We start from the raw sequence: 125634 nt of genomic DNA on the forward strand, positions 1-125634 counted from the left end.
GAGGATGCATTAAAGTTGAAAGTGTTAGTCATTTATCTGCTCTGTTTTAAAAAAAAAAAATACTTGTTAATATCTACTTTTTCATAAATAACTACATAAACATAATTATAAGTCATCTCAACAAAATAACAACCCTAACTTCAATGAGTAATATTTGAATTAAGATTCTTTAAAATTAGATTAACATCGTAGGTGAAGTTAGTAAGATTTTAACCTTTCGATAAAAATTAAAGAACAAAATTCAAATTTAATATTTGAATTTTAACCATTGATTTTAATCCAAAAGTTGAGAATTGTGTAACTCCATCTATGAAGTTATCTCAACTTTAGAAAATCTTAATCCGTAGCATTTAAAAAGATGTTCGCACGATGTAATGATGTTGGTGATAATGGCAATAGCGGTGGTGGCAATGTGGTGGTGACGCCGACGACAACGAGTAATAGCATTGTAAGTTGTTGAATAAAATTGGATAGTATGGATTTTCAAAGTTATGGATATTGTAAATTAAATTCGATTCAACTCTTTAATATTATTTTTTTAATTTTATATTCATTCAATGTTGCAAACTATTTTTTTTTTTTTTGAACATTATGTTGCAAACTATTAGATGTGATTGTGATATTGATTAAAAAACAAAATGTATGTAGGATTCAATGTTTTGGTTTAGCCTTTGAATTTAGTGGTTTTGGGTTTAGCCCCAATATTGCCTCTTGTATGAGTTGTTTTGCTCTATATTTTTTATAAAATGATTTTTGTTAAACTTTTAAGTAAAAATACTTAGAATATTATGATTGTGGTATTTATTCACAAAAGAATGGATACCCTTTGAAATTTACCTTTCAAAAAAATACGTATGAAACAACGCACCCCCCGTTGGATAACGCAAACCCTGTAGTTATTACTCTATGAAGTATAAGGTTTAATCTCTAACATAGATACTTTCGAATTATATTTGATTTGATCATTTGAATGTTTTAAAGCGAAATAGATTTAAATCATTACTCGTAGTTAATTAAAAAGAAAAAGGAAAAAAGACAAAAAGAGAAAGAAAAAGAAAGAGAGAAAACGCGTTTATGGTGATAGCAAAGTCAAAGATGCCTTCTTGTGTATTGGACTATTGGCCTCCATTTTTTATTTTATCTTTTTCCACTTTCATACCCACCTTCCCACTTCATGAATCCAGCTGGCTTTCTACTGTATTTCATCCCTGCAGCCATTGCAATGGCAATATGTCCGAACATATAAGTCGTTGAACCAATATATACTACTTTACTAACAAGTAACAAGTACCTACACAATACGGCGACGATGGTGGACAACGATTGTTTGGTGATTGCCAGACTTGTTGGATTCAAGAAAAACGTACTGATGATACAGTATTTAGCTAGATTAAGCATATAAATGCAACTTCATTGACTTGTGCTAGTAATAAAGATAATAAATAAAATGTTTCCCAGGTAACACGTGCATATTGTTGGCAAGATTAAGCAAAAGTTGCAACTTTAGCTTCAACTGCTAGTAAAGTACCAACAAAACAGGACTTGAGAAATCACACACCCATTGACAAATGACAATATTCTTAGTAATTACCAACAATATACAAGTGTTCGATTCTAAATCATGATCTAATGGTTATTTTAAACAGATATCAGTTACTTTGAGATAAGACGATTATGGTATTTACAACATGAACGCCGATTTCAGTGTCAAGGAAATAGGAAGACCTGCAACTAACATTCAGAGTAACATGGGTATCTAAAATGTCACTCCGCTGATTCTCAAATAACCGTTGATGACGATAAAAAAGAAGCTAAAAAACAGCAAGGCGGAGAGCATCCTATGCTTGATCATTACTCATTAGGTTATTAAGCACACTAGAAGATGGTTCTTTCGTAATTGGAGGTTGAGAAGGGAGACACAAAGCCCCCATAATAATATTTGAAGTCCACATTTCATTTGTTACATTGAAATTGGTTTCAGTATGCCCGAATCACATATATGATATGTGGTATATCACCTCATTGTGTGAGATCTAAATTTAAGGAACCATACTCCTTTGAAGATATATTTTACCCACAGCTACTCTGAGTCTCTGATACACCTGCGTCAATGGGAGTTGCTAAAATTTGGGACTTCTTTGGGCAAAGAGATTGTTAGTGAACAGAAACAAAGTTAATTTCTCCTTTGCTGCTTGCTGAAATACGATTTTCAAGCAAAACCTTTCCGAAAATCAAACAATAAGAATGTGATTGACTAATGGCACAACAAAACCACTCCTATTACCAATATTCTGCTCATCATAAACTTTCTTGAATTTAACCACGAGAGACATCTGTGTTATCAATGACATTTGAAAGTCCACATAAAAAATCCATAGTTCTTACAAATAAATACATACGAGTAATAAATAGCACTCTGCATTCTGGTTCAAGGCAATCCTTACACAAAATCTACATAGCCATAGAGGATTTTAGTCAGTTATAAATTACGGAGTATTATCATTCAAATACTTCAATCACATTTGTCAATAAATTCCATTCCAAGAACGCCTTTCTTTAATTCAACGCTTGTCAGAACAAATTACTAGCACAGAAACAAGAACAGCCAAGGCTCACTTAAAACTTAAATCTACTAAGAGCCGAAATTGGCCAAAACAATGGATTTGATTAAAACATTAGTCTTAATATCCTGCCAACATGATCAAAAAGAAGACTTTGCATTACAACAGTCAACAGTTTGACTGCAAAAAACAACCACAATCTAATAATGCTAGAGATGGGACTTGTTTGTGCGAACTGCATGAGAGAAGAAACTATTGGCATATAGATTCTGCAGAAACAAGCCATTTCTAAGCTTGAATTACTTCCTGGTTCGACAATTATTCTAATTTCAGCCAGTTAGGCAGTTACATGATGTTATCCTATAACTTCAAAAGTTTTTCATTTAATTTAAACACATTCAGCTGGAATAGATGTAAACTAGGTGTCGGCCAGAACTCCTCCGGGCATTTTTCTTGGTTACATAATATATTTGCACAAAGAAGTATACTCATGCAAAAGAAAAGATTCACTGGACGCATGACTTTGGTGTATGAATATCATCCAAATGAGGGTAAACACTGTTGTTACTGGGACTCTGAAAAGGCATGCCACTACTCTCTAAATGTTGCTCCTCCGGTTTGTGCTAATACTAATCGGAGAAAAGTGGCTTGTGAAGTCTTTGATTATGTCATAGATCTATTGCAAGGTTTGGCCAAAGACATGCTCTACAACAAGCTTTATCATCAGTTCAGCATTGATGGGTCTACATACTTATGATTTATGTTTTTCACAAGTGTTTACGTTGTTGAAGTTGATGTTGAAGCGTCTACAAACTTCAACATCATAACTGGTTCGCCACTACCTCAGTTCATAAAGAAAAACTTATCCTAAGTGGTCATGGATACAGAACGAGGAGTAATTGGCACACTCAAAGATCAGTAACTTGACAAACAGATTTCACTCAAGTAGACAACAAAATTTAGACCAAAAAAAAAATATTGAACATTAAGTTGGTATTCTGTTACAAAACAATCCATCAAAAACAACAGGCAAAACAACCTAAATAATACATAGAAGCAGAAAACAGCATCACTCTATGATATTTGGACCCCTGGCATACTCACATGCCTAAACCAAATAAAATCCCATCGTTATGAGTCATAATAAATACGGATTAGCAGTTTTCCATGCATTCTGGACCAAACCAAACCTTACATACTGATAACCAAGACAAATCTACATAGCCATTAGATGATTCTCAGTCAATTATAGATAATTCAAATCCTTGACTCATTTGTCAAAAAATTCCATTCCAAGAACGTCTTTGAGTTCAACGTTTGTCAGAACAGATCACTAGCATAAAAACAAGAACAGCCAAGGCTCACTTGAAACTTTAGTCTACTAATAACCAAAATTGGGCAAAAAAAAAATAGATTTTATTAAAACATTAGTCTTTCATATCTTGCCAACATGATCAAAAACAAGACTTTGCATTACACTACAACAGTCAATAGTTTGACCACAAAACAACCACAAACTAACAATACTAGAAATCGGACTTGTTTATGAAAATTGTATGAGAAGGGAAACTAATGGCATATAGTTTCTACAAAAACTAAACTGACTAAATCACATTAGACACGCTACTTTAACCTTAATGGTGTCTCGGCCAAGATAAAGCTTGAAAAGTCATCATAGTCCATGTTCATATAGGACATTCTTGGGGAATTTGGGCTACCAAAGTTTGGGGAACTTAGCCCACCACGAGGTCGATATTCTGTTATCGGCTCAGTTATCTCCTCAATCTCAAAGAGGTCGTAGAGATTTTCATCCTGCATATAATTCAGAAAGAAAATCATTTTAAATAGATCCAAACTAAAGAAACACAGGAACTTATATATCATCATATCATCAAAGCATACCTTTGGATTGTATGTCAATGGAGGCTGAACACAAGTATCTGTGATATAACAATTGAGATGGGTGAGTTATTGCCAAATAAAACAGAAAAACATATAACGGAATAAAGCCATAAAACTGAATGATAAATGAGATACCTCTACTATCTAGCCCAACAGCTTTCAAGAACTCATCCAAGTCCAGAGCTTTATTCCGTGACTTGATACATTCATCATGATTGTGCAAAAAGCCTTCTTCTGCAATGGAGAAGGAGAAGTCCTCATCTTCAGCAACAGTTATCAACTGCTTTCCTTGAATCTTCTTCTTAACACTCTTCTGCTGCTGCTGCTGCTGAGCAAATGGTTTCACCCCGTTTGTAAGATCACCAAGCGCTTTTCTTCCACTAACTTTGCCTTTTCCCCCAACAGAAGCCTGAGCCTTCTTCGCTACACCAAAATCTTCCCCAATCGGAATCACATTATTGACATTGTGTTTTCTTGACGCCTGCAGTGCAGATGGCTTCCCTGAGTTTGATATATCGTTAAGCACTTTCCTTGTTCCAAAACCTCCTTTCTTCTTATGAACAGTAGACCCAATGGTCTTCATTCCTGAACAAAGAAAACAATACTTAACTCCAACCACAAATAATACAAACATGGTGATAAAATTTTACCCCTTTCGCTAAATTAATATATATCTAAGGAAAGATGCAATACACTAAAAAACGGTAATAAGATCGTAAATCTTTCAATAAAAAGGTAGTGACATACCACCATCAAATTGAATACTAAAGTTCTGGTCTTGAGTCATACGGCTAGAGTGCAACGCCATTTATTGAAATCGATAAAATCCTCTGGAGTCTGTACATAGAGCAAGAAACAAAATTTAAACATTGAATTTTAGAAAAAATATTTAAAAAAACAAAAAAACAAAAGGGGTCCTAAATTAACGACAAAATTAACGAAAATTGCTACGAAAGAAAATAATATCGACAGGAGATGACCAACAGATTTTTCAAGAAACAAGTAAAAATAAACTATACATATGATTATAAAATAATAACATATCACATATGATTGAACAAATAAATTAGGGTTACAGTAAATAAGAAGAATACTTACAAAAAATTGTATTAACAACAAAAGTAACGAAATTTGGTAAACGTAACAAACTAATATCGACACGAGATGACCAGCAGATTTTTCAAGAAACCGGTAAATATAAACTATACATATAATTGAACAAATAAATTAGGGTTACACTAAATAAGACGAATACTTACAAAGAATTGTATCGATCTATCAGAATACTTGAGAGCAGTGCAATCGGATTGATTAATTTCCTGTACAATGAAAGGAGAATGAGAATAAAAACTTATGATGATTGGATAAATTAGGGGGAAGAAGAAGAATACTTACAAACAAATGTATGTATGCTGATTGAATTGTGTTTAATTTCTGATTGTACAATTTTATTTTTCTTAAACTGATTTTGATTTGAAACCCTAGAATTATCAGAGTGTTTTAGTCTTTAAAAGGGGGGAAGAAAACTATTTGCAACGGTCATATTAGTTTGTGCTGTTTTACATTTTTGCCCTTGTATTTGTAGTTATAATTTCTTTTCGTAAACGTTTTTCATCTCAAGTTCTCTTGTCATTTAAAACATGGGGTCTAAAATAAATAATTTTTCTTTGATGAATTACAAGCGATACATTTTAACCGTAATAATTGAAGAGATAATTTCATATATACCCTCATTAAAATACATAAATATCACATATGCACAAATCAGATTTAATATATCACATATCCCCACTTTAATATCAAAATATCATATCTCCCCAAATCTCCATTTTAATCAAAATTAAATCCCAAATTTCATTAACTATTTAGATAATGACCACAATACCCTTTAAACTAAAAAACCATAACTATATTTCTTTCATTGATTCTGCACGGAATGTAAATAACAAGACCAAATGTTACCTGCAAGTTGCCAAAAGTTCCACCATTGACACATATTCATGCTTTTTAGTGATTGCAATTGCTTCATTAATGTCCCTCCAAGAAACTATCACTTTTAATATCAATATGCATTATTCTAGACATGTGTATAGAATACATATACTATTCACCTTGTATTATTCAATACACATACATGAGATGATCAGCCCATGTAACCAAAAAGAAAACATAAACAGAGATTGGTGAGAACCTATATCCAAACCAGCTAGTATGCTAAAAAACAACTATAAGAGAAACTATTGAAAACCACTTCTTTCTTTATCAGGAACTTTTGATGTGAATTCTTGGCTAACCGAAAGAATCCTTCGTAATTCAACTTGAACTTGTACTTGGATGATATTTGCCTAAATTTATAATCAAGCAGACAAATATATTTACAAATCGCTGCTTGGGGAAGTTAATGCAACTTTAGTAGCCTTAACTCCTAAGATTACTACCCCTAATAAGGTGTCAGATTTTAGACCTATAGCTTGTTGCAATGTTATCTACAAATGCATAAGTAAGATTCTAACTAAAAGAATTCAGAATGTGCTTGGAAAGATTGTTCATATTAATCAAAGTGCATTTGTGCTTGGAAGACACATTCAAGATAACATTTTGATTGCACAAGAATTGTTGAGGGGGTATAACAGGAAGTATAGACCAAGGAGATGTGTTATGCAAATTGATATACAAAAAGCATATGACACTGTAAGTTGGAGTTTTTTAAGGGATATTTTAGAGAAGTTTGGGTTCCACAAGAGGATGGTGCATTGGATTATGACTTGTGTCACTTCTACAAAATTCTCTGTTTGTATTAATGGGGAAATTCATGGATATTTTAAAGGAGGAAGAGGATTAAGGCAGGGAGACCCAATTTCCCCTTATTTGTTTACACTAGTGATGGAAGTCTTAAATCTTATCATGTGTAAAAATATTGGAGATTCTAAGGAATTCAAGTATCATTTTGGGTGTAAGGAGTTGCAGCTTACTCATATGTGCTTTGCTGATGATTTGTTAGTTTTGTGTAAAGGGGATGTTGCTTCTGTTAAGGTAGTTAAGCAAAGTCTGGATGATTTCTCCAAGGTTTCTGGTTTAATTCCTAACTTGGGTAAAAGTGTTATATTTTTTGGAAGCATGGCTGAAAAGGATAAAGCTGAGATTTTACAAATTATGCCTTTTAAATGTGGGAAACTTCCTGTTAGATATTTGGGGGTGCCATTACTTGCTAAGAAATTGAGTGTTGCAGACTGTAGAATTCTCATTGATAGAATTAAGAGTAGAATTGATTGCTGGAGGAATAAAACTTTATCCTATGCTGGTAGAATTCAATTGATATCTTCAGTTTTAGCCTCAATGCAAGTTTATTGGGCTTCAGTGTACATGATACCTAATACTGTGATCAAAGAAATTGAGAAAGTTTTCAAGAGTTTTCTATGGAATTCTGGGGAATCTGCTAAAGGTAAAGCTAGAGTGGCTTGGAAAAATGTGTGTAAACATAAAGATCAAGGTGGTTTGGGTTTAAAGGATATGCATCTGTGGAATGAAATTTTATTGCTGAAACAGTTTTAGAAAATAGTGGAGAATAAAGACTCACTTTGGGCTAAATGGGTTAATGTGGTAAAATTAAAAAATTCTAATGTTTGGGTTGTTTCAGTTGATAAACAGGATAGTTGGGGATGGAAAGTAATGATGGATTTAAGAGATAAAATTAGAGGTTTTGTTAGATATGAAGTTGGAAATGGTAGGAGAATTTCTTTGTGGTATGATAGGTGGTGTACAGTTGGTCCTTTGTGTGATCAAATTACAAGAAGAACTATTTTTGAAGGTAAATTTAGAGATAATATGACAGTTGCAGATATGATTATTGATGGTAAATGGAGGTGGCCAGAGGATTGGTTAAATAAATATGAGTTCTTGAGAGATATTGAGGTTCCAAATTTGCAGGAAAGCAGGGAAGATAGGGTAAAATGGCTCACTAAACAGAATTCTTTGGTGCAGTTCAGTACAAATCAAGTTTGGAAAGATTTGAGACCTGATTGGGAAAAGGTAGTTTGGAAGAATGTTGTTTGGTTTAGTCATATGGTGCCAAGACATGCATTTATCTTGTGGTTGGCAGTTCAGAGAAAGTTGATTACTCAAGATAGAATAATGAAATGGCAGACTAATGGGGATTTTACATGTCCTCTGTGTCAAAGAGGAGTTGATAGTCATGAACACTTGTTCTTCCAATGTGAGTATGCAATGAAGGTGTGGAAGAATATTACAGATAACTCTCCTATATTAAGTGGCAGTATAGGGATGTTTGATGTAATTGAGAAAATTGCAGCAATGAAAACCCAGAATAATCTTGCAGTTGTTGTTAGTAAATTGGTCCTAGCTGCATCTGTCTATTTTGTGTGGCAGGAAAGGAATTTGAGAAACTTTAAGAAGGAAGAGAGAAGTGTAGAAACTTTGTGCAGAATAATAAAGGATAATGTAAGGCATAAAATGATGTCAATTAGTGTTAAAAACACTATGAAGGTGAGTAGTATTGCTGAAAGATGGAACTTGAGATGGAGTAATAACTCTCTGGTTGCTATTGAAGATTAAAGGTTTGTTTGTTAGCTTTATGCAGAGGTTCTACATTAATGTATGTGAATGAGAATAGAGAGCGGTGAAAGATGACGCTTCTTGGTCTCATTCTAGTAATAACTTTTGGTTTTGATATTGTTTAGATGAATTCATGTTTTTTTATTTGTACAGTTGTAATTGTAATATTTGTGTATATTAATGAGAAATTCACCTTTAAAGTTATTTACAAATCACTCAAAGATAAAAGACAACTTTTAGGGGTCTAAAAATCAATTAAGTTTCCTTTACTTGTAAATTTTTTTATTTTATTACTGATTTTTAATTCAAGCTGATAATGGTTAATCTTGTGGGTTTAGTTGTGGATTCTTACAATTACTATTAAATAGGATTTGATTTATCTCTCTATCTTTAAGTCATTATATATAATAACTACAATTAAAAATGATGACATAAGACTAGGTGAAATTAACCATTACTTGGCATTATTGGAAAAAATTTTAATGTCATTTTATTAATATTCCAGGAAGATGGTTCGGACGAAGGGTGTACATATCACCATGTCAGAATCTTGTATGTCAAAATTTGACATGATGGTAGCCAATAATTTTACATTACATTTGTTGAAAGCAAATCGAAATCAATTTCAAGCCGAGTCAAGTTAATAAATGGATAGGGCCTCATGACTTCAATTAATTTCTTTTTATTATAAACAATGAGTTTCATTCTGAATTTGAATGATTATCTGATCAAATTAGAAATTAAAAAAAAAAAGATTAGCATTCGATTCGGAATCCTATGGAAAAAATATTCTTGATTGAGTTAGGATAGGATCATAAGAGTAAATTAGTTTTTCATTAAAAGAAAAAATGTCGCTCATGGAAAGAAGGGATAGAAAGTGATCTTTTTATTATCTTTTTATCTTGTTATTTTCATTTTTAATTTTTTAATTATTATATTTTTTTTAATAAAAAAACCCCAATAAACCTAAAGGTGATGCCTCTATCAATCTTTTTTTATCGTCATCTCCAATCATCAACATCACCATCTCCATTCACCACCACCAATTTTTAGGACGTAGCCGTACGGCTAAGTCCGGGGTCCGTACATTGCATTGTTTTGTTAACATATGTTATTAATGACAGTGATTTTGATATATACAGTTGCATTGTTTTTTAGTATTACAATTGTAAAAAGAGATTTTATATATAGTCTATACAATTGTAATTGTAAATATTGCCGTATAACATAACCGCCTTAAATGTCATGTACCAATGGGAATTTTGTGCTGATGATGACGATGCCGTTTTAATCAGATCCAAACAATGTAAAACCTTCGGAAAAAATCAGCATATGGTGATATGAATAATGAACACACAAGTGCATAATATCTCATTTAAATAAAGCCCCGCCAGTAGATGAGGAAAAAAAACATAAAAGATATACTAGTAGTACAAGGTAAAGATCTAGAAGAGATCCTATCAAACCCGGCATAAATTCATAGGAGATATGAGACTCTCTTTGTATATGATGCCCCTTAACAAACGGGAGGATCTCTTTAACAGTTTATAGGACTGTTTTGATGTATCAAAAATCACTTGTCCTGCACGATCCTTCTTCACCAGATGCATTATAACTTTTCCATCCTCGGTAATTTCAATGTCTTTGGAAAAAGACCACTCAGGTTCCAAAGCTAATGTGTATGAATATGTTTTCGACCATAAGTTATCAACACCTTGTTCATTCTTTACCCACATGTCAAACTTAAGAGCGTCGACAGTGTTCGTGATCATCCATAGGCATCCATGACACGTACCCAGATGATTACGTTGATTGATAGCCGAATCGGGTAGATGCATCTCTGAAAATTCCATCTTGTCGACATTAAGTGCCATGATCTTCAAAGGACCCATCCAATACAAATATCCTTTAAGAAAAGTGCCTACAAATGCATCAATCTGAGCACCTTGAATGAGTTCTTGCTGGCTCCATGAACGTGTTTTCAGATTGAATACATCACAAGTATGGTAACTTCTCTTAGAATCGTTGTAGTTTCTAAACCTAATAAATTTCAGCTCATCTGGGGTGGCACCATAACCAAATCCGTATGCATGGCTTCCAGCAGGTAAAGGGGCATATGGATCCAGAAATATCTCATATACACGGGTAAAAGGATTGTAAAGGATCATACGCTCATCCACAAAGCCCATCCCTTCCGAATCCCACGTATAATCCTCAACCGTCAACAGGATAACTCCATTGAATGTGCCGACAATTAATTGTTACAAATCTATCGCCCCAGTTTTCCATAGGGGGAATATTGTTGAACATGGAAAAATCTGAACTTGTAACTGATCCATTACTTTTGACGAATATATGAATATGAGAATCTGACCTGATACGGCGTAGAAAGAACCTTGATGATGATCTTGACATCATAAAAGAAGGAGCTGAAATCAGACGATTCCAATGTGTAGATACACATCTAGACTGCCCCATTGGCTTGGCAGGTAGTCGGGAAAAGATATTGCAAAGAATTTCATCAGGTATATGATCAAAGCCAGCCATCTTATGTTGATGTCGACTTCTCCCAACAACAAATCTGCTTCGGATTTCTTGTCGTCAAGTTACTTATCTATCCTTTTAACCTGACAAATATAGTTGATAATAGATTACTAACTAATTTCACATTAAGTATTTGGAAATAAGTTTGATAATATAAATGGATGTTGGTGACTATTAACACATAAGTTGATGTATCTATACATAAAAATGAAGAAAAATAGTCAAATAGACGGTTTCAAGTGAGTCGACATAGCTGCTACTAGTATATATGCACATAATATATGTGATAAATCCCTCCCATGCTTGAACAGGCTATTATCATATTTTTATCTTCTAAATCTGTAACAATTTGATGCATTCTTAAAACGGGGAATTTTGACTTTCATAGTAGTAAATATGAAAAAAACTCACATTAATCAAATACAAAATCATGATTAAACATTAAATTGTGGAATATTTATAAAATTATCAAGTGCATATAATTTACTGATCACTGGCCACTTGTTATTTGGTATTCTACTTCAATTATTGGTTTATCTCACCCAGTAAAAAAAACATTGGGAAGTTCAAAATTTACCAGCTTGAATTCTACTGTTACGGTTCAATTTAGTATTTTTCATGTATGTTTTGTTTTATTAAAGTAGAATTCAATTATACATGTATATATATTATGCGCACATATATTCAAAACCAGAGGGAAAGAACAAAAAAGGATCACACCGCGTGGAAAAGAGGGACTGAAAAAGAAGATACAGGTCTTCAGATCAATTTGGTACATTTTTCAATCAGGAACAGAGAAATTACGGTTGCCGGAGTGCGATGTGAATCCGGGAAAGGGAACAGAAAGAGGGATTAGGTCGAGGAAGTTTGGGCCTTCAAATTAGGTCAGTTTGGGCTTTTCAGATTTCTAAAATTTCATATAAATTTTTTTTTTAATATAAATTTTTTTTAAGGTGAATTCCGATTGAAACTTCGTGTCGCGATACGATAATAAAATGTTTAGCATACGTTGTCTTAACTGGGCCCGTGTTAGAAGGCTCTCTCTCGAAGAATTATCTATTTTAAATACCCGATGGGAAAAAAATCCTCTACTAATCCGTCCGAAGACACGACGATTAATTGGGTAAACCTTGCCCCTCACACTTGAACCTGAGTATACTCAAGTCAAGACCTCATAAAGAGACTTCCTTTATCATCCCTAAAACTTGAACACAAGACCTTATGAATGAGGGTGACCTTTCAACCACTGAGCTAATGGCCAAATTTGATACATATTAAAAAACGAGATATGTAGCCGAATGTTGCTCCGGAAGACATTAGGTTTGTTAATTATTTAAAAAAAGTATATATTATTTAACGGTTAGACTCGAAAACCTATGAATCTGATTTATCAAAACTGAAAAGCATGAAAAATTGTATTGGCCGTCAAAATATGGTGACCCGCTGTAAATTTACGGTGTGGGCTGTAAACTTTGGCCGTAATTGCTACTGAAAAACTTTTTTCTCTTGTTTTAAAATGCAAGAAAATAAAATGGGCCGTAAATTTACGGCTAGGGTCGTAAATTTACGGTCCCATCATCAAATTTCATTTTTATACATTTTAACTCGTAGCACTTTATTTGGACCAAAATTCGACTTTAATCAACCAAATTTTGCTAATTAACATAACATACTATTGTTGGAACCACGTTAGTGTGACCGTCACTGATCATGTGTCATTCCTGATATGATAATTGACGATAATGAAATCCCTATGTCTAAGTAAATATTCGATGGACGTATTTACTCTTAAAGACATATTATAGGGTTTCCCATTAGGTAATTGGACTTGAGAGGACTAATGAGGCACGAATTAAACACCAGAGGGACTTAATATGAAAAATACTCTCCTTATATATATAGAGAGTAATTAACCTTAATTTAAGGTTAATCACAAAAAAAATTCACAGCCTCCAAAAAATCATAAAATTCGTCCATCTTCTCTGTTGAATTCATTAGAACCGAATTCATCACTCCATCCTAAATCAATCATCTTATTTGGGAACCCGAAATCAATGGCAAATATGTTTAATGCCTTTACAGGTTCCTCTGGATCTCACGGTACGTGTATATTACGAATTGAATCATGTTATATTACAACATGTGGTATCAGAGCGGGTTGCGAAGCTATCCCATGATTTGATTCGTTTTCGTACCCTAATTCGCGAACTGAAGAAAGCAGAAGCTTAAATTCGTATGCTTCTTACGAACTCTAAGTTCGTAAACAAAATCACTAAGTTCGTAAGAACACTCTAAGTTTGTAAGGCTTATATGTGTACAGAACAGAACTTCTGCTCATCTTCGCACTTACTTCCTCACGAACTTACCTTATGTTCGTAAGCTATCTTCGTTGCTTATGTTCGTAAGCTATCTTCGTTGCTTATGTTCGTAAGCTATCTTCGTTTGTTATTTACGAAGATAGTTAACTACTTACGAAGTTAATCACTATTTACGAAGATAGTTAACAACTTACGAAGATAGTCAACTACTTACGAATTTAATCACTATTTACGAAGATAGTTAACAACTTACGAAGATAGTCAACTACTTACGAATTTAATCACTACTTACGAAGTTAATCCTTACTACGAACTTAGCTATCTTCGTACTGTGCTTATTTTCATGGATTACTGATTAACTTAGTTGATTATCATGTTCGTGCTTACTGGTTTTACCTTATAATTTCGATGGCTAAATTTGTCTCTTATTTTCGAAAATAATTTTTTCTGAGGCATTTTTACCATAGCAGCACGGCCCCAGCCAGGGGCTCTGCCCCTTGGACCCCGCCAGGGGCTGCCGCCCCTTGGACCCCGCTCCCAGGGGCGCTGCCCCCGGACCCCCGTAGTGTGTGGGGGCTTCACACAAATGTACATGGTTTCATCATCTGTGCCCAAAGGTCAGATGTGATTCTCATGGTGTGTTCTTTTCCTTTTAGATAATGAACACTAAGTATATTGATTCTGCCCAAAGGTGATTAAATATACTCTGTGTGCTGAAAGGAACATTTTTCATAAATAAGATACACGATTCTTAATTTTGTGCCCAAAGGTCAAAAGATAAGCGTTGTGACGCATGAACCTAATGCTCATGTGTACTTAGATATTAGTTACTTTTGCCCAAAGGTGATGTAAATCTAAGTAGAGCCTTATGTTAACTTATTGTTTTGGTGTTTACAATAGGTTACCTATCACTAGCTTCATTAGTATAATGGTCTTAGTCTCATTACTTCAGGAACATTACTTTAGCCTCTTACGTAAGGAACATTATTGTTAGCTCTTAGTTAAGTTTAGGCATTACTTTAGTTCCATTAGTTTTATAGATATTACTTAGTCTGCCTTAGATAGCTAATTATGTCACTATAATCTCATTGCCCTTAGTTTTAGGCATTACGTTATTAATCTTCTATTACTTCTATCCTAAATCTGTATCCTCCTTATTTCCACTGTAGTACCTCCCATTGGCATTCAGCCACTTACCGGTGAAAACTATGCTTCATGGAAAGATCAGTTAGATCTTACTCTGGGGTACTATGACCTGGACTACGCCATTCGTCATGATGAACCCGCTGCCATTACTGCAACCTCTACTGCAGAGCAGATAGCGGCATTTGAGAAGTGGGACAAGGTGAATTGCTTGTCACTTATGACGGTCAAGAGCTCTATTCCTCTTGGTCTCCGAGGAGCTATTCCCGAGTCTGATAAAGTGAAAGATTACCTCAAATCTGTTGAGGATTACTTCAAGGGATCGTCTAAAGCGCATGCAAGCAGCTTAATGCTAAAGATGCTTACTCTGAAATACGATGGAAAAAGCAGTGTCCGTGAACACATAATGAAAATGAGCGACATGGCGAACAAGCTTAAGACTCTCGAAATGGAAGTCTGTGACAATTTTCTTGTGCATTTCATAATGACATCATTGCCTGCTCAATTTGATGCCTTCAAGATTAACTATAATGCTCAGAAGGACAAATGGAAGATGAGTGAACTGATTGCAATGTGTCAACAAGAAGAAGATCGCCTTAAGCTCGAGCAACCTGAAGCTGTTCACCTTACTACCACTGCTAATTCCAAGAAGAGGAAGGGTAATAACAGTAATAAGAATGGAAAGAAAGCTTCAAAGATGAGTCATGGTGCAGTTGCCTCTAGCTCTAATGCCTTGAACATCAAGTGTAAGTTCTGTCGTACTCAAGGGCACATTCAGAAAGAGTATCCTAAGTTCAAGGAATGGCTAGCTAAGAAAGGTAACGTACTTTATGTAATATTTGATTCTTTTACTACTGATGTTCCTGTTAATACATGGTGGGGTGACTCTGGTTCTATGGTCCATGTGACTAACTCAATGCAGGGATTCCATACAATCCAGAAGCTACGAAAGGGCCAAAGAAAACTTAGAGTTGGAAGCGGTGATCTTTTAGATGTCGAAGCCATGGGAACTTATATTTTACATATGAGTACTGGAAAATGTATTAGACTATTAGATACCTTATATGTACCGAGAATTACTCGGAACCTCGTATCTATTTCTAAACTAGACATTGAAGGTTTTGTAATAATTCATGGTTTCGGCAAGATTACTACTACTCTTAATAATGAATTGCTTGGTCGTGGTTTCTTGGATGGAATGCTGTATAAATTAGAACTAGATCATAATTTCTCACAATCTTTATTGTCTTTTAATGTTGATGATATAGCTAAGACAAAGACAAAACCACTTAAGCAACAAGAGAATTCCTCCATGTTGTGGCATAAACGTCTTGGCCACATCTCACGAGATCGCATGACACGACTCGTAAAGGATGGAATCTTACCATCTCTTGACTTTAGTGATTTTGAAACATGTATTCAATGTCTCAAAGGCAAAATGACTAAAGGGAATAAGAAAGGAGCCACAAGAAGTTCCAACTTGTTGGAAATAATTCATACTGATATTAGTGGCCCCTATCCCGCTTCCATTACAGGACATACTTCATTTATTACATTTATTGATGATTATTCACGTTATATGCACCTTTATTTGATTAAGGAAAAGTCTGAATCCTTACAAACTTTTACTGATTTTAAAACTTTGGTTGAAAACCAACTTGAACGAAAAATAAAAGTTGTAAGATTAGATAGAGGAGGTGAGTATTATGGTAGACATACTGATGTTGGTTAAGCCGCTGGTCTTTTCCATGACTTTTGTAAGGAACATGACATAATTAACCAATACACCATGCCTGGTTCTTCTCAACAAAATGGTGTTGCTAAAAGGAGAAATAGAACCCTAATGGACATGGTGAGAAGTATGCTTGCCAACACTAACTTACCTACTTTCCTTTGGACTGAGGCCTTAAAAACAGCCGTTCATATACTCAATAGAGTTCCTTCTAAATCTGTCCCTAAAACTCCTCATGAGATCTGGACAGGGAAGAAACCGAGTCTTAGATATATGAAAGTATGGGGCTGTCCTGCCGAAGCTAAATTCTATAACCCTAACTTAAAGAAACTTGATCCTAAGACTGTTACATGTTTCTTTGTCGGTTATCCGGATAACTCAAAAGGTTATCGGTTTTACTGTCCTTCCCACACTACTCGCATCAGTGATACACAGCATGCCACTTTCCTAGAGAACTCAGAGATCAGTGGGAGCACGACAAATCATAACTTCGATTTGCAAGAAGTACAAGAAGCGGGGGGAAACGATTCGTCGGTTAGTATTATTCCTCCGATAATTCCTCTTGTACAGAACGCTGCTCCGAATGTCACTGATCCAACTCCTCCTAATGTTAATCATGAGACCACTAATGCTGAAGGATCTTCCGAAAATCCCGAAAATCAACTCAGGAGATCATCGAGGTCACGTAGGGCCACCAATTTTGATGACTTCATTACTTATCTTACTGAAGTTGAAGATGTTGGAAAGCTTATTGATCCTACCTCCTATAAAGAAGCCATTAATAGTGATCAGGCCACTCAGTGGAATGAAGCCATGATTGAAGAGCTTAATTCCATGCAACATAATGACGTTTGGGAATTGGTTGAACTTCCTGAAGGATCCAAAACTGTTGGTTGCAAATGGGTCTTCAAAACCAAATTAGACCCGAAAGGAAACGTCGAACGATATAAGGCCAGATTGGTTGCGAAGGGCTATACTCAGAAGGCTGGAGTCGATTATCAAGAGACCTTTTCTCCCGTGTCTCGTAAAGACTCTTTAAGGATCGTTATGGCACTAGTAGCTCACTTTGATCTCGAGTTACATCAGATGGATGTCAAAACAGCTTTCTTAAATGGAGACTTGGAAGAAGACGTATACATGTGGCAACCTGAAGGATTCATTCCAAAAGGTAAAGAGCACATGGTCTGCAAGTTAAAGAAATCCATATATGGGTTGAAGCAAGCATCAAGACAATGGTACCTTAAGTTTGATGAAGTCATTAAAGAACAAGACTTCATAAAGAATCAAGTGGATCAATGCACCTATCTCAAGTTCAGTGGGAGTAATTTTATAATCCTTGTTTTGTATGTAGATGATATTCTACTAGCAAGTAATAACTTGGATATGTTGCATGAGTCGAAGCGGATGCTTTCGCAGAAATTCGACATGAAAGATCTCGGTGATGCCTCTTATGTTATAGGTATCGAAATACATCGGGATAGGCATAATGGTATTTTAGGTCTTTCTCAAAGGGCCTATATTGAGCAGGTTTTAGAACGATATAGCATGCAACATTGCGCACCCACTGTAGCTCCAGTAGTTAAAGGAGATGTATTCGGCACTTTCCAAAGTCCGAACACTGAGATTGAAAAGGAGCAAATGAGGGTGATACCTTACTCATCAGTAGTTGGGAGCATTATGTACGCTCAGGTCTATACTCGTCCAGATATCGCTTATATCGCCGGTATGCTAGGACGTTACTTATCTAATCCTGGATTAGCACACTGGAAAGCGGCTAAGAAAGTTCTACGATATCTGCAAGGGACCAAAGACTACAAACTAACGTATAGAAGAAGTGACAATCTAGAAGTAGTAGGCTATTCCGATTCTGATTTTGCCAAAAGCAAGGAAGATAAGAAATCTACTTCTGAGTATATTTTCATGTTAGCTGGCGGACCTATCTCTTGGCGGATTCATAAGCAGAAACTGACTGCAACATCCACCATGATGGCTGAATACATTGCCGTTTATAATGCTACTTTCCATGGGATGTTAATTAGGAATCTGGTCAGTGGACTCAAAGTCGTCAACTCCATTTCTAGACCATTGAAGCTTTACTGTGATAACTCAGCTACCGTAACTTTCTCGAACAGTAACAGTTCAACTGGCGCTGGACTGTATCTCGATACAAAGTATCTGTTTGTACGCGAACGGGTTGAGGAAAATGTTCTTTGTATTGAGTACATAAGTACAAATGACATGCTAGCGGATCCGATGACCAAAGGTCTTCCTCCTAATGTCTTCGTAGGACACGTGTCGAAGATGGGGCTTACTAAAGACTTAGTTTAATTTAATAGCATATTGTGCTTATTTGGTCATTAGTATTACTGTTTAAAATTTTTTCCTCCTTATTCAGATTTTGTTTGTCTATTAATCGCACTTTGAGTACTCGTATTAGTGTGTTGACATTATTGTGACAAAATTTGTCTTAGTCAATTGATCATTGCTTATTAGTTTTAAATTTGAGTCATAGTTTGACTAGTGGGGGTCTTGAGTTGATGTTCTTCTCTACGACTGTACTTATTGGCTATGATTTCGGTTTAAAACAAAATGAGTATTATTCCGGAACTTATTTGAATACTCATAGATAAATGATCGCTCGGTCAAGTGGGAGAATGTTGGAACCACGTTAGTGTGACCGTCACTGATCATGTGTCATTCCTGATATGATAATTGACGATAATGAAATCCCTATGTCTAAGTAAATATTCGATGGATGTATTTACTCTTAAAGACATATTATAGGGTTTCCCATTAGGTGATTGGACTTGAGAGGACTAATGAGGCACGAATTAAACACCAGAGGGACTTAATATGAAAAATACTCTCCTTATATATATAGAGAGTAATTAACCCTAATTTAAGGTTAATCACAAAAAAAATTCACAGCCTCCAAAAAATTATAAAATTCGTCCATCTTCTCTGTTGAATTCATTAGAACCGAATTCATCACTCCATCATAAATCAATCATCTTATTTTGGGAACCCGAAATCAATGGCAAATATGTTTAATGCCTTTACAGGTTCCTCTGGATCTCACGATACGTGTATATTACGAATTGAATCATGTTATATTACAACAACTATAAAGAATGTAAGAAACTTGTTTGACTCGTAAATCTCCGTAGTTTATTCAAACGGGCCAACGACCCCTTTTTGACACCATTACACATGTTTATTACTACAAGACCATAACTTAATAGTTAAAACACATGTTCAATCGTAAGATAAATATTGGATGGGAAGAGTAGTTTTTAAATTCTCTTCTTGTGATGTAATCTTTTAGGCTAACTTATCTTGAGTTTTGTCTTTTGTATATATATTTATATTTCTGCTATTTAAAAAAGAAAAAACACATGTTCAATCGCTCATAAAGAGCAGACACTATTTATGAATATTAAAGAACAAAATGATCATGAAAAACTTTTCACTTAAGCCATTCATACGACTAAAAGACACATGACCCGTTTGTTTGTCTACTATCCTTAATGACCCATTCATGTTTCAAAATAAGATGACATAATTCCAACATATATTATTATTTTACCACAAACACGTCTAACGACAAAGGACATATTTAATGATAAATTTGGGCACTTGGGAGCTCATGATCGTCGGGTCTTTTAACCATCAAAAACAAATACATATTGACATATTTTATCCAAAAGCTATGTACTATATCCAACTTCTACTTGGCCGCTATCTTTCCTCGAGAACTAACTTCATCTATGTAAAAGTTAAACACTAAAACAGCATAGTGAATGTATATGCATATATTCATACACAAGTTGTCATCAACATTTTGGATAGGTATGATGTGTATTACATGTTATCTCTTGCATACAAATCACGACACATTCACAATTTATATGGATCCATATAAAGAATGTTAGTAGGACTTTACCTACCTAATAATCTTTAATTAAATATTGCTAGTAGGACTTTATCTACTTAAGTTACTAGCCTAGATGAAACCAGTCTTAATGAGCACGACTAGGCATTATTAGTTTATTACTATGCTTTTTTGATGAGGGCACGAGGCCTATAAAGCAAGATTGGGTCTAGGGGTGATCATGGGCTCAGTCTGGCCCGATCCAACCTCAACCCGACCCGGCCCGTGACTCGAAAAATACAAAATATGTGGACTGAGGACCGGCCCATGTTTCATTGGGTCGATCCGGTCTGGGTTAACATGTGGGCTCGAGTTTTTTACGGGCCAACCTGTAACCTGGAGAACAACAATATATTTCATGGTTTTTAAGTGTTCTTATGGTTTTCTTAAGAATGGTTTAACTACAATACAATATCTCATTATGGTTCTCGTTTTGGTTGTGCTTTAACTATCAACAATAACATTAAGAAATTATGTGAGAATTCCTAATTACATTATTAACATGATTTTGTCATAAAAAAAGTGTGTTGGATGGAATTCAAAACCAAATCAAATACTGAAATACATATATAAATATATAAAAATACTAGTAAAAATATTATTGTAATATATAATATATATTTTTGTGAGTTTACATGAGTCATATAACAATGTAATGTCAATGTTGGTCGGGTTGACGGGTTCTTGGGTTTTTTCCTGGGTTAGCCCAGCCCGACCCGCAACCCGAGATTTCATAAAATATAGGTCTGCGGACCTGACCATATACTTAACAGGTTGGATCGGGCTCGGTTTTTTTCGAGCCGATTAAACGGGTTTAACGGGTTGGCCTGTATTTTGATCACCCCTAATTGGGTCCAGTCCACATATATTAGGCCCAAATGCTTTTAAAAGAAAGTATGCAATCTTATTGTATCTTAATATATATATCTATATTAAAAAAGTAACTAACCTAATATCAATTGACCAATCATAACTCTTAATTTCTTAAATTTAATTAAATCAAAACATGTCTAAATGAATTTACACTTTTTAGTTTTCTATCACCAACTTATACTTTTAAACTTTTTTCTTAAAATAATAATTTTATTAAAACAAAATAGATAAAATACAAAACTCATGTTTATCCCAAATATCCAACTAATTGAATAATAATAAAAAAAAATTACTTATATATATAAAAAAAATAAAAAATAAATAACCCAACCACTTTTACAATTAGTCTTCATCAAGCTATAACCAATACTTATTAAATTATCAATGGTTATATTATCAAATTACCAATTTTGTTTACAATTAGTCTTCATCCAGCTATAACCGTAACTTTTCAAATTATCAATGATTATAATATAAAGTAAATTATATATTTAACAAACAATATTAAAAAATAAAAAAGGTCAATCGACAGGAACTCCTTAGTCCCGTGTACCAGATTTGGTACTTACACTACCACCCTCCAAGGCTATATGTATCGGGTTATTTCTGCTAGGTGGCGAATAAATTCACCATATGGGATCGATTTTTTGAAGCAAGGCGGTTTTTTTTTGAACATTCAGTCGGTATGCGACGTTAGGAAAATCTCACTGTATAATGGTGAAGCTAGCCTTGCATGTACCCTAAACAACGAGATGTTGACCATAGGCCGTTACAAGTATTCAGAGGAAAAAACTCCAAAACTTGTCATTCCTATGTTGACCATAGGCCGTTAGTTTTAATTTCCATATATAAAAGTAGATTGAAGAGTGACTCCTCGCACATTAGTGACATTACAACATTTAACGCTACAAATCATGCCTGATTGCCTGTGTACTATTAATGTTTTCTATTTCAGCTAGCATCCGGAATAAATCTTGTCTTTGAGACCTACAACCTTGTGAACACTACAAATTTAGTGAAGCCGGGTTAGGTTGATTCCACATATTTGATTTTGACCAATACTTTTACGATAGATGTTTCTTACTATTACCATTAGAGACGTAATGCATATACATGCGCATGTGATTGAAAATGTTTGAATTATGATTTCTTTACACAAAAAGTCAATTGTACTATATATAATCAATCAGTACATGATATGAGTATTAAGATTAATATTTTATAAAGTAGTCTAGACACTAGATTATATCGATCGTTTCTCACAAAAGAGATCAAACCACAACTTTGATAATTATACAGAATAAAATCAAAAAAGCAAATTAAATAAAAAAAAAAATTTTGTATGGCAGATATAATATTCAAATTAAGGAGACCAATTGGAAAATTTGTGAGTCTTCTCTATAAGGACAAGAGATCAACCGCGTTTACCAAGTCTTTCTCCGAAAGGTTCCATGTCGGACTCAAAGTTATTGAACCGTAAGATATAAGTTATAAAACTCGATCCCTAGCCTGTTAACGTATAGAGGTGGCATCAAAGGATTTTTTATAGAAAAAGTAGACGAAAAAAAATCATTATAGATAAAAATAAAGGTTTGAAAGTAGTTAATCATCTCACTAAGTTAGCTTTATTAAATAATAGAGTTAATTGCAAGATTGGTCCCTGTGGTTTGTACAATTTAGCAAGGAGGGTCCTTTTTCGAGAATCGTTGCAATGGGGGTCCTTATTTTGAGAATTTTTTGCAAAATTGGTCCCTTTTTGACGGATCCGTTAAAGGTGGTCGTCAAGTGTGCACGTGTGCCGCACGTGTGGGGGTATTTACGTACTTTCTACCCCACAGGGACCCCCATTGCTAAAATGAAAAAACCACAGGGACCAATCTTGCAACTTTTTTAAAAATCCATCACTAAATAATACCTTTTAACTTTTCCAAAAAAAATAATAATTTTATTAAATTATTAACTTAAATATAATTTTTAACACTTTTTATCTTTTCATGATTATTTGTTGTTAAAGAACTAAAAACATATAACCACTAAAAATTAAAAGGTATCATTTAGTGATGGATTTTTAAAAATTGTAAATTTAATAAAACTTTTTAAAAAGTTAAAAGATATTAGTTAGTGATGAATTTTTAAAATTTGTAAGTTTATAAAACTTTTTAAAAATTAAAAGGTATTTATTTAGTGATGGATTTTTAAAAATTGTACGTTTATAAAACTTTTTAAAAAGTTAAAAGGTATTAGTTAGTGATGAATTTTTAAAAACTCTAAGTTTATAAAACTTACTTTTTAAACTTATAATTTTAAAAACGCACCACTAAATATTTAAAAATTTGTATAAACTTACAATTTTTAAAAATCCATCACTAAAATAATAACTTTTAGCCAATGATGATTAGTCCAACTGGTCAGAGGCATCCCAGATTTTACTCAAGGTCTTGAGTTCGATCCCTAGGGATGTCAAATCTTGGGGTTTTTTCCTTTGAATACTTGTAACGGCTCATGGTCAACATCTCGTTATCTAGGATACGTGCAAGGCTTCACCATTATACGGTGAGGTTTCCGTGATGTTGCATACCGACTGAATGTTCGAAAAAAAAAAAAAACTTTTAACTTTAAAAAGTCTTATAAACTTATAATTTTTAAAAATTCATCACTAACTAATACCTTTTTAAAAAGTTTTATAAACTTACAATTTTTAAAAATTTATCACTAAGTAATACCTTTTAACTTTTTAAAAAGTTTTATAAACTTACAATTTTTAAAAATCCATCACTAAATACGAGATATTGACCATGGGCCGTGATGTCGCATACCAACTGAATGTTCGAAAAAAAAATAATAACTTTTAACTTTTAAAAAAGTCTTATAAACTTACAATTTTTAAAAATCCATCACTAACTAATACCTTTTACCTTTTTAAAAAGTTTTATAAACTTATAATTTTTAAAAATCCATCACTAAATAATACCTTTTAATTTTTAGTGGTTATATGTTTTTAGTTTTTTAACAACAAATAATCATGAAAAGTTAAAAAGTGTTATAAATTATATTTAACTTAATAACTTAATAAAAAAAAAAAATTTGGGAAAGTTAAAAGGTAGTATTATTTAGTGATGGATTTTTAAAAAAGTTGCAAGATTGGTCCCTGTGGTTTTTCCATTTTAGCAATGGGGGTCCCTGTGGGTAGAAAGTACGTAAATACCCCCACACGTGCGGCACACGTGCACACTTAATGGCCACCTTTAACGGATCCGTCAAAAAGGGACCAATTTTGCAAAAAATTCTCAAAATAGGGACCCCCATTGCAACGATTCTCGAAAAGAGACCCTCCTTGCTAAATTGTACAAACCACAGGGACCAATCTTGCAATTAACTCTAAATAATATAACGAAAAAAAACGTACACCACCACTCGATCGATCTCAACAAGTAGAGCTATATAATGAGATGACTATGTAATGGTTTGAAAACAGTCACGTGGATATCCAGTCTAAGAGTGTTTGTAATTAATGGTTCAATGTGGATCTATCCACGTACCTTGAATCTTCCACACCAAAAAGACTTTAAGCTTATAATGGTCCTACATGATGTGGTTGAAGTCTTATCATCAACGGCGTCCATATGTCATTCCATTACAATTGCTCTATGTTGTAGACATATTTTTTTAAAAAAACTTTTGATGTGACCTGATTAGGAAAAAAAAAGGGATAAGTACCCAGAAATGCAGTCAATTAATGTTCAAAAGTTATTGTGTGCACGAACTTTATGTCAGCTTTATTGTATTCAGGAAACTTGTTCAATAGTCCTATAGCATGCAAAAGTGACCGGGCACTTTCACGTTGACTGCTTACGTGACATGCACACAATAACTTTTTGGGATTAGTTTATGCACACAATAACTTTTTGAGATTAGTTTATGCACACAATTAAAAAAAGCAGATAATTTTTTTTCAAACTCGCCGGAAACTGCAAATACTCGCCGGAAAACTTAAAAATCCGATTAAACCTTCGTTTCTTCGAATTAGACCACGAAATTGGCACTAAAATACTCAAAAATCAGCCGTGAACAAACCCTCGGCAAAAGTTAAACCAATTGACACTCGCCGGATAATTCATCAACTCGCCGGAAAATTTAAAATCACCATAACTTTGTTTTTTCTTCGAGTTTCGGACAACAACTTTGAGCAGTTTGGTGTTGGTTTCAAGTCGAAACTCGAATAAACAACAAAGTGATGGTGATTTTAATTTTTCCGGCGAGTTTGTGAATTTTCCAGCGAGTCTCAATCGGTTTAACTTTTGTTGAGGGTTTATTCACGGTTGATTTTTGAGTATTTTGGTGCGAATTTCGTGGTCTAATTCAAAGAAACGAAGGTTTAATCGGATTTTTAAGTTTTTCAGCGAGTATTTGCAGTTTCTGACGAATTTGAAAAAAAATAATTTGTTTTTTTTAATTGTATGCATAAACTAATCTCAAAAAGTTATTGTGTGCATGTCACGTGTAACATCCCAAACTTTTTATTTAACGGTTGACTTGAGTCGTTAAGTCAACGTAACGTGTCCGTTACGTCCATGTTAAATTTAAAGCTTATATGTAGTTAATGTGTTATGCGTGTGAGACTTGAATGTCTTATTGATTGACGTAGTAATGTGTTTAAGATGTAGTTATATGCCTTTAGAGGTGTTCAAAGTGTTTATTGAGTTGTATATAGTTCATATAGGTGTTTAGGGCTAATAATGTGACGTTTGGAAGCTTAGGGACGAGTTTTGACATAGGGTGAAAGTCAAAAACGGGATTAGGGTCAAAGAGCAGGTCTTTAGCTTCTAATCATTCATAATATCCTTTTCTCTTTGAGCCCTAACCATTCCCCATTGCCATAATCAATTCCTTGTTCGATTTCATCTTCGTTTGGTTGATTCGAGAGTGTTTTGATCAAGTTTTTGAATTCTCTTTGTAATCTTCAGGTATCCCATGTATAATAACATTGATTTTATGTTATTTCAATCATATAATCAGATCCATAACTGATTCAGGTCATTAGATGATCAATTGATGTCTTAAACGTTGATTCGTTGACCTAAAACGTTTAATTATGTGATGCAAATCAAGTAAGGATTAATCAATGATTTCATTGCATCATTATGGTCTTAAAATGGTGAATTTTGAGGCACAAAAGTCGTTCATAAGGTTATGGGTCGTTTGGGGTGTGTTTGGTTAAGTTTTGGAGGTTAAACAATAAGGTTTGTGCAGATTCGGGGCTAGCTGCGCCGCAGCTACTAAGCTGCTGCGCAACTAGAAAACAGTGACCTTTAGTTGCGACGCAACAGCGGCAGAATTTTCAAATGGCCATAACTTTTGAACCGTAACTCCGTTTTTAACAAATAAGCTATCTACAGAATCGTGAGAGAGTCTACTTTCTAATGGTAATACTTATAAAATATGATGATGATGTCAAGTTTCCAAAAAGGTTAATTTAGTAAGTGAATGTCGAGTTCCGTCGAGTTATGTAAACCCTTATGTATTAAACGAATGTCCAATGCATCAAGCATTGTCATGAGTCATGTTTATAGGTATTTAGACTTGAGTAATGACCATAAGTAAGTGGGTACTTGTTAGCTCATTATGTTGTCTAATGATTATAGGTAGTTGGGAATACTTGCAAAGCTCGGTAACTTACGTTATCTTTTTGTGCTCTTCTACGAGGTAAGATACACTACTTTGACACGCTGAGGGTTCAACAAAAACATAGTTTTCATATAATAACTTCCCCAAATGGTATCTTGTTTGCTTATGGGTATTCGGGATTATATGGGAGGTGATATGGGCTATGCTATGTAGATGTATATTGAAGCCTGAAATGCTGCCCCAATGATATGTATTGATATGAGATGCTATGTATGTTTGATAGATTATATGATATGAAATGATAGATGATATGAAATGATAAATATATATATATATATACATATATATTATGATACGAAAGATTTTATGAAATGATGTACGATATGAGATGATAAATGATATGCAATGTTGTAAAGATATACAATATGGAATGATATATGATGATGCACGTGATGTAACAATGTATGCGATGTAATGATATGCTATGAAATGTTATGTAATGTCTTGAGATGAATAGAAATGTGTTATATGTTGATGATATGTATAATGTGCATGACTACATGGCTTGTTCATCTAGTTCACTAGACTCTTTAAGTTGCCATGTCACGTACACATTTAAGGGCCCAAACGTAAAGATGTATATATGTGATGATTGTTTAGGTTGTGTAAACACCTAAAGTATATGTGATGTGAAATCGAGCTCGTAAATTTAACGTGGAAGTGTTAAGCTTAACCCATACTTGCCCTAGCCCGGTTAAGTGCGTTGATGTGGTTGCTCGGGTGGCTCCTTGCAACGAGGTATAATGTGAAGAGTAATACGGGAGGTCTTACCAGCCCCATTGTCATTGAACATACGGATTACTCCTGGATTGGCTTCCCATTCTTTAACGACACTGATGGACCGCTGAAAAGCTTATCCATCCACTCGGGTGTGAGGTTCCCTGTTAGGTCTTATGATCGCCTACACACAAACTTACACCTTATATGTGATGAGTGACCTATGCCACACCTAATGTAAGTGACTTATGTCACACTATACGATGATGCTTATATGATATATATGAAGTAAAAGATGACTAGGCACATCTAGGGTGATTCAACCAATTATGATGATGTTTGATGCGATGATATGTTATGGATGATGTGATGCATTGATGTGATATGTGCCTTAACGATTTAATATGACTTTTATATAATGTTTAAATGGACAAATGTTTTATTAATGAGGTGTTATCTTACTTAGCTAATTCGTTAGCTAACACTTGCTCTTTTAAAATGTGTTGTTCCCTCAGGTCCAACATTAGTGAGCAGGTAGATGTGAGAAGACGTGAAACATGGGTAGATGATCTTGAAGCTGGCTATAGTTTACCCATAGTGGCTGCTCACTTTATACATTTGCTTTATGTTTAGATAATAATGACTTGTCTTGATTATGTAGTCGGCTGTTTAATGTTGGGCAACCGATGGGTTTCCATTTGAACTTATTTTGATGATATGGCTAATAACACTATTTAATGAATAAACCAAATAGATTATGTTGGTTTGGACTTTTAAAGTTTACTTCCGCTTTCTTTTGACGCCGTTAGGCGAAAGTTTTTGGAAATCCATATTTTTAAACGACGGGTGTTACATCACGTAAGCAGTCAACGGGTCAATGTGAAGGTAACTGGTCCCACATAGCCATAATCCCGTTTTCAATTAGTGGCCGGTAAATGATAAAATGGATCAATCCATGGAAATTTCGTGGTGGAAAAGTCTTAATTGTGGAGTGTGTTGGTATACTAGTCATCTTTAATTAAACGTGATTAACACTTTACTTGCAGCCCCTCTATAAATTGTTCTGATAACTGTTACGAACGAAACAGTACACACGCTCAAATACACAAAAGCTGTATTATATATAGCTAGCTAGAAATTTAATTAGGGGGGAAAATGCTTCTTCATATAATGAAGATCATGTGTCTAGAGTTTACAACAATAATAATATTATCATTGGTAATAAGTACTCTTGAAGCTGGTTCCAACTCATCATCGAGTAGTAGTAGTAGTAGTATGATGAGCAATAACATAATAGCAAAGCCCGGATGTCCAACCAAGTGCGGGCAAGTAACGGTTCCATACCCTTTCGGTATAGGCCAGGACACGGGTTGTTCCCTAGACAACGCCACATTCTACGTTACTTGTAACACTTCCTATAATCCCCCCAGGTTGTTCCTCACTAATAGCAGCATCCAAATATACAACATTTCAGATTCAGAGTTGCGTATATACACTGGAGTTAGCTATAGATGCTACTATCCTAATGGAACTGAGGATAGTTATGATTATATTTGGTCGACTAACTTAAACACATTCACTTTCTCTGAGAAGAATATGTTCACGGTCATCGGGTGTGATGATTATGCGTTGATCACAGGGGAAGAAGGTGACAACTATTCCAGTGGTTGTATTGGACTATGCAGCGGACCAGTAGATACATTGCCGGATGGGCGTTGCTTAGGGGAAGGCTGTTGTCAGACCTCTATAAGAAAAGGTCTCCAATATTATAATATTACACTCAGATCGTTTAAGAACCACGTGGATCTTTGGTCCATCAATGACTGTGGCTATGCGTTCCTTGGTGAGGTTGGCACTTTTAAGTTTCTCGGTGCCAGTGATCTAGCTTATTCTTCAGGCTTAGAGAAGAGGGTCGAGGCGACTGTTCAAGTTGTAGTCGATTGGGTTATTGGACGTGACCAAACTTGCACCAATGCTACAGAATGCAAAGAGAATAGCCATTGTTATGACGTAGAAGGTGGTGGGTATCGATGTAAATGCGACAAAGGTTATGAGGGTAACCCATATCTTGATCAAGGCTGCCAAGGTAATTAGTTTCCCGTATCCCCTTAGCAGAAGAGGCGTAGCTAGCCCACAAGAACATTTATAATAATTATAAATAATGTTGGGGGCTGAACGTACGGGTTGGAAAAGCTATTCATTATAACATAGTATATAATTAACTGTCACTAGTTTGAGACCCACAATTTCTATATATACTCCGTTATAAAATAAACTGAATCCCCCTTTCTTTAATTTTAGAACTTGATATATCTAGTTTACCCTCCGTCTTAATACATCTTTATTTTCATTTTATATACTGTGACTAAAATGCCATCACAAAAAAATTCAGCCTCCATCTCTGTCTCGCACAGAAACACAAAGCAATAAACCTAACTCACAATTCGTCCGCTCCTCCTCCTTTCACATCTCACCGCAAAAATTCATCACATCTCCGGCCATAATGAAATTATTTTTACCTTAAAAATCACACCGCCGCCGCCGTATTGCGCAAATACCAGTCTAGTTTATTTAAAACATACTCAACAAAAACAATCATTAACTAAGAAGAATCAAAATTGATTATATGCAAATCCATAGAGGTTACACTTATTGGGCTGGGACTTCTTCTTCAAAACGCAATCTAAATGTAAACCCATCACACAGATACCATCTACGCACTACCTATCAAGAAGTTTGATATTCTTGTTGTAATTATATATGCCTTTGGATCCAATTTAGAAATGCAATTCCAAACAACCCTAAAAGAAGTCTGTAACTCTAAATTTGTTTATAATATAAAAAGTTAGGAGTATATTTTAAATGTTGAGTAATTAATATTAAATTTTTCTACATATAATTAATAACTTACCAAATAATTAGTTCTTAATATTAAAGTTAGACAACTAAAATGTAGATTATAATAATGTTTTTTTATAGATATAGATAATTTCATGACAATTCTCTGACTTGAATATTTTCTTACTGGTTGACTTGTAGACATCGATGAGTGCGAGCATCTACAAATCTACCCTTGCTATGGTCAATGCATTAATACTCCAGGGAGTTACAATTGTACTACTTGTCCGCTAGGATATGTATCATTTGCTTGCCCAGGACAATCAGTTATTGTCCATTCAAAAAAAATCCCAATCATATTCATTTTATTAGGTAATTCTTTCATATAAACACATTTTCTGGTCACTATTTCTCTTAATGATCAATCTTTAAACCTGGTCTCTAATATCATCCTTCAAATGAAATTAAGATATACATTTACCTTAAACTCTGATAACAAATTTTGATGTACACGACAACATATATTTTCTTTAAAATAATAATAACAAATTATTTTAAATCGGTAATATATTTTGATAAAATACAAACTTGTTGATAAATAATAAGTATAAATTACCACGGATGACACCTATGGTTTTTTTTTACATGTTGCATACCTCATGTGCAAGACACATGTGACTAATTAACGATGCAACTAAGAATCGTCTGTTTTACGTATGGTTCGAGTGCAAAATTATAAGCAACGTGTATCATTTGCGTAATTTCGATCTTGCAGGTATGAAACCTATAAATTTGACCAAACCACTGGTATCATTTCAGTAACTTACTCTTATATTAGTTTTGAAAAGCTAAATTTAAAACATATTCTATGAAAAATTAGTTAATACAGTTTTATCTAAAGTTGTAATTTTATTCTTCATAATTTTTTTGATTAATGTGTTTTTAAAATTTAATTTAACATATTTTTAAATATTAATATAAATAATGAAGTGTCACTAATAAACTGAGATTTCAGCTGAAGACTAATGATACAAGTAGTTAAATGTGGTAAGTTAGTGTATTGCTGACGTGACACCAATAAACTAAGTTTGAGTATGGTGGGTTAGAAATAATCTAATATGATGTTAAGTTCACTCTTTTTTAATTTTTGTTGAGTTTTACACAAGTATGACATTAATCACTATATTAATAGTAATTATATATATATATATATATATCAAACCTATTATGGTCCAGTTTAAAATGAGATTGCATTTGTTCAGGAGTTGTATTGGGCATTTGGATACTAGTTCTAGCATTTTGGATGAGCAAAGTAGTCCGAAAGAGGAAAGATAAGAAGCGTAGAGAGAAGTTCTTTAAAAGAAACGGTGGATTGTTGTTGCAACAACAAACGTCAAACGGTGAAGATGCAATTGAGAGAACTAGAATTTTCAGAGCAAGAGAGTTAGAAAAGGCCACCGATCAATACAACAACAACAGAATAGTTGGACGAGGAGGGCAAGGAACAGTATACAAAGGCATGTTACCAAATGGAAAAATAGTAGCAGTAAAGAGGTCTGTATTGGTGGATGAAACTCAAGTTGAGTCATTTATCAATGAGGTATTTTTACTTTCCCAAATTAGCCACAGAAATGTGGTAAAGCTATTGGGATGTTGTTTAGAAACCGAAGTCCCAGTTCTGGTCTACGAATTTATCCCAAATGGTGATCTCTTCCAGTTCATACACGATGAGAGTTACGAGTTTCCTACTTTGTGGAGCATCAGGATAACAATTGCTACCGAGGTTGCTGGAGCTCTTGCCTATATGCATTCGGCAACTTCCATTCCTATATATCATCGAGACATTAAATCTTCCAACATACTTTTGGATGAAAAATTTAGAGCAAAACTATCAGATTTTGGAATTTCAAAGTCTGTCATGGGTGATCAAACTCATTTGAGTACCTTAGTCAAAGGGACCTATGGGTACTTAGATCCTGAGTACTTTCAATCAAATCAATTTACGGAAAAAAGTGACGTTTACAGCTTTGGGATTGTTCTGGTTGAGCTTTTGACTGGAAAGAAGCCTATATATTCGATAGGCCCGGGGGAATCGAGAAGCTTGGCAACATTCATTTTGTCAATGGATGAAGGGCTTATACTGGAAAACATTGATCATCGAGTGTCAGATGGTCCAAAAGAGCACCTCATAGCAGTTGCGAAACTTGCAAAAAGATGCTTGAATTTGAATGGTAAACTACGGCCAACTATGAAAGAAGTTGCTACAGAGTTGGAGGGAATAAGATCATCGAGTCATTAATTAAATCATATCGAATCAGCTATGCAACGGTGTGTTGTTATATTTTATATTTTATATTAATAATATTCTGTTGAATGTATATGTTGGATTAAAACATATTTGTGTATTGCCAACTATATTAAATCCTTCTGATAAACAGTTTGATAAAAATTGGAGATGATATCTTTATAATGCTAAATCTATATTTTTATAAAGAAATGATTTTCATAAGATACCGTACGTAGTAAATAACACTAACCACATATTTTAGCATAGAATTTGTTCAAAATAGCTAGCAACAAAAAAAAACATAAGAAAATATATTTTAGGCATTATGGAAATCTAAAAAACCAAATCTATCTATATAATTATTAAAACAGTAGGAATCCGAACGATTCTAGGACCTCTAAAAATTCAAAGCTATTTTATAAAATTGCCACATAGGATTCTAATCTATGTCTCAACTCTATATTCTTTTTCAATATACAAACCAAATAAATAAAAATAAAATTACTCCTATGTACATGACAAAAAGTTAATGAAATTAATCTTTTCCTTTGATTTTTTCCTAAAATGAGACATTATTTTTGACAAAGATATTGTTTATTTTTATTTTATATATTCTTTTTAATCCAAATCAAATTCCAACGACAAATGTTTATATGCAACTTGATAAATAAAAAAAAATTCTTAAATAGGTTTTCATCTATTTTAGTAATTTTCTTGCTCTTCACATTCAATATGAAAGGTATATGGTTTACTTTGTTACTTTTCTTGTCTTTTAAAATATGTTGTTATTTTTATCTTTCTTAATTGATTAGGACATCAGTATTATTTGTTATTTTGTTCGGGAGCAGATTTTAGGTTTTGGAACGGTCATTCCAGATTAGACTGGGTTTAAGTTTCATCTCACAAAAGATTTAAATTACAACGAATGGTCTTCTTATAAATTGAGATTTTTTGCTAGGTGACGTGTATATCAACAACCTTATTTTTCATATCCTTCCACATGGGTATATGACATTAAGCCATTCTTTATTTTATCTTATGATTTGTAAAAGGCTTACAATATAGTATTTTATAAGATTAATAACTTACAAATTCATATTGATGCATGGTGGTGTTCTTAAGGTTGTTGTGTCATGTGGTGGTTGTTCTATGAAAGTGGACGAGTCTTTATAGATTGGAAGCTTTGTTGATCATCCTTTCTTCTAATAACATGTTTACCAAAGTTTTTCATGAAAATTTGATACATGACCACCAAAGAAAGATGGTTCACTATTTCAATTTTATATGGAATTAGTTTGGAGGTTTTTATGGGGAAGGTTGATAAGTTGTAAGATGAGTAGATGACCCCTCACATCATAGTTAACTTCAAAGATCATAGGTACATACTCTCTTTTTTTTTCATTACAAATATTAAAGAACGTAAATGATGTTATATATTAATTGGTGTGAATAGGTTTTTCGTTGATATCTAAATGTGTTTTTGTTATAAAAATGTTTGTGGATATTTCTATTTTTGAAGAAAGTTCTTTAAAATATATGTAGCTTTACTTATTTGTTTTTATTATTAGCTTATGTATATTTTAGAGCGTCTTATTATTTTTTCCCGTTTTTATACAAATATTCTTAAATGAATTCATGTGTATACATTATTTCTTTCCTGCATATATATTCTTAAAAGCATTTTGATAATGATATATGTTTGAGCATTAAAATGAGGAGCTCAATCACGAATGGATTTAACCACGAAAATCATCAAGATCTTCTACGAAGTAGTACAAACCTAATAAATTCTTGACGAATCTAAGGTGTAAGATGATTTTCCCATAGAGATTTATTGATCTATGGAGGATATGGGTGTAAAATGAATTTGATATAATGATTGATTGATAATGAATATTGATAAATATGAATGTATTGCTGCTGCTGTATATTCTCTGCTGTTGCAGAGAATGTTATAAACGTGTGTGTGAAAGAGAATGTGTATGGAATGAATTGACAACCTATGATAAGGAGTATTTATAGGCCTCCAATTAGGGTATATTTGAGTACTGGGCCCTGTCAGATATGGGCCCTGGCCCAAATCCCAAGGTACAAGGTAGTCAACATTTGGAATCATGATGTGACGATTCATAAATTGTCCTTACCAATATTCATAAATATGAATATATAATGATAACTTTCGGATTGATGTAAGTAGAGGGTGTGAGAAGAAAGTCTTGGTCCATTGTCGTGAAGCTTGGGCACCAGCCTAGGAACTTAGCCTTTTCACTGTAAGTTGTGTGGGCTCTCAAGCCTTTATATAAATTAAGCTACTTCCATAGTTGGGTCAAGGTCTAATTTCCTAACCTTGACTTAGCCTATCCTTTCTTTCCAAGCCTCTTCCTTTTTCTCTCCTAAATCTCCCCTCTCTCTTTCTTGGATTCTAACTAGGAGCCATGGATGGGGCCCACATCCTTGCCCTCCAGCCTCGTCTCCCTTCTCCTTTTGCCTCTCTCTCTCTTCCTCTTTCCTTGGCCGATTCCCTATATATAGGAATATTATTGTTATTTCTTATCCTCCTTAGGATTAGCCTCTCTCTTTCTTCCTCCTCTCTCTCTCTTCGATCTCCTCTCTCTCTTTTTTTCTTTCCTTGTTTCATTAGATGCAGGCCCCATTGGAGGCTTGGACTCTCCTTTCCTTTAAAGCTAGATCCTTCCTTCTTTTTTATTTATTAGAGATCGATTTACATATACATAGATTAATTAAGCAAAACTCTCCTTCTCCAAGCTTCTTTCTTTTCTTCAGTCGATATATACATATAAAATAGGGCTTGTTTTGGTGAGATCTTCACCATACTCATCAAGTCCCCCAAGTTTGAGGGTAAGATTTCTTTCAATTGCTATTATCATATTTTTATCTTCTAAATATGTAACAATTTGATAGCATTCTGATTTTTATTTTCATAGTAGTAAATATGAAAAAAAGCTCACATTAATCAAAGAAAAAAATTATAATATAAGGGTGTGTTATTTTGAGTACAAGGGGGAAAAAAGTACAACCTTCTTCCTTCTTCTCCGGCCACCTCCTTCTCCGGCAACCAACACACCTCCTCCTTCTTCCTTCTTCTCCGGCCAACAACCACTGCCACCACTTCCGGCGACATCTCCTGTGACTTTCTGACGAGAATCAGGTTCGTTTTCGGGTGTATACGGTACGGGCCAGTGGCCCTTATCTTCTAAGCTAACCGTCAAGGGACGCATATGGGAATCGTATGGATTTGATGGGCGGCGATCCAAAAGTTGGTGACGGTTTGCTACGGTACGGGCGAAACCCTTGTTGCCGGCGCCATGGTTGGGATGGTCGGAGATGATGGTGGTGGCGGTGGTTAACTCGCCGGAGAAGAAGAAGGTGGTGGCTGAGGGGACCGCCGGAGAAGAAGCAAGCTGCTAGCCGGAGAAGGAAAAGGAGGAAGTTCTGAGCCGTCCAAAGCTTTGATCCAACGGCTGGAGATTGTACTTTTGTACTTTTTGTTTACCCTTGTACTCAAATTAACTTTCCGTTATAACTTACACTTGTTATTTGGTATTTTACTGCATTTATTGGTTCACCTCACCCAGTAAAGAAAGAAGCAATTGATAAAAAAAAAAACTACGAAGGTTGGAAAGTTAAAATTTACCCAACTTGATACTAGTATTGTCATGAATGTATGTTTTTTTAACAATTAGAATTCAACTATAACACATGTATATATGCATATATATCATAATCAAAACAATAAGTAAAGAACAAAAAAGGATCATACCGTGAGGGGAAAAGGAACTGTAAAAGAAGATGCAGGTCGTCGGATCAATTTGGGATATCACGGAACAGGGAGGGGATTAGGTCTATAGTACGCTTTTAACTTGTGGTAAGTTTGGGCTTTTTGGAGACAAATTCTAAAATGTTAGAACCAAACCAAGTTAGTATTTTATTTTAATATTTATTTATTTATATTTATAGAAATAAACATTATGTTGTAGAACTTTTTATATGACAAAGTTACCAGTTTAGTCATTAGAAGCTATAGCTATAATTAAATGTGTAATGAAGGGGCAAAAGTTGTGAGAAATGTTTGGAAGGAAGGATACAAGAGACTATGGGAATGAAGTTAATTGGGTAACTATGGTGTGGTTAGCCATGAGAGGCAGATTAAGTATCCAGTCCCTTGAAGAAGTATGAATGTGTGTTTTCTAACAGTCAACTTGATTTATTTATTTTTTATTTATTTTTAGAACAGCAAGGGCCGGATCACGGATATCCGGACTGGATTCTGATTGTGAATTTCCAAGATGGTTTTGGCAGGAAGTTACGGATAAAGCCAAGGGATATGGTGTAATTGATAAATGGGAAAATAATGTCAGTTGGTTTATAGATACAAAATGCCCAAAAAAGGTATGGAATGTTGTCCAAAGATTATCTTTTGCAGCCTGTGTATATTGGATTTGGAAGGAGCGGAATTGTAGGATGTTTAGACATGAGAGTACGCCAAAGGAAAAGATTAAAGGTCTGGTGTTAGTGTATAATGCTAAGGCTGTTAAGTTTAAAATTTAGAAAATGTCATGCTTATGAGGAAATGATCAATATATGGGTTATGAAGAATATGGACGGAGTTTAGAGGTGAGTTTTTGTTGTTTGCAGGTGTGGCAGAGTCACATTGGTATAATGGGTAGAGGTATTAAGCAAGAAGGTCATATGACAAGGGCAGGTACCAATGTACCATAAATACTGTAGTATGGAGAAGATATGAAGGTGAAGCTTGTAATGTTTTATGGTACAGGATAAATATGTCGACTGAGTTTGTACATGATGCGGTTTGTCCATCATTGTTGTTCACTTGTTCTTTGAATGATGTAAAGTATTTGTGATTAACAAAAAAAAAGTGGTACAAAATTGTATATTAACCTGGGCGCATGACTTTGGAGTATGAATATCCTAACGAGGTAAACGCCAACTCTGAACAGGCATGCCACTAATCTCTACCTCCTGCTTACTAATCGGAGCAAAGTGGTTTGTAAAATCTGTGTCATGGATTTATTTCAAGGTTTGGGCAAAGACATGCTCTACAACAAGCTGCCTATCTTACCTGCAATTCAGCATTGAACGGTCTACTTACTTCAACATCATAACTGTATAGCCAATACCTCAATTCCTAATGATAAAACTTATGCTAAGTGGTGACTGGCACACTAAATAGAAAAACAGATGTAATTTAAGCAAACAAGTTGCCAACCTGATTTCACTTCAGTAGCCAACAACTTTTAGACCAAGATAGAAACTACTAAACATTAAGTTGGTATTCAGTTACAAAACAATCCATCAAAAACAACAGGCAAAACAACCTAAGTGATACATAGAAGCAGAAAACAGCAACTGTCTATGATGCAGGTTTTTGCTTCTTTGGTGCACGATAGGCTCCAACAACACAGGCATGGTCTCGCTCAAAGGGCTCAAGGGTCACCTGCTCCATGGGTTTGAACTGATCTGCTTGAAGCTTTTTCACTTCAGAAGCAAATACATGTTCAGCAGCAACAGTTGAGTCAATGCAGTTTGCCTGCACATAATACACAAGGTTATTATTAAGAAAACTTGATAAATGTAGAGCAGAAAATCCCATTGACAAAATCTCCTACACAAAAATACAGACCTTGATGGATATAACAAAATGTCCTCCAGTTTTCAGGAAATGGGATGCATTGAGTGCTAAAATTCTTGCCTGCATATAGCGACGAAGACAATAAATAATGATAGGTGGATAAAGCCATTACAAACTATAATGGATACTCAGATCCAATAAATACATTACCAAAATTCAAAACAATAAACTGAAGATATGCAAAGTGAAACAGCAGATACCAACTAATAATTTCTCATAGAAGCATCAGAAACTCGATTTTGCATCACTTGTGACGTCTTGAAGGGGAATCCGAGTTAATTCATCATGTACTAGAAGTGATATTCACACTCAACTTATTTTAAAACGTAAAATTATAAATAAAAAATTTTATAATAATAAAACTACCAACAATGGGAAGATAAAAGTTTTGAAAATGAACTTTCAGAAGAAAAGTTTAAAAAACATTTTAAAAAAAACTAGAATTACGATGCATCAGAAACTCGATTTCGCATCATCCAAAGATGTCCTGAAGGGGAATCCGAGTAAACTCATCATATGCGACATTGTAGAATCAAAACCATAGTAAAACAGCTGAAATTTTTAAAAGAATACTAGCAATATAATGTCAAAAACACAAAAAAATTCAAGTAAGACAATCTTTTGTAGGTTAAAAATAAAAATGGAAAAACTTAGTTTTTGTAAAAGAAACAAACATTAGCATTTGAAATGCCATACCAGAGAGCATAAAAGCAATATAATGTCAAAAACAAAAAACTCAAGTAAGACAATAATTTGTAAGCTAATAAATAATAATGGAAAAACTTAGTTTTTGTAAAAGGAACAAGCTATGAAATGTTATACTAGAGAGACAGCATAAGAGCAAACCAACAATTCAAGTTCAGCTAGCACAAAACACACAATAAGTGCAAATCAAACCTGGTCAGGTTGAGCAACATCGGAAAATATAACATCAACCATGCCAACAAGCATCCTGTACTTTGCTGGATGTCTAGCATCCTCAATAATCGGAATAATATTGGTCCGCTTTTTAGCCATGTTGACCAAATCTCTCCCACTTCTGTGAGAAAACTCAACAGCATACACAACTCCAGTCTAACAAAAGATACAATATATACATTAAACAACTTAATAAAACTAACATGACAAGCATAACGTATAAAACTTTGAAAACCAGTTACCGGTCCAACAAGATCAGACACGTGAGAGACAGTGGTGCCAGATGCAGCGCCCAAATAGAGCACCTTTGAGCCGGGTTTCATCCAGATATTGTCAACTCCACCAAGAACAGCAGCAGCCAACTTTGACCTAAATGGATTCCATACTCTGTACTCAACCTTTGTCCCATCTTCATTCTGTTCACAAAACATATTCAATAAATATACAACATACTGATGCATATACTGATATACTGTACAATATAAACTGCATATATACAAAATTTATGTGTATACATACATAGATATGGATACCTGAACAAAGATTCTTTTTTGATAAGCAAAACTTATTTCTATACATGATTTACTAGTATATATAGAACATATACAATATATATACAAAATACACATGCATATACTAATATACAATTTAAACTGCATATATATAACATTTATGTGTTTACATATATACAGATATATATATATATATATGTACACCTGAACAAAGATTCTTTTTTCATAACAAGCAACAAACATTTCTATATAGGATTTACTAGTATATATACAATATATATACAACATCCACACCCATATACTGATATACAATGTAAACTGCATATATAGCATTTATGTGTATACATAAAGTCATAAATATATATATATATATATGTACACCTGAACAAAGATTCTTTTTTCATAACAAGCAACACTTATTTCTATATATGATTTACTAGTATATATACAATAAAAAAAAACTGCACATATATATACCTGAACAGAGATTCTTTTTTCGTTGTAAACAGCTTCACCAGGAACAAGATTTTTCGTACAAAGAGCATCTTCTTTTCCTTTAGCAATAAACACACCTTCATGTCTATGTGGCTCAACAATCACCTTATTCCCACCTTTCATCCCACCACCTCTTCCACCACGTCCTCCTCTTCCGCCACGTCCTCCTCTTCCACCACGTCCTCCTCCACGAGTCATCTCTCCACCTCTTCCGCCGCTCCTGCCGCCGCTGAATCCTCCCCTTCCTCCTCTTCCTCCCCTATCGCTACGGCCGCCGCTGAATCCGCCGCCGCCACGTCCTGTAAGGTACAGTTAAAATAATTATATGTATGTATAGGTTAGTGAGAAAAATGAAGAAAATGAAATGAATTGAGTGAATAAATGATAGTACCTCCACCGCCTCTCATTGGAGCTCTCATGATTGTAAGTTTTTTTTTTTGTTGTTGATAGGATGAGAGAAAAATTAGGGTTTATTGAGGGGGAGTGTGGAATACTGAGCGGCGAAAAGAGGTGTTTTTATAAGCTTAATTAGGGTTTTAGGGTTTTATTATTTGGGGATATTTATGAATCTATGAATATTTTTTTATGTTTGGTTATTGGGCTGAGTATGGAAGTTGCTTGGTGTGCAAAAGTATATTGGGTTTAAGCCCAATTTAATGGACTAGTTCTTTCTTACAACCTATTTTTGTTTCTTTTAAATTATATTTAAAGAGATAAAACAATTTTATTTTAACTGCTGAAAATAATAACAAAAAAATAATATAATACTTGATAATATCACTTTGGATAACAAAGAATATAATCTAAACTAGTGTCAATTTTCTACTCAAAAGGGTACATACCGTACATTCTAGCTTTCTACTAAATTTTAAATCTGTGTCTAATACTGGATGCGAGACTTACAACATTAATAATATTATTAGTAATATTAGATGCTTTAATTATTACAATTGTGAACAATATTATTACACAAATTAAGACATAAAAGTGATAAAAGCATACTTTTTGATTGAAATATAGCATGAATCTTATAGAGTTTGTATTGGTTTAGATTTAGGATTCAATGAAATTAAAGATGTATATTTTGAAATTTACCGACTTTCATGTGTGTCTTAATTTGTTTAAAGTTTAAACAATATGTTATTAAATTAGTTATTTAACTTAAAAAATTTATCTATAAAAATAAATCTCTTTTTGGTAACTTCAACATAATGTTTAAACATGCAGATAATGTTAGAGTAAATTTTTTTAAAGATAATTATTAGATAAAACAAAAGAAAAATGAAAAAGTTATCCCTTATATGAACCTATAGGTGTCTAGTATATTTGCATGTACAAAACATATTATCTTTACATATTGTTGTGTTTCGTATCAGATTATTAGCATGTTGTTGTATTTATTTGTTTTCTTAATAAGTTAATAATTATCTTTGGGTATAGATTTAGCCTTGTAAATATATTAATTATATAATAAAAGTTAAGAAAAGTCAAAATTGAAATTTGAGTAAATCAAGAGTTGTGATTGGTATTAGAGCAACTGTGTTTTAATATAATAAAAGATTTAGACACTATATCAATCAATGTGTTGTTATAAGGATGTTAGCATATGATTATCCCGGTCTTACCTCTCTCTAATCTCTAAACTATCATACCAATGACTTCTTGACCATCTTGCTTCGTAATTATATTATGTTATTGTATTTACCACCTGCTTTTGTACACAATTTGGGTCCTGAAAATGATCAAATGTAGATACTGTGATATATACTCTACAAATCAAGACACAAATTGAGTAATTACAGAAGTGGAAATACAACTTACATATATACTTATATGACATGAACTATAAGATTCAGGTAAATGTACAACATTGTGCTGGTTTACACCAAACAAATCTTACACAGGTTTTTACCTAACTTCCTACCTTGTTTCTTTAGACAGCGGATAAGCTAAAACCCACACATCTAAAGACGCTCGAACTCACAACCTAAGAATTGCAGAGCTCAGTTGATGCTACAAGGTCAAGTACCTCATTGAAATCTTCCGATCAAAACTGGTCTTTCCTTCCAAATTTCAAATGTCACTATTGGGTTTCTCGGAAGTTGTAGGAGATGAGGACTGCTCTTCTTGCTGTTGTGAAGCAAGTGCTTTCAGCTGCTCTTCTGTGATCTTCAAGAGGTCTTCGCTCGTATAAAACTTGGTGTCAGGAGACCCATTTGCTGACGGAGTAATAAGCAATCACATTAGAACGGGAAATCAAACATAATATATTACATAATATTTTTGTCACTTGTTATATTGTAATAGATGGCTACCAGAGGTAGTGTATCATGGCAGTCAATTTATTGAGTACAGAAAACATTGTTAGCATATATGAAATCCTAAACAAAGTTAGATAAATGTCTTGGGATGACATTGACTCATATTAAAATGCACGGGCAGTAAAAATTGATTCCTACCGTCCCATATGATTCTACTAGATGGTCAAAAATAATAAAACAAGGAAACCTTCAGAAATGTGACATTAGTTTCTTCACTTCTTGCAATGGTGACTGGGTCTAAGTGGAAGATGCAACATCAACAATTTATAGAATCTTGTAAGTCATTAAGGCAATTTTCTGTAAATTGGGGGTTTTGAGCATGTAGATTTTTGGCACTCTTATTTCTCCTCCTTCGAGAACCAGTGGTGTGTCTAATCTTCCTCCCCTCTTAGTTGGGTTGGAATTTAATAATAAGCCGTATCTCCAGATCAAGCACACATATGCTTCAACCTTATTGGCAACACTCTACATATAAGCATACTAAATTGGGATTTTCTGTAGAGGAAGTGATATGCAAAAATGGGACAGGCCATCCCATAATCACTTTTTTTTTTTTTTAATCTATTCTCTTCTCTATATTGCATAAGTCGTGAACAAGCCATCCCATAATCACTTTCTTTTTTATCTATTCTCTTCTCTATATTGCATAATTTGTGAACAAGCCATCCCATAATCACTTTTTTTTTTATCTATTCTCTTCTCTATATTGCATAATTTGTGAACAATTAATGTTCTATATTTCCACGATACCAATCTAAATTTTGACATAAATAACGATTAGAGGGTCTTATGCGTTGTGAGTATACTTTGGGTGACTATTGACACGTTCAACTCGTTTTCATATCATTTCCATCTGACCCAACCACTTTATCCATAAGTGAGTCTATAATTGTTGCCTCTAGTTTTTCGTATCATAAGCATTTGAAAAATTGAAGTTACATAAGAGGACTCACAAGTGTCAACTGTAGTCTGAGAATCCTCTACGGTAACAGCTGATGTTGCTGTAGTTTCCTGAGTATCCTCTGAGGTGACAGCAGAAGTCGTTGCTATTTCCTGATTATCCTCTGGGGTGACAGCAGAACTTGTTGCTGTTTCCTGAGGGTCCTCTGGGCTACCAGTAGGCGTCGTTGAAGTGACTTGAGAGTCTTCTGTGGTGGCAGCAGGCGGGATTACTGTTAACTGGGAATTCTGTTGGGTATCAGGAGGAACCTGGGTTGAGGACGGTCTAACAGTGTTGGAAGTGTAATTCCCTTGAACTGGATTATTTAGCTCATCGAGACCAATCTCTTTTTCAAGGGTGCTCTTGAATTCCCTTGAAACTTCCTATTGTGAAGTAAAATGTAGAGTTTGCATTATCAAATTACATTTTTCAGTAGCAGCATAAAGCAATCTTGACCATCATCGGCACCATTACAATAATTTGAAGGGTGTTTAGCAAAATCCAGTTTTTTTATAACTCTTTAGGATCAAAATAATCAAATTTTTAGAATTAAGAAGTGGTTGTGAGAAAACTGATTACTGAAATAAATATAAAGTTACTTGACCCCATCTGACCTTAATCAGCTGACTATCTCATGCTGATTCATAAAGTCATACTAGTTTTTAAAAAAACACACATTCAAAGAAGATATGACAAATAAATAGCTTTAAATTGATAGAAGTGAAGTGGAACGAGTGTCGGTTATGTTTGTTTACCTGAAGTTCTCTGATTGTTGGCTGAAATTCACGCAAAGTTTTTCCCAAATTCTTGGCAACCTGCATTTTATGTATTAATCATCGGCACAAAAACTATCATGGATATGAAATAGACAAAGAAAAAAAATCCAAATTCTGTGACACAAATGCAAGCACACAGTCCAAGTCCATTATCAAAATTAGAGACGGGTCGTCTTGTTCATATCTAAAATACTTCTTGTGAAAGAAGTTCGCCGATAAGAAAGGGTTGGATTCATATTAATAAACAATATAAAAGAATGGAAAATAGCATAAAGTTCCTGCAATTCGAGAAACAAAGATCTCCCAAAAGTATAAAAACTTGATTTAATCTATTCCTCATCTAAGAATTAAAGCACTATAATAACTTACCCGATTAATAAAGTTAAATAAGAATAAACTATAGGTTTGAATTCTTCAACACTATAACTTTTAAGTTTTAAGTAATGGTCAGAGTATAATTGTTTGTGCAAATTTACATAATTGCAGGAGGTTTAACAAAATTTTGACTTCTTTATGTATGTACAAAGATAGAATTACATTACCACTCACAAAATGCTCGATGTTTCTTCCGAATTACAATTAGCAAATACTCTTCTTATCCATCATAAGTCATAACTGCAATATTTGACTATTAACCTAACTACTTATTATTTCCAATAAGAGTGACAAATTTGGAAACCTTTCCTAATTGACTTATTAGTGATTCCAGCTTGAAAACTTTAAAATAATGGAATGTTGTAAACTTGAAACTAATAGTGGCGCAATTTCATATTTCCACCTACCCTAAAACACCTGGTCGACCTAAATAATTTATTTCCTCGACCGTGCTTTAATAACATTCACATAGTGCAAAGAATTGTGTTTTGGCACATATGAATATATGATATTCAGTGAGTTTAGGAAGGAGAACTATAATATTATGTCAAACTTAAATACGAGACAGAAGATCATATTGTTCTTAGAGGCCCATATGGTGTTCGGCATGCCAATATTTGTTTTGCGATATTTGGTAACCTGATTCTACTTATGCATTAGCACCAAAAAACTAAACTTTGAATACTCTGATTTTCCGGGTACCCCTTACTAACTTTGTTACAAGTATTTTCCAACTACGACTTTTGTTTCTCAAAATAATCAGTTAATCAACTAGAGAATGCATACCTAAACACGCAATTACCAGTAATGCAAAGAGATATCAAAGCATATACTCACCTCTGCAAGACCTTTAGGCCCGAAAACCAACAAGGCCACCACTCCGATAACTAAAGCTTCTGGAGCCCCAACTCCAAATAAAGATGCAAAAACACCATTCTTCCCTTTACATTTCTTTCTCTTTTCTGCAACCACAAAATCAACTCAATCATTTGGTCCGCAAACCAGGTTGAAATTCAACTTGAAAATTGATGCCAAATATACAAAAAGTAAATAAATTCAAACGAAACTGACTATATATTCCATTAGCAATACAAGTCTTGCATATAACACAATGTTGATACTGAATTAGAAACGACACCTATCACCATCTTGACTTTATATGAGCTGGGGTTGACTTAAAATCAAAGTCAAACATGTTAATATTTCAAACTTCGAAAATGATGCCAATGTTCAAGCTTTTTTATGAAACTGACTTATACATGCTCATTAGCATAAGTCCTACATATAACACAATGTTGATGTAGTTGTTAAGAAAGTGTTCGTGATTGCGTTTTGGAAAAACGATTATCTGCGTTTTTCTATCGAGAAAACACAACTTCGAAAAGGCAGGTTAAAGACATGCTTTTCCAAAAATCAATTTGAAAATTCAAAATTTGTTTCTGACTCCAGCATTTGTGCCTTAACAATACACTAGGTTTGACTCCGAAAGTCAACTAGCTCGAACTTTAACTTCAATATATATACAAAGATTCCAGCTTTCATATTTTACTAGTTAAGCTCATTATAACAATAAAATTAGTACTTACATATAACATGAATTTCACATTGAATTGGATACAAAGCTAAGTTAAGGAAACATAAATAATGGCTACTTTTACATTTTCATAACAAATCAAAGATTATACCTAGTTTCAAAGATTGTAGTGAAATTGAAAACCCATGTTTCTTGAGACCACTCCAATGAGAAAATGGAGATAAACCCAGATGAATAGATGGGTTTTTAAGGCATGAAATATGTGAAATTGATGAGGAAGCAAAAATTTGGGATTTTTTAAGATTTTTAGGTGAAGGGGGGTTAGATATATATGGAGGATTGAAGATAGCTGAAGCCATATGGTTTGGTGTAGTAGTGATTTTTTATGATTAAAGATGGTCAATTTGAGGTTTTAACTTTTAGAGGAAAATTATTTCAATCAAGAAATGTTTTGAAAGAAAGGCTATTGGAGTTTGGTTCTTATGTTGGGCCCAACATGATCCTTGTTTTTTGGAACAGTTTTGGCATATATTAGTATGGAAAATTTTTAACATGGGCTAAAGATTAAGAAAAATAAAAAATGTGTAATCAATATGTCAAACAAATATATGATTAGGCATACTTTTACTTTTAAGTCTATCAAACATTACTTTGCATCTATTTACTGATTTACGGTTCTACTTTTGTGACATCTTTGTGACGGTCTATGGAACAATTTTGAACTCAATTTTGAAAAATAATTGAGTTTAATGCAAGGATAGTCTATGTGGTTTTTTAATTTTTTAAATTGTGTATCGAGTAGGAGACTTGTCCACAACACTATTGCTATGTTCTCTAATTAAAAGAAAAGAAAAGAAGTGATGAGATAAGATTAGAAGATACTGAATCCTTTCAAATCATCCCAAAAGTGGGAGAAAGATTTAGGAAACAAAATCAACTAGATTATCACTCCATTTCTTATCCTTTCATTTCTCTTCCATTCTTAAAAAACTTAAGAACACAAATTGTTTTAAGATCATTTGGATTCCTTTCTTTTCATCTCTTAAAAAACTCAAAAATATAGCATATATATGAACATGAGGTTAACTTGTGATGAGTAGAAACTCTAATACTCTATGCAGTATCTTCTTAGACATTATATTAGGAGTAGGATTTTTAGGCATATATTGAAAACGTTGATTTTAATTTCCACATCAGTGATGATCACAAATAACAAGTTAACAACTACAACATTTCAAAAAAAAAAAAAACAGCTACGACACTTCAAGGCAGTTATGAAAGACATATAATTATTGAAATAATGACAGTCTAACAATTTGCTTCATTAACAATTTGCTTCATAGACAATTCGAGGCGTTTGGTAAAATTTAACAAAACTATTATGACACATATGACAGTAGGATTGGCCATATATAAGAGTTGCTAGAATTTGGATTATTGAACCATCGATCAATTTGATAAAGATCTTGAAAAATATGAATGCAATGAATTGATTGAAGAATTTGACCTCTTGACCATGCTGGTACGGATCAGATCCATGAAATTATGAAAGATAACCAAACAAATAAAGCAGCTGCGAATAAAAAGTGACTTAAAAGGCTCATTGCCACATTCGATTTATAATTAGCAACCAGAGTTCAAGACCCAAAATACGTACTATTTTCTTCTCACTATAAGTGTTATTTTTACATTTTTCAAAGTCTTTTCAACTTTGATCATAAATATATATTTTTTAAATATAATATTTTATGAAAATTATATCAATAAAAAAAATCTAAAACTCAATCGATTTATATAAACTAGATTAATACCCGGTCGGTGACCAAGTTACCAAATAATTTATATAGTACGACATCATATACGTGTTATAATATATATCAAAATGAAAGTTTTTATAAAATCGGGCACAGTGTTAAGATAACGAATCTTGTACGTCTTTTCGTATAACATATATAAAATCAATTTGATATATATATGGTTTTCAATACTCGAACTGACACGAAATTTAACAACTGACAGGAAAAACTGGGCTAGGGTTATGAAATTTCGACCCGGTAACCCGCTAATTTGATTTTTTTTTTGGCGCCTCGGGTGACCTCTTAGGTTAATAGTTCAACCCGCCAACCCAAAATTATTTTAAATTACATTAAAAAAAAACTTAATCAAGTCGGCCTATCCGACAACCCACAACCCATTTTACTTAAAATCAATCCGCCAACCACCAACCCCAACACCTGAAATCAACCCACCAAACCATTTAACCCACTAGCATACTTGATTTTCTTTTGGTTGGTGGTTGGACTTGAGTTGACGGGTTCACATGTTTTGGTTGAGATTTTTCAAGTTGATTTAAATATTAGGCCAGGCTCGAGTTAAGTATTGTTTTCAACCGACTAATCCAAACCTGACCCGGTATAAAAATATTATAACTGTATTTATATTTATGTTAATTACTCCACTATAGTTATTTACTCTTACATAATAAATTTTAAATTATATAATAATTTATTATAAAGTTTTGAAATATATATATATATATATATAGGTGCCTAAAACATCATAAAACATCATGTTAATTATTGTATATCTCAAAGCATTATATATTATATATATATATATATATATATATTTTATCCTATAATACATGGAACTCCTAAGATGTATAGTAAAATATATTGGACTCTACTCTCCCTAATAACACATATACATGAACATCTTGGTTTTCAAAGGTAATTTTATATTACTTAACAATTTAGTACATGTATAATTTATTAATTAGTATATGTTTATTAAAGATACTTTGGTCAAACTGTTTACAAACACTTCGTAGTTTTTCTAAATAAGTATTAAATTAAAATTAATATATTTTTAAAATCATTGATAAAATAAATAAAATAATGATACATTGAACAACACTATTGCCCTTTCACCTCAAACTACCTCAGTCTTTTTTTTTTAATTTTTTAATTGTATTGCTATAAATAAACCATGTCATGTATAAAACAACCATTTTTATAGTAATTATATAGTAACCTTGAATTTCAATGTCTACGATTATACCTTGTATTTATTTGAATAGCCAAGATTAAACTAAAGATTATTTTTTCTCTATGTTCTACCAACAATATATATAGGTTATCAAGTATTATACAAATAAACAAAAATACTTGATGTTAACTTTTAATAAAAAAGACTCATCTATACTCCTTTACTAGATTTAGATCCCGCGTAAAACGCGGGCCTGTTGAATTAATCTGTTTTAAGTTTCTTCGATAAATAGAATAGAACGTTTTTCTTTGTTGTATTTTTGAGAAGGTTAGATAATAGAAAAGGAGAATTTTTATGACATAATTGCCTACAACAGTTTTTTTTAAACATAATTGTATTTCCTGCACAAAAGGTCATTAACTATATTATGGATACAAAATACACACATAAATGTTATCTTTACATCATGTCATCTACGAACAATCAGAATCCTATTCTCAGTATAGACACATCATTCTCGTTTGTAATCAAACAAAGATAAATGCTCTAATACCCGGTAAATGATAGATGTATGCACATGTACTTAATTCTATTAATGCTTTTACATTCACTCTAACCATAAATTTTACCATCCTTATCCAAGCCTAGCCCACATTTTTTCTTTAAAGTTCTCTCCATAATTTAAACTCACCATTTCACCTAACTTGAATTACATAAAAGAGTAGCTTTCGCACTTTCGACTTTATTACAAGTGGCATCCTGGTTAAAAAGACCAAGTCTATAATACTTTATTTTGGGATCTAAGAAGGAAAAGATGAAATGCGAGATATAAGCACAAGATATCAAATAAGTATACTTCAACTAATAATCATAAGATTATTAGAGATCATATACAACCCAAATAACTATAAAAATTAGAATCACACAAACTCAAGTAGTGATTTAAGTTTATACAAATTATTTAAACCAAACAACCATAGGAGTAACCCAAGGCCTGCAACCAATAACAAATTATTATTTTTACACGTATATATGTCTAGGCTAAGGAAGTAATAGAAGCACTCAAATATACAAGGCACCGCCACTCGGCCACCCCTTTTTAACCTGGTCGTATACAAATTAAAGCCACCCTCTCTTTCTTCCTTATGTATGCAAGGTTCTTTTTTAATGTAATGAATGAATGTTCAAATTTGCTCTCTGGTTGTTTGATACCTACTTGTTTGTCTCGTGACCTTCGCCCTTCTATATGCTCAATATCATGTCTCCTTTTGGTTTGGCTCCTAACGCTGGGTATCCTTCTCCTATCAAGCTCATTTGTACATTATAAAATTTCCCCTCTACTAACTTCTAACAAAATCTCTTACCTTTCTTTGTATAGCAGTTTGCTTGCTGTTTGCACAGCTTGAGGGGTCGTCAAGGTTTATCGCTCCACATTTTTTCAATTTTCTGCAGAATGGGTACCAGTATGCACTCACATAGCTATTTATTCTGGATCATTTTTAGAAAGGAGTGTGCTTACATGTATATGTATATATATATATATATATATGCATTTATATTCCCTGATTTTAATTTTCATATATATAAAGGAGGAACAAAAATGACAACCTTTATCTACCGATACCAGTCTCCCTTTGGGAGAGATTAACTATTTCGAGTTTCTATAACCCTGGACTGGGCCTCATGAATTACTCTGCAAAGGCCAGACACGATGACTACTATATATTGTATAATGTAGTTCTAATGCATTTACCTTTTGATACCTTGGCGCATGAGGAGAGTGCTTCTATTACTTCCCGAGTCTAGACATGCTTGCGAGTCAAAAAATGTCTCCTCCTTACTTCCTGCAATCATTAAACAGATATACAATAAGATTCCAAATGCAACAACCTCAAAGGTATCTAATCTAATTTAATCTAATGTGATGATTTTCTTACTATTGTTTTTTCATATTATTTCCATCATAGGGCCATTGTTTTTATGCTTATAAATAGTGCTGCCACCGATTTTAACTGTTATTTACGTATTATAATGTTTGTAAATCTAAATTACTTTGCTTACTTATGGGCTATCAAGCTATGACGAACTTTATGCCCTAACCCGTTCTATGTTTAATGTCTGTGTTGTTGTAACTCGACCGACCCAAACCTGGTGGAGTTGTTTTTATAAAATGAAGCATTTTAACTCCACCCCGTCACTTGCCCCATCCATTATGTCAGATCTTATGAATGTTGGCAGTCTATAGAATATAGTAATGTAACGGATGATTTATGCGCAGTGACTCGGATATAAATCTTTTTAATAGCCCAGCCCATTTAGACTCATTACCCAACCCACCCATTTTGCCACATCTCTAGATACACAATGCATCAAAGCTTAATAAACAGGGGCATTAATCTAAAAATATTTTTTCTAAAGTAGTGTTTCTGTCATAAACAAAACGGTGAAGTAAGCATATGCATTTGAAAACAGGTATCAGGATAGACTAAAATGGACATACTAACTCCTTTTGGGCTTTTGGCTGTCCTCCAACTTGTTTGAGCCTCCCATTTTGCCACCTCTAACATCCACCTTATCTCAGCATGCTCATTGACATGCTTCTTTAGGCACAGCCGTACAGGATTGCTTCATCAATAATATCGGTTGTCGCTGCACAAACCTAAAAATCATATTATGGTAACACTATGTATCAAACATATTATCGTAACCATTCAAAAATCGTATTACAGTAACCTTTCAAAAAATATGTGACAAGTGCTAGCCCTTGAAGCTTTCAAACTTAAGTGCCACCTCTGAAACTTATCACTAACACCTTTGAAGCTTCTAAAAATACTTTTAATCACTCAACCTTAATCGTCAACTATTTATAACTGAAAAATAAATCCTACCAAAGACATAAGTAATCATCATCATCTCGTACTGTGACTTGCAAAAGACCTTGATATTAGCATATTTCTCCTATTAGGAACAAAGTGAGAACAATTGAAGTCAATTTAGAAAAATAACTGGATGATAACTATAATCATGTTAGTAGAATTATGGCCAGCAATAAAATTGTTAATCTGGACAGCATAGTCATCCCACATAATGCATTTGAGAACAATATACTTACCTTCAAGAACGAAAATACTGGAGGAGCAAGAGGGAAGAAGGGGGAAGAGGGAAAAGGGGGGGGGGGGTAATTATTTGGTTGGTTTACCATAAAATGCATGGGGGGGGGGGGGGGGCTTTTTAGGTAGTGGGTGCATAAATATGAAGGTTACCTTCTCACTGGCCATTCAAACACAACTTCATCCTTATATTGTTTCTGCAATGATAATGTCATAAAGATATATGTTGTTAGTTTATATCCCATCGTTGACTATGCAATAGCTATAGCCTATAAGTTGCGAAAGTGTGCAAGAACAAATTAGCTTCTGTAACTATTCTTTGCACCTGTTTCTTTTCCGCTATAACTCTTTAAATGACGAGTTTTGTACCAATATTTTTCATCTTGATAACTATATCGATTAGTGACAACAAAAAGAAGCAACACGAAATACAAGTTCTTTTGGATATTTTATCAACCGAAACATATAATCAAACCGTTTATGTACATTAATATATAACCAAACAATTTAAAGAATTTAACTTAAAACAAAACTTACCATATAATCAATGCTTTCATAGCTTTCAACTATGTGTCCTTCGCTTTCCACATTCTGTCGTCAATACGTGTCAACCCCTTGTAATTCTTTGACCAGTTACCTTTTCAATCAGACACTTCTAGTTGACCCATTTAACCTATTTGACATGAAACAAAATCCAAATTTAGCAAAATTAGTTCACAACCAACTTACTTCTTCATGATACAAAATTATACAGTATCTATACACATACATATAGTGAATAGATTAAACAAATGACAGAACTTTCAAGGATTATGCAAAACAAAGCAAGGCTGATCTACTTTAGCAACTCATCTACTTTAGATCCTAACTTCATACAAGACATATTTACTACTCAAAACCTAAAGCTCAAATCAGGTTTATGTATTATTCAATTTCCCTTCAAAACAGTTAATCACTTGCAGAACAATAAATTATGAAAGATCAAATTCAAACAAAAACACATGTACATGGATTCAAAAAGAGAATATTACTAAAGACATAATGCAATTATGTTTATCTGACCTTGTAAATAAAAATTAATTTTAGAATCGACCAACATGCCCGTCTTGTCACCTAGTTTTGACCTTTCCCTGAAGATCAAATGGTGTGTCATCAAACGTTAGATTGCACCAAAGCTCAAGCCATGATTACAGCTAAGAATTCTGCAAAGACATAATTTATTGAATAACTATACTCCAAAGCCCAAGCCATGATCAAACGTTAGATCACACGTTTCTCATCTCAATGTTAATAAAAATTGTCAAACAAATTCAGTTGCCTCATTTTAGATTTTGGCTATTTCATCAAACATATTAACTTTAAAAAGTATAAACTCAATCATCGGTTCAAAAACAAATATAATGCAATTCACGGTATCAATATCATCAATTTTTAAGCATGATGATTTCATTGATTAAACAAATATAATCAATAATGTACCTCGTGGAATGCGTACATGGGCTACTGATCACACGAATTCATGAAAATCTATTCAGCTTCAATTGCTTTGTTCCTTTAACAGTTTTTAACCCGATAATAACATGACTTATAGCCTTCGCGTATCCACCAGTCATGCTTGCAGTTTCTCTGCAGATAACCAAGTCACCTATAACCACAACATAGACGTTATTTCATAATGAAGAGATATACATATCAAAAAATGCTCCAGACAGTATATCCATACTACATTATTCTACAATCACGACCCGACAATATAACTATACCATATATCAGTACATATATCAAATATATGTAATGATTTAAAAAAACACTATTAAGATTGGGAACTTATATAAAAAAGATGATACCTACTAAAAAACGTCTTCAAATCACATGTTACTTATATAAAATATATATATTAACAATCAATCAATCATCGAAAAAGATTAACAATCTGAATATGCAAACCGACAAAGCGGATCAAAAATTTGTTTAAGAAAAATGTATAACCACGTAAACTTGATTCCAGAGAAGTAAACTGAAGGACCGGCTACTTCAGGATCTGTGGTGTTCAATCAGCAAGCTATCCTAGAAGAGATAACACCTTTAGAACACTCTTTTGTCTCTGCAAAAAGAAGAAGCATGACAAGTTATTGAAAGACCATCTTAGACACTTTCCCACACATGAAACAACAATATTCTAAATCTCAGAACCTACAAAAATTGTTACTTTCTATTAAAATAGAAAAAAGTGAAATATTACCTAAACCTTCCATCACAACCTTTAGGCTTGATGTTGATGATATTTTTTGGCCAAAAGTCATCGTAGGAGTTCCCCTGATTTTAAAAAGAAAAGAAAATCACCAGTGATGATATAATCCTATAAAAAACTGTTCAAACTTTATTAAATTCAAAAGAAAGTAAAAATACATACACATAAGTATAGATATATAGATATATATACATAAAACAAAAAACTTACCAATAAACCCTAATGGTGATTATGTGATAGCCACCAGCTCACCATTGGAGATCGAAAATAACCCTAACAAACTTGATAAAATAATCACTACTTACCATTACATATATCAAAAGAACAAGATCCGTGAATATGATTTTTTTTTTATATATTTCAAACTTTTTTTTTTTAAGATTTGGGAGAGAAACGGATTGAGATTTGAATATGGGGGAGAGAATGAAAGAGCATAAGCTTTTTTTTTATTGTTTTTATTTTAAATTAAAGTGAATAAAGCTTCCATGGGAAGCTATCTCTCACACACTAAAAACACCCTAAAAAACATACGAATTTCATCATCAATGACATCAGAAATCCTTCATGGCGCATCTCTTCTTCCGCCACATCGGCTTTTCTTATGTCACTTTGTTTCTTTCTTTAGTAGTATAGAAAGATAAAAAGAATAACACACTCTCTCCTAATTGTTGAAAGTTACACATAACAAAATTACACTTATACCCTCTTTATCCCCTTCCCTTAAAAACACACAACCCACCCCTTGTTAGTATATGTATAGCATTGCGCTTTGAACTTGCTCCATTCAGGGAAAAAATAGGTGTACATCGGGTGATTTTGTGATGTTAATTGTATCCGCCGTAACGCGCAGGTATCATACTAGTATGACGAAATACAATTGGAGTTTTCACTAATTTTACATTTACTCGTTAAGAAAAATGATGAAAGATTAAATAACATGCAATACAAAGGGTTCTCCTAGGTTATTCAATAGCATAGGAGTACGATTTATTTACGTTTTGAATTAAATCATGTACTATGAAAGTTACTTTTCCAAACGTTGTCGAGATGCTAACCTTTATAATCTTTTGTTTAAAACTTGTGCGACAAAATAGAAAGGAAAACAAAGAAAAAAGAGTAAAGAAAATGTACACATTATAGAGTCGTAAATCGTAATTTGGGTGCTTCTCATTCATATTAAGGATTTATTTAGTTATGTCAGTGATTTTCTGGTAGATGTGGAAATGGTCTATATGAATAGTGAATTGAAGTTTGAACAATTTTTATGATGAAGCTGGAAGATGGGCCAGATTCGGGCTTGATGTACATAAACTTGGGCCAGTTTTATTATTTTCTCAAGAGCATATTTTACACAATCTTATGGAATTATGATCTGAAACAATATAGTTTTGTTAACAAACAATAGATATCGTTAATGTTTGGAAAGGGCGGTACATATATATACTTAAGGTTTACTATAAATTAATACGTACGAAACCTTTTGGCTTAGAGATTTCGAATTGTAGAAAATAGTAAATATATAAATCCGAGCTCATTCGTTGAAAAACCATTACGTATTAATTCGATTCCGACGATAATATTACGTACGATCGAGTAATTAATTAGCAAAAACCTAGCTTTGACTTTTTCAATTCGCTAGCTACAATTAGGTTGGGGTTATTTTGGGGTTTTAATTAAATAGAAGGGGGTAGTGGAAAATCTCTATCGCCCTTGGATCCAGTCCATCGATCGATCGATTAGTACTCTTGAAAATTTATATTTTGGATTTATTATATATAGCAGGTCAGCAGGTTGATAAATATTAATGGAGAAAGGGATGATCGCGGATTTGATGCACGGTATACAATCGTATTATCGGAACAAGAAGCTGCTCGCACGTGTGTCTTGTCCAAGTCATGGCTACACGCTTGGTCTACCATCCCAAACCTCAGGTTTCCTACTTATCATGTATCCACAATATACAGAAAGCTTATCGACAATGCCATCCAAAGGTATCACGACCACAATCTACCCATCGAATGTTTACAATTTCTCTTAGATATCGAAAACCTGGAATCGGATGAAATTTGGGTGCGGGATCGTGTACTAGCTCCCAAAACAACAAGTTGTCTCAAGGAGCTTGGCCTTGGTGTAACAAGTGATTCCCTGACGTTTGCATTATCGAGTGATGTATTATTCGATCTCTGGGGACAAGTTACAAACAATTAAGTTGAGTTCAACCGGTATCTACTTCATGTTCAGTCCGGGTATCAAGCCTGTGATCAAATGTGTATCCTTGCGTGTTCTCGAGTTAGCAAGGGTGGTTATAAGCTAGTGAAGATGTGTTTGATAACTTATTGTCTACTTGTAGGTTGCTTGAGAAGGTTATCCTTTTTCTCTGCTGCGGGTTGAAGACAATCAAGGTTAAAAATCTTGGCTTTCTTTGCCAACTTCAAATAACTACTTTCACACGAGAAGATGTTTATAGTCTTTTGGAATTCGATGACGTCCCAAGTCTTGGATTTCTTTATTACAAATCGTCTCAGAACGGGCCCTGGGAAAACCTTTTACCATTCAAAACGACGGACACCTCGTTAGGAAGAAGCGTGACTCAGCTATCTTTAAAGGGGATGACCCTCGACGATACATTTTTTGATATGATCGAATCAAAGTTTGTTGTTGTTGAAAGGTTGACACTTAAAATCAGGCATTGGACCTCGAAAAGGTTGGTTATCACTAGTCTTTCTCTCAAGAGGCTCAAGCTAAAGTTGAAAGAATCAATGGTGCTAATTGAGGATCTACAAGTTAATGCTCCAAATTTACTTAAATGTTCTTATAATGGCGCGACACTGCCAACTCTCTTGTTTCCAACCAGCAGCATTGGGCAAATTAAACTTGCACTCCACCTGTGGAGGAAGCCACTTCATGCTTCATTCTTCCTTAAGTTGAGGCAAGTACTTCATACTTTTTCAGCAAGCAAGTTTGACATTCATATCAACTCGTCTTCCAAATATTTGAACACTGACGATGTTGATGAACTTAGAAAAGGGGTGGTCATGTTTCCGGTTACTTATAACGTCCAACGACTATCCCTGCATGAAATACATTCTTTGGGTGATCGATTCTTTGATGCTTGCTTTTGTATATGTCATCCCAGTCATGTTAAGGTATTCTGCCCCTACCAGAATATAACAGTCGTAAGGAGGGTCACTACAAGAATATTGAGATTTAGCAAGAAAACTCTCCAGCAAGGACAGCAAGTCCTCACTAAAACCCTCTAACAGACAAAAGTGGTAGGCCCAGTTGATTTTGTAGTTTGACCAGACATTTAGCAAGGACAATGTCCTTGCAAAACAATTTTTTCCTTTTTTAAACATTTAATATGTTTGACTCACAGTCAAAACTAATAAGAAAAGTGGGACCAGATCTATAGCAAGGACTATGTCCTCCCTATATGTTTTTTATTTTTTTACATTAAAACGAATACCTATATATATTTATTATTTATATCAATATGTATGTTTGAAAATTTTCAGTTCCCACTAAATTTGAAAAAAATACCCTGGTCACATTTAGAGAGGACATTATCCTTGCTATAAGTAATTCTTATTATAATTATTTTCTTAGCCAAAATAGTTTCAATACATATGTATTTTCAATTCCCTCCAAAACTTAAAAATTTCCCGGGTCACTTATTGTTAGGACATTGTCCTTGCTAAATGTATTATTATTATTATTATCATTATATTATTACCAGATTAAATTCGCACGTTGTGCGGCACTGACTGACAACATAAATAAAAAATAACAATAATAGATAGTTACATTATTATTCATAATTTATGATAATATTAAAATCTGTCAGATTATGACTGATTCAAAAAATAAAATTGTAGTTTATGAATATATGATATACGTCAGATATGTTAAAGCATTACTAATAAATATAAATATTTATAAGTCATAAAAAAATGTATAAGATATATATTCATTAAATATAATACAATAAATACTTTTAAAAAGATAAACATAATATCATAAACAATCTTGTAGTAAAAAAAGAAAATTATTGTTGAACTAATAAAAAAACATAATATATAAAGATCTTTGTATTCATATAGAAAATAAAAAAATAATTATTAATAATTAGTTATGATTAAAATTGATGACTAAGATCATACATAACAACATAAATATATCAATTTAAATAAAAAAATGATAACTTATTAAGTGAAATATATGTTAGAATTAAATTAAATTATTAAAATAATACTGCATATCCATTAGCCGATCATTAAGAGATTTAATACATACATATATATATATATATATATCTACTTTTTAATTTTTTATAATTAGTTAATAATGATTAGGATAAAAAATAAATTTTAAGGGTATGCTTAAAATTAGAAAAATAATGTAACAATGACACATAATGAAAAATCCTACATGATATTCTCTCAAAATTGTCAACTAATCAAAAAACTATCATCTCTTAGTTATATAGAGAGATTATTATTATTTTGTTTACATAAACATATCATAATTAAATAAACTATTATTACATATTCTATCATATATATATATATATAAGTATAAATAACATGTATGATGTACGTTGTATGTATGTAATATATATGACATGTATGACATACGATGTATAAAAGGATGTGTACAGTGTCGTCTCCCACGCTTATGAGACTCAATAATTTTACGGTGTATGAGGCAAGTTAAAATGTAGATAGACATTACTTTTACCTAGGCAGAGAGACTACTTATAGTTTCCACATAAATGACAGAAAATGACCCCTGATCTTTGCATTGGATAATGATCGATATATACATATGTATATACATACCTTCATATTTATTGAAGAATTATGTTAAGCTCAATCAACTGATTAAGAACAATATTAGATCTAATAAGCCCATTGAGGTAATAAAGGAGGTTGAAGGTCGAATAAGCGCATTATATGAATGAAGGATTCACACGACCAATTTGGCTCATTTATACAAACGACATAGTTGTTAAAAGCGACGGCGAACTCAAAGCGCAAAGATCGATAAACATATTGGACCCAATAAAATGACCGATAAACATATTGGGCCCAATATGTTTATTGCTGAATCATGTTAATATATACATAAACATATATATATACACATTCATAATTATCGCTGAATCATGTTAGGCCCAATAAAATGATCGATAAACATATTGGGCCTAATAAGCCCTTTAAGATAATAAAGGAGGTTTAACGCCCAATAAGTATATTCGAGTGAATGACGAACACGCATGGTCTATTTAGACCATTTATACATTAATACATACATATATTATTACATGTCATACGTTTATATATACATGTCTTTAGGGATGTGTACCCTTTGGTTAAAATCGATTAAACAGTTTTAATCAGGCAATACATATCCCTACATGTTATATTATAAGCAAACGACTATCCCTGCATGAATTACATTCTTTGGGTGATCGATTCTTTGATGCTTGCTTTTGTATATGTCATCCCAGTCATGTTAAGGTATTCTGCCCCTACCAGAATATAACAGTCGTAAGGACGGTGATGGAATATAACGCAACTCATTATCATCATCTAAAACTACAAGTCATGATTAAACACCCTCTTAGCGGAAGATGGGAAGCTCTAACAAGTTCTTGGGAAACTGATTTTCATGACTCATTGACTTTTGATGTTGAGTTTAAACTTAACTGGGTTTAATTCCCATGATCATTAGATAATAGATCGATACTCTGGTTCATTTTTTTTTCTAGCTTTAATATATGAAGACCTCTTGATCGTGATGAATTTCTACATTCCAACAGTATTATAATTATAATGTAGTATATTCAATCAATTAATTAGAAGTTATGTGGAAATTAAGCATATATGTTCCCTTTAAGAGAGGAATGAATTGAAATGTACAGGGATCCACTTAGTGATCGTCCGCTGATTAGTTATTCGTATCAGGTATATATATATATACTAGATTGGTGCCCGCGCAATGCAGCGGCGATAACAGCGACGATAATGATGTGGTTAGTAACGTAAAAGTAATTTCATTGCGGTCGGAGATGTGATTAATTGTTGCGTGGATATGAAAGGAGGGAGGAGGGGAACGAATATTGAGTTGTTGGGGTTTTGCTATGTGTTTCTACGTGAGGGAGAGATAGAGGTTGAATTTTTTTAAAGACATTTTAGTCACAATCTACAAGATAGAAATAAAGATGTATTAAGATGAAGGGTAAATGTGTCATTTCATGTTCTTAAAACCAAAAAGGAGAGAGAGAGATTGTTTTATAAAGGAACATAGATATAGATATGATCCAAGAAAAAAGAAAATGTTAAGTATGAAACCATCAAGATCTAGCAAAATCGTTAGGTACCATTTAACTAATTAACACTTTTCTTACTTATGAAAGTATTCTAATAGTTTATATTAAAAACATAACAGGAAGAACGACTTTTTGGAGTAGAAATTTCATATAAATTGAAGTATAATGAATTTAAATCTCATTTTTGATATTTTAATTAAATTACCAATGATGCAACATATATTACAGACTTTTTAGCTAACCATATTTATTCTTTTTAAGATCATTAATTTGGTTACTAGATTAAACCTATCCGTTAACCGTTACATTATAATAATTAAGCGGAAATATTATAATGAGTTAATAAAAGAGTGATCGACACAAATCGTCCTTGTTGTTTACTCAAAAAGTCTGATTTCGTCATTTAAGTTTAAAATTGTATGATATCGTCCTTTATATATCAAAAATGATCACTTTTCATCCTTCTCGAAAATGGACGTTTAACTCAAATCTGTTAACCCCCTCACGTGCATTCCATATGAGGGTACTTAGGTCATTTCCTATCTTTAAAGGACGAAATCAGACTTTTTTGACAAACCACATGGACGATTCATGTCGATCACTCTATAAGTATATAACTACTTTTTCCCTCACTCTCTAAATCTGGCGACAAACTCGCCGCCACCCAATAGGTTTTTCTTTCCCCTCCCTCCTTTTCTGGTTTCCGGCCACCCAAGGACAGTCGTCAAGCCGCCGCCACTGTGCCACCACCACGACACTACCGTGACATCACTCTCCAACATCACCATCTCATCACCAAAAACCGAAAATCTCCCTTTTCTTTCATTATTTTTGGTTTAACACAATACCCACCAAAAGAATCCATTTGCACCCTTAAGAAAAAAAAAACCATTGATTTTGTTATAGAAATACATAGATCGAGAAACAAGAACCGAAAGTCTTTTTTGTGCCTCTTTTGAGTTCGACCAGATTCAAAAACCCAAAAAAAAACACCCATTTTCACTTTTTCGAGATCTGACATTGGTGGTGGGGAGAAAAATATAAGTGTGTTGCATTTTTAAAGTGTGTTGCTTTGACCTAAAAAGGGTTTGATTTAGATTAGTATACAAGTTATGTTTTTGTGGTTGATAGGTTTTATTGCATTTTGTGGTTTTTGATTTATTGAAGTGATCAACACGAATCGTCCTTGTGGTTTGCTCAGAATGTCTGATTTCATCCTTTAAAGGTAGGAAACGACCTAAGTACCCTTACGTGGAATACACGTGAGGAGGCTAACGGATTCGAGTTAACATCCATTTTCAAAAAGGATGAAACATGATCATTTTCCATTTGTAAATGATGATATCAGACAATTTCAAACTTAAAGAACAAAATCAGACTTTTTGAGTAAACTACAAGGACAATTTGTGTCGATCACTCTAGATAAAATATATCATTTTTAATACTTTTAGACTATTAAAAACTATAATGTAAAAGTATAAATTGTAACTTATGGCTATTAATATCTTTCACTATTCTTTTAACTCGGGAACTATCACTTTAAGTTTTGGAGTGTAAAAATAAACATTTAAAAAAAAAAACTAGATTCACATGAACATTTTAATCCTGTATACCATACCCATAATCTCTATCTTGCAAAGGTATGATGCTAGTGAAACGCCTTTACAGTACCGGCTTAAGGTTTTTAAGGGCCTTAACCAAGAACTAATTTAAGGGCCTACTTTATTAGCGTAAAAATTAAAGTAACGTATGTTGTTGAACTACTAGGACAAATGTGTAGTGGTTAATGTAAAAACCAATAAGAGCTTTACTGAAGTAAAAATTGTATTATGATACCTAATAAAAGTCCAAACACTAAGCCTATTGTATAAAAATTTGAGGACTTAGATTTTGTGGGACCTAAAGCGATTGCTTAACCCCTCCTGACTATTCAGCCGGTTGTGGCCTTCACATGAAACCCACAAAATAATTGGGAGAACCGCCCAAGACTAAGTTCGAACCCGTGACCTTTCGTTCTATATGTGGGCCCAACTTCTAAGGCCTTGGCCTATAAGAGTCTTCGTGCAGCGTGTTCAACCACAAGAACGGAGGACGCTATAAGCAGCGAGCGTCCTTATGGTGCGTTTTCGGTGGGAGTCCTCCGCAAGAAGATCAAAGATGCACGAGAGGTGGGACCAAAATGCAACAGATAGTTTTTAAACATTTTTTTTCTTTTTATATTCCAACGGCTAATTTTTTCTATTTAAACACTCAACTTATTCTCATTTTAACACACAAACATTTTATCACACACCATTTCATTCATCAAACACCACCAAAATTATGTCTACTTCATCACCAAGCGACGTATTCAATTTCCTAAACAACACTGTTATGCAAATGAACATGCTATTTAATCCGGAGATCGCATGTGCCATTTTTGATCTTTATAACGAAGAGGAATCAAACGATGTCGAGTCAAGTTCATGGGTTCCTAGACCTAGACGGGTTATATCACGAGATCATGCTGGAGCCACGGCGCGTTTATGGAATGATTACTTTTCTGATGCACCAACTTTCCCGGCTGATTTTTTTCGAAGAAGATTTCGAATGCACAAGCATATGTTTCTTCGCATATGCTAAGATATACACAGATTTAGCGCCATCGAACCCCTAACCAAACATTTACAGGTTTTCCAAAAAAGTCAAACTGATTGCAGTTGTAGGCGTGGTTTCAACATTTTTTAAAAATGTACTTCCGCCACACGTCAATTGGCGTATGCTAATGCCGACCAATTAGATGAGTACTTACATGTGGGTTGTTAGTGCATTTCCGGGTGACAACATCATTATAGAAGTTTATCTTGAGTCATTTGTATATGTAGTTATTAAACGATACGTTTTTGTATGTAATAAGGTCAAACATGACTAAGTCAACCGAAGAGTTGACCAAGTCTAACTAGACCGGTTTAGGTCTAGGTTGCTCTAGGCAGGTCTAGGTTGCTCTAGGTAGACCTAGGGTGGTCTAGCTAGACCTTGGCTGAATTCCTTGTTTAGTATAAATTGGAGATTAAACCTTATGATTAAAGGAATCTCTCTAGCTTTTTGTTTTCGTTTTCTCTAGTTGAGAGATCTTGTAATTGTTATTATTGAAGTAATACAAGGCTCCGATTCTCAATCTTATATTGTTCATTATACTTGTGTTCGGTTTACCGAATATTGTTGATTGCTAGTGTTCGAGACTTTCCACACTTAAACACTAGTTATCTAATCTCGTTGATTTGGTGGCAAAGGGATTTTCAATTGGTATCAAGAGCTTTGGATCATGTTCTATTCGTTCGGGGTTAGAATTTTCAACAATTGTAAGCCGTTTTTCGGGTTTGATTCTTCAAGCTTTCCGACGATTAAGCTCGACCAAGGTCTAGCTAGACTGGTCTAGTTCGATCTCTTTCTCGATTATGTAACTTTAGTTCGGTTTCTAGACCTATAAATACATCTTTTGGCTCATTGTGTATCTAAACTTTTATGGATTTGTTTTGAGTTAAGGATTGAGTTCGACCAAGGTCTAGCTCGATCGAGGTCTAGCTCAACCGAGGTCTAGTTCGGTTTCATTGAGTAACGAATTTTACTATTATGCTCAAGTTTAGGTCTGAAATTCTCCGACTCTTTTTTGAACTTGTATACTCACTTGAGTTAAGATTTGAAATGTGTCTTTCGAGTTTTGGACTTGTAAACTTGAACAATCAGTACGCTCTGAACTTATCCTTGAATTGAGTAACTTGTAATCTTGGTTAAGCTTAGGTCTAACTTGTTTGAGTTTTGAACTTGAAAACTCATTGGAGTTTTGGTTTGAAATTCTGTATTCGAGTTTGGGACTTGTAAGTTTGGTCGAGGTTAGGTTCTGAACTTATCCTTTCGAATCTTTGACAGCTCGAGGTCTATTCTATAGAAGATTCTGGGAAATCTTAGAGGAAATTCAAGATTATGCCAAAGTTGTTGTTTCAAAAAGGGGGTACTAGGTTATCTCTTGATTGTATGCGTGAACAACTGTGTCATTATGTTGTTTTGGCAAGGAGCTACTGGGTTATCTCCTGATTTCATACTGGAACAACTGTTTAAACCTTATGTTTAGGGGAATCTCTCTAGCTTTATGTTTTCATTTTCTCTGGTTAAGAGAGCTTCTGTCTTACTTGTAATCGTTATTATTGAAGTAATACAAGGCTCCGATTCTCAATCTTATATTGTTCGTTATACTTGTGTTCGAGACTTTCCGCACTCAAACACTAGTTATCTAATCTCGTTGATCCGGTGGCAAAGGGACTTTGTGCGACTTCAGCTGATTGTTTACATAACTTTTGCAAGTGTGTTTATTATTTACATCACACTGAGTACTTGAGAAGGCCGATAACTAAAGATGTCCAACGTTTGGTAAGTAAGCATGAACAGATACATGGTTTTCCTGGTATGATTGGTAGCATTGATTGTATGCATTAGGGTTGGAGAAACTGTTCGGTGGCTTGGCAAGGGCAGTAATACACACGAGGCAAGAAAGGACATCCAACGATCATGGTTGAAACAGTTGATTCGTATGATTTGTGGATTTGACATGCTTACTTTGGCTCTGCAGGTTCGAACAACGACATCAACGTCCTTAATGAATCAGATTTTTTCAATGATCTACTCTAAGATAGGGCCCCCGAAATGCAATATACTAGTAACGGCAAAGAGTTTACGAAGGGATATTATCTAGCTGACGGTATTTATCCTGAATGGGTTACACAAGTCAAGTCTTTTAAATGTCCGATGGACCCAAAGACCACAAAGTTCAAGCGCTACCATGAGGTTGCAAGAATGGATGTCGAACGAGCTTTCGGGGTTCTTCAAGGTCGTTGGGCAATCCTTAAAAATGATGCCCGCCCACATTCGGTGAACAAAATAAAACGTATTATGTATACTGGTGTCATTTTACACAACATGATTGTTCAAGACAACGGTAACGCAATTTTCGACCTTGAGGGAGATTATTTGGCTGATCCAACTAATATGCCAACACGTACGTGGGATGAAAGGGTTGCAACGCAAATGCGAATCTTCGCGGAGTTACGTGATAGAAGGCCGCACCATCGACTTCGCAATGCCATAATATTTATTTTATATTATTAGGATCGTAACTTTTTTTTAACAAGTGTTGTAATATTTTATTAATAATAAAAGTATTTATTTGAATGGTATTTTGTTAATAAAAAAAATATAAAATAATTGATTATGTAGCAAAAAAGTTTTAAAAAAGCTTGTCTTATAGGCAGAGGGGCCTGATGGAGTCCTGAGTAATGTGATGCTAAGTCCTCTAGGCTCCCTCCTTATAAGCAAGGGCCTAAAAAAACATGTGTCAAAATAATTATACATTAAAGATGTAAACATTAAATCTAATTTGGAATAACATGATTCAGATTTATAAGAAGGTTACATATTGAAGTTGTAAATATATATATTTTTTACAATACTTGTTTCCTCTTTTCATAAAATACATAACGTATCGTTATGAACACAAAAATGCAAGAATCTTTCCCTGATTTTTTTATAAGAATTGTTAAATGATGAAAATAATATATAATAAAAAATAACATTATTGTAATCTCAAAATGAAAGCACCAACCACTTTAGACATGTGGTATGCCGGTGTAGGCTTTTGTGAAGTAGGCCCACGCCCCATCCCCTTAAGCCAATCCCATGACCCACAGTCGATGGTCAGTTTGTGAAATATCCACAATTCTCCTCCTTTTATCTGGCCCAGTATCTTTGCTTTTTTTTATAAAACAAATTATATTAAAGCTAAGAAAATATTCTTATTTGAATTTTCAAAGTTTTTTTTTTTAAAGTGATTTTCGATTCAGACGTGTTGGAGGCAATTTTAACCAGAGATTTTCTGGACCTCCAACCCCCTCCTCATGGAAAATTCTTTTGAGATAAGAACCTCAAGACTCGAACTTAAGACCTTGGGTAAACTCACCCCGGGCCCACATAGTGGATTTAAAAGATACCATGACCAATAGGGTTTAAGCTAGTGGTTGAATTTTCAAAGTGTTACGTCATAAAAGTTGTATATACTTATACAAACCTTAAAAAATACAATATATAAATGAAAATTGATATTTTATCTTAAAAGATCATACTCTAAAACAGATTATGATCGTTTGATTAAATAGTAACTCATCGTTAATGCTAAATATTTTTGTTAGAAACAATATAAAAATTTAAAAGATATGGGAATCATCAAGATATTTAAAGGTGTTACTAAAAGTTTATAGAAATTACTCGTATGACCTGATTGAGTTTGATTTGTATATAAAAATTAAACACAACATATAATTTCGATGGTAAAAGGTTCATAACTTGCTAATGGTCACGTTTTATTAATAATATTTCTGTTGTTCGGAAGAAAAAAAAAGGTTCAGAACTATCCCAAAATCTCATAACCTTAAAAAAAAGCTCTCTCTAAAGTGTGCATAAAGTTTGAAGTCTCAAAGGTTAATATTGTCGATGGTAAAGGGTTCTTTTAGTTGAGTTGAATATATTGGGACCCGCTATATATTTCATGATGATGATGATTAGGTGAAATTTGAAAATAAATTAACAAACCTTTCACAATAATATGCTACATTTTTATCTTTTTTGTTTATCTACTCATGTAATTAAAAATTTTATTCTAATGAGGAAGACTCAGCTTCTAGTAGTGTTTTACTAAGATTACGTAGTTCAGATTTCAGTATACGGTAAATATGTAACTCGTGTCAAAATGAATCATTTTAAATTCCATAATAAGGTATCAAGTTATACATTTAACTCGTGTCAAAAGATGTCATGTTAAACTCTGTTAATTTTTATTATTTTTTATTTCTAAAAAAGAGACATGTATGACTTTTGTACATTCTAAATACATCTAAAACTTGAGAGGTGTCATGTAACAATGCATTCAAACCACAACTTATAGTACGTTCACAAACATGTATTAAAATGGAAAAATACACATTCATTTTGAATGTTGTAGATATTATTTAGAAATAACATGTTCCATTTCGTATGATAGGTACATGTGAGTCCATAAGCTTCGCAATTCGTTTCGAAAGGTGTAAGTCAAAATTTCCTCTTTCGGCATAACTACAAAGAAAAAAAATAAGAAAGAAAAAAAAAAAGTAATTATTTGTTGGTTGGCAATGCTACATTAATGTGTTTCTTCATATTTATGATGTTTTTCTAAAAATTTTAGATATAGTAAAAAATAAATAAATTGCAAAAATATCTCTTATAGTGATGATTGATGAACCTACTTCACATGTTATTTTTCATATCAATTTATAATAAACAATATTCAATTTATAAATTTATTTCAGTTACTTATAACCATTATCAGGTTTTATAAGTGAAATCATTTATATTGTGCTATATCATTATCGGACTCTTACATCATTATCGGACTCTTACACAAATACTACAGCTCGAGGATTTAAATGAGAATTTGCTCGTCAATTGACTTTTTAACGCAGAATCAATTAAAAAAACCAATGTTAAAACTTCTAATATTTGTGAGTAACTCACCTTTTTTAAGGAAGAGAATATAAGGCTGTTAGACATTTAAGTTGGATAAAAAACTCCAACATTTAATTTTTTTAAATCATAACAAAATGGGGCCCAAACGTATTAAAAAAATTAGTATATGAAAGACCTAAATTGATGCATAACAACCACTTACTCACTTTTTAAAAAAAAAACTAACATCGAGCTTAAATTTACTCAATAACGAGCATGGTACCCGCGTAATGCGACGACGATGACATTAGTTGCGATGTGGTGGCGTCGGCGTCAAGTGATGTTGGTAATTGATACAAAGATATTTGATTTTTAGGGATAGTGAATATCTTTTAAAAGCTTATGGAATGGTTGTGTAAGTTAATTAATTAAGGATAAAATGGTAATTTCGCATATCCCAAAATTGTAAACTTTTTAACATAGGGATATAATTTTTATATAGTAGTATAAAAGTATAGATAATAAGAAAAATGTTAAACAAACCCTTAGAGCTTCATTTAACGTGCATAAAAAGATTGTATATTTCCATATTAAAAACATATCCCTGAATTTTATGGTAAGTGTACAACTAATTAATCCAGCTTAACGAAAGCCTTACGGCTTTGTTTAGCAAAACTTTAATAATAATTATTAAAAATAATATAAAAGTTATTATAAATAAAAAAAAATCCATTGAGAGTTTACGTGCGACATAATTACAAAATCACAGCTAGATGATAGATGGATATAGATAGACAGATACATATAGAAAGAAACACATATACTTTTTCAAAGAAAATGTGAGTGAGTGAGTGTAAGAGAAAGAGAGAGACAGGCGAGTCGTGTGCATCCTCCTTTTTGTCATACAAATAGCCTTTTCATTTCAATCATCATCTTCTTCTTCTTCCTTTTCACCATTTTTTAATTCTCATTCATTTACTTTCGTCTCTCTCTCTCTATATACATCTATATCTATATATGACATACGTATATGTACGTAGCTGATATATTCTGATGTGATACTATTCCGTTATCCTTATTTATCATTATTCCGCGATGAATCCATAATTTCCGTTAATTCTAGTCGCCGTTAGCGGCGGAGTAACGTCGGCCGATATGAGCTCGATTAATAACAGCGTTGAAACTGTTAACGCTGCCGCAACCGCTATAATCACCGCAGAAAGCCGTGTACAGCCGTCCTCCGTTCAGGTATCGCTTTCGATTTGATATTAATTTCACAGTTCATATATATTTTACACATGTTATGAATCTCTCTCTCTCTCTCTCTCTATATATATATATATCAATATATGTATATATAATTTTATGATATTTGTGTCGATTATGGTTTGATGTAACTTATAAGTGATGATTTAGTTGATTCCGATCTATTAAATGTAAATTTGAGTTTAATTTAACTGTTGTGAAATTCAGGTTTTATTATTATTATTTTTAATAAATATATTAGATGAGAAGTGAATTTATTATTATTATTATTATTATTATTATTATTATTATTATTATTATTATTATTATTATTATTATTATATTATTATTATTATTATTATTATTATTATTATTATTATTATTATTACTACTACTATTATTATTAGTGATGGACCACTGAATGATGAAATTCAATCTGAATAATTTTCCTTTGCTATAATTAGTCCAAATATATGTGACTTTTTAGAGATGCAGTAATTTTTCATTTTTTTGCCTGGACCATTACTTTTTGTATATAATAATACGTTGATGATTGCTAGATTTTTACCAATTTAAGGTTGATCATCTTTGATGATCATCATATCATATCATGTATGTATATATTATGTTTTTTTTTTACTTGTTTAGATATCTGGCTATACATAATTCAAAACACTAGATTTCTAATGGATCCGATATTGTAACTATTATTACGTCTGGCAGTCTGGCATCCTTCCTATTTGCAACTATCGAAATGAATGTGGTCGCATTGTTTTTACTTTAGGGGATTTATGGTGGTAAAACTAAAATGAACTTTGGCCATGAACGTGTTACCTCTAGGAATGACTACCGTGTTCCTGACAGACCAAGTTGAGTAAATTGAGTACTGATATCTATATGAGAAAGCATGAGGGATAGATGGATTGATCTTCGATAAACATCTATACATAATGCTAGATAGAAAGTATGGGTTTTTTTTTTTTTTGGGTATAAGGATAAGAAAAAACTTAAGTTCATCAAGTGCACATTCCATTAGTTAAGTTGTAGGAGATACATTTGTCTACTGTAGTGAAAGAAAACTGTTCCCCTATAGTCATTTAGGAAGCACCAAATTCATTAGTTGACCAAATATCACACTTAGCTTACTCTTCAGCTGGGATTTTTTATACCTGAAATATCATGATTTGTTCTTTATGTTCCAAATGGGTAAAGGGGATCTGACTGTTAAGCTTAACGTGAACTTATAAATTAACCATTAATTGTTGAAACAATGATTTCTGTTGTTCTCTTTATGTGCCAACAATCTACTTCAATCAGAATTGCAAGTGAAAGTAATCATGCTTCTGTTCTGTATGTTGGCGTTATGACCTCTTGACAAATTACTCACCTTAGTTTATTGTGTATTTCTCTTCAGAAGAAAAGATGGCGCGGCTGTTGGAGTTTATACTGGTGTTTCGGGTCTTACAAGCAAAGCAAACAAATTAGTCATGCTCTCTTGGTTCCCGAGCCAATGCCACCTGGAACTTCAGCACCCGTGGCCCAAAATATGGTCAACTCAAACGCTATTATATTTCCTTTTATAGCTCCACCGTCTTCTCCTGCATCATTTCTCCAATCAGATCCTCCCTCTGCCTCCTATACCCCAGTTGGGTTGCTCTCATTTAAATCTCTTTCTCAAAACCCTCACTCGCAAGGAGTTTCATCTTCAATTTTTACTGTGGGCCCCTATGCTTACGAGACACAGTTAGTTTCACCCCCTGTTTTTTCTACATACACAACTGAACCATCTACTGCTTCCTTTACCCCTCCTCCAGAATCAGTACAAGTTACCACACCTTCATCTCCAGAAGTCCCATTTGCTCAGCTTTTGACTTCATCTCTTGCCCGGGCCCGGAGACACAGTATGGGCTCAAACCACAAGTTTCCATTTTCACAATATGAATTTCAACCCTACACTGGAAGTGGGGGTTCTACAATTCCAAATTCTGGCACATCTTCTCCTTTCCCTGATAAACAACATCGTGTACTCAAGTTACGATTGGGTGAGGACCAAAAGTTCATTGGTTATGAGTACTTCTCGAATCGTAAATGGGATTCAAGATTAAATTCGGAATCTGCAACACCAAATGGTGTTTCTGGTTCAGCAACTCCAAATGGATATGGGTTGGGTTCGAGAGTAGGTTCTGGATCATTGACTCCAAATGGTTTGGGTTCAAGGTTAGGTTCTGGTACTTTGACCCCAAATGGTGGGGAAATTTACCTGATGGAAAGCCAAATTTCCGAGGTGGCATCGCTTGCTAACTCAGCAACCAATTCCCCAAAGGGAGAAACCTTAATTGATCACAGGGTGTCATTTGAGCTGACACATCTAGATATCGCAAACAATCTAGAATCGTCTTTTAGAACTTCATCAGGACGTCACTGGGATTCATTATTCCCTGACAAAGCTTCAAAAAAGACCGAGAGTCTTTGTGAATATTGTGTGAAAAAGAAAAACACAAGTGAAATACTCGATCCAGAATCAGGTGAAGAAGGTAAGGATAAACAATGTTACTGTAAACGACAATCTGTGAGCAGGGATTTCAATTTTGATAACTCAAATGGGGGAGTTGTTGAAGGGGTTTCAATAGGTGTGGAGTTGGGGTCTCAAAACAACTGGACTTTCTTTCCAATGTTGCAACCATTGGTTAAGCCAAGCTAGACTGGTGGTTTATGAACCGAGGAACACCTAATTCCTGTTGATAGTTTTGGTTATATTTCCAATTTCACTCCTTGATGTATCATGTATGCAGTTTATATATATATATACACATATCATGTAGAATCGTTATTACTTGGTTCATTTTTACATGTATTAAAGAATTTAAATAGAAAGATTAATCTGTTGATGGCAATAGAAAGATGAAGTCGGCAGTTACAGATGTTTTCTCGGTTCATTCTTTTTGTGTTTGTGTGCCTCATGTTGTCAATAGCAAAGGGATGGCAGTGTTACAATTGGCTTTTCTAGTTCTCCGAGGTTTTTTTTCTTCTAAATATGCTCGTTACTAATTCAAGTATGTGTCAATGCTAAATCAGCCAACGCTTATCTCCATTTTCCAATTCTCGTCATGTTTAATGTGGGTTGGCTGGATTAGGTTGGACAACAAGTCAAACTGAACAACTCATATGTGTGGGTCAAAATGGGTTGTTTTTGTCTGAAGTCTGAACTCAACACATTTTTGTCCTTCTCTTTGTTTTCATTTTTGTAATTTATAGCATTGAATACCATTAAAAACTACATTCTTAAGGTCATAATATTGCGACTCATGAGTCATGACCCGATTTTACATGAATGAGCTGAAGCTGTCACCTTTAATGACGATCATTTAGCCTATGGGTTTCCCACTCCATGTGGCTTGACTTTTACCCTGCATGAAAGTTATTATTGATAAAAATTACTCTCTTTTCTGGCCCTTCCATCCAGTTGGACTTTTATCTTATTCCGTGGCTTATTATGTGTCCCATCTGTTGATGGTTTGTTCAGAAGTATTTTTGATATAATGACATCCATACTTGTTTTGAAACGGAAAATCTTGGTTATACACTTATGCCGTACATCTAATTCAATAAGACTGTTGTCGAAAACTCCTTGGTCTACGTGTTTACAACTTTACATCGATCCGTATTTCAGGCGTAACCGCGTAAGATACTTGCGTGGCTTGGGCCTTAGGCACTGATGGGCTAAACAATATAACTGGTATCATCATCAGTGGTAATATACGAGTAAGTTTTTACCGCGGAATATAACAAATTATCAACGTTACTTGGTAAATTAATAAATAAATATATTTAGTGGAATATATATATTTTATATGAAACAATATTTTTAGTTAAAAAAAAACAAACCCAGACAATGAGCTAATGAGTGGTTACAGACTTACAGTCAAAAGCCGTCCAAAATTGATCATTAATCCATGGCATCTCTTAAATCATTTTATTGGACATAATTATTATATTATTATTCTAGTTATAGAAATAGATTCTATATTCTGATAATACGAGTATAATATAATGTATGCAATCAATCAAAACCGACCATTAAAAATCATAAGTTCAACCTTATGCCGTTTTAATTAATTTGTTTCCAATTCATCCCAGCTATACATTTTGCCATTTAAAGAAAATTCTGCATGAATCTTCTGGATTAGTGCTTAATTAAAACCAAGTGTGGAAGAATATGATAAGATAGCCATCACGTAAGACCATGAGTACAGCCCCACACAAATTAGTTGACAAGTAGATTTTTGGGAGGGAATGCCCGTTTCAAATGAAATGGGCAAAATCATTTTATAGTCAGGATCACCCCAGGGGTATTCCGGGACATTTCCAAGCACTTTTTGGAGAGGAAATGCCTTTTACCGGGATAATTCTGATAATCAAACCATTCGGTCTATGAAGTGGCCACACTCACCGGCTTCTAACTTTAATTTCCCCCTGACTTGGATGACGTTTTTTCTTGATTGTTTGACTTCGAATATATATAGTGATTGAAGTTTCTATATTTAGGGATTATATGGGAATTCAATTCAAATACTTTCTAACACGGAGTCAATTAAGACGATAATGGCATATATATATTTTTAACAATGTACATTGATATTTGATAGGTCTTTTATTTCATGTGATTCATTTTTTGTGAACAATGTAGTTTCTCACAAGCGGCATGTTCAAACTTTTTTGCGTAACATCTGTCAACAAAATTCATTTTGGTCGTCATTAATTTGTACAATCTATTCCACCATCAGAATTAAAAAAGGTCGTTAACAAATAATCACATACGAAAAAATAACATGTGTATGTAAAGAAAAACATGCAGAAGTGTACAACGACATGTCTTGATAATATTTTTGATCAATATATAACAACACATGTGTTTACGTATCATCTTAATTTGTATAGACATTGTGATGGGCAGTGTTGTATGTGAGCTGTTACAAACGTTGATTCGACCCGAAAAAGACTAGAGAGAAAACATGGACAATAACTAAATTAAAATTAATAAAGAATATAAGTTATATTAGTCCCGACATACTTGTCTACACATGGTATATGTTAATTTTTTTTCCTTTTTCTCGAAGAGAAAAAAATCGAACAAGTGCATGTTATAAGTAGAAATGGATCGATGTTGGACTTATAAACAAATACAATGTAGGATCAGGAAGCAAGGTATTCATATTCATTAATGGTAACAATTGTGCCCACTTGTCTAATTTCTTGGTTGGTTTAAATCTTTGCTGGATTTTGATTATGAAACGAGACTATATATGGGAGATGCAAAAACCACACCGAACATATATATGCTGGAATTATAAGGGGGTTGGCAACGGTAGCAACATAGGCGAGTGGTCACTGCGGCACCACGACGGAACACCACCGCCAACGCCTGACCACGCGTGGCGGGGTGAAACGAGTGGTCACACCACGCGGTCCACCTCTCCATTTTGGCTGCTTGATTCTCGTGCAACGGCTAGTAACGGCTAGCTTTGAAAATTTTTTTTTTTTTTAATGCTTTATTACTATATATACATACAACTCACAACACAAAACACACACACTACAACTACAAATCAAACACACCACATTCACTTTCTCTTTCAAAAAACACACTACAACTCCAACATACACACACTAAAAAAATGCAAAAACATATTGGTTCCACCACAATCATCGACGAACCGTTCGAATGGTCCGACGATAGTAGTTTAGAGGTGTTTGCGAACGCCATTGAGTCCGAAGAAGCCGAAAGTTCCACGGCGCGTTCACGGGCGAAACGTAAAGTCGTGAACCGTAACTGTTGGACTGCTTCAGAAAGGTTGCACCGCGACTACTTTTGTGAAGAACCGAAATACGACGATGATTTTTTTGAAGATAGATATCGTATGCCTAAAAGACTTTTTCTAAAGATCGTGCATGATCTTGAGTCGAGATACGCGTATTTTCAGGACTCGCATGACGCCCGGTTGGCCAAGAGTTTTACACCGATACAGAAGTGCACATCTGCCATCCGGCAACTTGCAACCGGTAATCCTCCTGATGAGTACGATGAGTATTTAGAGATGACCGGGAGAATATCACGTGAATGTCTTCAATTTTTTGTGACGCTATCATTGACACTTACAAGACCGAATATCTGCGACCAACAACACATGATCTCCATCGTTTGTTTGAAGCACACGAAGAAAGGCATCACTTGCCTAGAATGATCGGTAGTCTAGATTGTACACATCTTGTTTGGAAGATGTGTCCAATGGAGTGGAGGGGTCAATACAAAAGGGGTGATCATGAATACCCCACTATTATGTTGGAAGCAACGGCGTCTCAGGATTTATGGATATGGCACGCCTTTTTTGGTCCTCTGGGTGCTCTAAACGACATCAATGTGCTGCAACAATCTCCCTTGTTCCTCCCCGAGCGTATGGGCACTGCTCTCTACGTTCCATTTAGTGTAAATAGGCGTACTTATAGACGTGGCTACTATCTAGTCGATGGAATATATCTTACATGGTCTACGTTTGTTAAAGCGTACAAATACCCGACAGACGAGAAAGAAAAAATGTTCAAAACGGCACAAGAGGCAGCTCGCAAAGATATTGAACGGGCATTTGGTGTTCTCAAAGGAAAATGGCATATCATTGATCGACCGTTTCGACAACGGTCACTAGGAACAATTAGGAACTTGGTGTATGCGTGTGTGATTCTGCACAACATGATCATTCAGGATAGTGGTCGTGCGATTTGCCTAGTTCATATAGAAGATCCAGTTGTCCGCCTAAGTAGTCATCGGGACGCCTTACACATTTCCTCTCCAGTATGATCTGACAGAGCATCTAGCGGGTCTAAACTTACCACACCTCCAGCCGAACGATTATGAGGAGTAGTCATATTTCTATTATTTATGTTATATCTTTTAAGTATTTTTAGTATGTTGTTTTTTTATTTGTTTTAATTCCAAGAATTATTTATGTAATGTTTATGTATTTGAATATTTTTAGTTTATTGAAATTTGATGTTTAAATAAAATGAATTGTAAAATGAGTGGTGAAGTGAGTGGTCGGATACCAATGAAATTTGGATGAGTGGTGAGTGAGTGGTGAGCGAGTGGTGGGGTTGAGGTGGCATGCTGTGATTGGTTAGAAGTGAGTGGTGAGAAAAAGAAGGAAAAGTGGGTTGTCAACCCTCCAACATTTCATAAACCAAAATGTATGCTTAATGTTGCAGAGTTTGTTAATTATAAAAAACGAGTTTTATCGCAATGGGCTCCGAGTGACTAGTTTATCCAAGAGCGGGTGGTTTTGGTGGACTTTGGCAACTCAGCAATGTTTGTTTACGAACATATAGCCATATAGGGTGTCTTTCACCATTAACTAGTAACCTTGGATATTATACGTTAAAAAAGTCACATAGTCTATTTTTATACAGTTTTATATAAAAATAAAAAACTATTTGATTTAAGTATCGCATGCTTTTCATGATTATTGTATTTTTGAAATAGTTTAAAACTAAAATTTATGTGAAAACCAGAAAGCTGGGCAAAACATACTGTGATCTGAATCTAACACAATGTGTTTTAATTGTGTTTTCTAAAGATACAATGTGTTTTTATTGTTTAATCTAAAAACACATTGTGTTAAGTTTTAAATCATAGTGAATTTTTGATAGCGCGTGAAAATCAGAAAATTGTTCAAACACACTGTGATATGAACTTAACACAATGTGTTTTTAAAAAAAAAAAAAAATTAAAAACACATTGTGTTAAATTCAGATCACAATGTGCTTTGACCAATTTTAGAGTTTTCACGAAAATTTTAGTTTTCAAATGATAAAACCCTTTTGAAATAACATAAAATGTGAATCAAGTAAAACTTAATTAATTTAAAAAGACGTCTAAACAAATCTACAAGAGTTTTGTATATTTACAAAAAAATTTAATCTCATACTTGATCCGTGATTGATACACATGTTGAGTGGAGTAATGTTTAAAACATGTTGTTTGTACATATATACTATACTTATGTCCGGGTAATGCCATGGTGATGGTAGTAGTGGTAGCGACAAATGTAAAGGTAATTGATGTTAAAAGCGGTACTGTAGTTATTTTAAGGGTTGAAAGATATATATTGTAAATTATTTCATTAAAGATATTATAAATATATTAGGTGAATATGCTTAAATTAATAAGTAAAAAAAAGGAATATTTTTTGTTTTTCAAAAGTTAAAATTTAAGAACAATAATAAATAAAAAGTTATACTTTATTAGATAGTATAAAAGTATAGATTTATGAATATTTCAAAAATTTAAAACCGAAGAATACCAATAAACTTCGTTTTTGGTGGTTTTCGAATTTTAATATCTTTGTGCTTAGTACTAACGATACCGTCTAAATACCAAACTTTCATGTGTATAAAAAAAGTAAATAAGAATTCCCTGTTCCATATACGATCTTGATTCTGGTAAAATTTGATACACTTACCATCTATCTCCTGGTAGACAGTAAAAAGTAAAGGTAAAAAGGCAGAGTACCATGTACTGTAATAGTTGATACTGCGATTACTATCACAGAAATCAAAATTACAGTAACTAATTACTGCCACCTGTACAAATTATACGAGTAATAGCACACTCCGTAATAAACAAATCTAATAAAATCGAATCAAATCTTTTTCTTTTCTTTTCTTTTCTTCTCTCTTTCATTTCAATCACTTTGATTCTCTCCTATCTTTCACTCTCACATTTACATTTTACATTTACATCATCTTCTTTACTACATTCATGTCTGTATTACATTACATTACATTACATATATACATACAAGGTCAGTTTTGATTTTATTTTATTAATTAGAGTATCAGTTAATTAGATCTTCAAATGCTGTAATTTTTATTTTACTATTCCTTCCCCCATCAACTTTATAACTATATATGTTAATTGAAATTTTTAACTTCCAAAATGTTACACACACACACACACCCCCACACATTTAGTGAATATTTGTAGAAGGATTTAGATATAACTTTTATATCATGTGTTTCAGTTTCATGTAATGACTAGGTCAACTGTTTAGTTTATATTTTTGTTCATTATATATATACTTGATAGATATAGATTTTATGAGTATATATATGGTTGACATTGAATAATTATGCACCTATATTGCCCGAGATTGTCGAGTGGTTTCGTAATCCAAATTAATGAAAGTTTGTGACTTTTTTATGCTTTATCATTTTATTAATGGTAAAAACTATTCACACCGGTTTATGCTTTACGATTTTGTTAATGAAAGTTTGTGACTTTTTTATGGAGGATTACGTCGCTGTCACTGTCACATTAGTGTACATTGCTTGATCCATCCATCTCTTTATGTCCCAACCTTAGTTACGAGCTAGTAAAGAAATCAAATTTATTTTCTCTGTTCCCATATCCCTGATTCCATAACTTTATTTTTTATGACGAACGGCTTAACAATGCTTTCTCAACAACATTGGATGAGATTGTGTTATCAAATGCGTCTTATATAAGAAAACAGCAGTAAAACGATTAAACAGATTAGGGTGATATATTGGTATTAATTATTAACCAATGGCTAGTTGTTATTTGATCTTTCAGAATTTGTGGTATAAGCAGCTGGATAACGCAATGAGATTAGTTTTACGGATATAGGTACAGAAGGAGACATAAAAGGATAATCTTGTTAGATTTGGCGAGTGATTGATTGAGACGTGGAGTGAATTTATAAATTGAAAGCTTGATTTGGTATCCAGAAATATGTCTTCTTGGTGGGGTAAGCCATCCTCAAAAGCAAAGAAGAAAAAGACAAGTAAACAGAGTCTTATCGACACATTAAGGAAATTTAGGAACCCTTTTGATGATAAATCAATCAATGACAGATCAGATGGTTCTCAAAGAGGTCGCAGTGACGCTGTTTTGGAAAAAAGATCTTTGTCGAGGGTTGAATCCAGGGCAGTATCACCTTCAAAAGAATCCAAACATGTAGCAAGATGCCAGAGTTTCCAAGAAAGACCTCTGGGTCAACCACTCCCACTTCCTACAAATCTTCCTTCGCCTGTGGCTACTAATGAGCCCACAATCAGTGCATCGGGAAAACTGAAACAAGAAAAGGGATCCAAGTCACGGGCATTTTTCACACTTCAACATCCTGAGTATGATGGAGCAGAGTCTGTTTCCAGTGAATGTTATAGTGACAGTGATGAGTTACCTGACTCGATCCAACATAGTCCCTTGGCATCGAGTTACGCTGCTGGTAGTAGAGCAACTGTTGGCAGCCCTACCAGGTAAGCTTTATTTTCATTTAGTTCAAATATAACTAATGTATAAGTAAATAAACCCAAAGCAAAAGATGGAGCGGAGGTGGCAATTCCGACATATCTACTTCTTATGAGTGATTTGGGTTATTGGGTTCAAACCAAAAAATTTAGTGAAAAGTAATGGGTTGAATGGAAGTCATCCAAAGTATATTGTTAATGTATACAACTGCCTAAATCGTATTTATTCATAGACCTGTATTATAATTCTACGAGTATTGTCTTTGTAACTGATATAATGCATCTAGATACAAATGAAAAAAAAATTGTTTCGACTCAACACAAACGCCTTTTTTTTGACCCATAATAACAATGACCCATTTCAACCCGCAACCGTTTTGACCCACTACCGAACCCGCTCATCTTGCCACCTCTAGTCTGATCTTTTGGTGTCTTTCGGTTTCCTGTGTTTCATATAAATAATTAAATTGTGTTAGACTCTATTAGATTGCTATTTTTTTTCTTGTAATCTAGACACTGATGTTAAATCTCTCATTGATTCTTCTTATTGTCTTGTTGTTTATTGAAGCATGATAGTCAAGGATCATTCACATATTACAAAAATTCATTTGTGTGACGCACCAAAGTCACATGATAATTTGTTCAACAATAATGTCTATTCTTCACCACCAAGAAGAAAACCATTAAGCAGTCGCCTGCAGAATCTCCAGGTACCTTATAGTGCGGCATTCAGTAGTGCTCCAGACAGCTCAATTTCAAGTCCTTCTAGAAGCCCATTACGGGCATTTGGTACCGAACAAGTCATCAGTTCTGCTTTTTATGCCGGTCACTGCTCCAGCCCTGGATCGGGACAGAATTCTGGGTATAATTCCATGGGTGTTGACATGGCGGGGATATTTTGGCAGCCCAGTAGGGGTAGCCCAAGTCCAGAGTATTCTCCACTGCCTAGTCCTAGGATGACAAGTCCTGGTCCAAGCTCTAGGATTCAAAGTGGCGCAGTCACACCACAGCACCCACGAGCAGGAGGTGTAGCCATTGAATCACATAATAGTTGGCCAGACGATGGAAAACAACAAAGTCATAGGCTGCCACTTCCTCCTATTTCAGTTACCAGTTGTTCACCTTTCTCTCACCCAAATTCAGCAGCAACATCTCCTTCTGTACCACGAAGTCCAGGACGGGCTGAGAATCTCACGAGCCCAGGCTCAAGATGGAAAAAGGGGAAACTGCTGGGTAGAGGTTCATTTGGGCATGTTTATGTCGGTTTCAACAGGTATCGAATTTGAATTGTGTGTTTGGTAGCTTGTAAATGACATGGACATACATGATACATGGTTGCGTGCAATTTTTACTCGATCATTAACCGAGCGGATATTTATGGCCTGATTTGTTGCCCTTCTGGGATTATGTTGGTGGTATAGTGATAGTGGGGAAATGTGTGCTATGAAGGAGGTGACTTTGTTCTCTGATGATGCGAAGTCAAAGGAATGTGCAAAACAGTTGGGGCAAGTACGTATATTAACCTTTAATGGAGGCATTATTATCTGTTGCTCAACATGGTTGTAAGAGGTGCGCAGTTGGGTTGGGTTGCAGGTCAAAGTGTATAAGTTTTAGTTTGGATCAAAATGGGCCGCGTTGGGTTGAAATAAACACTTTATAAGTAATTATTGTGATACATGTGATTTCAAAAACTATAAATTTATTTGACTAATAATCCACTTTCTGTTAGTAGAGGAAACTAGGAGGTTTTATGCATTTGAATCCACTTGAATGACTCTCGACCCATTTGACCCATTTGAGCTGTTTGCTCTTCGGTTAAATCTTTTAAGTTAACCTATTTAACGAGTTAGAGACAAAAAGTAACCCAATTTAACTCATTTTTATAGGAATATGGGTGGAAATTGCCACCTCTAATTGTTATTTTTGTGTGTTGCTTTTTCAATTGATTTTTTCTAAACTTGTTACCAAAGATACTTCTCTCCTTTGCAGGAAGTTTCTCTATTAAGCCGTTTAAGCCATCCAAATATTGTTCAGTACTATGGGTCTGAAATGGCAAGTTTTGTTCTTTTCAGTTCATTTGTAAATAAAGTTTAAAATTTTATATTTAACACGAACTATATACCCATGATTCTTGAACAGGTAGATGATAAACTCTATATTTATCTGGAATATGTGTCTGGTGGTTCCATATATAAGCTTCTTCAGGAGTATGGACAATTAGGTGAACTAGCAATACGAAGTTATACTCGGCAAATCTTATCAGGGCTTGCTTATTTACATGCTAAGAATACTATCCACAGGTGAATCTTTTAGTAACTTAAGCAAGTCGCATAACCAAATCGTTCTTTCTTTATAACGATGAACATTGAACGATATACTTTGGGCATTTTGATATTTATGTATTAGGGATATCAAAGGAGCTAATATCCTTGTTGACCCAAATGGCAGAATCAAAGTGGCAGATTTTGGAATGGCAAAGCATGTAAGTTTACATAATGCGGTAACTGTAAATTTGATGGACTGGTTGTTATATGACTTCCAACATTATTGCAGGTCACTGGGCCGGCATGCGCACTATCTTTCAAAGGAAGTCCTTACTGGATGGCACCCGAGGTTAGTTTAAAATTTCTCATTGTTCCCCTTCGGTGCACTTCTAATCTTCCTGGATGGACACAGATTATAAAGAATACTACTGGTTCTAACCTTGCCGTTGACATCTGGAGTCTTGGATGCACGGTTTTGGAAATGGCAACAACGAAACCACCTTGGAGCCAATATGAGGGGGTCAGTTTTCTCATTCCAGTTGTTCCAGTTGCTCTTTATGTGTGTTAGTGTGTGTGTTGTATTGTGTTAGGAAGAGGTAGGTAAATACAACGGATTGGGTACCGGGTCAAAATAGGTGATTTGTAGTTTTGTACTATGGACCAAAATGCATTGGGATGAGTTGACCTGAAATTCTTTTGTGTCCATTAATCCATTTATATATCGGGGAAAGGTTAGGTAAAGCAGGGGGGATTATGTAAAATTCAGGGGGGGTTTATGTAAAATTCAGGGGGGGTTATGTATGTTTATCAAATTCAAAGGTTTAATCTGTAACTTTTTTTAATGTGGCAGTACCTAAACTTAGGTAAAGTCTGCAGTATGGATCATTTTCCCTTATATATCTATATGCTTTCTAAAAATAATTATTATATATCTGTATGCTTTCTAAAAATAATTACTATAATATTCTAGTTTTCTTAAAAGCAATTTAGGAGGTTGTGAATACACTTTGGATGACCTGTTAACCCGTTTGAATTTGAGATATCGGTTATCGTGGAGGTAGTGCAGCAAAGGATCTACAGTTTTTGAACTTTACCCGCTTAACCCTTTAGAGACTGCATACCCTGAATCGACCTATTCATCTATAAATTAATACAAAATTAACACCTCTTTTGTGAGGGTTCATACTTCATTGTTCTTAAGTCCACTAGTTGCATACTTGCATGATAATCTCATCACTCAGAACACAGGCATAATTTCATATGTGATGCATAATTTGCTGTCTCCTTTTATCATCTTTCTAATAATTTGAAATGTTTGGTTAAAGGTGGCTGCCTTGTTTAAGATTGGTAACAGTAAAGAGCTTCCAGCTATTCCTGATCATCTATCAGATGATGGTAAGGATTTCGTAAGGCAATGTTTGCAACGCAATCCAATGCATCGTCCTACAGCTGCTCAGCTCTTAGATCACCCTTTCGTAAGAAATACGGCACCTTCGGAAAGGCCGATAACGTGTCCTGACCCATCCGGTCCACTGCCTGCCACCTCAAATGGGGTCAACTCTCCGGTATAGTAATCTGTTATTTTGTCTCCTTAATCCCAATCGATTCCACATCAATGCTAGTAATTGCATAGAAAGTCAACTAACTTTTGTCAAAATGTTCCCTTTTAAAGTAGAAAAAATCTGATGTTTTAATTTATTATTGGTTTGAGCTAATTTGCCCTTGTTACACTCTGTCAAAGTGATGGCAATTCGGCGTGGAAACCGCATTGAAGCTTGTCTGATGTTTAAATCTATTATTGGTTTGAGCTAATTCGCCCTGGTCACTTTCAAAGTGATGACAATTCAGCGTGGAAGCCGCTTAGAAGCTTGTCTTTAATTGCACTTCTTAAAATATGATGGTTATTTTTGGGGTTAAAAAGATGGTTACCACCTAGAATAGAAATAAAATGGTTATGTTCTTATGTAATTTTCCTTCTTGCATTTGAAATTTTGTTAAACTTGCAATATGTTCATCTGTTACATAGGCTCGTTTTTGTGCTAGTTTTTTTTCCATGACTGATGATTATTTTTTTGTTGGGGCTTAGAAGATAATACACCAACAGTTTGTTTAACTGTTCTTTTTTTGTAGGGGCTTGGTAATCTAAGAAACCGCCGGGCACTTGATGTGGATAGACTTGCTAATCATTCATTTAGAGTACCCAAACCCGGTTTTAGTTCCAGGTATCTCTATCTCATTCTCCCTCTCCCTGTGCAAGTGTCTGGCTGTTTTGTCCCTACTCACACAACTGACACAAGCCTAGGAAACAAGTACAGGCACACACAGACACGTATTACTAGATGTGGCAATCTTAATACGTATCCGTATGAACCGGTCAATTTGGTCTCTGTTTTGTCTTATAAGGGTCAAATGGAAAAGCTTAGCTTTAAGGGAAATGGTTCAAAATCAAATCCATTCAAATGAACTGCCTTGAGTCAATTTAGTGATTAAACTCTCTGAAATCATTTTTTTTCAACAAATAATATTATTAGTGTAAATTACTGTATTCAAGAAAACATTAATTATTTAGAAAATAAAATAAAGAATGGATAAAGTGTTTGCGAGTCAAATCAACCAAAAAAGGCCAAATTGAACCTGTACTAGAAGACTCGTTTCAACCTAAGCCTGTTAGGTTACTCACCCGCCCATACTGCCACCTCTTTGCATGATAGTAGCTATTCTTATATGAACCTTGTACGTTTCGTCAATTAAATTTGCAGTGATCTTCAAATTTCTAGAAATATATCCTGTCCAGTCTCCCCGATTGGAAGCCCTCTTTTACATTCAAGGTCACCGCAACACGTTAATGGAAGGATGTCCCCATCACCCATATCATCAGGTGCATCCAGCCCTCTAACTAGTGGAGGTGGTTCTATCTCATTTCATCATATCAACCAGTCCGTTTACTTTCACGAGATCTCAAAACCCACCCACAACCCTTACGGAAATGGCATATCTTATCATGATCATGCTCCTCATGTCCCTGATATCTTCCGAGCCAAACAGCCACATTCCCGTGGTTGTAATTCTGTAAAACAATCCAGCAGACATTCTCAGCAACGACACGGTGGACATGCAGTCTTAGCAGACTCTGTATCTCACCTACTCCTAAAAGAGAAAGTGAATTTCAAACCATACTTGGATCTCAATCCTTTGTAAACCGAAATTCCACCCACCACACAAAACAGGCCTAGTTTAAGCTGAATTTGAGCTTTTCAAGTAAGGAATTCGTTTTTTCAGGTGGATTTCCATATAACAACTCATGCAGGTCCTACAATCTTCTACAAAGTCACCAACGAGAACTTGGCTGACATAGTGAAAAAGAAGCAACGTTAACTCGTAAATTATTGTACACATAGGGTTTAAACTTGTTCAGTTATGAAGTCACCAAGAACTCCGACGATGCAGTGAAAATGCATCACCATTAACTCGTAAATGATTGTAAACAGAGTTTAAACTTGGAGAAATGATGGTACAAGCATGAAGTAACATCAAATATAATCACATACAAGGATAGAAACAAGTAGATATAGAGCTATTTTTTGTGGGAAGCCTAACTGCTGTACAAAACATGGGGAATCAAAAGGAAAGTTGTACTTTTGTTTTCCTTACTTAACATAACTTTGTTAGATGTAGCTGTCAATATGCAACAATCATTTTGATTATAAATGTTGTGTGAGCATTAATTGTTAATGGAAAGGGATATAACTGGTTCCCTCCCTTAGTCTGTGTCTTTAATTTGTCAAAGACTTGTTTGGATTCCTTGCCTTTCTCATGTTCAGCCTTGAAGAGTGAGACGTTGCAAAAAATAGGGGTTTCTGCCTCTATTAGTTGGTTTTGTAGGGGTTACTATTTTGAATTTGAAGTTGCTGCAACAAAAATGATATTTAGGGGAATTGTAAACAAACTATCACTTCAACTTTGATACAAGTCTACAACATTGTTATATTTTAATTCCCGAACATTGAGAATGTAATATGCTCTTTGAAAACACTTTTCCATAATCACTGCAGAGTGCATCATATAAAGTTTTGGGAAAATGAGAACCATGTCAACATAATAAGTCTATCTTATATATACAATCGCATATGTCTGCAATATTGATTTTAAATACATGTGACTCGGTATTACGGAGAACACTTTACAACTTAGTGATAAGTAGCTCTTGAATTTCAAATATTCTATTGAGACGGGGGAGAGTTTTGGTTAATCAAATGTTCCGTGAAATCCCAGAGCCTCTTTCCCAACTGGGCATCATTAGCTTGTGAGCTTGCTGCTGTTATATTGCAATTCGCAAAATATTTGCCACTGATGCCTTCAACTTGTGGGTGCAATGCTACATAACATGTAGTTGCTGCTCCCTGCAAATACAATATATGTTATAATCGTAAAAATTTGGGGAAATTAACTCATATTTCTCAAAAAGAAAAATAAAAATAAATATTAATGATCACCTGGGGCACATTTTTAAGTGCTAATTTACCAAATATGGTAACAAGACCTGCATCGACAAACAAATCATTGGTACGAACAATTATAAGAACAATTATATAGTGAGGGAACACAGATAAGAAGTAACAAATTTACTGCTAAACAAGGTATGATGGCGGAAGATGTTTGTGGGGATTGCCCCTGGATGAACTGAGTTTGCAGTTATCTTTGCTCTATCTTCCTGGGTATGAAACCATTATCATTATCATACAGTCGTCGAAATGACATGCTTATAGAAAAAGGTCAATATATTAAAATGAACCGAAGGTATAATTTTCAAGGAAGAGTACCTTTAAGCGCCTTGCAAGCTCATTAGCATGGAGAACATTTGAAGGTCAATATATTAAAATGAACCGAAGGTATAATTTTCAAGGAAGAGTACCTTTAAGCGCCTTGCAAGCTCATTAGCATGGAGAACATTTGCCAACTTTGACTGACCGTATGCAGACAAACCGTTGTATCTGCACATAACGAAATATACTTAGATTAAAAATATCGTATTCGTATGAAAAAATGTAGTAGTAATTTTTTCTCAAGATAGATATTATGACACAAGTAATGTTATATTTTTCTAAAGATCATCTTCAATAACAGCCAAAAGAAAAATATCATCTAGCCAATTTGCAGAAATATAAACACGACTAAAGGCTTGTAGTAGAATATGATATTAATAGTGAAGAAAAAAAAACTAGCAATTGAATTAAATCAAACACTTTAGTTTACCCAGATTGACTGTTGATCTTGTCAAAACGAATTCCTTCAGGATAAGAAAACTGGTGTCTCCGTGATGAGACATTTACAATCCTGCCTTCCTTATTACTTTCATGTGCAGTTTTTTTCATGGTTTCCAGTAAAAGATTTGTCAAATGGAAATGGCCTGCAAAAACGGGAAGAAAAAAAAAAAATCAGATATTTGCTTATACCATTGGTACCAAATATAGCAAAGGAGCAGATGAACATGTATATGTATTCGAATTGGTCATTTAGAGCTCTAAAAAACTTTGGAAAAACCATATAATTGGGGAATGCGGTTTCAAAATTGAATTGGAGTGACCACCATGGTTGAATGTCAGTCGGATTAATCACTGCGTACACCACCCATTGTAGCCACTAATTTAAACTCCATTGACATTTGCTAACTGTATCACATGGCTTAACATGTATGCATCCAGGATGAGTGTGACCTCTAAGTGCACTTTTGGCTAATGTGCTACATTAACATGATCATTCTTATTCAAATCTGTTTAATGTTAAATAGAGTTCGATAGTGATAACAACAATTTCTTTAATGGAATTGTGGATGCAGAGATAAAATCGTGAAAGTTAAAGTGTTTCGATAAAATCATTAAAGGGTACACCGTAGACATCTTACCTACATGATTAGTTGCAAATTGTAGCTCTATGTTGTCTTTGGATAACATAAAAGGGGTTCCCAAGATTCCTGCATTATTGCTATAAACACGAAATATGACACATTTCCTCATCTCAAATAATTGAAAGGCTGTATACCATTCAAACTATTCACCTTGAAGGTATATTGGGTTATTACTTTTAGATAGGGTTAATGCAACAAAATGTATCTTATTTGTCACGTTTTGCTATCATGTGTATCCAACATTCAAACCATCTATTCTATGTATCAAACTACAAAATCTTGCTACTGTATCATCAAATTACCTTTTCATCAATTGCTGACATGGCGACCATATATGTATTCGCGTCAAAACGACCTTACACCAATACTTTACAAATCATAAGAAGTCAGGTAAATATAATACCAAAAATTGAAAGTTCGATACACACTATAGTTTGAAAGCTAGATACACTGTAGCAAAACATGACATACTCAACACATTATGGTGCACATGACAAGAATTAATAAACTACTCGTATCATACAAGAGCTAGAAAATGATATCTATGGGGCTGATCTTACATGAGTAGATTCAGCGGAAGACCCGAGGACTTAAACTCCGAGGCAAAACTATTTACTGAAGCTATAGAACTGACATCCAGCTCCATTGTATCGATTTTGGCAGTCGGGTTTTGCTTCAATATAGTTTCTTTCACCTCTTTTCCAGCTGACACATTTCGTATAGCCATAACTACATGGACTCCACGAAGTGCAAGAATTCGTGCAGTTTCAGTCCCAATCCCACTAGATGCACCTGCAATGACATAACGAAAAACCAAAGTTCAGTCAGTCATTTCATCAAACAGTTATTGGACAGTTCATTCAGCATTGTTAGTTATTACCAGTAACAATGGCGGTTAGGCCGGACCCATCAATTCCTTGAGTAACTTCCTCGGCTGTTGAGAATCTTGAGAACCCAGATGGTCCTTTTGATAAAAACATATTTTTTAACCCAGATTAAAACTACTTTTTTTTTTACTGATAATACTACCTTATCTAATGGAGTTTAACTGTATCTATAAGTTATTTACTATTGGAGAGAGTTTTTTGTTCTTTCTATTTTTATAGGAGTAACATGTCCGAAATGTATATCTAAGTACTATAGTTGTAAACGAACCGAACGAACAAGAACGGAGCCTTGTTCATGTTCGTTCGTTTAACTTAACAAACGGTTCATGAAAAGATAAACGAACATAATGACATGTTTATGTTTTGAACACTAATGAACGAACACTAACAAACAAAGTATTTATAAATTAAATATTTTTATTCAAACATTTTTTAAATATTTAGGTATTAATATATATATGGAAAAGTGAGTATGAGGCTGTTATGCACCCAACTTGGGTGAAAAACCCCTCACATACTAATATTTTAATATTTTAAATAAATACATGCCCCCCATGATTTTTACCTTTTAAAAAAAGGTATGTGAGAAGTTTTTCACCCAACTTGGGTGCCTAACAGCCTCATATGCTGTTAGGCACCCAAGTTGGGTGAAAAACCCCTCACATACCTTTTTTTTAACCATAAAAATCATGGGGGGCCAAACATTTATTCAAATATTAACATATTGGTACGTGAAGAGTTAAACACCTAAGTTGGTTGCATAACAGCCCCATACTCACTTTTCTCTCTATATATATGTATATTATATAAAAGAAATATTTATATTTAAACTATCTTTTATAGTATAATTGATTATGTGTGTATATATGTAAACGAACATAACAGATTATTGTTCACGAACGACGGTTCATGAACATAAACGAACGAACGTTCACGAACAGATTATAGAACGTTCATGAACGTAAATCAACGAACGAGAGCTTTGTGGTCCGTTCATTAAACTAAACGAACGAACACGAACAAACTTCCTACCGAACTGTTCAGTTCATTTACAGCCCTATCAGTAGTAGTGGACGTCGATGTTCATCATCATATGTTATTTGTCTTACTAAGGAGAGTGGTACAAGCTTGTATATGTTTACTCATTTAAAAACGAATAAATGAACACGACCATTTAGGTGAGCAGAATTATTTTTGTGCTCGTGTTGATTCCTTAATTTAGGTTTAAGCAAAACAAAAACACACACAAACATCATAGTTCTTCATATAGTTTCAAATTATGTGGTAATCAACGTTCATCACGACCTTTATAAAACTTTATATTTTTAATATTATTTTTATGTATTTATTTAGGTTAACAGGAGTTGATTTAGGGGCATCTTAAATTAAATACCATTAGGGACATGTAACTTACACATTTGTAAGTCGTGATGGCGGTGATCGCCGTCACCGGAGAATCATGGTGGTGATCGGAGATGATAGTGGTGGTCAGTGACAGTACCACATGGGGGCAAATGCCCCCTCAAAATTTAGATTTTGTCATGTATTTTTAAATTTTTCATCGATTTTTAAAAATTTCCTATAGTTTTTTAACATTTAAACCTCTTTTATATTTAATTTTTACGGATTTTTAACTGTCCCCGTTGGAATTTTTTTCTGATACCACCTCTGGTGGTGGTGGTGATGGTGGTTGTATAATTTCACATGTGTAAGTGGTGACATGGTCGCCGTTGCCGGAAGATCATGGTGGTGGTTGGAGATGATAGTGGTGGTGGTGGTGGTGGTGATGCTGGTGGTGGTCGGAGATGGTGAAAAATGAATGATTGAGTAGTGTCCCTAATTTACCCTAAATTAACTTTTCTCTTTAGATTACCAAAACTAGTATAACTTATTTTGTAATTTAATTTTACATTTATTAGTATCATGAAAACTGTTATACGACTCCATCCAAATTAAAAATCCTAACGTGTGTCACTTTATAGTCTCAAACAAAATTCATATATCTGACAAAAAATATAACACAAATTTGTAAGATAAGAATATAGTCACAAATATATCTATAGTATTATATATAAAGCATATGACTACATCTTTACTCAAAAATCGTATACTAACATAAATTATAATCAAAACTTGAAAGAAAAGCAATGTAAGTGATTGCACACTAAATCATGACTGGAACTTAAGCTAGATATAGTGGATTGGATGAATGTAAGATGATTTTGTTGGCAATTCCCTGAAAGTAGGGCTAGAGCCGCTATACGCCTAGGAATCGTTTATGTATGTGTGTTAACATGTTGGCCTCTCTTATGAATGTGACGAGGCTTATATAGAGTATTCAATGTCTTGGTGGAGAAGTCGGGTTTAGGGTTTATCCTAAGTATCTGGCTAACTTTTGGTTAGGTGTTTATAATTAAAATTATAATTTGTTTCCCTTCTTATTGATATTCGTGGTTATCCCCTTAGGAAGGGATATAGCTAAATCCATATGCTTTCAAAAGCCAATATTAGTAGTTTAAGACGGTCAAAGATCTACTTTCGGTACGCAACCCGACTAGTAAGCTGCGTGATTTATGTCTTCGACCAGATGGAAGGATATGTCATCACTAAGGAAATATTCATAGTTTCGAACATATCTAAAATATATTACGGTATATATAAAAAACATCTTAACTTTAAGTAAAGATTTAATCTATATCATCTAAATTCTAAAACTTTAGGAACATTAACATTTGTCGTTTGCTTTCCACACAAACGATATCATAAAGAAGGAGTGAACCCTAATGAACACCGAATGGAACACCACTCCATCTATTAAATACCGCATTGCCTTTTTCCTGCCTAATTATTTAAAGTTTAACAAATATTATTATTTGAAGATTTCATAGAGCATTAGGTTTACCTACCCATAAAATAAAATAAAAATAAAAAACACCAATTGTAAATAAAAGATAATATGTATGATAATGAAATATTGTTTAAAAAAAAATACCAAGGCGTCAAACCAACAACCTCTCCCTGTGACCACTACTGTATTGTTAAGTGTTTTTTAAGAAGGGGGGAAAGGACTGAGAAGGAAAAAAAATAATAAAGGCATTGTTAAGTTTTAAAATGATATGGAAAGGAAACGAAAGGAGATGAGAAGTGGGAGAAGTGGTAGTTTTTTTACTTTAAAAGTTTTCTTCTCAATTTTAAGGTGATTAGGAAGGAAACTTCCTTTCACTCTCCTTTCCTTTCCATTCTTTAATTAACTAAAGAATACAGTGTAAATTCCACCAATAAGAAAAAGAGGGTATATCCCTTCCAAGGACTTATAAACAAATTTTGACCTCTTAATTGGTCTCTTAAAAATAATCCTCTTAATTTATTCAAATATTGACATGTGTAATCTACTTGTTTTGTCCCTTAATTTTTCCTTACATCTTGATATGTCTCTTAGTTTTATCCGAAAATCCAAAAGGGCCTAAATATCTCGACTCATTCAAAAAACCCTAAAAGGGCCCACTAATCCACTATAAATTCACAACTTCTTGATTATCATCTTCTAGGTTTCCTCTCTGCCTCCATTTCCACCTAAAACCATTTTCACAAAAAAAATGCATAAAGGTAAAATATGGTAAACACACTAGTTGATCTATATACAATGGGTAAAGTATTGTATTGGAAATCCATATATTCAAGTTTAACTGGATGTCGTGTTTTTAGGATTGTGATTCGCTCTATTACACGTTTATTGGTTTGGTACAGATCTAGGATCTAACATTTCTTTTATAATTGGGATCTCCATATTTCTAGCATTTTGTTATATATTATTAGAATGTTAATACTTCGTTAGTGTTAATGATGCATTTGTGATTAGGGAAAATGAACCTATCTACACAAATTTCTTTTTAAAGATAACCTAGCTATTTTGTTTTCGTGTATTTAAAGGATCCTATTTCTAAAAACTTGGTATATCGTTAATTTTTGACAAAAAACGCCAGTTAAAAGAGGCCTAATAGCATCCTAACTAACCGCCCCCGCCTGACATATCTTTTCGTCGTCTACACGTCTTTATCATCGTCCTGCTCCTAATTCACTTCCATAATTTATAAATTACACTATTTATCTCACATGTGATTATTATATCATTTTGTATATAAAACTTATAAATAAATTATTTCATATACGTATTTTCCAAATTAATATCATCAATTCATTGTCATGTTTTATAATATATCATAATCATAATAACAATTCAATAATTATCTGTTTATCACCTAATTTTAGTGTTGAATTAATAAATAAATTATAAAAACATTCATTTATTTCACCAAACAATACAAGATGAATAACGACAGTGATATATGATCGTCAGAGATGGTCGCCGGCGGCGAAAATGTATTCAGTTGTGATGAATCCAACCTTTCATCAACCAATCATCTCGTCGTCATGGTGGAATCCTTGGAAGGTCAATTCTAACAATTCGATTTTTTATTTATTTATTCGGAGAAAAAAAATTGCTTTAGATTTTTGAATTTAAGTTTTATTCTGTGTTAATACTTGAGGGTCTCGACTATATATAATAGATTAATTGAGTATATGTATATGACATAATAATTTTATGTGAAAATGATCCGTACTGCAGACTTTACATAAGCTTAGGTGCTGTCACATTAAAAAAAGTTACATATTAAACCTTTGAATTTAATAAACATACATAACCCACTCCCCTAAGTTTTACATAACCCCCCTCCTGAATTTTACATAATCCTTCCTGCTTTACCTAAGATAGGTACTGCATGCTTTACCTAACCTTTTCACCTAATTATATACATAAAACTTATAAACAGTTGCAAATTTGCAATTGTGATATATGCAAAATATAATTAGAGGTTTTACAATGAATTAAGCAGCGATTTGCTTTATGAAATGCATAAAGCTTTGATTTTTGTTGGAGTGCATGATGTTAAATGAAGTGAATAACGAGGAGAGTGCTATCGCCAATCGGTGTACCAAAAGTCCAGATGTGTGCATATAAGTTTTGTTGTTTTGCTATTGGGATGATGTTTATGATGCTTTAATACTTATATATACGAGTATATATATATATATAAAAGTTAGTCGAAGTCAATTGTCACGATAACAAATCTGATAATGTGACATTTAACGGACGTTATTTGTCAAAACTAACGAGATACCCTTTATTAGGAAAGTTTTAAAAATAGGGTCTTTTAAATAAACTAAAACAAAACAGGTTACTTTTAATAGGAAATTAGTGTAAATAGGTTACATTTTTATGGATTTTTTCCTTGTGATTAATATATAACATTGGGATAATGGCATGAGAGTGTACACAACTATGACCAAAAAGTTATATAATGTACCCAAGTACTCGACTAGCTATGTAGTGTAACCAACTATGTTTTTTAAGTTATACAATGCAAGCAACCAGATGCAAAATGTAAATCATCCAGTTATACACACTTTTCGCCATGTGAAATTCCATTAAACAAAAAAAAAATTATAAAACCATTATTTCTAGTAATTTCCACCCATTTCTTTCTTTCCCTCTTTTTTTTTCCTTCCTTCTTCCCTAAATTCTCGATTTATTAACTGTTCTTCCTTCTTCCCTAAATTCTCGATTTATTAACTGTAATTGTGGAGAAGGAATCACGTCATGGACCGCTTTTTTCAGTATTTGGTTTACGGGTCAAATTGGGTTCCTCAAACTAGACAGAGAGAATCAAATTAGACAACAACGTTTTAATAAATTAGTGTATAGTGATAAGGGTGGTACCAATTGATATGATTTTAAGAAGAAAAAAAAAATGATTTATCCTACTAAAAATTAACTTAAAAATCCATTTAAGAATAATTAATGATCCATTTAACTATTTGCAGTTTAAACTTATACAATTAACTATTATCACTAACAACCTATGTCTTTTTTCTTTTATATATCCACATACAGTTATTGATTTGTTTCATAATAATTAACACATCATGCGAACTTGGAGAACTGTCTTAGATTGCGCATTGAGCTAAGGGCGTAGATAAGGTAAGCTCAAATTTTAAATTAAAAGAGCTCAACAAGTTAAAACGACTAGCTAAAAAGAACTCTACCTTTGGTCTCGACCTGCAAAAATGTAAAACAACAGTCCTTGTCAATTAATTGTCACCGATATCTAAATTGCCACAAGACAAACTTATTACTAAACACATTGCTAACTAGAACTTTGAAAATTTTGGTTCCATCACCCTTTGATTAATGATAAAAATAGCCGAGTGCACTTGAAGTCTTGAACCACATGAAAAAATTTTCTCCACCGTAGCATAAAACTTCGTCAAAATTTGTACAATATAATAATAAAAATGCATAGCATTTGATCAGGGTCGGACATCAACTGCTTTAGAATGTGACAACATGATCAATCTACATTAGATAACATGCTTCATCAAAATCTTCGCAACATAAACTCTACAACCACTAAATTTGAAACAACAAAACCTAAGCTTACTCAACAAATATATATGTATTCATAGATCACACATATATGTAACATATATATTCGATCTTAATTAAAATGTTGATTAATTTAATCTTTAAGATTCTTGGCAAGATCAGAATAGTATCTCTTAAATGCTCTTGGGAGATAAAATGGTAACAGAAAACCAAACAAATTAAACCCCCAATAAACCAAATTAACCACAGCCAAAACTCTCCCCATAAACAACCTTCTACTACTACTATTACTACTAATACTTCCACCTTCCTCTTTTGTCACCTCACTTCTCACCCACTCCAACAACGAAAACAATCGTGTCGAATTATAAACGACAGGAACCAACACCTTCATCGGTAACGAAAATCGGTCCGAAAACGCCACCCCTTCTAAAAACAACTGACTAGCCAACAAAAAAACATGTGGGGTGGCTGCTTTTATGCCTTCTTTGTCACCTTCATATATTCCTTCGAATATATATACAACTGGGAGGAATAATCCAACAACTGCGCCCGTGAAACAATATAGGCTAAGTAGACGGTTTAAATTGTCTGCGAAAACGGGTTGTTGGCTTTGAGACGGTGTGATGGCGGGGAATGCAACTGTTGATAAAAAGTACATGTAAAAAAAGGTGAGGATTACGAAACCGAAATCCTCGATTGCGACCATCCCTGACGCTGATAGGATGACTACCAGCGCCAGGGCGTTTAGCTGTTGGAATGTTAAAATTCCGCGTCGTAGATGCGATTTTGGTTGGTTTTGTTGGTGAGTTTCTAATGATGTTTCTTGTTGTATGTTGTTACTTGACATTTTTTTGGTTTTGTTTGGTTCGGTTTGTGTTGTTTTGATGATGTTTTTTTTTTGTTTTGGGTGTTTTGAGTTTGAGAAGAGTTTTTTTTTAGAAATGTGATAGATGTGGGTCTATTTTTTAGAGAGAGAATGAGGGAAAAATGGGGAATGTGAGGATGAGAGAAAGAAGTGGAATGAATGTACACGTGGTGCAAGGAGAATGAGATGGAGACACGTGGATGTTGATTGGGATGACGTGGAAGATTTTGTTGGAGAGACGATTTGACCTGTTCGGTGATGGTCGCTATCTAATTATGTATTGGTGTGTACGTTTTATTGAAGAGCACTTTAATTTTGTAAGCATATACATATGGTCAACTATATTTAACATATTGTTTTAAGGTATATATTAAAAAAGTACTGTTTTCACAGTGTACATGTATCGGTCATCGGTGTGAACGGCATATTATTATACTCATATCATTATACGAATGGTCGGGATAGAACTCAGGACTTCTGATTAACACCCTATTAAACCACCCCTATAAAAGTGAAAAGGTAAAAAGTAAAACTCGAACTCATGTAAATTCCTCAAAGTAAAAGGCATTAACAATGGACCACACCACAATGAGCATTAAAAATTTGTTGAAATGTACCTACAGTTTACAATTGCTAATCATAAAAAGGCATCTACCATTTCCTTTTCTAGTATATTACGAGTAATCGCCAAAGTTTTTTACCTCCTGGGCAGCAGTCAATACATACCTGTTTATTGTCGAAAACCATGAATTCACGACGCTAACATGCTGTCACTGTGAGAAACTTGGACCTATGCAGCCAGAACTGGAATCAAATGGTTCAATAACTCGACTTTATAATGCTTTTCCAGAAGTACTATACATGAATGTTGATATACATTTGTACGGTCGATGCAATACCCCAGATCCCATGGCTATACACCGTATTGACGTTTTTCCCCATATACAGTCACGTTTAAAGTTAACGAGATATTACATTAAAAGGGTCTATCAGGAATGCTGTTGCCACTCTTGAATTGCATAGGAAAGAGCATGGTTAGGAAGTAAGTCACAGTGGTCAAGCTTAAGGTTGGTCATGGGTGAAGTCTTGTGGCCACTGTTCAACCAGCCTTTTATAGCGTCGGCTTCATATGTAAAACCATCTGCTGCTATGTAAGGATCTTTCATCACTTCCTGAAAATGGTCAAGGAAGAAACTGTATAAGCATAATGACAAACTTAAAGAGAGATGATATATCCTCCTAAAAATCCTCAAATATTACTACACATGGACAATATCCAGAGGGTAATCAAAGTGAATTGGGATAAGTATCCGGGAATGTAACAAACTTTAGACGAATGTCTATAGTGTGAAATAACTAAAGTTGTGTTCATTTTATGTAATGAACTTTAAATAATGTTTATTGTATGTAAGAAGGCATACGTGACACCCATATATGGCTGCCACTTGTTAGGTTTGATTGGTCGGATACATTTTCTTGCATACAATAAACATTATTTAAAGATGATTACACACAATGAATACAACTTTAGTTATTTCACACTATAGACATTCGTCCAAAGTTTGTTACATTCCAGGATACTTATCCCAAGTGAATTAGTGGATTACATGTATCGTAAGGTTATAGCTTTAGAAGGATAAATAGGAGGATTTATCATTTTCCGTCTTTGGTATCATAAACTAACATGGAAATAACAATGTACTTCTGTTAAACAATACTACCAACTCAAGACGGAAAATGTATTATTCTAATAACTTGTTATGCAATATATGTTTCATAGATAATATTTAACACATTGTTCATGACTTTGACTTATCTTATATCTGAAAACATGTATATGGGGACAATATTATCATTTATAGCATCTTTAAAATTATGGATAGTATATATATCTGCATTAGGTACAAATGGATGCAGATTTGGATATGATCCTCCAACCCATAACGATTACCCTTTACACCACCATTGCAAAAACAAATGTTTACCCGAGGTAGCAGTTTTGACCCATTTAGCTATGAATGGACAGACTCAAGTTGTGTTCATCAAAATCAGGCGAAATGGGTAAAAAATAGCTAGAAATGAAACAAGTCAAATGGGTCAACAGGGTCAATCCTGTATTTATAATGCTTGAAACCTCCTAAGTCAACTTTTTCAAGCAATAGATGATTTACAATCATATTTAAACAGCAATATGAGAAATTCAAATATTTGAACAAAAAGTTGCTTAGCCTGTACCAAATTTTTTACCCATTTTGACTCTTTACCAAACCATCCGTACTGTATTGTCACATGAACATCAAATATTTCTGTGATTTACATAGCGTTTTCACATAATATATGGGAAAGTAACGAGAGGGATACCTGAAAAATGGGGCATACAAAATAAGATGGAATTCGACGATGGTTCTCAGACTCATCAGATGAGTCTGTGATAACCAGATTTCGCATTGTCTCCAATTTTGTCAATATTTCATTTACAAGATTCGGTCTATCCATGGGATTCTTTTCACAACATCTTAAACCCAAATAAGCTAATTCCTTTGCATGCTCGATTGGCCAATCCCCGCCTGATGAATCCAAAATTGTAACAAAATTCCCGTTTTCTAAAGCGCATTTTGTATCATTAATAATACTCAATGCTGGTCTTCCTGTCAATATTCTTAACAACACAACTCCAAACGAGTATATATCTGAGAAAGTAGAAAGCTTTCCAGATTCAAAAAGTTCAGGATCCATATAGGCAGACACCTCGGGTTCAATGTTGTTGTATAATGAAGTGGGAGAAACTTTATCTTCAGAGAAACTCAAACGCCTGATTCCCAAGTCACTTAATTTACATACGTGGTTTGAATCAAGGAGAATGTTGGTGAGCTTTAAATCTCCATGGATGATTTGAGGATTACTGCCATGGAGAAAGATAAGGGCTGAGCACATTTCTGAAGCAATTCTTATTCGGGTATGCCACTGGAGGGGTGGAGCTGTGGCCTGAGAAGCAATATGGTCTTCAAGGCTGCCATTTTCAAGATACTCATAGATCAGAGATCTAGTTTCTGGACAAACCCCAATCAGTGTGACAATGTTTGGATGACGAATTCTACTCAAAACCTCTGCCTGCATCAAATTATCAATGATAACAAGAGTCAATAAACGCAGGTAGAGTTCTATACTAGATGTGGCAAAAGGGTGGGTCAGATGGGTTGGGTAAGGTTAGGTTGAAACAGGTCAAACCAGGTTGCGTGGACGCACAAACATTTTTTGGTCCTTTTCAACTAATTATGTGTTAATTATGAAGAAACAATGTCATGACAGTAATAACCAAAATCTTTTTATATAACTTTAGAAGCTTGTTGTCACGTTCGAGCTATTTGACCCCTTTGACCCCTTCTCCCTGTAGCCAATCTTATTCTTATATGACTTGACTTTGACCCATCTAAATGCAAGGTTTGAAATTGCCACCTATGATATATACAAGAATGTAATTTTAAAAGATTACTAAAATATTTGATAGTCGTCTGAAGATATCTACTTAGGATTTACCGCATGTTCGAAATCTTCATCTCCTAGAGAACCAAGGGAAGGTAACATCTTTATTGCTACCCTTACATGGCGAAGAATCCCTTTATAAACACTACCACATCTCCCTTCTCCAATCTTCAATGATTGGTTGAAATTCTCAGTAGCCTTCATGATTTCCAAAAAAGAGGGTTTATAAAATTCTGCATGCGACAACTGTGAGTTATCCTCATATACGAACTCTGCAAGTGTATTAATTTGTCTCCTTGCATTATCACGCTCGTCTTGCAAGCTATCTCGTCTTTCTTTGAAAGTAATTAAGAGATTCACAGCTTGAATAATCTTTTCCTCCAACTCCTTTTCTGCTTCACGGGCCTTTGAAATTCGGTCCAAAAGTCCAGCTTTCTGGTCTTTGATCATTTGAAGCTCTTCAATGAATTGAACTCGTTGACTCTTCATTTTTTCAATTTCTTGACTTTTTGTTGTCAGAATAGTCTCCATTTCTTTTCTTCGTGTAACTTCCTCCTTACATGAATTTTCTGATTCTTCAGCCTATAAGTTGAAAAGGTTGCAGCCAAGTATACAATTAACAAGCTTAGCAAGTGATGGATTTTAAGTAGGGATGGCAAAAAAAAAAGCCCCCGGTGGACACCAGGTACCCAAACCCGGTTTGACCGGGAAATCCACAACTTTGATCGGGTATGGGGATGGAGACAGGGATTCCCCAACTTAAAAAAACCGGAATGGGAAGGGGCAACCCTAAATCCCAATCCTGTACCCGAACCCAATTCTTTAATATATTATTATATAGATGTATACACACACATATACATAATATATATATGGGGGATGGAAATATAAGGCTGTTAGATACCTAAGCTTAGATGCCAGACACTCACATATTAATTTTTTAAACCATAAAAATCATAGGGGCCCAGACATTTATTCATTAAACAATAAATAATAAAATATTAGTATGTGAGGGGTTCCACACCTTCCCTTTTCCCTATATATATATATATAGATATAGATATATAGATATAGATATATATGTTTGTATAAGGGTGGGTTATTTGTAGTACAAGCATTTAAAAAAGTACAAAAAGTACAAGGTTTTTCTTCCTTCTTCCTTCCATCTCCGACCACCACCACCACCACCATGATCATCTCCGACCACAACGATAATCCTCCGGCGACGGCGACCATCTCCAGGGAGACTTGCACATGTGTAAGTTAACTTTCCGGCGAGAATCAGGTTCGTTTTCGGATGGATACGGTACGGGCCAGAGGCCCTCATCCGTTCTAAGCTGACCGTCAAGGGACGCTATGGGAATCATATGAATTTGATGGGCAGCGCAAGAGATGGTGACGGTTGCTACGGTACGGGCGAAACCCTTGCTGTCGGCGCCGTGGTTGGGGTGGTCGGAGATGATGGTGGCCGGTGGTGATTGTCTCGTGAAGGAAAAAACCTAGAAATTTTAAACCCTAAAATGCTAAAAAAAAGTTGTACTTACACATGTGTAAGTCTCGCCGGAGATGGTCGTCGTCGCCGGAGGATCATGGTGGTGGTTGGAGATGATCATGGTGGTGGTGGTGGTTGTCGGAGATGGAAGGAAGAAGGAAGAAGAAAGAGGAAAAACCTTGTACTTTTTTAAATGCTTGTACTATAATTATCTTTCCCATGTGTGTATATGCATGTACAGAACTGATGTTTTATACGAGTAATAATATATGACATCTTAATCATTGTTATATGTGTTGCTTCACGACTAATGCTTATCCATGGTTTACAATATCAGTCGACCAGCATGCATTAGTATGTATTAGTGACTGTTAGTAGTTTTTCTTAGCAATATAAGTGTTAGTATTTGAAGACAGCTAACAACAATTTAAAAATTAAGTTGCTCATTCAAACAAGAGTAGCATGAGAATTAACAATAAAAGTGTTAGTAGTTGAAGATGGGTTATCATGATTTGATTTAATCATTAAAGTTTGTTAGTACCCATGTAAATACCCGAACACCCGTTGGGGATTCCCATTTCCCAATACCTGTTGGGGATGAGGATGGCAACTCAACACCCGACAGGAATGGGGATGGAGAGTGGAGATCAGGGATGGGGTTGTGAAAAGGAATCCCCGATGATACTCAGCCTCATTATCATCCTTAATTTTACGTCATTTTAAACTATTCTATTTTCAAATCAGTTATTTATCATATAATCTAAAACAAATGTTATTGTAACGTATTTACTACATCAGATAACTACATCCTTGGCTTCTCTCTCTCTAAAGGCTTCATTCTTGAGTTTTTTTTCCAAAGGAAAAGAAAAGGAAAGGTAAGAATTTTTATATTTTTGCATTCTCGAGTTTTTTTTCCAAAAGAAAAGAAAGGAAAGGGAAGGAATAATCAAGGTTTTTTCCCCCAAAAGTTTTCTGGCCATTTTGGCCTGATTTGGAAGGAAACTCGTGGAAGGGGTGGTTTCCGGTGGTGGTTGGGTGGAAGGGTTGGTTGTAGGTGGTGGTGGCAGGTTTCCGGTGGTGGTTGCAGGTTTCCGTTGGTGGTTGCAGGTTTCCGGTGGTGGTTGTAGGTGGTGGTTGCAGGCCGGGTTTCCGGTGGTGAGTGGGTGGAAGGGGTGGTTGCAGGTGGTGGTTGCAGGTTTCCGGTGGTGGTTGCAGGTGGTGGTTCTGATTGTTTAGATTATTTTTCTTTCACTTTCCTTTCAAACTCGAGAATGGCTTTTATAAATGTAATCTTCTATCATTTCTTCCCCTATCCAATCTTCTCCTTTCTTTTCTTTTAATAAAAACTCGAGAATGCAGTGTTAAGCTCTAATATCTATCTATAATAGACATGACCAACACCGGTAACAAACAAAAAAGTAAAATGTGAGCTGGTTAAACAAGTGAGGATAATAATCACAAGCAAAAGTGACAAAATAAGAAACAGTTGATTAAACCAAATTCACCTTATGTAAAGCCTCTTTCGCATCTTCTTCAGCCCTCCACCGCTTTATTGACTCTTCAAATGCAATCTGCTTTGAGTTTTCAGCATCTGTGGTAGCATGTTCTAATTTATCTTGCAACTCGGAAGATGAAAGCCTTTTGGGTCCTTCCTGGAAAAAGCAAATGACAACCATCAATAAATACCACATAGCAGACATATGGTTATTGTAAGTTACAATGAGATATAAACAAGATAAATGCTTTACCAGAAACATAGCAGAAAGTGAACAAGCCACTTTGTCTTGAGATTCATGAGATGAGGCTAAAGTTGATCCATTTTCTCTTGCATCACCAATCAGCAAATGAGTTGACGTCGAGTTGCTAAATTCATTTTTTGTAGATGTGGAATTCTCCAAACATCGTAAAGACCTCACTTCCATGTTAGCACCTTCTTCATCATAAATTGTCAACATTGTTTCTTCAGCAAATGGTGGAGGAGGCAATGCCTTGACACTTATTAGATGAGGGGTGGGACTAGCAGACGGTTCTCTGCAGAGACAGATGGTTTAAAGATAACAGAAGTCAAATTTCAAACAGAAACATTACGCACAATTGGCCAGCATTTGATCTCATGTTTCCAAAATAATTCCTCATATTGATTGATGAGGTAGACGTTAGGGCAACGGGCAGGTTTTGATCTAGATCCAATCCATTCATGACATCTCACAGGTCAGTCAACTTGATCCAGCAGATCAAAACATAGAGGAGATCATTACTTTGGTCCATCCACTTATATAAAGAAATGCACATAGCTTAATACTCAAAACTCCTATATAAAACCAAAAAACCATATAAAGTTGTATACAAATGTGTTGATTTGACTCATGATTCATCTATCTGGCTTAAGTGGGGCATAGTAAGATCGGGTTCATATCTGATATATTTGTAGGCCTAGAAGCTACACAGTGTGCCTATAGATTACACTAGTGGTTATACACATGTCATTATGTTTCTATATAAATGATCAATATATGTTTAGGATCTCATTTGACCAACTTGACAAGTACAAAATGACTCATTACACTCGAAGCAAAGAGAACATAATTTAAAGTATTACTCCACTCCCAACATACCTTGTATGGATAAGTTGACCTTTGCAAACAAACCAGATCTGACAAGACATTGGTGCTTGTTGGCTAACATATACAGCTTTTTTAGACTTGGACTGCAACAAATCCCTGCAATCTTGACAAGTTGGTTCATTAATGCAAAAATAGGAGAAACGGGAAGAGAAAAAGCGCAATCTAATTTATATAAGTTAGTATACTGGAATATTTTGACTTCATAGATTTCAAATGAGAAGCGTCAGTTGAATGATAAGAAACTTTCATACTTCGAATGATGTTTCTTGGTTCCAGCTCCCATGACAAGCCACCGAATGTCATACTGAGTTATTGTTTGAACAATACCCGCTTCAACACTTTCAGCTTCTATCCACACCTTACCTGCATGCACCTACAGATATATGGAACTCCAACTTACCAAAACTTCTCAAGTTGACAATATCTAACCTCTACACATCAAAAACTACTTGTAGAGGTAGAAAATTTAACAGTTTAATCAATGAATGGGTTGATTCGGGTTTTGCTTAACGGGTAAGTGTAAAATAAAAAATAAATAAAAAAGCTAAAGGGGAACAGGTCAAAATGTGCCTAAACTGTATGTTTAATGCATTATATCTCCTACATCATCCTATTCGAACATGTAATCATTTTTTTACTGATTACACTTACTCCTAAACTACCCACAAATTACCGAACTACGTGCGACCATAGTTTGAATGCTGGACTTACCCCTAAGAGGCAAGAGCCTCTACCAAGTGGGCTAACCCAACATTGGCATGTAATCATATTTGACACGCTAATTGTGTACAAAAGAATATAAATTTTGGGAAAAACATGTTAAGGGTCAACAGACCATATAAAAACGTACACATTTTGACCCGTTACCCAAAATGCCCCCTTGCCACCACAGCACCTCTTGTTACTCGATGCCTTGAATCTTCCTTTAAAATGCTAAAAACTATAGTTAATGGGAAGAAAGAGAGCTAAACAATACCCCGGACTGAGAAAGGGTGTGACTGTACTGATTTAATATTTTGTGCATCTTTGTTTGTTCAAGTTCGCAGCAAGCCTTGATCACCTGTTCTTTTAATCTGCTGGCAGAGAACTTGTCAACCACTGGAGAAAAGATATAACAAAATTAAACATTATAAACGGTTGAACCACTCAGGACATTTGTTAGTAAAGATTATAGTAGATATTGCATATATAATCTAGTTGGAGTAAATGAAGTCCTGTTCGTCACATTTTATTTTCCGATACTTTATCATGTAAAATTTAGTGGATATTTTGCACCCGAGATACATTATAACCGAAGTATGGAAGCCCCTGCTAGATTCCAAAAATTTATTGAGTGGGCATAGAACAATAGTTGAATCCATGTCAGAATTTGATACGTCATGTGTAGGGCAAGACAAAACGAATCCCCTTCAAGCTCGCGAGCTCCCTCCCATCGCCCTCTGATCTCGTGATACGAACCCATCCCATAAGCTAGGTGTAGAACTCACTCCCAAGAGCTAGCTCAAAGGAGGAGGGGACACCTAGGCTTATAAACCACCAACCAATCCCATACTTGGCCGATGTGGGATCATATCATCTCGCCCCCTCACTCCCTCCCCCCTAATTGGTAATATTTGTATACCATATCAGCAGTTTCATAACTAAAACTATTGATAAAAATAAACTCTAAGCTGGTTCAACTACACCTCTCCGCCCCTGTTATAAAAAAACACCTAATCCACCACCTATGTCTAATCATAGCAAATATTGTGATAATAATGTAATATGTGCACCGTTTCAATTGTAGAATCTGTCTTGCACAAAACGTAAATAAACTCCCTAAATCAGACGTTCAACGTACGTTATGCAGAATCCATTAGAGAATCCACATACCATCTCATAAAGGTTTTCACTAAATATCTCAACCTAATATAATACAATTAAACCTTACCAACTAGAAAAAAAAAATCATTTAAGAAAGCACACGTCCTCATAAATTTCATATATAACTTAATAATGCAAGTACACAACATCATAATCAAATGTCAAAATTTCAAATAACAAGTTATCATTTGCATTTTGCAAACGCAATAACCAGATAATCAACTCACCTACAAACGGGCCCCGGATTTCAACCCGGGCCTCTGCTCGGTAAGTAGACCACCATCACCCGAAACATAAAACCAAAAAAAAAAGGAACTTACAAATTGTAACCAACTGAGCAGGTTGATGTACATAAAGCAAACAAATATTCTTGATTCCATGAAAAAACTGAACAGCCCATAATATCAATAATTTGGATTCCTTAACATTCTTTCCGACCGCCACAAACACTGTGTTCTCAACATCCTTAAACTCATCATCCACTTCACTCCCCATTCCCCTTCTTATTATTATTATTACTTAGAATTATATTTATATTTATATATCTTTTTCCTGTTTCTTTTCTACACATCCACAAAACAGAAAACAACCCTTTAAAACTTAATTGGTTTTTTGACAAGAAAAAAAAAAGAAAGAAAAAAAGAGTGTGGATATGTGTGTGGCCGACTAGAACACAAACAACACAATTTTGATGGGAAAAAAAAAAAACAAAGTTATTATAGTCATAAATTGGGCATTTATGTTAGTAAAGACCTTATAGATATTGAAAAACTGATGATATGATATGTATGTACTAAAAGTAAATCATGGGTGTTGTGATTAAGTCAACAGAGTCTAGGTTGGGTTGGACATCAACTTTTCGTTTGTACAAATTGCAAACATTTAATTCTAACTAACTAATGATATTTTAAAAATATAATAAATAGTTATAGATAAAAATATTTTTTTATTTGATCTAACAATGTACGAATAACCCACCAACAAAATTATAACTCATTCAAAACCGGAATTGCTAATTGCATTTTAATAAGCGTTAAGACATCATTTTACTAGCTTAATTGTGAAGATAATGTTGACTTTACCAACAAATTGTGGACAGATTTCTCATTATGATATGGTTAGTGTCATTTTCATCAATTTAATACCCATTTTTCTTGAAGGTCCATTGGAGGAATGTGTTGAATCACTCAAAAGCTTCTTCAAGGAAATTGCTTTGTTAACTTTACTTTATTGTTTCTTTTCAATATAGCCAATACTTATCTTTCCATTGGCTACTTTTTAATGAGCATTTAGGATTGAAGTAACTAAATTTTTAAATAAATAAATTTAAAAAAAAAATGTGAATATAAACTTCATGTTCCATTTGATAGTGATGGCTATTGGCTAATACATATTAGTGCATGTGCATCTTTTGCTAAACAATGGTTTGGTATTTATGATTTACTATTTTTTGTGATTGGAACATGTTACGTATGTTATCATACGAAAAAAGGAAAGTGATATTGATATCAGATAGATTGATCTATCTATCCTATCTAATAAAATAAATCATCTCTTTTTTTCTATAAACTTTTTACTTTTGAAAATGAAAAATACTCTTGTTTTTTGTTCACTAATTTAAATATCTCCATCTAATATACTTATAATACCCTTAATGGAATACAATAATTTACAGTATAGATCCTCTAACACTTAGAGTGACTACAATATCACATTTAACATCAACTACTTATATGGAATATCTATGTATATTTACATATAAAAAAAAGGAAAATGATAATGACAGTCCTAAGGGTTTTCATTAACAACTTATTACATGCATAAAAAAATAGTACTTTATATATTAATAAGCGCTCCCTGAATTTTTGCAAGACAAAGAACGAATATTAATACATCAAATTAATTAATATTGACAGCTCTAAGGGTTGTCATTAACAAAACTCTAAAAGAAATAGCCTATTTTTATTTATGGTAACGTTGAAAGTTACTCTATGCAATATTATTAAAATGAGAAATGATTAATCATCCTGACCAAATAGCCTAATAATCCTCTTAACTATGAGATGATAATATGTGGAAAAATCAGGGAGCAAGATTAAAAAGAGAATTAGTGGATATCACATGTCATCTTCTTAATGTATTAGAAAGATTATAAGGCTCTTTGGTTTGAAAGATTTATTATTTTCTTATTAAAATACCCCTTACTCTTACTCTTTTTCTAAATCGTCTTCTTCTTTTTTTTTTTAATATTTTAGTTATTTTTACTAATAGATCTATAATACCATTATATTAATTACATTTATATATCAATAGCATACATTGTTCATCATCACCACTATCAATTGCCACCGCCACCAGTCATCACCATATTGCGCCACTACTGCCGCATTTACTTAGTATGTGTTTAAAAGATTATGTCCATGATTAATCAATTTATCATTTTTAATAAAAAAAAAAAGTTTTAAAAGTTTAAGCTCAAAGTTAAACTTATAGAGCACTACATGTCTACCCAATACTTGGCCCAACAAGTAACAGACTCACTGACAAAGGCCGAACATGATTTCGCACCCAAAAAGTGAACAGATGACTGACTCAACGGGTCAACGACAAATGCAATAGCTGATGCGGTTTTTACTTTTTAGTTATTGTGTATGCACTAAAATCAGTAAAAATGTAAAATCCACATATTCACCATAAGTTTGAAAGGGAAAAAAAATCACGATTTATTATAAGATATAGCAAATGACATATTTAAAAAATAAAATTATAGAAGATATGTTATTGATGTACTAATTGCAAGTTACATTTTGCAATGACGTTAGACTAAAAGAAGCCTTCTCACCATGAGGGGTCTTTGACACATGACACCATGTCATCTAAGGAGGCAATCCAAAAAAAATGAGGGTGCGAGCCATCTTGCAAGGGTTGGGGTCTTGCTCCATATGACAGTAACTAATGATTGATTATTAAAAAAAAATTGTTTTTATTGTTTTTTTTTTCAATTTTTATTTCACAAAGTAGATATAAAAATACTAATTAAGTTCCATTATCATCAAAGAGTCATTAAAAATAATTTTTAAAAAGATACATACTAGTTTTAAAAAAACATAAACTAAAAGGTTAATCATTGTCATCATCGCTAACGTAGTCGTTGATGTTGGGCACATCAGCTTCATCCTCATGTTGCAAGCGGATCGTTCATACATGATCCATCAAATCCTGTAACATCCCAAGATTTTTGAGATAAATAAATTAACTCTTTTTTGTAGTTTTAACATTAAAATAATTTCCTAGTATTTTATTATTAGATATGGGGATAAATTAGATGAAACCTTAGTGGATAACGGATAAAATACCTATTTGTTTTTGGTTAAAAACGTGACTTAAGGAGAACCCATCTCCTGATGATTCATCAAAATGCTATTCAACTTGTTTCTTCTTCCCTATTCTCTATCAATCTCTAATTCAAGAACCATGCATCCTTGAGTGAATCATTCATATAAAATTTATATGAAATCTACAATAAAAATAACCACTATCAAGCTTTCTAATAACTTAAAGTATGTACTTGATATCTCATTTCAATTCCAATCAATAAATCATTCATGGGATAATAATAATAATAATCTCCAAATTTTCTAGCAATCAAATTGGTGGGTTGAGGTTATGTATGTGTGTGGGTCGACATTTACAAGAAAGGAGAGCAAGGAAATTTGTAATTCTTACATTCTAGTTGTTATTGCTCAAAGGTATAATTTTTATTTTATTATTAGTTAAATTAGGGTTCATGCAAGTAAGTAATTTGGGGTTTTGATGAAATGAGTCATTTAGGTTAATTTCAATTTAGGGTTCTTGAATTGATAAAAATTGGGGGTTTTCTTAAAATGGGTTATTTACTTAAAATCAAGTTAGGGCTCATGAAAGTTGTCAAATTAGGGATTTTGAAATGAGTTTGGTTATGTTGTAATGCTTTTCTAAATCCTTACTTGTAATGATGCATGTTGATATGTGAACTCATGAATATTTTAATGAAAGTATTTAGTGATTTTTATGGTCAAAGCAAGAAAATGATGATTTTGAGTAATAATGTGGTATGACCATATAGAAGTGATTATGAGAAAATGGAAATAATGATTTTTGAGTAAAATGTGTATGGTCATATTGATGAGATAATGAAATTGGGATTTTCGTATTAAAATGAGTTATGGCCATGTTTTTGTGAAAGTGAAATGAGATTTGGAAATGAGTCAACTCAAAGATAATATGAGTTTGAATTGGGTAAAAGAATTGTAACGCCCCTAATTTTCTAAACAATACAAAATGATATCAAATAACTAAAAGGGCTAAAAGGGCGTTAATCTTATTCAAAGTCAAACAAAAGTCAACCTTACAAATCAAAATAAGTACTTCTAAGGCTGGAAATAAACTCTAAAGCAAAGGGGTGCTAAGTCCACTTCTATCTACTCTCTTCTCTCGATCCCAAAGCCCGCTTGATTACCTGCCGTATAAGAAAGAAAAAAAAAAAGAATACGGCTGAGCAAAAGCCCAGTGACGGATATGACAAAAGCTGAAGTAAAATATTAAAAGTAGAGACATAATTCAAAAACAAACTTATTACCTTAACAAACTTATTTCAAATCAAAGCACACATACGTATAGTTTCACAAATACCTTAGACTTAACAAATCAAAATATACTATAAAACCAAGCTTCATAAAATAATGCACATAAGAGCCAAACAAATAACTTATCAAAAGGGCCGAATGAAATCATAGGGTAGCTACTCCACTAATCATTCATTTATGGTGCAAACGCCTCGTATGACACTACAAAAGCGCCTACCGTCAAACTTATCAAATTATGCCTGGGACCGATCCATACGCCTCCTATCAAAATATGATATAATGAGCTCGAACCATTATCGGGTTATCAAAAGGAGACGCCGTAGAACAAATCAAATACACCGTTACGACCGGTGTCACGTCATCGGTGTCACAATAACGCGCTCATGGGACCTCCATGGATAGGTTACTCTTATATGCACATCTTAAGAACCGTTTTGACCGACTTATATACTCATATTTATCGAAAATATTTTAAAGAGACAAAAATAAATTTTAAGGCGAATAGATGATCAAAACATTTTAATTAATAACTTAAAAACACATCTTCGTCCACCCGATTCTTACAAAATTTCCATGGAGTCACTTATAAATTTTCGGGCCAATCAATATGATTCATAATATGCGACAGTATTAATTTTCGTGGCCAAGGAATATGATTCATAATATGCGACTGTATTATCTTTCGGCCAATCAATATTCGAGGGACATATTATAACCCACAAAATGCGATTGTATTATTCTTTGAGCCAACGAATATTCAAGGGACATATTAGTGTTCAATTTATCGAGTCAAATGTAACACACCAAACCCACCTTTTTCGGGACAATTTTCGAATCGGGTTTCAAGAGACGGTTTTGACACAAGTATAGAGAATAATATAGAACATCAAAGTCAAGGATATCACAATACTTATACAAAAGCTAACAAATAGATAACTTTTCAAATAGCACGTTATAAAATTAGACACAAGTCAAACAAAGTTTGGAGAGAAAAGATGTTACCGGAAAGATGGATCCTAATAGTACTTAAGAATATCCGTACCTCAATAAGCGTATAAACTTCATATGCCGATATATTCCACACCAAGATTCTCAAGAGCATCTACATTGAATGATTTAACTAAGTATAAATACTTCAAATACTCTTCTTAATATGGCCGAAATAGTGTTCTTATTTTTCTTTTCGTTTTAACTATCGAACAAACCAAATGACAGTGTTGAATAACTTAAAAGATCGTTATAATCGTGCCTTTAAAATATTAGTAGACTTATGATGGATATAAACTTTAAGAGGAAACTTTTGCTAAAGAAGACATTTTGTTCTGATACAAAGTGTTATATTTACAGCTTATCATCAATGAATTACAAAGCTATATTTCTTTCAAGATGAATTTTTGTTTTTATCAAGATAGACTAATAATAAGTGTTGAAATCAGTAATATAATCTTTACATATATTTTAAGGAGGATCATCATATAAAACTTTAGAATTTGCCATGAATATTCAAAATTGTATCATCTTCAAATCTTTGCACAGTTTACAAAAGTCGGACTGTCTATGCTTACGGATTCATGACACTCTTTATGACATTATTATTATCGATTAAAAGGTATATATATTGTTTTGCTAATACGTTACTTAATATAAGACGCGTAAGTCATCATTATGAAAATCGTGGATTATAAACAGTTAAACTAAAATGGACGTGTAATAAATTTATTTGGGATGATCGAAATATACCTCCTTAGGCGAACCCAAGCCTTGTAACGAAACAAAACAAAATTCGAAAAGTATTGAACGAATTAGAACCCACTCGAAACGATCTCAAAGGGAAACTAGAAGCTTTTCACCATCATCCCTTCTAATGGCCTCTAAAGATAAACATTGTCACCATAGCTTCCTCGTATGTGTGTGTATATATATATTCATATTGTGATGCGAGAGTTGTATCGACAGTTGATCATTTAGCATATTAGTACAAGCGGCCAAAAAGGTTGATCCGTTAAAGGAGCGATGAAGGAGTCGATTTAATTATATATATATATGGCTACCACTACAAAGAAAAAAAAATAAATAATGTTTTAATCTAGACCATTGAAAATAAACCAATAAGTTAATCTCTACCATTAAAACTAAAAGTCAACTTTGATGGTTAATTATGGCAATAATGCATTAATCCATAATTAAAAAACCAATTATTAGTTATAAATAAATAAATATAATATAGATAATAAAGGTGCATCAAGTTAGCATTTAAAAAAAATTGCATCTCCATGATAGATATATATATATGTTATCCAAAAGAAAAAAAAGAGTTTGTATAAGATCCAATTAAAACATATTGAAAATTTGATTCTAATTAAAACCTAATATATATATAAAAAAGAGAAAGTGATGTACCTTTTTGATTAAGATATATAATAAATCTTGAATGAGTTTATATTGATTTGGATTTAATATTCAAGTATCCAAAGGAAAAAAAAGAGTTTGTATAAGATCCAATTAAAACATATTGAAAATTTGATTCTAATTAAAACCTAATATATAAAAAAGGAGAAAGTGATGTACCTTTTTGATTAAGATATATAATAAATCTTGAATGGGTTTATATTGATTTGGATTTAATATTCAAGTAACCCTCTATCATAAATCGTGCTTTATTCTGCGATCGTCTCATGTTCAGTGATTCCTATTGTGTTTAGATTTACTTAGGAAAACGGATGAGGGTGATGATGGTTAACTTTATCAACCGTCAATTTAAAATTTTAATGCACGAGTAAATAACTTTATATAAAATAGTAACTAAGACAAGTATAAGTATAATTATAAAATAATTAATTGGGATTGACGAGTTCGGTTAACGAATTGATAAAATCCAACACGAACCTGACCTCATATCAATATCGAGTTTGAAATCTCAATTTAAATCTGTCAATCCGTAAACGCAAACCCAACCCAACCGCCAACCTAAAAAAAATGGGTTCACAGGTTAAATGAATAGGTTAATTGATTTCAAGTCATATGAGTTGATGAATTGGTAGATTAGCGGGTTGGCTTCAGGTCATATGGGTTAATGCTTTGACCCGGTCAACGACCGGGTATTGATCTAGTTTTTGTAGGTTTATGGTGAATGTGTCGGCCGAGAGGAATGTATAAATTTACACATATTTCTTTTATCAAAATCCACAAAACATTAAACTTATTAACAATCTTGTAGATAGTGATTTTACTACGGCTGGAATAAGAAATCAATTTTGGTTTCTTTGTTGAGGGTTTCGAATGGGGATGACGAAAAGGGCGAAAGATTTATATATTTGTAGGTTCACGAACTGACATAGTGTTAGGAATTTGATAAGCATATATATATAGATATAAATGGATCGTTGTTGCTATATGAAAAGTCATAATACAAGGATTTATAATTTCAAGAGATAATTATACAAATTTTCCATCCTTTAGTTTCCTAACTTTAATTAACCTTTTACATTTAGTTTCAATAAAGTTGATTGGTCTTAAGAAATATTTGTTAGTTAAAATCCATCAAAATTCAATCCGTTTTTTTTTTCTTTTCTTTCCCACTCGTCCAAGACATCATATTTATTTTATTTAGTTGCCTTTGAACCTTAACAAAGAAGAATTTAATGTTGGAAGCTTTAGGCTTTAGGATAAATTTACCAAAATACATGTTTCAAAAATTTCGTTAATCATGACAGTTTACTGAGTGTTGAACTTATGTTAAGAAAATGAAAATTTTTAACTACTTAGGGTAAAATGTATTAATTTAATTATTGTAATTTAACTTTTGAAATTTTTTGTTTACATATTATCTTATTTATAGTGTTTTAGTTTTACGGGATATTACAAGAATGCTAGTGAATGGTTAGTGATTGGCTATGGTTGATAGCCTTAATTATGATGGATGACCTTATATGTGTTTTGAATTTGATTTGCTAGATTGAAAGCTTGTAATTTGTGTTCTTGCGGTCATCATGGATTTGATTGACGTGAAAAAGGTGAGTACTCTTGCATACAATTATATGCATGTTGGGTCGATTATCATATGATGATGGATTCCGTGTATTGTAATCGATTTGGCGTTAGGGCCTAATTTGAGGTCGGGACCTAATAATCCCATAGTTGATTTGAGATGAGGCCTAAGAACCTCTTGTTGTATTGAGATAAAGCCTAAGAACCTTTAGGGCCTAAGAATCCCTTGAGATTATTGTTTAGCGTATATGGATCCATGTATGTGTTGTAAGCGCAAAGGTGAGTATGCAAGTGATGGTATGACGATACTATTGGCTACATGTGATAGTCCTTTGTGTGTTTTTGCCCTCCTTCGTGTGTATAAGCGTATGCAATGGTATTCACTAAGCTTTGACTTATTCTTTTAGTTGTTACCCTTTTTATAGGTTATTCCGGAAGTGAAACAAAGATAAGTGCTTGAAGATTGAAGTTGCTTTGGGTATATTAGCTATTTGCGTAAAATGATATTGTTCATAGATATCATAGTGATCCTTTGAACTTTTGGCTCTTGATATGATTTGGGTCATTTTGGTTAAATTTTGGTAATGTCAAGTTGGTGTCTTGAGTAATGAAATTATAAGGTTTTGAAATGTAATATGAAGATTTAATATTATTATGGCAATTTGGGTAAACGCTAGAAATTGACCCGTATGGTCATTGGTTTGTAAATTGAAATGTTTGATGAAAAGAAAGTCTTCTTATATTGAGTTATGTCTTCCAAATTTTGGTGTTTTGGTTCAAGTGTTTGAGATTAAATGCATTGGAAATGGTGGAACTTTTGTGTGCAGAAAACGACGGATGTTGGCACAGCATCCGCCAAAGCATCCGCAGGTCAACACTTTAGCTTCTGCAGTTTAGGGCGGACATCCGCCATAGCATCCGCCGTTCGCTGTCTTCAACACACCTTTTTCTCAAGTCTTCATTTGGATTTTCCGAGTCTCGAAACTTGTTTACTAGTCTAATTACATCAATTTAAGAATATTCCATTTGTCATTTCTGGAATTGGAGAATTTTAATTTTTGGTGAAAATTGGCAATATTTTTTCTAAGTATTGAAAACATATAAACAAGGTCAACTATAAATAAAAATGGTCAAGTCAAGTCGGGACGTTACAAATTCGCTAAGAGCATGTTGTGTGTTTTTCTGCTTTTGACCGCATTCGAGTTCTTGATCGGTTACTCCATGTGAGTTTCTTGCGTCCAATACTCTAGATCCAAAGAAGGGTCTTCCGGGTCGTAGTCTTGGAAAAAGACTTTGTCCCTTTCTTGCAAGATCACGTTATGTTGAATGATGCAAACATAGATCACATATTGCATCCGTTCTTTGTCCAATATCGTGATAGAAACCTAATAACTTTCCACCGCTTTTTAAAAACACCAAATTCCCTCTCAATGTCCTTTTCGCGCCGACTACTGTTTTTTCTAAAAGAGCTTTTTTTTGTTATCAATCGGGTCGGTAATACTCTTAAAAAAAGTAGCATACTTCGGATAGATGTCATTGGTCAAATAGTACCCGACCTGTTAGGAGTTGTCATTCGCATAAAAAGAAGTTGCGAAACATATCTATACCTATATCTATATCTATATGACTATATCTATATCTATATCTATCTATACTACTATATAAAGCAAACTACCCACCCCTTTTAAGTAATTAAGATTTTAAAATGACCATATTACCTCTCTTCTTTATTCACTAATTTAAAGATCTATACATATTTACCTATAATACCCTTAGTTAAATAAATTACAACATAAATCATCCAACCATTAAAGAATCATATTAACCTCACTTACATCAATTAATTTACATTTACCACCACCGTCAACGTCACACATTGTGCCACCACCACCGCCGTCACCACACCTTTGTTGCTACCACCATCACGTCGCAAGGTGCGGATATCCGTTTAATAAAAATAAAATATACATAAGCAACTAAGTAAACAACCAAATCATATAAATACATAACATAAATCAAGTAAACTTAAAATCTTGTAGGAGCGAAACCAGAAATAAGCCGTTTAAGAACGGACGGGCGACACTTTAATCACGTTAATGTCGCTATAGTGGAATTTGTAATTACAATTCTATTAGGTGTATAATGGAAAATTTTATATATAATTTTTGTTTTATAGTTAGATAATGAATTTTGAAATCAAACTAAACTCAGGGATGATATTAAAAGGGGATGAGGGTTCAATACCATCCTCAAAATTTATATTGTCGTTGAACTTTAAGTTTTTTCTTCATGAATTTCTAAATATTTTATATATTTTTTTTTTGAAGTTTGCCTCTTTATGGTTCTTTTAATGAATTTTTTAACTTCCCTCTCTATTGTATCTTTTTTTTACGGTCCTAATTAAACTAATAAGATAATTAAGTTGAATGGAGAAAATAACATTAATTATCAAAAGTGTGTGATTTAGAATTCTAACAAAATTATCCGTTACAGAGTATTAATATTATTTTTATTTATAGTCCAATTTCCATGTAACAATAATTAGCTCAACCCGATTACGCGGACAAGTAGAATTTATATTAAAATCACAATTTATTTAAAAATTATAATATATAAATTACATTAGTTATATTAAAAATATAATAATAAATTAATAATTCAAATCTCATCCTCTAACTCTAAATAGTATTAGAAATAATAAATTTTAATTCACAAATTATTTCCTATTTCAATAAACCCTTCTAATAACACTTAATATTTTACTTATGAGTTATGACATTGAAAGGAAAAAAATTAGCTATATAATTTAAAGAAGATACTATGGAAAAAAATTAACTAAATAATTATAGGAATTTTGATTTTTAGTCTTTTTTTTCTTCTTAAAATATAAAGTAAAATAAAAACTTTCTATGAATATCTACTAAAATTATTTTAAAATTATAAGATTTCAGTTTCCATTTTTTCTATGTTTTACCTTCTTTTGATTTTATTTTTTTTGTGATGTCATAAAATTATCAAAATAATATATTAACATGTAATATATGAAAATTTTCTTTTAAAATAAAATGACTTCATCACAATTTTTTTTTTTATTATTATTAATATAAGAGACTATGAATAAAAACAATTTAACATGCAAATAATCCCAAAAAATAACAAAGTTGAAAATATGACTACTTATACTGCAAACTTTAGATAAAATCATGCATCTCAATCTTTTCCATCTCAATTTAGGTTTACATATATAGAAACAAAATTCATCACACTTAAGATGATCATGGCTTGTTTTGAAGAGTGTCTAGACTCTATAGACCATTACATCGACAATGATGCCAAACGCAAACGGGAAACACTCCAAAAGGACATCTCATGATAGACTTACAATCATCATCGATATTGCATTTTGTTTCTTCGTTGGTTTGGACAGTTGAAGTTGGTACACATCGACAAAGATTCCAAACGCATATAGGAGTCTGCTTTGGATCACACTCCATTGATTTACAATCAGCATCGATCATACACTTAATACTTGCATCAGCGAATCGGGGGAAGTTCATCATACCTGTCACAAACACACACACAAAAAATAAAATATTTCAAATTTAACATTACATTAAGATTAATGTGCATGATTTAAAATAAAACTACATGTGAGTGTTGTATTAAATGAAAAAATGGTTAACCGGAAACGAAAACTAAAGTGACAACGAAGAAAGACATTCTTGAGCAAATTCTCTCCATGCTTATAGTTAGAAAATATTAGTGATTTTTATAATTTGATTACTTAGAAGCTACTCGTGTAATGAAAAAAAGTAGCTAGGATATATATATATATAGTACGAGTAGAGAGCTTCTCAAATCTCAATCATCAATAGAGAATAATGTATACATTAACTTCCTTGAATTTCAATTAAAAGAGAATATTGTATACATTAATGTTCTTATTCAATTTGGTTTAGGGAAAAATCCATAAAAAGGTAACCTATTTACATGAATTTTCTATTAAAGTTAACCTATTTTGTTTTCGTCTATTTAAAGGATCATATTTTCAAAAAGTTCCTAATAAAGGGTATCACGTTAGTTTTTGACAGACGGGGCTCGTTAAGTGCCACGTCATCGATGCCACGTCATCAGTTTTGCTGACGTGGCACTTTGACTTTGAGGTGACACTTAACTTGACTTTGACCGGTCAAAGTCAAGTGCCACGTCAGCAAAACTGATGACGTGGCATCGATGATGTGGCACTTAACGAGTTCCGTCTGTCAAAAACTAACGAGATACCCTTTATTAGAAATTTTTTGAAAATAGAATCCTTTAAATATACGAAAACAAAATAGGTTACCTTTAATAGAAAAATCGTGTAAATAAATTACCTTTTTATGGATCTAACCCTTCGGTTTATTGTCTCATATTTTGAAGAATCAAATTCAAAAAAATTGGGATTAGTAATTAGGTTGAACTAGCACGGTACCCGCGCGATGCGGCGGTAGTCATGGCGGCGACAGTTGGTGATGGAGTGACGTTGAGTTGTGTATATAATTGATGTAAAGGGTTAATGGACATATTTTTTAAAACATAAATGATTGATATTGTAATTTAATCGTTAAGGTTAAGGAGGTATTGAATGCGAAAGTATTTTAATGGGTGCCAAGTGAAAATATTACATATTTTTAACATTATCAAAAACAAAAAGAGCTATTCTTTTTATAATATAGTATAGATTAGCATTTATCAATATCTATATCTATATCCATATTACCTATATAAATAAACTACCTCATCCCCCATTTAACTCTCTATCTTTGAATTACCTAATATACCATTTACATTTAAACTAACTCCACACACCTTATCCCTGAAATTCCGAAATTACCCTTAATAAAATAAAAAATAACCCACAATTACCTAAAACCCATATTGTTATAAAATCTCCATGAACTCTAAAATTATTGCTGAAGGTATTGCTACGGATAAGAAAAAACATCTTAATTGTCAAAGATTATATTACAAAATGTTTAAACAATAATTACCTTTTTATAACTCACGAAATTACGAACCAATTATGTCCTTTGTATATTAGTATTAAATTTTAATCTTTGACTATTTATTTTTTTTATTGTCTTGGTCTCCTCCCCTACAATTGTAAGTGGTTATTTTTCATGGTTAGTGTTTGCACTTCATTATTTTTTTGCACCTAATCCGCGACTTATTTTTAGAATGATATATACGGTTAGATCCTGCATTGACGCATCTCATGAAAGTAAACTGAACGCTATAAACCGTTACGGTGTCTAAAGCGTTATAGACCGTCGCCGCTGCAACGCGCGGACACCACTCTAGTTGTATCATTATTATTGATGACACTAACAATATAAGATATATTTAGTGATTTCGATAGGTAGCCTAATGAAGAGCGACAATACGACATGCGACATAAAAGTATAGACTGCGGTAACTTGGTCGTACGTGATATCAATCGATTGATGGAGCGCCGAAAATAGGTGATCAAAGAATATATTGAAGTATCTTGAAACGTCAAAAAGATTACTAAGACTAGAGATTTTAGAGCACCATGAGATCTCATCAAGTAGAATGAGAAAAAAAAAACTTTTCGGAAACCACCGTCTATTTTAAATAACGGTATATACTAGCCAGAATTATTGATATCGGAGGATATATACTCCGGTAATTTTAATCTCGGTTTTTCTTCGGTATTCTTACTATTCAATACCGGCCGGTATTTCTGGTATTCTTGGTATCTTCTGATATTACCGTTCCAGTATTTCCGGTATTTTCAAAAAAAAAAAATGAATTTTTTATAGTTATTTTTATGATACTTTAATGCTATTTTTTTTATACTAACTAATCAACCCGCATAATATGAATAGAATTTGGTGTTAAAATTACAGTTTGTTTAGAAGTCATAATATATAAATCACATTTCTTATATTAAAAATCTGATGATAAATTGATTATTCAATTCTCATATTTCTAACTCCAAAATAAAATTACAATAATAAATTTTAATCTACAAATTCGTTTTCTATTTCAATATCAACCCTTTTGCTAACACTTAACATTTCATTTAAGTTACAATGACATCGAAAGAAAAAAAATAGTTATATAAAAAAATACTATGAAAAGTTTAATTAATTATATAGGTTTTGATTTTTAGTTTCTATTCCTCCTAAATAATTAAGTAAATTAAAAACTTTCCATATACTAAAATTATGTTAAAATCATTATATCTTGAAATAAGTTTGAAATTGTTTTGTTTTATCTATTTTTTTGGATGATATCATAAAAACATTAAGATAATATATTAACATACTATGGAAAAAAAATTTTAAAAAAAATGTCATCATCACAATTTTCTTTTATTAATATAAGAGATTTGTGAACTTTAAAACTTATATTTTGTTGTAAAATAACTATTTGCTATCATTTTTTGGTGGATTATAATTGTATTTTGACTATTTTCGTTAAATTATAACAAGATTTGTAGGATATTTATAAAAAAAATCAAAATAAGTTAAAATAATCGTATCAGCCGGTATTTTTGTTAATACCGATAATATCAAAAAAAATTCTACATCGATATGACTAAAATATCAATTTTTAAAACATTAATAGAAAACCGAGGCAGAAGATTTAGAAGATTGCTGGCCAAAGTTGACCACTCAACTACAGCGAGTTGCCAAAAAGATAAATGTGAAAGAAAATGATTATAATATGTAAATCAATTTTTCTAAATATAATTTAAAGGCTATATATAATAAGGGTTAAGTGCGCCGGAATGCAGTTAACTAATCCTGAAAAGTTATTGTGTGCACGAACTCTAAGTCGGCTTTATTATATTCCGGAAACTTCTTCAAGAGTCCCATAGTAAACAAAAGTTACCGGGTAAGAAGTTAGTCGGTCACCACTTTTACGTTGACCCGTTGACTGCTTACGTGACATGCACACAATAACTTTTTGGGATTAGTTTATGCACACAGTAAAAAAATATATGAAAATAAACAAGTTTTATGTGAAGTAACCGGTCTCACATCCGTTTTATGTTCACAATAAACATAATTTCAAGTTTCCTGGATACAATAAAGCCGACCTAAAGTTCGTGCACACAATAACTTTTGGTGATTAGTTGACTGCATTTGGGCGCACTTAGTGCTCTACTCAAATACAAGTTAGCAACAAATCATCCAATTAATTCTTATCAAAGATATCACTTAATTTTAATTATAATTACGGTATATGGAAAAGTTTTATAACATATCTTCTTTAATAACCCGTTTTTTTAGAATGGCTTTAATCATCCATTTAATGACTAAAATATTAGGTCACACGTTACTAAAATCATCTAAAAAAGTAAATAAATTAAATTAAATTAAGAGGTACGTAATTACTCTTAATTTTTATAATCTTATCCTATAATTTGTTTATCAAATATATTATCATGACACATTTATCATTATATGAACTAACATTATTAGACATATATTAGTTTCCATTTATCATGTTTCCATAGTATTAGTTTCCTTCCTTTGATTTAGACTACTCTATAACTATAGCCTCTTGTAATCCTTATGAATCATAATCAAATACAATAACCTATAAGGTTTCATATGGTATCAGAGATCAAACTGTAAGTGGGTCTATAAGTTGAAGAGAGATCAAATTGGGGTTGTAAAACGTTACAAAGCCCGCTTGGTTGCCAAAGGTTTTCAACAACACCCGACATCGATTATAAGGAGACTTTCAGCCCTGTTGTTAAAGTTGTCACCATCCGTCTTGTTCTTTCTCTAGCTGTTGCACAAAAATGGTCATTACGACAACTTGATGTCCAAAATGCCTTTCGAAGAAACAGTTTATTTAGAACAACCTGAAGGTTTTGTTGATCCACACAAAACGGATCATGTATGTCGCTTACACAAGTCTCTATATGGCCTCAAATAGGCCCCCCGAGCGTGGTTCCAACGATTATCAAGCACTCTTCAACACCTTGGATTCACATGCTCAAAAACAGATCCATCTCTATTCATCTATTCCATGGGTGACACACTAATGTACATGCTTGTCTACGTTGATGACATTGTGTTAACTGGGAACAACCCCAATGGCATTGACCATGTGGTGCGCTCCTTAGGCCACTACTTTGCAATTCAAGACATGGGCAAACTCTCTTATTTTTTGGGTGTTGAGATTACTTTACGTGGAGATAATATCATTCTATCACAACAGGAGTACATTCTTGAATTTCTTGATCGTGCAAACCTTTCTAAAGTCAATCCGATGCCAACGCCGATTGCTCCTAATGCCAATCTCTCTCTAGGTGACAATCCCCTTTTTGATGATCCCGTCAAGTACCGTCAAATTGTTGGTGCACTTCAATATGTGACTTTATCTCGTCCTGATATTGCTTATGCGGTTAACAAAGTATGCCGGTTTATGCATTCTCCCACGGTCAACCACTACTCTATGGTTAAAACACATACTTCGATACTTGACTGTTAAGTATGGTCTACTAATACAACAACATTCGACAACCAGCTTACATGCGTACACCGGTGCCCATCACAATAACCTAAGTGCCTTTTCTGATGCTGACTGGGCTGGTTGCCCTAACGACCGTCGATCCACATGGGGATATGCTATATACATTGGATCAAATCTCATCTCCTGGTCTACGCGGAAGCAGAAAACTGTCTCTAGGTCGTCAACAGAGTCTGAATACAAAGCCTTGGCAGATACGGTTGCCGAACTTACATGGATACAAGCCCTCCTACATGAACTCCGAGTTCCATTGAAGAACATTCCCACGTTGTGGTGTGATGATCTAGGTGCGACATATCTTTCAGCAAATCCAGTTTTTCATGCACGTACGAAGAATGTTGAAGTAGATTTTCACTTTGTTCGAGAAAAAGTTGCAGAAAGAAAATTATCGATATAATTCATTTCTGCAGATGACCAGATTGCAGATGTCTTCACAAAGCCACTTTCAGCTGCTCGATTCCTCGCCATAAGATCCAAGCTAAAGGTTGCTCCCCGTCCTTAGCTTGCGGGGGGATATTAGACATATATTAGTTTCCATTTATTATGTTTCCATAATATTAGTTTCCTTCCTTTGATTTAGGCTACTCTATAAATATAGCCTCTTGTAATTTTTATGAATCATAATCGAATACAATAACCTATAAGGTTTCATAAACATGATATATCCTATGAATTAATCTTTTTAAAAATCTTCTTAAATACAAAATTAAAATTATGACATGTGACAATTTCAATAGATAGATCCACAAAGAGAGTTGATATTGCCTAACTTGGAGGTGCAGTGTTAATGAAATTTACTTTTAAAAAAAGTTAATAAAATCACATTACATGTTTTGATGATTTTAGAAAAATTAATCATTTTCCACAAAATAATTAACACTGTCATGTCAAAATTGTTAGGGTTAGAATATACATTTAAACCTGCTACATAGCCCGGATCAAATGTTATTTATACTCGATGCCTAGTTAATGGAAATGTAATTGATTTTCAAACCATACAAAGTGTAAGTTATTAACTTTTTATCATTAGATTTGTTTTTTTAACAGTTATCCGACATTAGATTATAATTCACCATATAAGAATGAAATATTGTATTTCTTTTGAGACTATAAGATATACCATGTAATCATTTCATTCGGAGTGTTTGTGCCAACACGGAGTTCGGCATTGGTTTTCATTTCCTATTGTGGAGTTCATTTTTTTTGCCATTACAAGTGATTCAAAGAAAAACTATTATGACATGATAGTGTGAAAAGTCAACATGTGGCCCACGTTAATAAGGATATGACACCCGCTATTTGATCTACCCTTATATGTCATTAACCTTGTTAAAAAAACAATAAATTAAACCAAGCACAAAATTTTTACACTTAATTAGTTAAATTTAATTTGTGATTAATTAATGCTAAATGAAGCTTTTAGGGCTTCACTTAACGTGCATAAAAAGGTTATACAATTCTATATTAAATATCGGCTGCCGATTTTTATGGTAAGTGTACAACTAATTAATGCATTTTAACGAAAGGCCTTGGGGCTTTGTTTAACAAAACCCATAAATAAAAAGGTATCAAGTATATTTTTATAGGGGAGTTTGCGAGCAGGAAACATGTTTTATCTACTGTTAAAAACATGTTGGTTTTCCGATAAATAATTATCTTTTGTGGAAAAAACTTGTCAAAATCATCCAAGAATAAACTTGACACACCGGAACTAAAAATGGAGGACACAACCGGCGTGATGACGAAGAAGAAAACAATCCCATCGGGATGCGACGTCGAAGCATTGAAAAAATGTTTAGAAGAAAACAAAGGCGATTACATCAAATGTCAATCTCATATCGAAGCTTTCAAGTCCTCTTGTTCTATCAAAAAACCTCCTTCAACTTCAGCGTGATCTTTCTTATGCAAGTTTCAATCTTTTACTATTTCTAGTTTTGATCCAATTAATGTTTTTTAGCGTTTTTATTCATTTCTTTTCTTTATACTGTTGAGATTTTTGTTACTTTTAATAATTTTTGTTACTATGATTATTACTGTATTATTTGAATAATTAGAATTTATTTTTATTTTATTATGGGGTGTTTGGGATTGCTTTTTATTACTCCTTTTATAAGCAGATAAACACTCTGTTAGAAACTGTAATAAGTGGTAACAAGCTGAAATTACTCAAATAAGCTGATTTTAGGTCATTCAGCTTAAAGTACATTACTTTAAGCTGATTTTTGGTCAAATGAGTTGGCGG

The 125634-nt window shown here is 33.6% G+C and overlaps 12 protein-coding genes and 2 non-coding genes across 15 annotated transcripts; 5 read left to right on the top strand and 9 right to left on the bottom strand.

The window, feature by feature from the left end:
- Positions 1–3972: 3972 nt before the first annotated feature.
- Positions 3973–5936, bottom strand: LOC122589937 (protein PATRONUS 2-like). The gene is made up of 6 exons (XM_043762268.1): positions 5859–5936; positions 5723–5782; positions 5211–5300; positions 4599–5048; positions 4464–4501; positions 3973–4373 (listed from the first exon to the last, which is right to left on the bottom strand). The coding sequence occupies exons 3-6, from the start codon at positions 5269–5271 to the stop codon at positions 4185–4187; spliced, it is 738 nt and encodes a 245-aa protein (XP_043618203.1). The 5' UTR covers positions 5272–5300; positions 5723–5782; positions 5859–5936; the 3' UTR covers positions 3973–4184.
- Positions 5937–10495: 4559 nt separating this feature from the next.
- On the bottom strand, positions 10496–11224 carry LOC122588023. The gene has a single exon (XM_043760169.1). It carries the CDS (start codon positions 11222–11224, stop codon positions 10496–10498), a length of 729 nt encoding a protein of 242 aa, XP_043616104.1.
- Positions 11225–29088: 17864 nt separating this feature from the next.
- Positions 29089–33139, top strand: LOC122589818 (wall-associated receptor kinase 2-like). The gene is made up of 3 exons (XM_043762140.1): positions 29089–30064; positions 31018–31188; positions 32079–33139. The coding sequence occupies exons 1-3, from the start codon at positions 29134–29136 to the stop codon at positions 33113–33115; spliced, it is 2139 nt and encodes a 712-aa protein (XP_043618075.1). The 5' UTR covers positions 29089–29133; the 3' UTR covers positions 33116–33139.
- Positions 33140–38329: 5190 nt separating this feature from the next.
- LOC122589346 (rRNA 2'-O-methyltransferase fibrillarin 1-like) lies at positions 38330–41196 on the bottom strand. The gene is made up of 6 exons (XM_043761633.1): positions 41091–41196; positions 40682–40998; positions 39935–40108; positions 39672–39848; positions 38766–38834; positions 38330–38672 (listed from the first exon to the last, which is right to left on the bottom strand). Exons 1-6 carry the CDS (start codon positions 41116–41118, stop codon positions 38496–38498), a joined length of 942 nt encoding a protein of 313 aa, XP_043617568.1. The 5' UTR covers positions 41119–41196; the 3' UTR covers positions 38330–38495.
- Positions 38996–39067, bottom strand: LOC122590354. The gene has a single exon (XR_006322490.1). It is a non-coding gene; the product is annotated as a small nucleolar RNA snoR60 (small nucleolar RNA).
- On the bottom strand, positions 39224–39296 carry LOC122590353. Its single transcript, XR_006322489.1, has one exon. It is a non-coding gene; the product is annotated as a small nucleolar RNA snoR60 (small nucleolar RNA).
- A 1299-nt stretch (positions 41197–42495) lies between the features above and the next one.
- On the bottom strand, positions 42496–47027 carry LOC122587401 (sec-independent protein translocase protein TATB, chloroplastic-like). The gene is made up of 5 exons (XM_043759560.1): positions 46797–47027; positions 45949–46073; positions 44716–44775; positions 43974–44343; positions 42496–42918 (listed from the first exon to the last, which is right to left on the bottom strand). Exons 1-5 carry the CDS (start codon positions 47002–47004, stop codon positions 42773–42775), a joined length of 909 nt encoding a protein of 302 aa, XP_043615495.1. The 5' UTR covers positions 47005–47027; the 3' UTR covers positions 42496–42772.
- A 22632-nt stretch (positions 47028–69659) lies between these two features.
- Positions 69660–72968, top strand: LOC122588542. The gene is made up of 2 exons (XM_043760676.1): positions 69660–70079; positions 71491–72968. Exons 1-2 carry the CDS (start codon positions 69987–69989, stop codon positions 72775–72777), a joined length of 1380 nt encoding a protein of 459 aa, XP_043616611.1. The 5' UTR covers positions 69660–69986; the 3' UTR covers positions 72778–72968.
- Positions 72969–75751: 2783 nt separating this feature from the next.
- On the top strand, positions 75752–76318 carry LOC122588024. The gene has a single exon (XM_043760171.1). The coding sequence runs from the start codon at positions 75752–75754 to the stop codon at positions 76316–76318; it is 567 nt and encodes a 188-aa protein (XP_043616106.1).
- Positions 76319–76362: 44 nt separating this feature from the next.
- On the top strand, positions 76363–76929 carry LOC122588025 (protein ALP1-like). The gene has a single exon (XM_043760172.1). The coding sequence runs from the start codon at positions 76363–76365 to the stop codon at positions 76927–76929; it is 567 nt and encodes a 188-aa protein (XP_043616107.1).
- A 1892-nt stretch (positions 76930–78821) lies between these two features.
- LOC122589689 (mitogen-activated protein kinase kinase kinase YODA-like) lies at positions 78822–86428 on the top strand. The gene is made up of 12 exons (XM_043762012.1): positions 78822–78928; positions 79720–80405; positions 80965–81669; positions 81818–81905; positions 82386–82448; positions 82536–82696; positions 82803–82878; positions 82950–83009; positions 83073–83180; positions 83986–84225; positions 84791–84882; positions 85420–86428. The coding sequence occupies exons 2-12, from the start codon at positions 79879–79881 to the stop codon at positions 85856–85858; spliced, it is 2559 nt and encodes an 852-aa protein (XP_043617947.1). The 5' UTR covers positions 78822–78928; positions 79720–79878; the 3' UTR covers positions 85859–86428.
- Positions 86429–86693: 265 nt separating this feature from the next.
- Positions 86694–89687, bottom strand: LOC122587305 (short-chain dehydrogenase TIC 32, chloroplastic-like). Its single transcript, XM_043759435.1, has 8 exons — positions 89446–89687; positions 89126–89357; positions 88563–88642; positions 87914–88067; positions 87573–87651; positions 87287–87371; positions 87154–87200; positions 86694–87060 (listed from the first exon to the last, which is right to left on the bottom strand). Exons 1-8 carry the CDS (start codon positions 89543–89545, stop codon positions 86881–86883), a joined length of 957 nt encoding a protein of 318 aa, XP_043615370.1. The 5' UTR covers positions 89546–89687; the 3' UTR covers positions 86694–86880.
- A 6298-nt stretch (positions 89688–95985) lies between these two features.
- LOC122586317 lies at positions 95986–96757 on the bottom strand. The gene has a single exon (XM_043758317.1). The coding sequence runs from the start codon at positions 96745–96747 to the stop codon at positions 96031–96033; it is 717 nt and encodes a 238-aa protein (XP_043614252.1). The 5' UTR covers positions 96748–96757; the 3' UTR covers positions 95986–96030.
- A 556-nt stretch (positions 96758–97313) lies between these two features.
- Positions 97314–106843, bottom strand: LOC122589677 (U-box domain-containing protein 33-like). Of its 2 annotated transcripts, XM_043761999.1 has the most exons (9): positions 106548–106843; positions 105341–105462; positions 104616–104737; positions 104356–104460; positions 103489–103771; positions 103246–103392; positions 100303–100830; positions 99127–99876; positions 97314–97937 (listed from the first exon to the last, which is right to left on the bottom strand). In XM_043761999.1, the coding sequence occupies exons 1-9, from the start codon at positions 106720–106722 to the stop codon at positions 97755–97757; spliced, it is 2415 nt and encodes an 804-aa protein (XP_043617934.1). In that variant the 5' UTR covers positions 106723–106843; the 3' UTR covers positions 97314–97754. The 2 variants fall into 2 exon arrangements, with proteins under 2 accessions (XP_043617934.1, XP_043617935.1); XM_043762000.1 differs by lacking the exons at positions 105341–105462; positions 106548–106843 and having other exon boundaries at positions 104356–104467; positions 104616–104732.
- Positions 106844–125634: the final 18791 nt, after the last annotated feature.

This window comes from Erigeron canadensis, chromosome 2 (genome assembly GCF_010389155.1).
Source record: "Erigeron canadensis isolate Cc75 chromosome 2, C_canadensis_v1, whole genome shotgun sequence".
NCBI classification, from domain to species: Eukaryota; Viridiplantae; Streptophyta; class Magnoliopsida; order Asterales; family Asteraceae; genus Erigeron; species Erigeron canadensis.

Excerpts from the sequence above, each read along its gene's own strand:
- LOC122589937 (XM_043762268.1), bottom strand. The coding sequence starts at position 5,271 with ATGGCGTTGCACTCTAGCCGTATGACTCAAGACCAGAACTTTAGTATT. Across the intron at positions 5,049-5,210 it reads TAGTATTCAATTTGATGGTG|GAATGAAGACCATTGGGTCT; the intron begins GTATGTCACTAC and ends TTCTTTGTTCAG. Across the intron at positions 4,374-4,463 it reads CATTGACATACAATCCAAAG|GATGAAAATCTCTACGACCT; the intron begins GTATGCTTTGAT and ends AATTATATGCAG.
- LOC122588023 (XM_043760169.1), bottom strand. The coding sequence starts at position 11,224 with ATGGGCTTTGTGGATGAGCGTATGATCCTTTACAATCCTTTTACCCGT.
- LOC122589818 (XM_043762140.1), top strand. The coding sequence starts at position 29,134 with ATGCTTCTTCATATAATGAAGATCATGTGTCTAGAGTTTACAACAATA. Across the intron at positions 30,065-31,017 it reads TCTTGATCAAGGCTGCCAAG|ACATCGATGAGTGCGAGCAT; the intron begins GTAATTAGTTTC and ends GTTGACTTGTAG. Across the intron at positions 31,189-32,078 it reads AATCATATTCATTTTATTAG|GAGTTGTATTGGGCATTTGG; the intron begins GTAATTCTTTCA and ends GCATTTGTTCAG.
- LOC122589346 (XM_043761633.1), bottom strand. The coding sequence starts at position 41,118 with ATGAGAGCTCCAATGAGAGGCGGTGGAG. Across the intron at positions 40,109-40,681 it reads AAAAAAGAATCTCTGTTCAG|AATGAAGATGGGACAAAGGT; the intron begins GTATATATATGT and ends TTTTGTGAACAG. Across the intron at positions 39,849-39,934 it reads TGTCTGATCTTGTTGGACCG|ACTGGAGTTGTGTATGCTGT; the intron begins GTAACTGGTTTT and ends ATCTTTTGTTAG.
- LOC122587401 (XM_043759560.1), bottom strand. The coding sequence starts at position 47,004 with ATGGCTTCAGCTATCTTCAATCCTCCATATATATCTAACCCCCCTTCA. Across the intron at positions 44,776-45,948 it reads GGCCTAAAGGTCTTGCAGAG|GTTGCCAAGAATTTGGGAAA; the intron begins GTGAGTATATGC and ends CATAAAATGCAG. Across the intron at positions 44,344-44,715 it reads CAACAATCAGAGAACTTCAG|GAAGTTTCAAGGGAATTCAA; the intron begins GTAAACAAACAT and ends ACTTCACAATAG.
- LOC122588542 (XM_043760676.1), top strand. The coding sequence starts at position 69,987 with ATGAGCTCGATTAATAACAGCGTTGAAACTGTTAACGCTGCCGCAACC. Across the intron at positions 70,080-71,490 it reads TACAGCCGTCCTCCGTTCAG|AAGAAAAGATGGCGCGGCTG; the intron begins GTATCGCTTTCG and ends ATTTCTCTTCAG.
- LOC122588024 (XM_043760171.1), top strand. The coding sequence starts at position 75,752 with ATGCAAAAACATATTGGTTCCACCACAATCATCGACGAACCGTTCGAA.
- LOC122588025 (XM_043760172.1), top strand. The coding sequence starts at position 76,363 with ATGGAGTGGAGGGGTCAATACAAAAGGGGTGATCATGAATACCCCACT.
- LOC122589689 (XM_043762012.1), top strand. The coding sequence starts at position 79,879 with ATGTCTTCTTGGTGGGGTAAGCCATCCTCAAAAGCAAAGAAGAAAAAG. Across the intron at positions 82,879-82,949 it reads ATTTTGGAATGGCAAAGCAT|GTCACTGGGCCGGCATGCGC; the intron begins GTAAGTTTACAT and ends ACATTATTGCAG. Across the intron at positions 83,181-83,985 it reads CTTGGAGCCAATATGAGGGG|GTGGCTGCCTTGTTTAAGAT; the intron begins GTCAGTTTTCTC and ends GTTTGGTTAAAG.
- LOC122587305 (XM_043759435.1), bottom strand. The coding sequence starts at position 89,545 with ATGTTTTTATCAAAAGGACCATCTGGGTTCTCAAGATTCTCAACAGCC. Across the intron at positions 89,358-89,445 it reads CCTAACCGCCATTGTTACTG|GTGCATCTAGTGGGATTGGG; the intron begins GTAATAACTAAC and ends ATGTCATTGCAG. Across the intron at positions 87,201-87,286 it reads CCATCATACCTTGTTTAGCA|GTCTTGTTACCATATTTGGT; the intron begins GTAAATTTGTTA and ends TTGTCGATGCAG.
- LOC122586317 (XM_043758317.1), bottom strand. The coding sequence starts at position 96,747 with ATGTCAAGTAACAACATACAACAAGAAACATCATTAGAAACTCACCAA.
- LOC122589677 (XM_043761999.1), bottom strand. The coding sequence starts at position 106,722 with ATGGGGAGTGAAGTGGATGATGAGTTTAAGGATGTTGAGAACACAGTG. Across the intron at positions 104,738-105,340 it reads ACACCCTTTCTCAGTCCGGG|GTGCATGCAGGTAAGGTGTG; the intron begins GTATTGTTTAGC and ends ATATATCTGTAG. Across the intron at positions 103,772-104,355 it reads GGTCAACTTATCCATACAAG|AGAACCGTCTGCTAGTCCCA; the intron begins GTATGTTGGGAG and ends CTGTCTCTGCAG.